The 116,486-nt window shown below is 37.3% G+C and overlaps 2 protein-coding genes and 1 long non-coding RNA gene across 6 annotated transcripts; all 3 read right to left on the bottom strand.

Annotated features, from left to right (window-relative positions):
* Positions 1-19,169: 19,169 nt before the first annotated feature.
* Positions 19,170-59,874, bottom strand: LOC146001574 (uncharacterized). Of its 2 annotated transcripts, XM_083139062.1 has the most exons (9): positions 59,558-59,874; positions 50,716-51,060; positions 47,693-47,993; positions 47,137-47,290; positions 41,250-41,556; positions 36,429-36,905; positions 33,031-34,202; positions 30,036-30,578; positions 19,170-20,786 (listed from the first exon to the last, which is right to left on the bottom strand). In XM_083139062.1, the coding sequence occupies exons 2-9, from the start codon at positions 50,918-50,920 to the stop codon at positions 19,908-19,910; spliced, it is 4,038 nt and encodes a 1,345-aa protein (XP_082995188.1). In that variant the 5' UTR covers positions 50,921-51,060; positions 59,558-59,874; the 3' UTR covers positions 19,170-19,907. The 2 variants fall into 2 exon arrangements, with proteins under 2 accessions (XP_082995188.1, XP_082995189.1); XM_083139063.1 differs by lacking the exon at positions 36,429-36,905 and having other exon boundaries at positions 59,558-59,872.
* Positions 59,875-70,723: 10,849 nt separating this feature from the next.
* On the bottom strand, positions 70,724-88,616 carry LOC146001572 (reticulocalbin-2). Of its 3 annotated transcripts, none has more exons than XM_083139059.1 (7): positions 88,511-88,616; positions 84,252-84,476; positions 82,488-82,635; positions 81,431-81,590; positions 78,597-78,795; positions 77,624-77,747; positions 70,724-72,755 (listed from the first exon to the last, which is right to left on the bottom strand). In XM_083139059.1, the coding sequence occupies exons 1-7, from the start codon at positions 88,533-88,535 to the stop codon at positions 72,584-72,586; spliced, it is 1,053 nt and encodes a 350-aa protein (XP_082995185.1). In that variant the 5' UTR covers positions 88,536-88,616; the 3' UTR covers positions 70,724-72,583. The 3 variants fall into 3 exon arrangements, with proteins under 3 accessions (XP_082995185.1, XP_082995186.1, XP_082995187.1); XM_083139060.1 differs by lacking the exon at positions 88,511-88,616 and adding an exon at positions 88,447-88,506; XM_083139061.1 differs by lacking the exon at positions 88,511-88,616 and adding an exon at positions 88,270-88,344.
* Positions 88,617-97,653: 9,037 nt separating this feature from the next.
* On the bottom strand, positions 97,654-101,779 carry LOC146001213 (uncharacterized). Its single transcript, XR_014443544.1, has 3 exons — positions 101,699-101,779; positions 100,881-100,994; positions 97,654-98,287 (listed from the first exon to the last, which is right to left on the bottom strand). It is a non-coding gene; the product is annotated as an uncharacterized LOC146001213 (long non-coding RNA).
* Between the last annotated feature and the right edge of the window lie 14,707 nt (positions 101,780-116,486).

Below are 116,486 nucleotides of genomic sequence, written 5' to 3'. Positions count from 1 at the left end.
CAAGGGTTTCGTGAAAAGAAAGTGACATTTTCAACTATATTGGTTCGTAACGAACTGAAAAGAATCCTATTTACAACAGAATTTCTCTTCTCTTCTATTATCAACTATGGAAGAAGGTAAATAGTATGCAAAAAACAACAACAGATGGCAGTCGTGAGGCAAGAGTGGTCTTTTTCCCATAAAACACTAGAATATTTCCTATATTAGGTTTCTTCCTAGGTGAGAAATTGTTCGAATTTGGAAGAAAGAGTATGAAATGTTCCCTTCACACATCAGCAAGTGATACTCAGTATAATTTTATTTTACTTCCACAGCGCCCTTTGCTAAGTTATCACCTTTCGCCATGTTGCTTACATAGATTACGTAATCTACGTGTAGAATGTAAACTATCGTTGTTTACGCGTAGACGCACATCACTGGTGGCAGTAGACTCGGTCTTTGTTTTACCATGATTTCATCATGCTATGTATGCAATTACGTCTGTAACACACACTGTGAAGTTGTAGCGATTACTTTCACAAAAATGTTTTAAGATTAGGTCCCTCAGCATCAGTGGCGTGCGGGGACATTTAAACTAGGGTACGCAACATGGGCCAACCGAAATGGATTATAGGGTACAGACCCCCCCTCCCTGGCGATAATGTTATTCAGATAATAACTTCTTTCTACAATTTTATAATGGGAAATTTCTCATCCTTGTATCAATATCCAAATGTAGCGAGGTAAAATATATGTATGATATTTTATATTCGCAAATATATTCTGATAGTAGCTACGTAGAGTCCAACAATTCAACTTCTAATTATTATTTCCTTCATGCAGTGCGATGAACATTGAACGGGAAGGAAATGGCACAATCATTTTCCGTCCTTTCAAATTTCATGTAATAAATTTGATAAATCTCAGTATCCTCTACTATTTCACAACACCTTTCGCAGAGGAAACCAACGAATAAGGCCAACAATAAAGTTTCACTGTTTTTCTACTCAGTCAATCACTCTGTAGAGATATTTTTTCTTCTTCTCAAAAATCAAAATGCCTAATATACTGCTTACCATCCTTCACAACTCCTGCCTGAAACAATTCTTCCAACTCAGGAACAGACCTTCCATTTCGGATTGTTTATACTTTTTTTCGTAAATTCCGAAAATCCCTTCTCCAGAATGTCATCAATAACTCCCGGTCCCCCTATTTTATCACTTCACAGCACCGACAAACAATAGAGATCCTGTAATGTAAATAATATGAACGAAACACTCGCTGCAAATTTCACACGACAGAAGAAAGCAAAAGTCAACCTCCCACGGTACGTTGTGTCCGGTCCGCTATGCCCGAAAACCACCCACTTTCCTTTGAAATGTTTGCGTTGAATTCAATATGGTGGTCAACAATATGCCGGACCTGCGCTTGACACACACATTATATAAGCACGGTGCTAGATGATGGGGGGCAGGTGGATGTAATATACACTGATTTTTCCAAAGCCTTTGACACTGTAAATCATGATGTACTACTAAGTAAATTGGGCACTTTCAACTTTTCCCTTCCCCTCAGGAAACTTATGGCGTCATATTTAATGAATAGAAAACAATATGTTTCGTATAAAGGCCACACATCCAGCGAATTTCTAGTACGTTCCGGAGTACCTCAAGGGTCCAACATAGGACCTCTTCTCTTTCTTCTATTAATCAACGACTTACCAGAACATTTGATTAATTCTAGAAAACTGTTATTTGCAGACGACCTGAAATTCTTTCAAAGAATAAAAAATATTGAAGACTGTGTGTGTCTACAACAAGACATAAATAGGTTGAGTGCGTGGTGCTTGCGCAACGGTCTTTCTCTTAATGCAGCAAAATACTATTCCGTTACTTCGTACCATGCCCTGTTCGATTAAGAAATATTGAAGCTGGCAGACCTTGTCAGCTCCTGCTCAAGAAATGTGTTGGATAAGCCTTTCACAGGAAATGGTAAGAACACTGGCCTTTGGCAAGAGGTGACGAGAGGCCAAGCGAGGGTTTAAATAGGTGCGCATGAGAGCGACACGAGGTCTTTTAATCTGGAATCATCGGGGAAGCAGGAGATACTGGTCTTATTTCTAAACCGAACAGGGTAAGCTAGTCTACACCCATTCTGCCATTCGCATTGCTCACTTCAGTCTAAAACGAATCATGAGTCTATTTTAATGATAAGTTAGATATTTGTACCTGCCCGTTCAGGGCTGTCTCTACCATCAACTAGTACAGACGGGATCAAATGAAATGTACTTCCCATTTCCTACCAACTCAGAAGCGAGTTGGAAACTCTTCATTGCTCCTGTATAGATAAGAAAGTGGGGGAGGGCAGTAGCAGACAAGGCCAGCACGCAAACTTGTTTCCAGCAAGCTTTCTTTTGGAGTCTTGGCAGTTTGTGGAAGGATTTTGTGTTCCTATCCCCCCGCCCCTCTCTCTCTGTCTCTCTTTCTCCTTGTGTTTGTGTGTGTATGCGTGTGTGTGTGGGCGCGCCGACACCTGTTTCATTTTAAGTTTGACGTATTTTATTGCATTGACTAATCGCTGTTGTGACTGGGTATGAACCAGGTTAGCAATGGAGACATACTGAAGGATCAAAAATACAAATATTCATGGCATGAGTAGTTAGTAGTAGTAAAGGTAAGGTAAAGTTCCTCGTCCGTATAGAAGGGGTCGGTATCGATCAGGCCCGTACGCAGGGGGGTCAAGGGGGGCCATGGCCCCCCTCGAGCCATAAAATATTTTAATGCAAACCTACAAAAATAAAATGGATAATTTTTAAGATTTTGCAAGAATTTAGATTTTCTTCTTGTAAATGAATGGGTTGGAGTCTTGGCAGTTTGTGGAAGGATTTTGTGTTCCTATCCCCCCTCCCCAGCCTCCCAGGCTGAGAAACAGGGTGCGACGATTATGCGATGAAATACGGTAATATATAACGATGAAGCTTTATTTGAAGATGATAATAATAATAATAACCCGTGACGCAACAGTCCGTGAGGGCCAGGTCCTACCTACCGACTGCCGGCCTCACTTCCACCTGCCGAGATGGGAATTATGGGGTGACGTGTGGTCAGCAAGACAAGTCTTCAGTCGTTGTAGGTTTCCGTGACCGCGTCACGCTACTCATTTGTAGCTCCCCAATTTCCTCTCGACGGTGGATGGCCACCGGTCCCATACACACGACCAGGTGTCCCAGGTTTGAATCCCGGCCTGGGCATGGATGTTTCTGAGTGTCCATTCATCAATTTCATTATATCATCACTCTTCCCCATCTTCGCAAATTAGCCAAAAGTGGCACAAAAAGCGAAGTGAAATAAAAGCAAATCAATCAATCAATTGTTAGGGCAGAACCATATATCACACAATACAGGTGAAATTTTTGTTGGTTGACGTAAATTTTTAATATGCCTAAATTCTTAAAATACTCTAATATCAGGTTTTCTGTTGCAATTATTATTTCAATTTTGAGGGCCTTCATGACCGAGTGCTTTGCATACTGCTCTATGAAACTGGAAACCCTATGTTCTTTTGATTGATTGATTTGCTTTATTTTAATTCGCTTCTGGTGCACTTTTGGTTAAACGCGACGATGAGGATGGTCGATGAAATGATGAAATTAATGAAGCGACACTCACAACGAACACAATGCCAAAGCCGGTCATTAAGCAAGCTGTGCTAACCACTCTACCACGGAGGCCGGAATCCTTTTTAATGTATAGGAAAAATCGGTCTTTGACATCGAACTAAGAACAGTTAATATGCGTCACCTCGGAGTTATTATATTTTAAATTTCGAACAATCAATTGACATTTATTCCTAACCATTCTTTTGCCTACATCAAAACTTCCACACAATATGATCAATTACACTAAGGACAACAGCGTTAGAGTCTATGCAAGCGATGATGACGGAAAATAATTCAAATGATTAGAGTGGGGTGTAAGGGGTGTTTCTTCCACGTAGTGCACCCAATAGTCAACCTCACTTCCACGTAATACACCCTGGACTGCGGACTAACGAGGCTTCAGGCGACTGGCCCCATAGCCAGTATAATTTTGTTTGTGTTGTCCTGTGTTTTGTCCTTATTTGTGCTGAGTGCTCCTTTACAGCCTCAACTTTTAACGAAAGTCAGAAGATTTTAATATTTTATGATTTTAGTTCTGCAACGTTAGAGTTGTTATGTGTAACGATAAGGGGATGGACCCCGTATAATGTGACTGGTGCAAAATAGCCTTGGCGCTGACTCACCGAAAATTTTAAATTCAAATCAAATCAAACATGATTATAGTGATGCATTACATCAGTGAAACATTAATTTTCGGTCATGGTGATAAATTGAAAAACGCAGGGACACAATGACCGATTTATTTATTTATTTTATTTCGCTTTTCTTCCACTTTTGGGTAATGAAAGGTGTGTTAAGATGAAAGTTGTGAAAGGACAACTAAAAAAACGTAGATGGATAGGACACAGTCTAAACCCCACAGACCATTATACTGACCTTATACCTAGACGCCAGATCCTCGTTAGTGTGCAAAATGCACTCCATGGTCACAATGACGTAAGCATTCGTAAAATTGATTTCTATATATTGTTTTTATTATTATTATTATTTTCGAAAAACGCAAGCCAAACTATTGGGCATTATGTGATATGCTCATTACTTCTCAGGAACACTCGCGGCCTTCAGCCAGTTTTATCCTTAAACAAAATTAGGATGTTAACAGACACTTCCAAGACAATATCCAAAGAATACTGTCACATACGCGAAATGTAAAACATTTTTATTTTCTCGTTTCTACTACATCCCTGGGGAGTAAAAACAGCTGGAGCGTGATGCTGATCATTCACCTCCAAAATGGCCGAACTCGAGAATTTGCGGCGCCCTACTGACTGACACATCCCCTAAATGTGCCTTCATGGCACGGTTCTATACGGACGAGGAACTTTACCTTACCTTTACTACTACTAACTACTCATGCCATGAATTTTTGTATTTTTGATCCTTCAGTATGTCTCCATTGCTAACCTGGTTCATACCCAGTCACAACAGCGATTAGTCAATGCAATAAAATACGTCAAACTTAAAATGAAACGGGCGTCGGCGCGCCCACACACCCACGCATACACACACAAACACAAGGAGAAAGAGAGACAGAGAGAGAGGGGCGGGGGGATAGGAACACAAAATCCTTCCACAAACTGCCAAGACTCCAAAAGAAAGCTTGCTGGAAACAAGTTTGCGTGCTGGCCTTGTCTGCTACTGCCCTCCCCCACTTTCTTATCTATACAGGAGCAATGAAGAGTTTCCAACTCGCTTCTGAGTTGGTAGGAAAAGGGAAGTACATTTCATTTGATCCCGTCTATACTAATCGGGAGGGGCAAGTTACATCCCTATTTAAGATCCCCGCGTTCAGGTTGGAACGCTACGTGGTGGAGGTGCGGGGCAAAGAACGATCTTAAATTTTCAATATAAACTTAATAATACCAATCTAAAAAAATCTGAAACAGCAAAGGACATAGGAATATATTTTGACTCTAAGCTAACTTTCACTCACCATATTAACAAAGTAATAGGCAACGCTTACAAACTTATCGGGTTCATTATTAGAATGGGCAGAGACTTTCGAGACACCCAAACACTTAAGGTATTATATTACTCATTAGTGCGTTCAAAACTTGAATTCGGGTCTGTTGTATGGAACACTGACAGTATAGTACAGACTACAAAAATAGACCGAGTACAATCAAAGATGTTACGTTATATGAAGTATAAACTTGAAGGTACTTATCCCAAATTTGATTCGTACAGTAATCTAATAGAGGAGCTCCGAATGCACAGGCTTGACGATCGAAGGACAGTCCGCGACCTGCTGCTGCTCTGGAAAATATATAATGGAAAACTTCGCTCTCCTCATTGGATCTCACAATTTAAATTACGCGTTCCTAACAATAAGACGCGACCCAATCATCAAACCTTTTTTGTGAATAGAGCGCGAACAAACATTGTCAAGAAATCCCCTATCTGGAGAATGAGTATTCTCTACAATGCCTTAGAAAAGCGTAACAAAGATATTGATTTGTTCTCTATGCCATATATACAATTTAAAAACTGTGTAATGACAACAATATCAAATAACAGTCACTGAAGCATGTATGAAAACCTGTATCTCTGAACTCTCTAACTGGGCGCCAGCCTGTTGAGTTCATTATTGAAAATAAAAATAAAAAAAATAAATAAAGGTCTCCCTGTGCCTAACCTATTTCTTTCATGACCAGTATAACTCCTTTACATTTTGTAGGGGGTGTTAAAGGACTTTTGACTCGTCATAGTTCATGTAATGAGGCTTTTATCAGTCACATAGTTAAACATATTATTTTGTATCTTCTGATCCCATGGCAGTCCCAGAATGACTTTTTGATATGTTTTAGAGTATGGCATGAGGGACCAAATATATTTTTTTCACGATTTTTGGTGATGACATGTTTTGAGATATTCAAGGTCAAAAGTCAAGGTCACGTGGCAAAATTATATTTTTATCTAAAGGTGGGCTTGTTATATAGCACTGGAAAGCTTGTTCAATTCCCTGTACAATAAGCATTATTTGAGCTTTCTAGGCGAAATAATGGCGGAGTTATAGCACATTTAATATAGCTAAGCGGGCTCAAAAAGGGCAATTTCTGCTAACTTTGACCTTGAATAATTTAACAATTACAAGACGCACGAGACTAAAAATTTTCATAGTTACTAAGTTCCATGCATAGTTTCAACTCCCCAAATTTCATGAAAATCGGAGATGGTCAGGTTGGAGGCTGTGTTGATTTCGCATGGAATGACTCAGAAGGGAGATAATTAAGGACAAGTAGAAAATGCGTCAGCAAACATCCCAGAACACTTCAAAAGCTAAACTACGGTACATCACTTTGCAATGTCTGGCGGTAGGGAGGGGGGCTCATTCGAATCCCATTGTAAGCCTTGTGTTTTATTATGTTTTTCTTTTATCATTCATTCATATCGTCGGGTCAACAATCAACACCCATGCCATGGAACTCAAAGGAAATGTTGATCCCGAAAGGAGATAAACAGATACTTTCATACTCTGAGAATTGTGCGAAACTTACAAATTGTTCACATATTTTCCCGTCGACGCAGTGACAGTCCATTCTGGTCCTCACTTCCCTATACGAAAAAAAACTTGCTAGTGTAATTTTAACCTCGTATAAATATTTTATATGTGATAGTTTACGCGTATATTAAATATGATCTTCCACCACTACATATTCTTGCCCTCCTCTCTGATTCCGGTATCACTTTTTATAATGTATTTTTATTGCAACCCAACAGTTGTCTATCTACGCGTGGCTGCTAAATGCTAGTAACCTAAGCATTCCAGAAAAAAATATATGAATGGCTTATTGCAGAAAGGGACCTGAGTCACATTTTTGAGGTATCGGAGTTAATTTTTTCATCTCCACTGTGTCTAGCAGCATACTGCAGGGGGATGCATTGAGGGTTGCAAAATTAACTATTCATTATGTTGAATATTTGAGCCAACAACGGCACATTTCTTTCTTACACTATTAATATTATACGATTTTTCATTGTTTTTCTCAGAATTGTGCAAAAGTGACTCAGGTCCCTTTCTGCAATAAGCCATTCATATGTTGACTACTGTCAACACTGCATACGCTGTCAAAATCTTGGGTACCCTCGATGCTTAGAACCGGGAAAGAAGTGAGAGAGAGTGTAAGCGCGGGCAGACCCAAACACGTGGTCGGGGCTGATATGAGCCAATAGGGTTACCTTCCGAATTTGTAGGGTACCAAGCAGAAGAAACAGCGTCTTTCTGCGGAAATCGGCAGGAACGCGGATCGGGTGGGTGCCGAAGTCACAATCGGGATTATTCGGGACTGCCTTCAGGAAGGCAGCAGCGTGTTCGTGCGGAAATCGGAATTTCTTGCAGTGGAACTGCTTTCGGAGCGATAATTGTTGAATTTTCATGTTCGGGGAAGACGAAAAAATGTTTATTTTTTCTTACTGTGTTATGGGTACGCAGTGCGTACCTTGCGTACCCCGAATGCACGCCGCTGCTCAGCATTCTTCTAATAATAAACATAAATGCTCTCGTAGTTAGGTTAGGTTCTGTTAGCATTAAAATAATATCGCTAAATGCTTTCTAAAGAAAAAGGTTCTAAATTACCAGTACATTCATTTCTCTCGTCTTAATCTGTTCGTAAGATTTGTAACAACCTCTTAGCAGACGAATTACGTGGCAGGAGCAAATTTGACGCTTATTCTTATTGCTGACACGTGCGTGGCAGCAGACTCGGACTTTTTAAAATTCATACTTACGGGCAATGGAAAATTTACCATTTCCTGACAAATCTAGGAAATATTCAAAATTTCTCAAACACTGAAAACCTTGAATTCTATTCACAATTTCCCCTTCAAATGGTTTTTACATTTCTGGAACAAAATCGGTCATTTACAAATTTCACACACTTGTAGTGCAGAAAACATACATAATTAACTACCCAAGCATTATGTCCCTTCCACACATACACACTCATTCCTTACATATGATTGCAGTGGCGTACGCAAGGGGGGGGTTACCGGGTTTAACCCCCCCCCTTGAGCTCTTGAAATATTATGGAAAATGCTGTAGAAAAAATTAAAAATGGCTAATTTATCACAGTCAAAGATCTGCGACAGTAATAATAATAATAATAATAATAATAATTTGGATTATTATTCCCATGCAGCATGAAGAAAAACACAACATTCCAAACACAATCTAAGCGGCCGCAAAGTTCAATTTTGCAATTTTCTTTTGCAAAAAGTCACGCAGTGACTCTTGCGAGAATTGTGAAAATTCCTTGCTTCGTCCTTATTGCAAACGTTCTTCCCGGTACTGATTTCACATCCCCTTGTGAACTCTCAAGTGATTTGATTTGATTTGTGTGTTTTTTTAAGTCCACTTTATGCGCAGTAAGGCTAATCGGGACTGGACCTACAGTTTAAAGTGGGATCCGAACCACTTGTTCCTCCACCGGGTATCGAACCCGGGACACCTTGATTACAAGGCAATGACGCTACCACTGCGCCATGGGGAGGCCCCTAACTCTCAAGTGATGCTGAGTCTACATCCACATCATTAAATAATGTCGAAGAAGTCTTTTGTGAATCACCTAGAAGGGATAAATGTGTTGGAATGTCTATAAACTTACTTTACAACGAAAACATAGACTCAGTGGAATTTAGCAACATGTATTCTCGCGCTTCATCATCACCCTGGGTGAGTTCCATAGGTAAAGGTAATGTAAATTCTCCCGTGTATATAGCACCGTGCCATGAAGTCACACATAGTGGTGTGGTGGGCCCCAAAGATTCTTGATCTCGAACTATTTTGCAGGTGATGTGATCAGCACCATGCTCCGGCAGCCTTCATCCCCCAAGGTTGCTCTCAGATACCCATAGGCTGGGTGCGGAGACAAGGCTGGATAAATTCCAACCAATTCCGGGAATCGAACCCGGATATCCCACGAAGTTGTCAGACTAGACCAGCGCGGCTCCTTGAATGAGTTTCATATTTCGATTATTTCAATAAATTTAATATATTTGCTTGTTTTTATGGATTTTCTTCACACTTAAAATGTCTCACTTATCATATACAAATAACCGTTGACTAGACAATTATTTTGAAACAAAAGAATTGTAATTTTGTTCTATTTCTTTCATAAATAGCAGCTGCATTAGTAGTAATTAAACTAATTAATTAATTATAATTATTAATTTATTATTATTATTAATTAATTAAAGTATAATAAAACAATGGTAATGTGAATTTGTAGAAAGTTTTCGAGATAACACCCCCCTTGATGAAATCCTGCGTACGCTACTGTATGATTGATAGTGCATGCAGTGCTTGAGGAGGGAGGAATGCTATACGCAGTTAAGAAAATTTTCATAGAGCATGCCACAGGCTCCCCTTCCCCCAAAATAATAGGAATTTCTCCTTTGAGCATTGAATGATGGTATTCAATGCTATCAGAAACATGAATAAAAGTACAAGGTGTCCAAGTACAAATTTGACACAGGTGTATGCCAATGGGCAGGTTTCAATCTCCGAAAATGTCTACCTTTGAAATTCAATAAAGGATACTTGTAACGCTATCCACTTGTAATCAAGAGTTCCAGAATTGATAACTAGTGGAGACACACTTTAAACTATACGTCCAGTTTCCATTAGCCTATTTGTACATAAAGTGACTTAAAATGAACAGCAATAAAGCATGGAAAATTTGTTATTTTGTCCATTCTGTTATATTGTACTATCTAAATCACCTACGGATAGGGTTACCAGATCGCTGTAAGGGAAATGTAGGACATGCTCCCCCAAAATGTAGGACATTAAGTCAAAATGTAGGACACAACACATTCTCAATAAATAATACATATTTCTATAGAACACATTAGGAAGTAGTTGAAAAATGACACTTTGCAGTTTTAAAAAATATATATTTCCCAATGAATGTTTAAATGCCAAATTTAAAAATTGCAATCATACTAATCAATGCACCTCTTACTACTTGATTTAAGTGGTACTTCTCAGAGGAGACAATTTTTATCAAAATTTCAGGTTTAGTCAAACTATATATTGATGTTAGAGTGGACAGTCAAACTCATTGAAATTATAGGGACCAATACCAAACATTTTACAGAGTTTATGAAAAATAATTCTCTCTTGAGTCTGTTGTGCTGATGGTAATGAAATTACTCTCTCAACATTTGAATTATGACCTATAATGGCAAACAAATATTCAGCAATTACTGTAATTTAAAATGGTTTCATCTTGGGTAGTTTTTAGTTCAATAACAGGGTGTCTACCAAAATAATACATGCAGAAATCTTGACTTTTTCTGGACTTTTCGATCCTACTTAGGTAAAGTTGGAAATTAGTAATTAAAGAAAATAAATATTTATTTAATGAAAATCCCTACCAAAGGGCCAGTTAAGATGAAAACTGAAGCTGAATTTTAGAAGAGAATTAGATCTGCTATTTTGTATTAATGCATCCTGAACTGTGTTTGTCAGACAAGCGAGGCTTTGGCGTCTGGACTCACAGCCAGTATAATCTTATGTGGGGTTTGTGTCGGTTGTCCCTATATGTTTATGACTATCCATTCATCCATCTTATCTTACCATCATTCATCCTCATCTTCGCGTAGCCAATGGGACAGAAAAAAGTGAAGTAAAATAAACTAAATCAACCAATCAATAGCAAATATTCTTGACCACAAGAATAATTTATTGCCTTTTTAGTGACTTCTTGACCTACTTGTTGATTTTTTACTTTTTCTTGACTTCCATGACTTGACTGGCAGATACCCTGAATAACTTTGTTCTCTATGCCCCTGCTTTACAATCAAATTATATTGAATATTGAATAAGAATGGGCAACACCTTGTTCCATCAGTATAAAAACATAAGGCAAAAAATTCTCAGGCATTGAACGGTGACGTTATCAGAAAGTGGTCCCAAGACTTTGTTCATTAATTGATTCCGTTTTCCCGTTTGTTTAATAGCAGTACAAACTTTATTCTTTTTGTGCAATGACTGAATCAAAATAAATTTCACTATTGAGTTTAGAAGCGCAGTCCATAGACTTGTAATTTGCATGACTTTTTTCTGTTACTTATTTTCCTAATTAATATTATATGACGCTCAAAATGTAGGACATTTATGATATTTTAGCATAAGGCTAAAATGTAGGACATGTCCGGGAAAATCCGGACGTCTGGTAACCCTACCTAAGGATCTAGTAGAAGTGTTATGTAAACAACTGATAGCACTGTGTTGTAATAAAAATTTTATTGAACTTGAATATTACTACGGTCATAAGAATGTAACTCTAATAAACTCTAGTGGGATGCAAAATTAGCGAAAACATTGGGTGCTTGTTACCCTTGCAATGGAGATTTATGATATCTACACTCCCTACAAAAAGATTGGAATATTGTTATATTAGGCACAACAAGTTTGGACTATTATTATATTAGTATAGTGTATTAGTATAGTGTAATGCAGTTTTTACTATGGTTATAATTTTATTTCTGTTATTAACAATAAAAATAAAATTTAAATTAATTTTGTAGGATATTGGGGGGGGGGGGGGTTCAGCCCTCCCCTGGCTACATGCCTGACACTATGGTGTACTTTAGGGACATGAACAGGGAATGGAATTTTATGCATTCTGATGTAATAATAATTATTGTTACCACAGGCCTATACAGGGTGTCTCAAAAGTAGCAGCGCAAACTGATACAGGTGAAAGTACACAATAATAGAAGCTGCAAATGAGCCATTTTCGAGATAATTGTGAGTGTGTGATTACAAGCTGCCACTGACTTCAGGGTTTATAAACGTCGTCCTAGTTGGTAAAATACCAATAATACAGTGTGAAAAATCAGGAGATCTCATTGCTTTTATTGAACATTCAACTTACTTTGACAAGGAATACAGCACTACTTTAGTATGTTCTACGTTACAATTACTGTACACTCGTACCTTATGAAGGAGGTGTTCAAAGTGTCGTCCTTCTATCTGGATGCAATACTGTACGCGATTCTGCATTGAGTTTCGAATTCTTTCGAACGCCCCTGGATCATTTCGGAATTGGTCACAAGCATGTTCAATTCTCAGTTTCTGTTCTTCAACCATCAACCGGAGTGTAGTACACCAAACATTCGCACACACTATTAGCATTTTACCAACTAGGACGACATTTACAAACAAAGAAGTCAGTGGCGGCTTGTAATCTCACATTCGCAATTATCTTAAAACTGGCTCGTTTGCAGACCCATGTTTATCGAGACTTTTTTGCTTCTATTATCGTGTACTTTCACCTGTGTCAGTTTGCGCTGTTACTTATGAAACACCCTGTATATGACACTGACCCAGAATTTTTTTTCTGGGCTCATTATCTCACAACTCATTTGACATTCATTTTAGGGATTTCTGTGCACTAACTACATGCAACTTCAATTAACTATTGAATTTTCTGAAATTAAGACTTATTCAAATGTTATCACGAAATATAATAATTTATTCTTACAATTCCCCTTTTGCTGATATTCTAAATGAAATGTGTAAAGCCTCATTTTTAATTTCACAATTTATTGCAAATATTCACATTTTCATAAAAAATCTCATACAAAGTTTTGCAAACTAATAAAACCTCAGACGTAACATAGTGTAATTGGAAAAACTATTATTTGAAACACGTGACATCATACCAATTTTTATATGAACAATTTTTCGTTATCACATGCCATGAAAAGATTATGAATTCTCTATCAACAACATATAACTATCATAAATTTTACAAATATATTGAAATTTATTATACACAATAAATTAAAGGATTAAAAAACGACAAACTGAATGGTTCTTTTTAAAATATGTTTACAGAGAGAAAAAAAGGAAACTTTGCAAACTACAAATGAGAACTTAACTTATTCCTATTTTATGCTTTCATGCATCTGTAAAGAGATTCAAGTATCCTGAAGAAAGTGATGTCTGCATAGATCTTAAACATACATTAACAGAATATTCACTCACTCACACCATTCCCTTGTAAACTAAAATGTGTACAGATGTAACAAGGCAAAGTCATACATAATGTAAACACAACAACTGAGACTAATATGTCAACTGAATCACGAAGGTTTCAAGAACGCACAGTCTTTTTTTCAGTTACTACTTTGCTCTAATATGCACAAACTGCACATAAAAAACTAAATTTTTGTATAGTGAAGAACACATTTCCAGAAAAATTCATGCTGTTGAAGCAGGAATAATTGCATAGTATTTCACATGTATGACCAGTTTCTATTTAAAATAGTGCAATTAAAAGCAGCGTTAGGTTTACATATAAAACCAAGTTGGATCCAATTCAGTCCATATCTGGTAGGCTGTTAGAAATAATAATTTAGTACTTACGGTTTTGTTAAGTATTTCACATTCAGAATTAAGATAAACTCAATAGAGTATTCCAGTACCAGAACTTCTATTACTTTGGTTTTTTAGACAGCGAAACAGTGGACAATCTACAAATTATTAGCTAAACTTGGGTGGCAAATATAATCAGCACCTTCATTTATTCATTGCTGCGACTGAAAATTTACATTAATTTCTTTATCAGTAGGGTTTCTATGTTTTTAAGAGGGCATGGATTTGTCTACATGCATGTAAATAACTTGGAAAGTTTATGGTCACAGATCAATGATTGTATATTCCCAAATGAAGCTATTAACACTCCGTAACCGCCACCTTTTCTGAAATTTTTAATTATTTTCCTTACCAATGCAACAATGGTCTGGAAAACACTAGGTAACTCATCTACACTATTCACACGAAAACATAAGAGGCATTCGCACATTTTTTATGGCGTTCTTTCAGTTGTTTACATGCCTCAGATGTGACCGGCCCCCCTTACGCGGCACTCAGTACTGCACGCGGGAACGTTACCTATCTTAAATCATAGAACTCCAGCCATGAATTTGGCAGATATAAGAACAATAAAACGACAGTTTGGAATGCAAATTAATTGTATGTAGAAACCATTGCAGCATCCATGCGAAATGTCAGAGTTGTCAAAATAATGGTACTGAAAAGTGACAACATTCGGTCCATTTTATTTGAGTTTATTTCTTTTTCCACGTATATCTCGTATAAGTAGAAGAAACATATTGAGATTTGAAAATTTTCATATTTTGTATCTTCGAGTTGTGTTTTTTACTCATTTGATTGCTTTTTCTGCGAGTCAGCAAGATTTTGACTGAGAATTTTGGAATAAATAGTTCCTTTCTAAGCCCATATAAGTTGTATGATTTCAATTCATTTTGAAAAATATATTGAAAATGTTTGAAAAATACGTTGAAAATTTTGTGAATGGTGAGTTTATTTTTTAGTTCATTATATGGCAAAATTTTTATTACTTCTGGAATAATATTTTGGTGCATTTGCTTCAAGAGTCTAAGTGTGTAATTCCATGTGATATTTTCTGTTTTTAGTTTAGCTAATAAAAATGTCCGAAATGGACTGTATGCATTCATATATATATATATCGCCTGATTTCCAGTAAGCACTAGGGTGATTTAACATCAATTTGCATAAAATAATTCATCTAAATAAAGTTGGTTTTGATAGAACGGCACTGAGTGCCGCACGCGGGACATTTGTGCTACTATGAGGGCACAATGACAGAGGGTTAACAAAGTTTGAATATATCATCTCTGTGATGACTGATGTATTACACAAAATATGTTCCAAGACATCCAACGTAATTTCTCCAGTTACAAGCATGAAGTAAGATCCAAATTAAAAGCATGAATGAATGAACACAAGTGTGTGCCAATTATTTCAAGTGACGGCTGATTCTAATGACAAGAAATTCTATTTTCCAAATGCGATGAAGAAATTAAAAGGTTCAGAATACATTCATATAGTGTAAGAAATAAGATAAAATAATGACACCTGGGCTGAGCAGATACCAGTGTATCAGGTGAAATTAGTGGCAGGCAAAGTTCAAATTAACTTATTGATACATTTCCAGTGTCCAGAGATCATACAAGGTTGGATTCCTTTAATATATGACACTAGTGTTAGTACAATTATGATATAGCCGAGCTGCAAAAAATATTTAGCTATTTACATGGTAATGCTGCAAAGTAATTCTTATATTATAATTTTGAATATGTAAGAGCATATAATCAATGCTTAAAATGGTATCTGCTCAGCCATACAATACCACAAGACACCATTAGAAAACTTCCAAATTACTTTAATGTGGTATTTGATTTAAAGCATACACACAGCATACAGACATCATAATTGAAATATCTTCTTCGTTATGTACAAATGTATCTTGCAATTTTCATGTTTTTCATACTTTGTATACACTGATCTCACAGTAACTGAAGTAGTAGAATACCCTCTGGCTACACATGTTGATTATTTTTCAAAATTCTAACAGCTTTTTTATTCTTTATTAGAAACAGATTCTTCTGAGGTAGTTCATTCAGTGCGCTGTCTGATTGTAAGAAACTCCAGAGTAACAAATATGAACAGACTTTCCCTGCTATGTACACTAATACACAAACTCTCATACACTCTATTTCTTTCACACTTAAAACATGCACTTTCATATATATATATATATATATCCTACAAACTTTTTTGTGTCATTACCAATACATACACAAAATCTCATTTGAATTAAGTGATGTGATTATAGAATGTCATGTTTGGTACTTCTGGGATGTTGGCTGATCACACCATATATATTATTACGTAATACAACAATTCAAAAGCAGTCTTTCATTTTTGACAGGAGATAAATAGTTTGGACTTTCATAATCTACTTATGATAAAGGAATACTGATATTCATGTAACATTACTTACATATACACACATGGGACATATTCACGTACTATTTGCATGCACACACAAGATAAAATCCAACGTTTTCAGCAAAAATAATAATATATTAAAACTCTGTTACTTTGCATGATAGAATGATTTAAATCAATGGTATTTAAAAAGAAAATTAAATCCAAGAAAGCACTGTAAAACGTTTTAGTAGGACCAGAAGTGAAATATGTAGACAAACGTGTAATTAGAAATCCACTGGGTGTATCTTGGGTGAAAAGTAATTTAGTCAGACCAATTTACTTAATTGAAAGTAACTTCTGGGCAACTTGTCCAACTAGGCAATTTCTAGTAGACAAAATGGTTACAAAGAATTTCCTGTTTCATTCAAAATATTCACAATATAGAATATGAAGAAAATATGATTTCAGCTACACAAAATGAAATAGGAACCAAGTATTATGAATCTCCAATTTGTTATATGTGTTGTTAAATGTATCAGCTATCATTAAAAAGTGTAAAAATATTTATCTTAAACATATAATAGAGATGGGACAGATCAATCGGCACATATTGGAATCGGCCAATATAGCCATATCAGTGTAGAAGCTTACTATTGGTAAAATTACTGATCTGATATATACCTATAAATAGTCGTAATTTAGAGCAAAATGTTGCCATTTTGTTATAATTATGCTATGTCCTGGTTCCGTAAAGTTAATGTATAAGTATGCAGTTTCTGTTTCTCAGTCTGTTGTTTTAAGTCCACTTTTATGGTCAGATCGACTAATCAGGACTTCAGTTTCAAGTGGGCTCGAACCACTGTGCCTTCACCGGGGAACGAACCTGGGACTGCTTGATTACAAAGCAACATCACTGGGGATGGTCCATACCATTTGTTTCAAAGCAAAATCCATTGATTAAAAATACTAATTTCTTCAAGGAACATTTATAATTTTATATCGAATCTCTATAATATAGGCTGTTTGTAGTTTAACGATATTGGCAAAAATTCCATCCCTTAATATGCAATATTCATATCCATAACCAATGTATGCAACCAGATGACATTGAGAGTATTATTATTTTTTCCTTAGGGGAAAAGTACCTTTCTGCTCAAAAGTAGTGGCAATTTTAACATGTAAACTACAATGGAACCCTGGCTATATGTCCTAAAATTTCACATTTTTCTCTCATATAAAGTTCTTTGAAAAATTACATAAGAAAGAGAACAGTATATGGGACCTCTGCTTTGGATTTACAATAAAAATAACATGACAAGATTATGACTGATAAACTGATATGCAAATATTAGGCAATAATTAATAAGAAGACTCATCATTGGTTCATTTTCCTTCTTGTAGTATATATTCAATATTCTGTGCAGCGGAGTCTTGTATCTTCAGGATACAAGAAAAATGGATAAATCTTGTCTAAGGTTGTGGAGAGTATGTCTGAGAATTATCAAAAGATCATGAAACTTGCGATCGAAGTATTATTGCAATGTTAAAATCTGAACATCGGAACTAATTTGGAAAGAGTATCATCAAGTGTCAGAAATTTTCATGGAATTTACAGAATTCTGCGACTCCAAGAGGTTTTTTTTAATGCTGACTTTAGGCACTTAGAAGAGAGTAAGAAAAGACTCAGCCCAAATGAGGCTCTTTGATTTTTTTTAAAAAAAGTTGAGATGCAAGATAAACACCGCTCGAAATTTAAAAAAAAATTGGCACATGATTTATACACACTGCTATCACCACAGTGGGCTGAGTTGTAACACTTACTGATGTAGAAATAGCGGCATGCATATGTGAATAATGTAAAACTGTATGTATTTTACAAGTTGGAGTTTCAATACTATTGGTACCTATAATTGAATTAAATCTGTAAAAGTAATGTTATAAATATTTTAGAAAAGCACTGACAATACAGCTTTTTTTTTAAAAAAAAACAACAACTTGGGTTTTATTTTGAACTCCATTTCACACTCAGCGAGTGTTAAGTAATTAGCCCTCCAAGAGTTAACAAGAAAAGCTCCAAACTTTTCACTCCATCCAGATTTTACTGCAGAATTTTGAATTTGATCTGTTGTAAGTTTTAACCACTTATTCTTTTTATCTTCAAGACGAAATTAATTTTTCACGAAATGAGAAAAGTGGTGAAACGTACTTATCATTGTGTCTATTTATTTGGAGTTCTATTAATTTCAGATTTCCTGCCACTGTGCACAGTGGAATTTTGGATGGGAACTATAGCAGAGACCACCGAAATGAATAAAATGTCAATAGATATGTTCCAAGCAAAAGCTGAACTAAATACTTTAATTCATAATTGGGAAATGAGAGATGCGGTAGTAGATAAATACAGAGAAACTAGTGCTCACTTTATCCGGCAAACTGTTTTTTTCTTTGTTCTATTAATTTCTGTGGCCACCGCCACCATCCTCGTTGGAACTTGTTATAAGTTATAGTTTATATATAGTATATATAACAAGTTCCAATGAGAATGGTGGCGGTGGCCACAGAAATTAATAGAACAAAGAAAAAACAGTTTGTCGGATAAAGTGAGTACTAGTTGATTGATTGATTTGGTGTTTTAAGTCCACTTTATACACAGGAAGGCTAATCGGGACTGGACCTACAGTTTAAAGTGAGATCCAAACCACTATGTGCCTCCACTGGGAATCGAACCCGGGACCCCTTGATTACAAGGCGAAAAGTGAGTACTAGTTTATCTGTATTTAAATACTTAAAAATTCTTACATGCATATTTAAAATAGTAGTGTTTCATCCAAGCCTTGCATTCATACATCAAACAAAGTGATAGCATCTACTGCTAAAAGCTGATAATGCACACTGAAGAAAAGAAATAAAACAAACAAAGGATTTACCACTGTAACATGCACTCAATCTCTAATCAAATAAAATTTCTTGATGGGAGAACAATATAAAAAAATATGCAATAAAGTTACTGTGCAATAAATAACGTCGTCTCCAGCTTGCTTTCCTTTACTACCAGATTATTTTACATGAAGTCAATTTTGAGTCCTTTTCAATCACTTAAAATAATTACAATATGCTGCCATATTCCTAGCCGTAACTATTCAAATATTAAAAACCTAGGAAAACTATAATCAGATCTATATAAATGGGATATGTTTATGCAACAAAAAGAAAGGATGATAAACTTTCAGACTTATATCAAACATCGAACTAAGACTAACCTATAATAAATATTGCTTTCTGATGCGAGATCACAAAATATAAATGAGATTGTAGGGTTGACATGATGGTTCAAAACAACAAAATGGTTCTAAATACTTAGAGCAGTATTGAACTGACTCACCCTTAAGTTTTCTTTTTTGAGGATTTACATAAACTTTCAACACCATTTTTCTCCTGGCATGATATACACGTGATAGAACCGACATCCCAGATCACAAAATTGCACCAGTACAATGTTCATCTAATGAGACAAGTAACACAAAGTCTGGAAGGTCCTATACAATCATCATGGCAAAATGCACCACATTTCTTACACATAATCATGGCTTTTAAATTGCAGGCACAATGAGAGGGATCAGTTCTGTCTGGCGAAGGATTGGCTGTCTTCATAAGAATGTGGCTTGAAGCAGATTTTACTGTGTGGTGGTTTTGCGATAGAAGCTGGCTTGCATTTGGCACAATACTGTTAAGTCCTGCAATTGAACTTTGCATGATTCCACTGACGGTCGACGTGGATGTAGATGTCAACAACACCTGTGATTTCCCAACAAGAGGGCATCCGTTTGGACCTCTCGCAACTTGCTCCACAGGTGCTATAATGTTTACTGAATTTTCATTAGGCATTGTGCCACTGTTTATAACTGCTATGCCGTGCACCGGCGTTCCATCGTCCGAACTAGTCTCCACGTTACTAACACTACGAACGATCCCAGCAGTCTCTTTCTTAACACCGTGTTGTTTTCCATTTGGGCTGCCTTGCGTTAAAAAATGCTCGACACTCTGTAAGACAAAATGCTCAACATTGCCGTTATCACCGCCGTCAGTACTCACTGGAATATTATTCAACTGAGTCGGAGCCATGGTAACCACATGAGGCACCGTGTAGTTCATGTCTACACTCGCCGGTCTCCCAGGGTTTCCCACGAAGGCCGGGTTTGGTATGTTTGATGGAGGTGCACTGGAAGCCCTTGGGGGCCCTTTTCCGTCAAACAGTGGTTTCTTGTTCACAATCAACCCTTGTAGCCTAGGAGCACCGTCACCAATCCCAGTACGTTGCACCAAGATGTATTGACTTACATGGCCCGGTTGAGCTGGAGTTGCAGAATTTTCAACCACCTGGAAAGAATGTACAGAAATAATTCACTTGAAGAAAAATAACAAAGACAGTTATATCAAATGCACTACAATAACATATTCTGTAAATAGCACTTATAAATGATCTAGCTAAACACAGCACAGAATGTGAAACACTGTTCAAAAGCTTTTCGTTTGCATTCTGAAGGAATCACATCAAAAGATGAACAAATTCATTCCTTGGAAAGCAGACATCTTCGATAAACATGAAGTAGAAATTTCAAAAAAGCATAATTATTGCCAGGTCATCCCTTTTGAAATGCTGTCTCTTTTACATGAAAAGAGCCCTTTTTGATATTTTGTATCTTTTCTAGTGAGAACTAGGGTTGGGACATGTGTAGGAAATACAAGTTAGGTATTTAAATACATGAAAAAGTGGGTAATTAATTACAAATTGCATATTAAATGCCCAAAGTTTATACTTCAATTAACTATTATGGATCTGTTCTAAGAAATAAGGAGAGGAATGTTTTTTTTAATGTGAAGGAAAATACACCAGCAGGTGGAATATTTTGGTGTTGCAAGGACGAGGATCATCTTTACACAAAATATCTAGAACCATGGAGATTTTCCATACCACCCTAGATTGAATTTACAGAATATTTTTTTCATAATTTAGAGGAGTGACCTTCTGAAGTCACTTAAGTCTCAACCTCTCTTCCATGTCCACTCCTGTTCAGATAAAGTGGCACATATTTCAATTGTCCAATCTTATATAGTGGAACGGAAGTGTACTGTATCCTGGTAAACTGCATTGTGCACACCAACGAGTCTCTGGTGTTTGGATCTACAGTCAGTATAATCCTCTGTATGGCTTTGTGCTGAGAGTCCATTTACAGATTCAGCTTTTAACCTGGGCAAGGATATTTCGTGTTGGTTTTATTAATGGTAAGGGGCGAGAGCAAATCTTGTCATTCCCTCAAGAATGGGGAATCTTACTGGGTTGATGTAGCTCTCTGATCATTCATCTTTGATGGTAAAGCACTCTCTATCATGGCAAGCCTGATGGTAAGGTGCAAGAGGTAGCACTTACATACACTTGAATGGCAAAACACAACACTTGAGTTTAAACCCCTACAGATTGGATCAGCATGTTGAAAGGAAATACCTGTCTCGTTATGACTGCTGCAGATCCGCAATGAAAGATTATGCCTGCAAAGAGTCTGACTTGCGATGTGCTGATCACGATCTTGCCCAAACGTCCTCCTTCTCTCTATTATCATCATTTGACTGACCTCTCTCTCCCCAGACATTTATCCAGATTCCATTTACTTAATATTGCCTCTTCCTTGATTGCGACTGTTTTCACCCGCTTACAATGCTGGCGATCAAGGAAGCCTGGCAATGTCTGACAAGACATTCCTTACATGGTTGTAACAATTTCCTGATGGGAAACGGTGATGGGTAAATGTCCGGGATTTTAGAGTTCTTTGTACTTAACATATGCAACGATTTCATGGACTGTTACGAAATAGTCTAAAGTGCTGATGCACCCACAACTTTCCAATTCAATCATTAGGATATACAAGAGTCATTTCAAAAGGTTTGTGCACAGTGTATGCGTGACTATTAGGGTGGCATGATCGCTTGATTGTTGCATCAGTTGTGATCAGACTTCAGTCTAAAACGTTGTGTGTATATTTGCCGGATAGCTTGGCTCTGTGCTGAACAATTGTGCCATAAAATTAAAGAAGAAAATGACTCAGATCAGATTTCATGTAGGGAACAGCAGTCCTACATCAAAATTGAAACTTTACAGAGAAAGATTGAGGTGAAAAAGTGAGGTGGATTGTAGCACAGTGTTTAAAGTGAGATCTGAACCACTATGTGCCACCACCAGCTATCAAACCTAGGACCCCTTGATTACAAGATGATGACGCTACCACTGCACCATTGGGGAGGCCCTCCTCAGTCATCAAATGAAACAGACACAACAATCATAGGTGAAGTTAATGATGATTATTGCTTACGACAAAAGTGGAGTCATAGCAACCAATATATTACCCCAGATGACATCTGTAACAAGTTCGTACTACAAACAGTTTCCACAATATGTTTTGCACCCCAAGATTCATCAAAAAAAGACCCAACATACCACAGCAGTCATTCTCATTTTGCACAGTAATGCAAAACATATGTAGCCAATACTGAACGACAAATATGAATGGGAAGTACTTCCACATCCTCCTTACAGTCCTGATATGAACCCAACAGACTTTGATTTCTTCCGCAAACTGAAGCAACCACTCCAAGGGAAATGTTTTGATACAATTAAAGAAGCTTCTGGTGAGGTGACCTGGGTAATCAGTAGACCTCGGATTTTTAGGTTCTAAAAAGTGTGCTTTTAGGTTCCTAAAATAGGCTCTAAAAATCTGAATATAGGTTCTGAAATTCCTAAAATAGGTTCTAAAAACCTTAAATTAGGTTCCAAAAATCCTGAAATAGGTTGCAAAAAGACTTAATTTGGTACAAAATTCCCAAAAAATACTGATTAGATATAATCGTTAAATTTTTTTTTACAAGAACCATAACAAAATTTTAATTTTCTAAAAAATTCTCATTTCTTTATATCATTTTCAAAATTATCTACAAATTATTATAATACTGCACTTGTGCTGTTAGAAAAAGTTATTTGTTGATATGAAAAATGAATTACATATGTATAATTTGCTGCACAATATCACGGTGGCTACTCACTTGGAATTCCTTGAATTCTGGGAATTACACGTGAATTATTGGCACCGGTAATTATGCGTGAACTATTGGCTCTGGAAATATTCATGAATTTTGGCAAGACATGAAATAAGGTACAAGCGGATGTTTTCTCTATTCCATTTTTTTCTCCGTAGACATTAAAAATTGCAACTTTTATTAATCCATATCCCATTAAATGTATAAATGTTTATAAACGCCCTGAGGCAAGTTTCTCTGAGTTTAGCTATTATTTCATTCATTTTTTGAGGATGAAAAAGAAAGCTACACAGAAAATAAAACAAAATTTTCTCAATCCGTTTACTTTGTTAGTGTCTTCTACAGAAGAATGTATCTGACAAATGGAAGATTATTACAAAATAATATTCCTTGAAGTTGATTAGGTAAATTTTTTGTTACATTGGAATCATACAAACCCATTATATTGTCAATATTTTTGTGTATGGAAGGGAGGGTGAGAGTAGGTAATACGTAAGGTTGGAGTAGAGAAAACATCTGCTCGTATCCTTGAATTTTTGGAAAGTTCACCTTGAAAACCAGGAATTATACTTGAATTTTATCATTGTCCTAGTGACCACCATGAATCTTCTTGCGTTATCCACACTCAAACTCCACCTTTTGTCTGTGAGGATCATTTGACGTGGCAAAAATTATCTTTCAACGGAAACATAGTCAGTAGTGCTAATTTGAATGCTGAAATATTACTTCACAAGGCGTGAATGCCTTAAAGGGACCAAACTAACGTGAAAATGAGCGAGGCCATACAGATCAAAAGTTTGCACTTGGAACTGTGCAGGCAGTAGAGACGATTGGGTGCCAAAACTGATAATGGGATGGAGGGGAAGGGGGGACAAGGACAGTTTACTTTATCTTAGTAGGCAAGGATTAGCATTAAGAGTCTATAGTGCAGGGGTAAAAAGTAGGGGGGAACCCCTTTCGACGCAACTGTCTGCAGGTAACAGTGACGTCAGACATTTTTGTTTTGTTTAAAGCTTTAAAAAACATCATATACTTGGAGGGAGGGAAATCGGCAGAAAACATGTTTCAAACATGCCAGTCATTAAATTATTTCGCCACCAAACCTAGTAAATACCTCTGAGAGATATAAAAATCCAGTAAAACCTAAAAAAAGGTTTAATTTAGGCACATAAACCTAAAATAGGTCCTAAACTAACTAACTAACTAACTCTCTAGCCTTCTTAAACCCGAAGGTTCATGGCTGCAGCAACACAGGCCTTCCATCTTTCCCTATCTTGAGCAAGATCTATATACTCTTTTACATCCCTACCGATTTCCTTTAGGTCCATCTCAACGTTGTCCCTCCATCTTCGTCTTGGCCTTCCTACAGGTCTCTTACCATCAGGTTTCCCAACAAGAATCCTGTAAACTCCTCTTTCCTCTCCCATTCGTGCCACATGGCCTGCCCACCTAAGTCTTCTTGATTTAATTATTCTAATAATATCTGGACATGAGTACAAATTATGTAAAGTGAGAATCATAGAACCTCAGACCTTCTGTAAACAAAAGCACGTGTACCCTAACAGTGTTGCAAACTTATGAAAGAAAAAATAATCCACATAGCCTACAAGGTGTAAAAACATTCCATTTGTTAACAGATGCGGAATATGCAGTGTATCACTGAGTGATGACCTGTTGAAAGTTATTGAATGTATGTTTTAAAAAAGTTTAAAAAATGTACATCTTGCCTGGTGGCCGACTTTCAGACTCATCACCGAAGTTCCCTGGCTCACCCCGTCATGGGTGTTATTTGTGAGTATCCCTTCATCAATTTCATCTGACGATCACTCATTCTCATCGTCGGGATTAGCCAAAAGTGGAAGAAAAGCAACGCTAAATTAATAAAATCAAATACAAAATGTACATCTTATCCCCCAGGAGTAAGACGGTTCCGTACCAAAGGATTAATTTTCTCTCATATTTTACTAAAAAAACATTGCTAGAAGAATGTGACACATGAGATAAATTACGTTTTGAAACCGGGGTTTCTTCATTAAATTTATTTGATGTTGGAAAGTGTTATGATTTATTATTATAGATAATGAAAGTAAGCTAATACATATGATTTGATTGACTAAATTAATAATTATGCAGTAAAGACACCAAGGGAAACTAAAACGGCAACTTAGAGATGCATAAAAGTGGGGAAAGAAGACTGTAGAATACATAAATATTTTGAGGCAGTCACATTTTATTGTACGCTACATATAAAATAAAACGCATATTTGGGGGTGAATTTTTAAATATTGTCACATTTTTCTTCTCTCTTGTTGTGAGGTGTTCATTTTAAATCAACCTCCCTCACCCTACGGCCTGCCCTCCTTCACCTGCAAAAGTATTCCGGAGTGTGAGGATGTCACCATCCAGATGGTGAACACCTCTGTATTATAGATCGACTCCCGCGTCCCACCCCCTTCCCCATCCCCGGAGAATCGTCACTGACAATGTGAAAATATACTATCATATGCCGACAATAGACATACCACTTCCGTTTTTGTACTTAGTGAGAAGTATTGTGGTTGGCAACAGCCTAATAACGGATTTCTTCCGCATCATGTAGTCCGTTCTATGAAAGTACGCTAATAGAAGAAAAACGTGTAAATTACATTGGATTATACATTTTAAAATATATTTTCATTAAAGGTTTCTGTTTATAATAATAATACGTGATTATTGTATAAATTACAATCGATCACGTGAACAGCAAGAAAATAGCGCCAGTTTCGAACATGGCGACTTCCATGCGTGCAGGAAGATCTCTCGTGTTTTCAGAGTAGTCTTTCGGAAATACATCCGTTTGAAAAGTGGCAAGAAGCAGGTTGTTCTTAACGTTTATGTGACGTTGTGTCGGTGCTATCCTAGGCAAGCAGTGAAGTTGGTGTCCAAGTGTAATTGTGTGTCTGCGTCTTTGTATTTTTGGTGTGGTGAAAGAAAGTAAAACGACCGGTCAAGTTGTGAGTCCCGCGAAAAAAAAACACGTTGTTGCTCGTATAAACAAGTACACCGATTTTGAGATAGATGCAATACAACGCGAGGTGCTTTCGTATTCTTTCAATCAAAGAGCCGTCCTGTCCACTGTGGAGAAGATGTTGATAGTGATGATTGATGACGATCTCCCCAATTTTAACAGTCGACGTTAAATCGCCTCTTGTGCCACGTTGAGTTCCTTTTTGGGAAGCAAATTTGACAGACCGTACTCTGTCGAGCGCCGAAAATGCCTCAAGTTCAAAAAGGAACTGCTGAATCAAGGTAAGAAAATACATTACTTGCATGAGACGAGCGTAAATAATGTGCTTATTATCGTCTTCTTGTTTTCTAGTGCACGAGAAACCGAGAGAAAGATAAACAATCTCTCTTTATTCCCCGGCTTATCTTTGTTCAGCTTCTGTTAAAACTGGCGGTATATTTGTTGCACAAAGGAGAAAACAATTCTCCACATGTCAACAATGTTGGGAAATAATTTGGTGGAAATAAAACCAAAAGGCTTGAATTACTGAAACGAATCTCTCTCTCTCTCTCTCTCTTGTATAACTTTGGCGCTGTCATACTGAGAGAGGAGAGGGGAAGGGGGATCTGTTAACCCAGAGTCAGATAAATTGAACTTTTGGCGTAGAAAAATATGTTCATTCTTGAACAAGAACAGGTATTTAATCACTTGTAGAAAATTTATTATACTTCAATGTGTAGATTATCAGTTAAAATAAGAATACATTTTTCCATGTTACGTAAAATTAAAGGTTGCGAGTGAGCAGCATATGATGGCCGCACCATTCACGAACAGCTGGCGCGGAGTGATACGTTACTCGAAGTGAGACGGTTGTTTACAGAAGGTCGGAAGGTTCGTGATTCTTACTTTAGTTCTAAATTATGTAACCTTCTCCACTCACCTGTCTCCTCATCCCTTTTAGGTCCAAAGATTTTCCTAAGGATCTTATTTTCAAATACTCTCAATTTATGTTCCTCTTTCAATGTAAGGGACCAAGTTTCACACCCATATAATACTACAGGCAAAATTACTGTTTTGTATATTTTAACTTTTAGTTTCTTAGATATTAAACGAGAAGACAAAAGTTTATGAAGAGAGAAGTAACATGCATTTCCTGAATTAAGCCTACTTTTTATTTCCTCTTTAATATAATTTTCATTTGTTAATATTACTCCTAAGTATTTGAATTTGGAAACTGGTTAAAACGAGTTGTTATCAATAATTAGATTTTGATTATTACCTAACACTTGGTTTCGGCCTGTAAGCATATATTTAGTTTTCTCTTTGTTAACTTCCAAACCTATCTCTTTAGCAGTTTTGAAAAATATTTTAGCATTATTCTTAATTGTATTCACATCATCCCCCAGTAAGTCTACATCATCTGCATATGCTAACAACTGAGTCACACCATTTAATTTTAGTCCTTCTTTAGTTTCTTTTACCTTCCTTACAGCATATTCTAAGGCAAAATTAAAGAGCAATGGAGATAATGCATCTCCTTGTTTTAACCCATCATGAATTGTAAATTTGTCAGACATATTATTACCCACACGAATTTTACTTTCTGTTTCACTGGTGCATATTTTTATCATACTAACAAGCTTCTTAGGTATTCCAAACTCTACTAATATATTATATAATTTATCTCTTTTGACCGAATCATATGCTTTCTTGAAATCAATGAATAGCTGATGGACATTTTGATTATATTCCCACTTTTTTTCAAGTGTCTGTCTGATGTGAAAAATTTGATCTGTAGTTGATCTGTTACGTTTAAATCCACATTGATAATCACCTATAATTTCATTAGCATATGGGGTTAGTCTTGTTAAAAGAATGTTAGATAATATTTTGTATGTTGTTGAGAGTAGAGATATTCCACGGTAATTACTGCAGTTCATTTTATCACCTTTTTTAAACACAGGAACAATTATGGATTCTTTCCACTGTTGAGGGATTTCTTCTTTATTCCATATTAAACAAATTAATTTATGAATTTGACATATTAATGAATTTCCACCATATTTAATTAACTCAGCTGGTATTAAATCAATGCCAGGTGCTTTGTTATTCTTTAGCCTTTTAATAGCATCTTTAACTTCAGTCAAGTTAGGTTCTGGAACTAAAGGTTCTGCTGTGTGGACTTCATTTTAAAATAGGTCCTAACAAGCAATATTTTAGGCACTATAAAACTTATTCAGTTGTTTAGTTTTTTTTATGAAACGCCGATATAACTAATCAGACAGCTCAACAATAGGTATCATAGGTATCCTGGCCGAAATACAAAACCAGCCAAAATGTTGGGAAGCTGTGATAAGAAACAATGGAGATTACATTGAAAGCTTGTAAAGTAATTTTGTAACATAAATTTGTTTTTCCGATTTCGTCTCACAGTGTGCAAAGCTTTTGAAATGACCATTATATATTACTTGCATAAATAAAATGTTCCTTTCATAGCATTTGGACTCATTTGATCACCAGGTGCTTGTAAGGTGCATGATGCATGAAGGAACACACTGGGCATTCGCACACAGTATCTTACTTAGTCAAACTAAGGAAATGTTATCATCATGGAATGCCTAATCTGTATGTCCTGAGAGATTTGTTTTGTGTATTCTAATTATAGTCCAGTATGCTGTTGTAACATGAAAGTAGTGTCTTGTACATTAAAACACTGTAGTTGTGTGTGTTGTCCTTATATGGTCTGAGTGCCCCTTTACAGCCTCAACTTTTAAGGTTTTAGCCCCTGCATATGATACGTGTAGTCTAAAAGCCCCTGCATATGATACGTGTAGTCTAAAAGCCCCTGCATATGATACGTGTAGTCTAAGTGTGGATGCACCCAGAATTTCCACTTCATTCAATCCAATCATAATTTAGAATATTAGCGTATCCTCTCAAAATAAGAAACATGAAAAAACATGACTGAGAAACACTCCAGTGAAGTGTGTAATCATTAAAAAAAAGGTAAAGTGCTCCCCTGTGCTTAGCACCACGCCATGGGGGTGTGGGGGTAACGCCCCACACTTTCTTGATCCGGTCATGAGTGGGGGTGATGTGATCAGCATCATGCCCCTGACCACTTTTACCCCCAGGTACCCATGTTATTCGACGCTGGGTGGGCGCCGGGGCCGCTTCCAACGTTAGAAAAGTTCCCGGATTTGAACCGGCCGGGGATCGAATCCGGGACCTTTAGAATTAGTCAGACGCGTTACCGACTGAGCCACCGTGGCCACTTGTGTCATCATTAAGCATGATATTTTACCAAATCCACACTACAACAGCAAGCAAGTTGTGACAAGCACAATAGTTACAATGTTGTGTTGTGTTGAGTTATGATGAGTTTGTAATGTGAATTTATGAACATACGTGTTCAAAATGTAACAAATGACTATCGAATATGGTAAACAGTTTGTAAAAGTTATGTACCATATCTAAGTTATGAATACAAGAAATATTAATATTGGAATCTAGTTTTATGTTGATAAAAATGTGTAGGTTTCAAAGTGCCTTACCTCTGTTGATGTCTGCGGCAATACGGCCATTGGAATACCATGAGGAAACACTTGCCGGAGAATAATCGGTGGGGACTGCCGGAAAGAACTGTTTTTTACATTGCCCACATTCGAAATTTGGGGCGAACTGTTTGTTACACCTTTGTTGTGGGTCATGGAAGACACTACAATGGGTTTGCCACCTGCGATACAGTTCTGTCCTGGTAGCATGGTATTGCCAGACGTCAAAGCTGCTATCGATGTTGCGAAGTGCTTGCTATTGTTTATTACTCGAGATGTTGAAACAACACCATACTGGGTGGCACGTGCGGAGGCAACTGGCTCTGTTTTCTTAGTGCCTGCTGCACTACCTGGTACTGAACTGTTATTTGCAGCTGCAAGTAATGATGGAGGTGGCTTCAACTGATTTTTCAACTGTTCTCGGTTAGGACTGTTTTGGATGACAGCTTGACAAATTTGGTATGAACGTTCCAAATTGACTGCACCTGGAGGAGGTGGCTTTGAAGATGATCTTTGTCCTCTTCCACCAATTGGACCAGGCACCTGTAAAGGAGAGTGATTTATTGTATACAATGCATACATCCATTACAAAAAAGATAACGGCAGTTAATAGTATCAGACAGAAAGCTATCAAAAAGAAATAGGAAAAATGAGAAAGAAGTCTCTACTGATTGTCAATTAGCCACACTAATCTGCTTTTACACTTTTCCATATAATACACTTTATCCTTCTGGCCTCGATAAAGAAAATGTTGTTAATTTTTTGTGCATGTTACATCCCACCCTCCCCCTTTATTCAAAAAGAGCAACATAATCTCAATTTGAGCTTTCAATAACATAAAACAGTGGGAGTACAAACTTTTTGAAACAACTATCAACAAATTTAATGAGTTTAGTAAATACTACATGTATTTATTAAGGTAATTTGAAAAAAAAAATGATATTTGATACAGAAAGTAAAGTATTGCAAATTGGTTTGGTTCTAAATTAAAAATTATCAAATTATGAAATATATATATTTTGGACACATCAAATGTTGCAGCAGACAAAAGTTACAGCTGTGTAAAGCAGAATATCATTCATAAATATTCACTTTGTTTTTCCTGGTATATTAACCCTAAAACAGAAACATAGGTCTTCACTTCATTATTAGAAACATCCGGTCTGAGATACCTTATATTTCAATATTTGTTATTACATTTTTTAAAGTTTTTTTAGACAATAAAAGGGCAAACTTATGATTAATAACTCAAATTTATTGAAAACTAAAATTACATGGGAACAAAACTAAGGAAATGTATTATGTAAATCACTTCCAACTTTTACTCATTTGATACTGCACATGTGATACTTCATAATTAGAAATATCCGGTCTGAGAAACCTTATTTTTTAATATTTGTTATTACATTTTTTAAAGTTTTTTAAGACAATAAAAGAGCAAAATCATGATTAATAACTTATTGAAAACTAAAATTACATGGGAACAAAACCAAGAAAATGTATTATGTAAATCACTTCCAACCTTGGCATTGAATATGTAATGCAAAACACCCGGTCTGTTAGACCTGCACGTTTTCAAACAACAATAAGTCTCTTGTAACAAACAGAGCAGTAACATGTGCAGAGTGTAGGCAAGTGGTTGATAATAAGGTACTGTGGAGGGGGGAGAGACAGCTCAATCAGTGTTGCCACACTGTAGAACTACAAAACACTAAAGGTCTCACAGACAGATGTTTCTGTTTAAGGGTTAAGAATAAAAAGAAAAAAAGGTTATGCATTTAAAGTGAAGTAATGAGTAATAAGTAGAGGCATATATTTTTTGTAAATAAAAAGGCAAAATTTCGGTACAAAAACTGGGTCAATTTTGGGTTCAAAAGCGGTAAATAAAATAAAATATCGGTGTTATAGCGGTGAAAAAATTGATAAAAAGTGGTATATAAAAAGACATATTGGTTTTAAAATTGTGACAATAATCCTAAATTTGATTTAAAAACTACACTTATTCCACAGAATTAACATTTCACTTCTAATAGCACATTTATGTAGTTATCAGAGTATTAAGTTTATTTCTGTGTAAAGGAGTTCATTTTTGCTTCTCCAATATTAACAGCAGAATCAATCAATTTTCCGGGAATCGCATAACTCTCAGGATAATTCAGACCTCGGAAGGTGTCGTGTCGGTGAATAAACCCTGAATTTCGTGTTTAAGAGTTAATTTCACATTATTTTGTGACAAAATATGGTCACAAAATGCACCTCACACCTTTCAAAAACATGAAAAATTAACACTACAACCTGTTTCTTCAAATTTCGTTTTTTCGTCAAAAATGAAATATGCATGCCCCTAGTAATAAGAGATAAATAATTTATTTATATACATGTATTAGGTGCAAGCTGATACCACTTTGAACTGATTCCCATACCAATGTCGATGCTCTTACAGATTACCACTGAAACTGATGCTTGAAAAATTGTATTAATTCAGAGCTGTTCGAAATATTGATTATTTTTAGTGTGCAAGTATTCCACTCCAATTATACTTTACCAATAGTTTTGCTTTAATATATTCAAGAAGTACATCAGAATATTAAAATACATGTTATGTAATCACACAATATGCAAAGAAACATCAAATTTTGCATAATTTCCAGGATAATTAAACTCCATCGCATTTTTGGATACCAACGAAAAACCAAAATGCCGGAAAAGTATTAGCCACTATCCGTAAACAAATAATTGCAACCAATTACTTTCTGACAGTGATATCACTGGTATCGGTTCAGACCTCTTACACACTCACTCACTCACTCTCTCTCTCTTTCACACACACACACATACAAGCACAAAATATAGAAAACACTAGGTTTTCAGATTAGTATTTCTTAAAGTTATTTATGCAGCAGTTATTAGTTAAATTCAACAAAAATGAACACTGGAACATGCTCTAATTTTACATAAAAAACTTTCAACAACACAAATGATAAATTAAGATTACCTGACAAGGTTCCCTTGACAAAGTTGTCTTTGTTTTTGACTGACTCTTCACATGGGGAAACTTCCCTGGACTGGTGTAATTTAGATATGGAACGACATTTGCATTTAGTGACTTCTGCACTGTTGAACTCACAACACTGGACACGCTACCGCTACTCAGGTATGTCTGATTCACCATATTTGGAGACGAGATTACGGAAGGGACACACACAATTGCAGTTGGAGTTAATACTGAAGCAATGGGTGCCTTTGTCACCGTTGTCGTCTGTGCCAGAGGAACTGTGGAAATAGTCTGTGGCACACCCACTGTGCTGGTCACAGTATCTTCTGTGGTTTGTACCATAACTGCCTCGTTCGAAGTAGTAATTATGGTGCTTTCGACGATAGGAACGGCTACTGGTATGTTACTTTCGGAAACAGGTGCAGCATTAATGCTTTCTGCAGGTATCGTGTCACTTTCTGCAGAAACAGCAACACTCTCCATAGGCACTACTACACTGTCTCCTGGAACCACCTTGTCTGAAGACACACTTTGTGCAGAAATGGTAATACTCTCTGCTGGCAATACAACACTATCCGAAGGAATACTTTCAGAGGGAACAGATATATCATCTGCATTCACTACAATACCATCGATTGGAGCTGCACTTTCCTCCACTGCTAAAACTATAGGCAATGATATTGTAGAACATTCAGATATTGTCTCCACGGCATTTTCTGGAACTGACTGTTCTACAACTTCTACACTAGGACCACTTGCGTCATCTTTAGTTGAACCAGATTCTTCTGGAACAGATTCTGACATACAGTTAACATCCAATGTAACACAATCATCTTTCATTTCCACCTTGCATTCTGATGACTTTGGTGCTTCGTTTGTTTCCGCAATGCTAGGTTCAGAAATGCATTCAATCTTTGGCGATGCAGCACATTCAATTGTTGATTCAGCGGAGCATACTGTTATAGGAACAATAGTACAGTCTGCAGCTGGAATTATATCATTCTCTTCTGTCTTGATTGTGGCATGGTCGCAATCTGGGGCAGGAAACTCAAGGCATTTAATTTCACTGGTTATTTCTGTACATTCTGTAGCAGTTACTTCCGTTATTTCTTCAGACGCATCCACTGTTTCTGCAACACATATTTCTGTGCTCTCTTCATCAGCAAATTTCACTGAAAAGAAAAGAAATAAATATCAAAATACAATATGTATGTAATTCTTACCCAATACACAATTTTGTCATACTTTTAGATTTACTAGATACATTTTCTGCTGTAATAAAAAAACCTGTTCAGTATAGTTAACACACACATATACATAGAATAAGTTGCATCAACCATAACACAAAAATCTTACAGCATGCGTAACTAGGTTAACACATCATTTAACCTTGCACAGAAGGATATATCCTTTCCCAAATCCCTTTAGTGATATATTATTTATGAAAGAATTTATATTTAACACCTAATGCATTTTAGTGTATCAGCTGCACTAAAATAAAATCCAGAATTGCATGTTAACATCTTAATATTGTTCTCAATCTTCAATTTTAGTTTAAAAAGGGTAATTGCTCCTTCACAAAGAGTAGGACAAACTAAATACTTGTTCTGAGCTGTAAATTTACATGGTACAATATTCACACAAGAATTCTGAAACAAAATATTTCATAGAACTTTAAAAATTATACCATAAATAACATGAAGTAGTAGATAGTTTTAACGCCACTATGGTTATCAATGAACTGCATACTAAAAACAGTTCCAGTTCACTTACACAAAGAAAACAATAAATATATCTACCATATGCAGTACTTGCATAGGCAAGAAATGCTGCAAGAAAACCAGGTTTAACTTATAATTATACTTTCTTCTGAATGTTGCTTCTTACTTTTAACTCAAGGAGAAAGATATCATACATAAAATTCTATCAACTTTTTATGAATTTCAACTAATTTTTTGTTTGCTATTTATAAAAGGATGTACATTACACAAGAAGGTGGATGAAAATACAAATTACAGGCATTCTGCTTGTTTGTGGGAAAGTAGATAAGAATTAGAATTATATAAAAATTTACAGTTATACTGTCCACACCCTTTGATCTATAATAATTTTGAGATGAGAATGAGCTACTTGTAATATAATAAAATGGAGAGTGCACCTGACAAACTTTATGTCATAAAAATATTATGGACATGTAATTTAAAATAACAATGTGCATAAATACAATAACAAACCAATTGTCAAACTAGTCCTTACATCATATATGCCTTCCTAAAGAAGTTTCATTACATCTGCATTATAATGTATAATCTTGCAGTAACACCATAATTTGAAGAAATTATTACTATGTGGGAAACATAAGAGTTCAGGAAAATTTTATAACATGCTGCTTCACTGGAATTATGCAGGTAAACCTGGGTGCATGAAATCAGGGTTTACACCTAACTGATACTAGGCTAATAGTGTACTGGTCTGATATGAAAATGACAATACAGAATGACCACTGAAATTTCATAACGGAAAATATTTAGAACACAAATACAGATATTGAAATTGATAGGAATGTAATCATATGAGGGGCATACTGAATAGAACATATCAGCAGTGTTGCTTAAAACAACATAATGCATTTTTATACAACATTTTTACTCTATGTTTAAAACAGCAATTTGGTACAACCAATGTTGTATAATTTAAAGGGCTCAATATATGTCACCAAGTTACTACTATCGCCTAAAAGGAGAGGGTAGAAGTTGCAAGTATAAATTTACAAAGGACAAGAAAACTATTTTGACGATGGCAACACTGGAGAACAGTACGAGATAACATCATTCAATTAATAAATGGGTGTAGCTGCAGGCATGAGAAAAATTTCCAACAGAATGCAGGCATATGGCATAATAATAATGTTGCAAGACTATGTACAGATTTGCTAAAATTGAATAAAAAAAAGGCTGTAACTAAAGATACACTAAGTTTGAAAACATACTCCTGGACAAAATTACACATACAATAAAATATACCATCTAACTAATTTGCATAGTGTTAACACAGAACAGCTTACAGTACGACATATTTTCTGCAAAGCACTACATTATTGTAACTATTGTACAATTAGTGCATCTACAAGAAGCATTCACCTCAATTCCTTTTCCTATGAAGTACTAGCCTGAATATGCAGAAAGAAAAAGAACCCAGAGAAAGCAAATAGATAAGCAAAAAGCATCAAATCTGAGAAGCCCAAACTGCCATACACATATATAAATGATGGAAAATAAATTGCACACTCAGGACCTAGAAGCTTGTATGTGCAGCACACACAGGCACACAGATATGAACATACACACATACATGGCAAATTACATCCAGAACAGCACACGCCCATTTGCTAACTTTACCTTCAAGTTCCATTTTAATCACTTTTGGAAGGGAGTTATCGGGCCACACAATTTCTTCCTCATCAGCTTCTTGAATGTCAGAAACATCCATGTCCTCAGACTTAAAGCTTTGAACTGAATTATTTTCTGCTTCCGATCGACATTCTTCCTGGACTGTTTCACCGGTCGTCTCTGGATCGTTCTCTTCTTTCTCATCTTTCATGGTGATATCCTCGTCAACTTGGCTGTCACCGATCTGATCATTTTCAACTGCGTCCATCAAAGTGGACACACACGAATCAATCTTTTCTTCCGTGCTTGATTCCAAACATGCATCGTTAACCGTCGATTCATTTTCAGCATCTGAATGCCCTACTTCATCGGATGCTACTTCACAATCTGCCTTGCTCGCAGGCACAACCTCAGGATCAACATTATCTGTTTCTGAAAACCCATTAACTACCTGGTTTTCCAACTCACCATTGGAATCTTCTGTTGCTGCGAGCACAATGATAAAGATATATTATTGTAACAAAAGAATGCACAATGAACATTTGTCGGCACATGATGCACAATTTTAGCAATTACTTTGGCACATGTCTGATAAAGACAATTTACAATATACTTTCACCAAAAATAATTATCTTGTACTTGTCCTTGTACTTGGTTTCTCAAATGACACACACACACACACACACACACAACGATATCTTCAAGGACAAAACTGTCTTCACATAACAAACACACAAAAGTGAAAAGCACACATAAATTTTATTGACTCTTATTTTCCCCATCCTGCATAACACAAAAAGACAATCATAGAGTCTTCAAGAATACACTAATGTATGAGTAGAAGCAAGGCTTTATGTAAAATAGAGTTTGAAGGAACGGATAAAAAATAAAGTAGGGACGAACCAACATGAAATTTTGCTGAGACTGCTAAAATACCTACCCAATAACTGCTATTCTACAGATAGTCTTCTACAGTGTTCATTAAATTCTTTATTTAATGTATGCAACCAACAAGAGTAAAAGGTTTTTGCCTTAGAAAAAAAAATCTGGTATTTTACACACTTACTTTACAAATGGTAGAAATTTGCATTAAATTGTGGGCTATTACAAATATATTGGATCAGTAAAATTATCAGTAACTTTACCAATAACCAATACATTGATAGCCTATATTTACTGATACCAGTAGAGTACCAATTAATCTGTCCGGTATTTGCTGATAGGATTGGGTTGGATTGATTTGTTGTTTTAAGTCCAATTTATGCACAGTAAGGCTAATCGAGACTGGACCTACAGTTTAAAGTGGGATCCGAACCACTATGTGCCTCCACCGGGAATCGAACCCGGGACCCCTTGATTACAAGGCGACGACGCTACCGCTGCGCCATCGGGGAGGCCGGTATTTGCTGATGGAATTAGATATAGGAGGTGCACAATGAAATTTATGAAAATGTAAATAGACTGGATGATGCCAGAAATGAGGAGCAGATGTTACATATATGCAAGAAAGGATACATATATATATTTTTTTTATATATACATATCTTGTATCAATATACCCATGCACTCTTCGGAAATGTATAAAAATGTCTTCAAGGAAGAAATATGAAACTGGCTGTAAAGTTGGGTCAGTACTTGTTATTATAAAATAATAAAATAGCACAGTGGTTTTGTTCCTTCATGATTTCCTCAAACAAAGCATGGAATGAATACAAACATGTTTTCATATTTTGATAGTATGCAACGACTACCATGTTAGGCAGATTTCAGTCCTATATTGGCATTTATCTTATTTGTATACTTTCAAGTTAAGAACTTGGATCAAATTATTTACACTTAATTGTTTTCATAATTCATGTATATATTTACGTTTTGTCTTATGTTATAATATTATTCGCATATTTTTGCAACATTTATTCAGAATTTATAGGCTAATAATTATCCCAAATAATATATGCAATGTATTCATTGTTTTTCAAATCCAAAATGGATAGGATTATTTCTATCTTTCACACAAATTTTGTTGTTTAAGCACAAGTTAAATACATTTCTTCTTAATATCGATTTTCGTTCAACAATGTACAAGATTGAAGTAATTTGCCTTCATTATAAACTAAATCTTTATTTAATCATTTTTATGTGCAAGAGCAAATATGAATTATTTGATAAAATCACTTTAGTTATTTTATATAGTTTAATATTGTAATATTATAGCAAGGTATTTCTCCCTCGTTTTCAATAAAATATTGTTTTCCTATTGGCTGTTTATGTTAGGAGTGGGGGAACCACGCTACATGTTTTTGGCGATTTAAAAGTTTTTCCACGTTGGCATTTTTAATTGTTGCCAACCTGAACTTTCGCTTACTATCGCTAATTAACATTGATGTGTTATATAAATTATCAGTTTTTCTTGTGTTATTTTATGTTATGAGTTTGTAGTATTGTACGATAGAACAAACTGTTATGCTGCACCTCGTGCGTGAGGTAGGCAGTTGAGGTCTTGTTATTAACTGTGAAGGCGGTGCGCGGACTCTCGTGTTAAATAAGTTACTTATCACTGCCTACGAGCATGCATGACCCAACAAAATATAATTTTAACTTGTGCAAATCAGTATGTACGCGCGGGATTCGTGATTAAAGATTTTGGACATTTTAATTATAAAGTATTTGAATTTTATTTACTGTCATGTGTCGCAATTCGGTGGTTTCCTTCCTGAAGGAAGGGTGGACTGTCTTAATCCCGATCCCTGGGTGAGAACTGGTGCTTCCAAATGACCAGCCGGAGCAAGGAGCGGTGTGTTGCCAATTCGGATCTCCATACCCTGGAGTTACGAGTAGTGGCACGTTGCAAGTATTTGGTACATAACTATCAACATAATAAAGTTTTTAGCTGTTTCAATATATCTAAAACTCTAATGCAATACTGTTATGCTTTCTAAGCTACGTAATTTACAGTGCAGAAAAATATCACAGAACCAAGCACACTCACTTTGAAAATATTTTTTTGATTAATCAGAAGAGGGTTTCAAATTCAAAATTATTCCCCCATCATAGTTTAAATTCCAATTGTTATGCGATAAAAGAAAAAAATGAGTAGTCTTAAATGCAAAAACGTAAGTTTGAAACTTATACCATGTTAATTTTTTGAAGTAACGTTGGCAAAAGAAAGATTGTGGAAATTTTATTCCAAAGCCAAAATGAAGAGAAATAAATCTTCAATCTACATTCATTATGCATCACCAGTATTCAACTACATGTTTATTTATAGACATTTACATGTTTTCATGGTGGTTGCGGTAAACGCGGTTTAAAATTACTTACGTGAAATTTGGAAGATTTCGTACTTCCGCGTTGCACAATTTAATGGTTCAATCCTATTAATTTCGAAGATCCACTGTCTTCATTCACAAAAGGGTACGGCGTTTGAAGCGGAGATGGTACCACGTCACTACTTTGTTTGTTCCCGGGTGGCGGTGGTTGCGATTTTTCCCGTTCGGCAGCACTGGCGCGCGCATCTTGGTTTGTGTCGTCTGCTTCCTGTTGTCCGGTGGCGTTGTCAGTTGGGGGTTGGGGGTTGGGGGGCTGGGCAGCATTGCTCGGTAATGTGCCGTTCCTGTTCCCCGCGTGACTGGAGGGGGGTCGGGTATGTGCATGGCATCTTTTCTTTTTCAGGTCGGGGATCTTTCTGAGGACAGGGTGCCAAGTTGGGTGTGCTTGCCCATTGTCCAGGTTTAGTGCTGGTTTCTGCTGGATGATGGCATGGGTTTCTTTGATGGTGTTTTCTATGACAGAGCCGGTTGGGTGAAGTATGGATATGGAGGAGATGGTGTGGTTCGTGGAGTGGAGGTGTTGGGAGAGGCCTGATTTAGGTGTGTCGTTTTTGGCATCTTTTACATGTTCGTTAATCCGTTCTTGGACGGTGCGGATGGTTCTGCCAATGTAGGTGTTGTGGCATTGGCATGTGGTCTTGTAGACACCGGGGGATGCAAGTTTGGGTAGGTAGTATCTCTTGAAGTTGGGTAGTGCCCTTCCGATTTGGGATATGGGTTTGTGCGCTACTCGGATGTTGAAGGGTTTGAGGGCTTTGGCAAATTTTCCAGATGTGGTGGGGTGGTATGGAAAGGCGATCCATTTGGGTTTAGGATTTTGGTTCGGGTTATCTCTGTTTCTTGGGTGTCTGAACTGGGCTTCTGTTTTTGCGCACCACATGGATAGTTGGCGCTCGGTGTAACCGTTGTTTAAGCCTATTTCCGTTACGCACGCTATTTCATCTTGCAGGTCATCTTCTGTGCAGCTGTGTGTGAATGCTCTTCTGTAAAAGTTCATCCATACTCCAGCTTTCTGTTTTGGTGGGTCGCAACCACCGCCGCCCGGGAACAAACAAAGTAGTGACGCGGTACCATCTCCGCTTCAAACGCCGTACCCTTTTGTGAATGAAGACAGTGGATCTTCGAAATTAATAGGATTGAACCATTAAATTGTGCAACGCGGAAGTACGAAATCTTCCAAATTTCACGTAAGTAATTTACATGTTTGTAAAGAAAACTCACATAAAATCCATGTACAATTCATGGAATTCAACAAATTCCCTGTGAGCAGTCACCCTGTATCATACAGAGTCAATAAAGATATTGGCCTCCAAAAAAATTATCATTTTGACTTTTGCAAGTACCATTGTGCAATAGTTACAGATGAAACAAACTATAATGTTAACAATTTTGGCCTATATTCAAGCTTGCTACAATAACGTTGCATGTGGATAGTAAAGCTGTCCCAATTTAAGCCACAGAATTCTATATTTATTTATGTACAAGAAACACAAATAATTACCTTGCTTATCTGGAGGGCTTATGACTACTTTAAATTTCTTCAGTGATTCTTCTTCCTCTTCAATCGGCCTCTTTTGTGGATTTACAATATTTGGAGAGACTGCAGCTGATTCCAAAAGTTGACTTTCTTCACTAGCTGTAGCTGTGCATTTTGCTTTTGATGAGGGAGATGCTGTTTTATGTCTACTTGCTGATGCTTTCCATTTTACAGAAGATCTTAATGTTGGCTTGGAATCAGACAAAAGTAGCTGGGAGTAGTCTGTATCAGATTCTGGTTTTTCACCCCAAATAGGCTCAAAATGTTTGATCTGAAATTAATAATTTTTAGATATGAAAGTATATATTAACATATTTATAAATGTGTCAATGATGGACTTCCCCAGAAAAGCAAGAAAAATCCACTTTTAGTGAAGTACATTCTATACACATGCTACAACTTTCAACACAGTCGCTGTCCACCTCCACAGAAGAGTGGTTAGCACAGTGCACAATGATGTCAGGGGTTGCAGGTTGAAATCCCAGCCTGGGCATGGGTGTTCTTTGAGTGTCCCGTCATCAATTTTACCACATTATCAATCATCCTTATCGTCAAGATTAGCCAAAAAGATATGCTAATAAAAATCAACACAGTCACTGTAATAAAATTATTTAGTTATTACAATTGAATTGTAAAGTGGAAAAATACAACATTGCTCACTTTTTTCACTCTACTTGTACAAATCTTCATTCCTCTATACCTGTGATAGTTTGACAACTAGTTACTGCGCTACCACAATTGTTGGGAGAAATACAATGGGAATGCGAAAGATCATTTCACATTTTCTAGTTTTTTTGTAATTCTCAGCTTTGTGGTTTGCTACCTCTCTGAAAGCAACCCACGTTTCTATCTCAATACTCCATCCAATGTAAATAAATGAACAGGTTGTAAATCTGTGGCCCCATGAGTATTAGTTTTTCTCGTATGTATGCATTGCTTGCATTGTAGAATTATTTTCTTTCAGTTTACGGTTATTACAAGCATAAGAAAACAGTTTTTCGTTGATATCTTTAGTGAAAATATACATAAATGTCTGATGAAGGGAGCACGTGTTCCCATGAGTATACTTTGTTTAACTGTGGCATGAGTTAAGATGTACAATATAGTCTTGAAATAATGAAATGCTGCTCCATTATGGTTCAATCACCATCACAAATTAGGTGATACATTTTGTTCTTCTTAGAGGACTGATCCTTTTGGATCTCTCCATACAATGAGAACAGAAGCATCAAAAGTTTATGGCATTTAAACACTGCAGTGTTGCACAATGGTTGCACCATATCTTAGGGTCCATATTTTAATTAGTAGGTGCAATGCATCCTGGGCTGGGTTACCTTCCCAGTGGCAGAGCTGCATGCCACCAGGCACGTCCCCAGGTTGCGGATAGGGGAACGGCCAGCAGATATGTTGGTTAGCTGGAAACAGTCGGGGACAAGCAGCAGCAGGATTGGAGGAGGCAGTGAGATGTGGAGTGGCAACTGCATCTCGGTAAATGCTGCAAGTCTCCGAAGAAAATCCTGCCATGTGGCGAGGAGAGCCGCCACTAAATAAGCTCAGCTACTGCTGCCTTGCAGTAAGGGGAGGGATCCCCAAAGGCTAAGGGAAGGAAACCCTGACAGAAAACCGAGGGGCAGGAAGGACTCCGAAGGCATGCTAATGCCAACCTACCTAGGGGAGAAAACCCTATACAAATCCTGGTCCTCCAGGTTGGGGGTTGGGCGTGGGGCCGACAACCCCACCCTGCAAAAAAATAAAACCGTTGTGAAACCAATGCAACAGCCTCGGATGATGGATGGATGTAATGGAATTCGAACCTGGCGATATTTACGGACTAATGATTTATCACTTGCAACATGGAATGTCAGGACTTTGTTAAGACCTGGGAAAATGAATGAAGTGTCAAATGAGATATTAAAATTTAGGTATGATCTGGTTGCACTTCAGGAAATTAGATGGCAGGGACAAGGAAGAATTGATAAGCCAGGGTACACATTATTTTATAGTGGACCAGAGAGGAGGACCGGACAATTCGGTGTAGGCTTTATAATAACCAAAAAGATGAGAAAAAGTCTTATGGAATTTGAAGCAATTAATGAAAGGATGTGTAGAATACGGTTGAGAGGAAGATTTAGAAACACATGCGCCTACAGAAGAGAAAGATGAGAATGAGAAAGAAGAGTTCTATGACAATCTGGAACAAGCATGTAGAAAGATCCAAAAGTATGATATGATAACCGTATTGGGCGACTTTAATGCTCAGATAGGAAAGGACAAGAATCAACAAGGGGTTTCAGGGCGGCATACTCTCCATGCAGAAAACAATGAGAATGGGAACCTTCTTTGCCAATTTGCTGTCAGGAACAACATGATCATAACAAGTACCTGTTTTGAACATAAAAGAATTCACTTAGGAACATGGAAGGTACCTAACGGAACAATAAGCCAGATTGATCATATACTGGTTAATGCACGTCATACTTCATCAGTTATTGATGTGAGAAGCTGCAGAGGGCCCAATTGTGATAGCGACCACTACCTGGTAAAATTAGTAATGAGGGAAAAATTGATAGCGGTGCAAAGAAACGAGATGGCCAAGAGAAAGAAGTGGAATATGAAAAAAATGACAGACGAAGAAGTTATTAGTGAATATGTAAGTAAGGTACAGAGTAAACTGAAGGAGAAAGAGAATAACAGACTTCGAGTGGTTGAGGAAGAATGGGAAATAATAGAAGGAGTGATAAAGGAGGCAGCACAAGAAACTTTTGGAGAAGAGAAAACTAAAAGGAATGAGTGGTTTGATGAAGAGTGCATACAGGTTATAGATGAGAAGAATAAAGCTAGAGAGAGAATGCTACAGAGGGAAACTCGAAGTAATACTGAGAGGTATAAAGAACTAAGAAGGAAAGCACATAGGGTATGCAAGGAAAAGAAGAAAATGATGTATAAAAAGAAGATGCAAGAAATAGAAGAACTAAATCAGCAAAGTGAAATAAGAAAATTCTATAGAGCTATAAATAGAATGAGAATAGGATTTGAGCCAAGAATAGAAGTATGTAAGGATAAGAATGGGAAAGTAATTGTAGAAGAGAATCAGATACTCAATAGATGGGCAGAGCACTTTAAAGAGATTTTGAGTAAAGTGGAAGACCAAGAAGAAGAAGAGCAGTATAATAGGAATATACAAAATAGGGATGGTCATGAGGTACAAGTACCTAGTATTGAAGAAGTTGAATTTGTAATGAAGAAAATGAGTAATAATAGAGTTCCAGGCGAGGATGAGGTGATAATTGAACTTATCAAACTTGGTGGTAACACATTGTTGGCAGCAATACATAGATTGATTGTAATGATATGGGAAAATGAAACAATGCCACATAAATGGAAATCTGGAATAGTATGCCCAATTTATAAGAAAGGTGATAAATTGATATGCGGAAATTACAGAGGCATCACACTTCTTAGTGTGGTCTATAAGATCTTGTCAGGATTGATCAGTGAGAGAATAAAATGTTACACAGAAGATATACTGGGAGAGTACCAATGTGGATTTCGCCATGGCAGAAGCACTACTGATCAGATTTTTATAATTAGACAGATGATGGAAAAGTTTTATGAACATGATGTGGATTTTCATTTTTTATGTGTTGACTTCAGGCAGGCTTTTGACAGTGTTAATCGAAATGAACTGTTTAAGGTACTTGAAGAGTATAATATTCCCCTCAAAATAATAAGACTAATAAGAATGACTATGAGTGGTACTAATGCACGAGTGAAAGTTTGTAGTAAACTGAGTGAAGAGTTTAAATTCAATACAGGAGTGAAACAAGGGGATGGCCTTTCGGCAGTATTATTTAATCTAGCATTGCACAAAGTAATGAATGTAGTTGATCAAAAGGGAACCATATTTGGAAAATCCAGTCAAATATGTGCATATGCAGATGATGTTACAATCATTTCTAGAACAATAAGAACACTTAAGCAAATCTATGAGCAAATGGAAAGAGAAGCAATAAAAATAGGGCTCAATGTAAATGAAAAAAGACAAAGTATATGAGAATGTCTAACTCTGAGATCAGAAGAGCACCTCAAGATCTGACAATTGGAGATAATAAGTTTGAGGGAGTTCCTTGTTTTAAATATCTGGGGACAATGGTATATAGTGATAATGATATGAGTAAAGTAATAAAGGAAAGAATACAGGCAGGCAATCGTGCATATTTTGCAAATATGCAGTTGTTTAGAAATAGACTGATCGCAAGAAATACAAAGCTTAAAATTTATAAGACACTGGTACGACCAGTTGTCACTTATGGATCAGATAATTGGACTTTGAAACTGTCCAATATTTGAGAGAAGACTATTAAGAAAGATATATGGACCTGTGAAGGAAGATGACGACTGGAGAATAAGATATAATGCAGAGCTAGATGATTTAATAAAAGGCCAAGATATAGTGAGATTTGTCAAAGCCCAGAGAATAAAGTGGACGATAGGATGCCAAGAAGAATGTTGAAAGAAAAGCTTCACCACGCAAGAAGAAAGGGCAGACCACGACTTCAATGGATAGATGACGTCGCTGCAAACTTGCGGACAATGAAAATTAAAGGATGGAGGAGAAGAATTGATGATAGATTGGAATGGAGGCTGATTGTGGAGGAGGCCAAGGTCCACCAAGGGCTGTAGAGCCAGAAAGAGAGAGAGAGGTGCAATGCATTACCATTTTTAAGCTGCAAGGAAGCATACTGTATGCCATATGAATTTGAGAATACATGTCCCTCTGGAATTGATTATATCTTTTTGAAATATATATGTAGTGAATGAAAGGAAGATGAGCCAGAAGGAAATAGGAAACACTCACCAGGCATTGGAAAAATTAATTTTTTTCCAGCCATGGGCCATATCTTTGGTCATAAAAAGAGAGATGGTACAAATGAAAGTGAGTGTTAAATCTGCAAAGTTGTTACGTCCAGATTGAAGATATAGTTGTTGTAGAAAATAGGGTTCTCTCACCAGGTTTGTTGAAAACCATGATTGGAAGTATGCAGTGGGGGTAAGGGGGTGGAGATAGGGTTGGTTGGGAAAGTTACTGAGCGGCCTTATTCAGGATGGAGGAGGAGGAGGAGGAGGGGGGGGGGGTTGTTGCACTCATGGCTAATACGCAGACCATCACTCATCTTCTCCACACTGAGATGTTGGTACATTGAGGTAATGGATGGATGATTGCTATCTGAGATCATGTATTGAACGGGATGTTGTGGTAGAGACTGCATTAGTGAGGTACAGGTTTTGATGTTTCCCCCCAGGTAAAAGCCACCTCAAACGTTGCAGGTAATGGTATAGATGGGTATGGCAGTTTCATTTGAGGTAGAGGGTAAATTTGCCAGTATCAGTGTGAATCTGTTGGATATGGCAAGTGATGAAAATAGGACAAATTTTGCAGAACCCTCGGCAGTTAAATTTGTTGAAAATTAAATAATGGAAAAAAAACAAAGGAAGTAACATAGATACCCGTGTTTCTAATTTCATTTCCATTCAAATTTTCATTGGTGTGAATAAAATGGAAGAACTAATGCAGTGTTTCTATTTTTTTTGTTACTGAATGTCACTTTTCTGCCAGTTTTGGATAATTGCAGTGATGAGTATGAAAATTAGATGAAATTAATGGACACTCACAAAGAAATGATCAGACCAAGATTCAAAGTGATCATGAGTCCAGCCCTCAATGCACTTGACCAACAAGGTGGTGAAATGTAATGTTAATAATAATACATATGGATATACAGACCCCCCCCCCCCAACACACACACATGCTATATATACACACACACAAAGATTTCCAAACAACACTGACCTTCCAAGGATCTAGGCGACTTTTTCGGCGTTCTGCATCAGCCTTCATTTTCTGTTGATTCTCAGGGGTAAACTCCCCTTCTGCAAGCCTCTTCCGCCATTCAAAGCATGCTCGTGTAAAGAACTCATTATTTAGACCTGAGTTACTCACTTTACTGAAAATGGGCAAAAAAAAATAATTTAGAGAAACAAAGAAATTCAACTCGCATGAAACAATACAAATTGAGCAAATATAAATTTTCATCAATAACTATGGCAAATATTATATACAGTATTTACCTCTGTACAAATGTTGATGACTTTCATAAGAAGCCATCTTTTGGTTCATTAAATTATTAGAAAGAAAAACATACTTACACAAAAATTTTAAAAGTATAAAAAATCAAACTTCGCACTGAAGTTCAATGTTTCCAAATCAAATCTGATATTTAATTCACCAGAAAAAACACCAAAATGTTATTCTATATACTGAATTTAAATAAAAAATTCACCCAGTTTTCACAATGAATTTCTATGTGTCTATAAGTAATTACAATCTAACAAAAAATGATAGTCACCTGTAAGAATTATCCTGCCCCATAACTCTGTCTACATCTGGAAGAAGCTCAATTAATTTATGCTGATAGAGTGCAGGAAGGCTTGAAAATGTATGCTTGTTCAGTAGAGTCCTTAGATTTGTATGCACCAAAATAGAGTCTGGAGTTTCCAAATCAATGCACCCTTCTTTTGTTTGTTCTATCTGTGCTGCAGTTGACAGCCTCTTGCTGGAACGCTTCCTCGGTTTAAAATTGAAGCCTGGAATAGATGCTAACACTTCTCGCATCGTCTGGGGCTGCGTGCTGTTTGTACACCTTTTTGCTAAAAATAAATGACAAAAATATATACATATAGCCTATCACATCACATGATTGACTGTGTAACAGCAAGTTGTACAAAAAAAAAAAAGAATCCCATGGTTTCAATTTCACACAATATAGTACTAAAATATACACAGTTTAAGATGATAGGAAACAATTCTACAAGCAACCAAAAAGTAACGATCACTCGAAGAAAGATGAAAACTATATTCTTATAATTCAGGTACACTGGCTGTAATATCAAAATATCTGCATAACCCCTATTCTTACAATATATTCACATACCCCTACATTAAATACAGTTCCTGCTTTTTAGCTTAATTTAATTCTTAATATCTTCATGGTAGGCAGTTAGGAGAAAAAGAGTCCCGTTAAAGAGGTTGGATCAAACAGTTGAGCTCCAGTGTCAAAGCCATGCTCTATTTTTGACAGGAAGGGGAGGGAATAAAAAATAGCCAAGGTATGATCTTTACATCCAGCAAGTTGTACAAAAAAAAATCCCACGGTTTCAATTTCACACAATGTTTAGTAACTAAAATGTGCACAGTTTAAGATGATAGGAAAAGTAGATTACAGAATCTAGTATTATTGAATTGGTGGTAGCCAGCATGCTCATTCTTAGTTGACAGGTATGTTACTTACTGAAAACTATTGAAATGAAACTCTATGGGCCCGTTCCGAAAGTCGCACGAGTTTAACGCGTTAAACGAGTTATGGTAACTGGCCGTTCCATAAGTGCTTCCGTGCGTTTCGTGAGTTTCATTATGCTGTCCCAAAAGTCGCATTCCGTGCGTTTCGTGCAAGAACGAGATTCACCAAACGCACGGGCCAGGATGCTGGTTTGTTCCGTGAAAATCGTCTGCTCCTTTAAGACAAAGCGCGTGCTGATGGATTCAAACTGCACTAGTTCGGAAAATGTATTATAATTTTAACACATAGCGATATGAAGCAACATGCACAAGATAAGTATGCCTTGACCGTTCTTAGAATGTGATTAAAATGAGTAACAGTGGCCATAATAGAGTTTATTTTTGCCATAAGGACATTCCTTCCGCTGACGCCATGCGGAAACTTTCTCTAAACAAAACGCTGCGCCTGCGCTTTCGCCTATCGTGTCCCATAAGTCTGTAAAATAACTGGTTTCACCAGATTCACGAGCCCAGTTATTTTCGTTGAATGCGTTCGTTTCGTTAAGACTTTCGGAACGCACCCTATATAAAAAAAAGTAAAGTGTTCTCCTGTGCTTAGCACCACGCCATGAAGGTGTATAGGGGGTGTGGGGGTAACGCCCCATACTTTCTTGATCCGGTCATGAGTGGGGGTGATGTGATCACCACCATGCCCCTGACTGCCTTTACCCCGAAGGGTTTCCCCCAGGTACCCATGTTATTCGACGCTGGGTGGGCAACGGGGCTGCTTCCAACGTTAGAAAAGTTCCCGGATTTGAACCGGCCGGGGATCGAACCCGGGACCTTCAGCATGGTAGTCAGACGCGTTACCGACTGAGCTACCGTGGCCACTATAACTCTATTTCAAATATATATACTATATATTTCATTTCTGATTGCCCATGAAACTCTATATGCTAGATTATTTATAATTCTCTGAATGTTAACTCTTAAATATAACAATTGGTACATAAAAATAATTTTATATATCACGATACTGTAACCATGCACTATTGTTATATGAAACTACAGAATCCATAGGAAATTCAAAAATTTCCAGGCATAATAAAATTTAATGGTATTGTAGTTTCGTATTTAAAAATAATAATAATAATACACAGTTTGCACTACTGCGCATTTGTGTACATTTTCATCGAAAGTTGAACCCTGGATACCTGACATGTATTATTCCTCTGAAATAACACATTTATTCTTAAGTACAAGTATCATAGCAGAAATATAAAATGGTTGGTACATCTAACATGAGACATTCCAGCATTACGTGTGTGATATTTCAGACACAAAATGTACGGTTCTATATGCGAGACTGGATTCATAATGAACTGATTTTACAGACTTATGAAGTACTATGTGGTGTCTGCTAACAAATGTAAAAAAATGAGTATAATAACAATGAATGAATGAAAAGCATTAACAAAAATGTGTTACATGTGTGATGCTTTAAACTTCATTTGTCTATGAAGCATAGAGGCTACAGATGCTAAGAAGTTTTGTTGGTGAAATATGCATTCATAAACATTTAAACCTTAATGCAATTAAAAACACTAATAAGTTTGAGATTAATTCATTTTGTTATTTATATGCAGGAGGACCACTTTTCGTGGAATACTCCTAGTATTAGTGATTGGGAGATTTATTGCTAGTAGTTGAAACACAGTAGTTTATAACATAAACAAAAATAAATTCATTATTGCCATTCCTGTTAAACTGAGAAATTGAGGGAGAAAAGTGTAAAATAACTAAAATTATAACAATAATGTTAAACGTTTTCTGGTGATAAAAATAATCTTCATAGTTTTCATAATTGGGAAATGAGATATGCGGTAGTAGACAAATACATAGAAACTAGTCTATTGAATAGAAGCACGCAAAGCAACAGTGCAACAAGTTCCAACGAGGATGGTGGCAGTGACCACTGAAATTAATAGAACTACAAATAAAACAGTTTCACAGAAAAAGTGAGTACTAGTTTCTCTGTATTAATCTTTATGGTGTTAAAAAATGTCAAGTGACTCCTGAATAATTGTTACTTACAAGTCTGCTGCTGAGGGTGCGATTTCACAATGATCCGTGGCAAAGGGGTCGAGTTGCCAGCTGCTATGGTAGTGTTTCTTCTTCGTCTTCGTACTTGCTGTCTTAATGCATGCTTTATCACTTTCTTGCTGTGAGAATGAGATATCCTGGAGTTCAATTCTTTCAGAGAATCATAGCCACTATTTGAGCATCCTGGCATATCCATTCTACAGTTCAGATTCTTCTAAGATGGACGCTTACTGTTTTAAAGTAGCACAACGTTGCAGTAATCCATCACATGAAAACAATGCTTCATGGATGGATTCATTTACATTAACATTTCAACAGATGCCCACTCAGAATTTCCTGCAAAAATGAAATATTATTTAGAATGTACATAAATAATTTGGTAAAATAACAATGAATATATGAAATCACGAGGACAGAATGTAAAATTAGGAGCATGAACTAAAGTCTGAAGTTCATGGCATGTGAATCTGTTATTTTTAAATCACAAGAAGCCATAATTGGGCACAAATATACATTAATTCCATGTAACATGGAAAAAAAATAATTGTACCTTTTGATTTTGGAGATTCACTCCCACCATTCACAAAAGACACTTGATGTACAGGGTGAGTGAAAAGTCAGGTTACATAGGGATTTATAGCATATCTTCAATGTGTGTACCTTGAACATCAATGCATTTGTACATGTAATGTTTCCAGTTCTCCAGAACCTTTTGCAGAACGTCCAGCAAAATCATGTCTGCACATTACACAATGTTGGATGTTCTGAATCTTAACTAATTAGACGAGTACCTTTAAATGACCCCAAAGGACAAAATCTATTGGTCTGGAGACCACAGCGACCGATCCATTCAACAGGAAACTGGACATTGAACCATGCACGAACAATTAACGAGACAAGGAAAACTTCCTAGGTAACCTGACTTTTTAATCACCCTTTATTGCTGTTAGTGAATATGGTTGGAAGTTAATGTGAGATATGAATTAGTTGCAGAAGTTATCATGCTTGTAAAGTGTGTTTCTGGTTTGAAAAATTGCTACAAATACTTAAGAACAAAAATAAACTGTTTAGATCCAAGTTGGCCAATCCATGGCATGTTGACATATATATATATATATATATATATATATATATATATATATATATATATATATATATATATATATCTAGTGTTAATACTGAAATTAAATTACATGCAAGAAATTTGATATTCTACCGGGATTCAATTTCTGGGGAGATATAGTCCTCCTTCTGGACAACTATGGCCACTCGGCAAACCAAATGACCTCTCCCCCTGGTTTGTTTTTAGAGGAATACTGCCCCCCTCTGCTTTTCATTTCTGATTGCCCATGAAACATAGCCTTCAAATAATAAAATTATGTGTTTTTTCTTCCAAACTATTTAATACACACACTTACTATTTCTGGCAACTGTGGAAGGGGGACAGGTACATATTCAAGAAACTGTACACACATGGTGTGCTGCCAGTTGGGTATCAAAACAAGCAAGGCCAACACAACAAACCTGCCTAGCCTACTCATGCAAGCATTTTTGTTTTTGCCAACTGAATTCCCCCCAACAAACAAAATTCAAATTCATTAAATGTGGCAGATGCTATTTCTTTTGAAGATTTCAAAGCCCTAGTCCTTATCATAGGCAAAAATCAGCAAATTGCAGGTCCACGTGACAACGTAGGGTACACATAAAATCATTCAGCAATAATTACATAGTAAATATTCATCCCACTTCTTTAGCATGTGCACTTATGAATGTAGCAAATTTGTATCACACATGTATAATGACAATATTGGCATCCAGATAATTGAAGCATGGTCATATGGTTACCATCTATACAGGGTTGTTGTTTTGAATAAACATCTGTCATACTGTAACAACTCAAATCTTTCAAACAAAGATTAGGACATATTAAAGAATAGTGTGTTTTTATATTGTGCATAAATCACTAGTGCTACTCTGTCAAAGGTTATAGTTTGCCAGACTAAGGACTTTTTGAATCATAAGGTTCACCCTAGTAATTGACTCTGCTACAGATGTGTTACTGTTGTGAGCATTGCATGTCTGCACTGTCTTATTGGCCGAACGATGATTTCTTGGTTCATAAAGAATTTAAGATGTAGACCTAATGCAATTGTTCTTTTAACAGACAGATGGATAAGGGAATGAACATGATGGGATGGATTACTTAGCATCCCTAAACAGCAGTTGGTAATGTAATCATTACATTGGTTCTTACCAACAATTTACATGCATATGTAATGTAAACATACAATGGATTGGACCCAAGGCCTTTGATCACAAAATCAAAATATTCTCTTGTTTTACCCGACATTTTTACTGTCCAGTATTATACCTCTCAATCATATAGTCAAGCTTTCAGAGCTAATTGAAATTCCAATATGAAAGCAGAAGAGATGGCAGTATCCATCCAACTTGATTTACATGAAATTTCATGTTTTTAGCCAATAAAGAATATTTGAAACTGATCAGCATCCCAGGACAAGACAAACAGTGACCTTAGTACTTTTTCAGTTGTAATACAATAATAACACACTAAGAATTTAGGACGAAAAATTGAAAATTTCACCCCTTATTCTCAAAACGTTGTTTCATTGGATATCTTTCAAATTTTGTAGATCAGTATAAACATCTGTCCACCCTTCAATTCTTCCCCAACCATTTTCTTGAACAATTGGTGTATAGTAGTAGTTTTGAATTATTTTTTTGTGGAGGATGGAAGAAGGGAGGGTGCTGAAATCTGTATTTACGGAGTTGAAATATTCTCTTTCTCCAACAAAACTTTTTCAATTTACGTATAACCGATTTGTAACACAAAATGTTATGAAGTAGGCTAAAAGAATAAATACTCATTCTGAGAGACACCAGACATGGCTACATAATGCACTATCTGTCTTTTACCTTGATGTTCATAAGTTTAAGATACCCTTTCCATTTAGTGAAATGGGCAAAATTTCATGCAAATCACAGACAATTGGATGAATTATGTGGTGGAAAGTATAACAAATCTTTAGAATGTACTAACGGTACCTCCCAAAATCAAACAGATTCAATATTTGAGTTCACAAAACAAATACAGATAATGCAATAATATCAGCTGAAAAGTAGTCACGATTTTTCATACAGCATGGGGATCAGGGGACCTAGAAAAGTTTCAAGGAAAAAATCACATCTGATTCTACATAAATAAGACACTACTATTATGTTAGTCCAACAGCCACGTGACAAATCCCGAGGCAGTTAGTGTGTTAAGAAAATGGTGCTTCAGCACAGAAAGTAATTCAAGGAGTGGCAGCATGAGTGGAATGGTCTGTGGGAAGTTCTTGCACCTGTGGTTCCAGCAGCCCCATAGCTAGATATTCTGAAGGCCTAGGCAGGATTGTGTTCCACCCCTCCCCCTCCGGCCTCTAACCTGCATTACCCAGCACCAATATTTTCTTCACGATATTGGTTCACGATATTTACATTCTACAAATTTTGAAGTAAGGAAAAAAAGAAAAAAATTACAAAATAATATGGGTTATATTTAAAACTCATAGTTTGCATTTCTGATTTCAAAAAAAAATTGGGTAAGAATTTACAATATAGAGAAAGTCACCAATTTCGTTAATTTTTGGTATACTAACTAATTTTGGCCTCCTAATCACGAATCTGTTGTAAAAAACTGAGGTTCACATCTGGAAATTGTTCGTTAGTGCCAAAAACCATCCACGGGTAGCCCCACAAACCATTGACGTTAGCCCCTAAAACCATCCACGGGTAGCCCCACAAACCATCCACAGGTAGCACCACAAACCATTGACTTTAGCCCCAAAAACCATCCACGGGTAGCCCACGAACCATTCACATGAGGTTAGGTTAGGCCTGTTAGGTTAGGTTCCATTAGCACTCATTTTACCCCTAAATTCATCGAAAAAATAGGGATCGTACTAGAATTGAACATCATAAATCATTTCCTTGTAAAACAACGGCGTGGTTGGACACAATGACAGGAGATTACATTTTTGTTCGTAAAACTACGTGTATACACCTATATATATAAAAAAAATTCAATAGGCTTTTTTTCAATTTTCAGACGTGATCCCCGGTTTTTTTCAACAGATTCATGATTAGGAGGTCAAAATTAGTTAGTATACCGAAAATTAATAAAATTGGAGAATTTCTCTATATTGTAAATTCGCTCCAAAATTTGAACATAGCTATTTAAGAATATTCTCAGCTATGTCTGAATGTCTGAAGAACATCTTTAAAAATGTACTATTACTACTACTTTGGGAAACAGAAAATTCCAGAAGTGTGTTATCAGATTATAAGCCTACAAATAAAGAAGAAAAATATTAATAATAATAAATAAAATAATAATACAATGTGCAGTATACTCTCAGCAGACAAAAATGTAATTTATTCAACTCTGCTTGAAAAATAACATATTGCACATTATTGTAACTAACATTTACAAAATATTTATAAAACCAGACTGTTATCTCAGAAAGGAAGTAATTAGAATTTAACTTTTATTGCTTTCAGTGAAGTAAAAATAATCGATTATTTAACCTCTCCTGACCCACTGATGATCTCAGGTAGTATTTTATTATTTTTAGTTTCCTGAAAACCCTTTCACACGAAATTTCTGTGACAGTCAATATCAAAAACAGTCTCGAAGCAATGTCCAGTTTGGAATAAGGGATGTCGAATGATATTTTGTGAATCAGATATAAAATGTTGACGCTTTGGACAGAAACTTTTCTTTTAATAAAGACGCTGCTTGAAACTTGCTACTTCACACTATGTTGCAATGGTATCAAGGTCCTTGTAGTACTTGTTACTAAGTTCAATGCTTTGTTTTTCAGTTCAGTCTTTCTTTATTAGAAAAGAAAAACTTTGAATGGTACCCTTGCCCATCCCCTCCCAGCCTATTGCTCGGTATGGAACTGGTGTCCAGAAATAGAATGTGCAATACAATAAGGTGATAAGGATGATGCTAAAAGGTTCTGAAGGGGGTGGACTGTAATGTGCCTTGAGATAATTGGTGTCACTTTGCTTTGGCGTGAAGTCCAATCCACCCATGGGGGCTAATATTCTGCATGCTGTTTATGTATGACTTGATTAAAAGGTAGAAAATGCTTCATTGCATTAACTTGGTCATGGTAAGCAAATATATGGTTACTGACAATTACTAAATCTGTAATTATACATTCAATCACAATTTGCGAACTGAGCATAAAAATGGTTCAATAAACTCACAAAAATTCTAATTTGCTAACATGGACACATACAGTAGAGCGTCGATTATCCGAAGTAATTGGGGGACATGGGTGTTCGGAAAACTGGTTTGTTCGGATAATCGAACTGTACATGTTTATTTGCCAAAAAGAAGTACTGTACAGTAAATTTATTCATAAAAACAGGCATCTCTTTAAGTATGTATTACAAAGTAACGTACAAAGGCAACTTTAGTAGGAATATATAGTAGTTTTTCTTGTATGTACGCATTGCTGGCATTATAGAATTATTTTCTTGTAGTTTACGGTTATTACAAGCATAAGAAAACAGTTTTTCTTTGTGACGTTTCAGGAGAACACACGCTCCTTTCATCAGACATTTATTTTCATTTTGACTAAAGATACAGTTATAACAATGGTTAGTAATTTTTAAACAAAAAGAATCCGTTATATAATGGACGTTGTCAATGTTACATTGTTGTAATATAGCAACTTAACTGTGAAAAAAAGCAGTCCGTTGTATTTTTATTTGAGATTTTTTAAATTATGAATCCCAAATATCATCAGGTAATTCAAATTCATCATTGTTTTCACACAGTCTCTTGATGTTTTCTGTTACATTAAATTTCAAAGATGGTGGCTTACTCCATTTGTGAAAAAGAAAACTCCATACTGGATCTACATTACCATTTTCATTATTTAATTTATTCCAGTGTTCTTCTGCAATGAACGAAGCTTCCCAGACATTCAACTCTGTGTTTCCCGTTAATCTTTTTAAAACCCTTCTCTTTTTAATCAAATGTTTCTCTTCGATGATATGAGTTGACAAACCTGTTCTTGGGTTTAGATTTATAATGTCCAAATCGTGTTCGTGCCATCTTATTGCCATTTTCCTTGCTGTTTGTCCCACATAATCCTTTGAACATGAACAACTTATATATTCCTGTGGTTTCCGCATCTGGTAGAGAGTTTCTCATTTTGAATTCTTTAAATGTACATTCCAAACTTCTTGGTGATTTAATACGTCCATTATATAACGGATTCTTTTTGTTTAAAAATTACTAACCATTGTTATAACTGTATCTTTAGTCAAAATTAAAATAAATGTCTGATGAAAGGAGCGTGTGTTCTCCTGAAACGTCACAAAGAAAAACTGTTTTCTTATGCTTGTAATAACCATAAACTACAAGAAAATAATAGGAATATATAGTATGTGGTACAGTTTATTAAACAAAAATATGTACATATTACATACGCATTTTGCATGAACAATACACACAGTACACAAAATTAACGTTTAAAAAAATCCTTTATTTTGGTCTGTCTAAGCAAGCCTACACGCTTACGAGCAGCTAAGTCACGTACTTTTTTCATTACAGATATCTGAAAGTGAGCGAGTACACAGTTCGGTTAAGCGGTCGTTCGGTTGACCGACGTTCGGATAATCGACGCTCTACTGTATTATAAAAATAGGCTACAGCCATTTCTTGCCAATAATGTGTGAATTATCACAGTAAACATACTACTGAAATATAAAAGAGCATAAGTTCTCTAATAAGAACATTGTATGATTATGACATCAACATTTACAAAATGTATCAATTTTAATAGTGAATCCCATTTATAAATAATTTTGTTATAATTTGATGGAAACAATGAATACTAATGTACACTAATGCCCATTTCTGGGTTGCAACGACCTCAGCAAAACACAACAAGGTCCATGACTATGCAGGTAATATTTGGGTACCGTCAAACCACCGTACCCTGCGATAAGGTGATGATTTTTGTGTTATTTATGAAGATTATTTTCTATACAAACAATTTGTGTTGTTTTTAGCTTTAGGACATGTATTATAGTGGAGTAATATGAGAGTTTTTTGATGGGACTATTCATGACTTCATTTTCATTGTTGCCATCTGCATGTGATATGAAGGAACATGTTGTTACGTTGTTTGTGTTTTGTAACTTGGAACCGTGTTGGAAATATCAGAGATTGAAGGTTGGCAATCCTGGTTTTAAGTCAGGGAGCGAGAGATTTACTGCAGACGATGATTCGGTAGACGAGGAATGCCTACGAGGTTAGGTTAGGCCTGTTAGGTTGGGTACCATTAGCATAAATACAATGACAAATTATTATTTAGGCTAAGAGAACTAAATCTAGCTAGCCTAACAATGTAGGCATTTAGCCTAAAATTAAAAAGCTATCTCCTGTGACGTCAGAACACAAGGTTGCTAAAGTGTTGTGCAATAAGTGAGATCATCATGTGACATGGTACTGTCCCGGATTTTCTTTGGAAGGGGGCATGTGTTTTTAGTGTGGTAAGTGTGTGATTCGTCTGCCAATTGACACATTTCACCCCTGCAACCACGTAGCAGAAAGTGCATTGTTTTAAGGTTAGTACTTTTTAAAATTATATATTTTTGTTTGCATTGGAAATAGTTGGTAGGTTAGGAGGGGCAGGTTTGGTCACAATAGTGATTTTACGTTGTTTTCTTAGTACTTTCAAAAATTATGTATTCTCGATCTTATTGGAAATGGTTGTTAGGTTAGGAGGGCCATATTTGCTACTAATAGTGATTTCACATTTTTGTTACACCAGGAGTGTTAGTTTTGCTGCTGTTTGGGTATTTTTTACGGGAAAAAAGAGTGATAGTAGTCCGTAAATAGGAGTTTCTTGTGGTTACGCAGGTCATACTTTGCGATCAAATATCTCAGTTATTTGTGGTTTCCTAACGCTGGAATCACTTTTATATTATGTAAAACGTTGAAATGTGTCGATTAAAAAAAATCGACGTAATTCTCGAGGGGGTACAATGGGTCGATGGCCCAAACATTTGTATGTAAAATTATGACTTCCATCACACACTATTATTTTTGAAAATACAATCAGTTTGTTTCTCTTACCTAATTACAGCAGTTTATTATTTTCAGAGTAAAAGTATTATTTTACCGTTTTATCTGTAATATTAAAATTCTTACTGTCCAAAAGAACATGCTGCAACATGAAACTAAAACACTGATTACATAGAGGTCGCCTAACGGTTTATACACGAGTTTATTCTTAAACAATGAAAAATTTTATCAGTACAAGTTATGTAACCTATATTTCAATGCATTACAGCAATGAGCAAACAGTGAATTGAGGAAGTCACTACATGTTGACACATATTTCTTAGATAATTATCCTAAATAAATACTACTGTGAACTACAATTGTAAAAAATGTATTATTTAATAATCGTGTATAACAGACTAACTCATTGCTCTCTCAAATATGATATGGGAGCGATTGCATATAATGAATATTGGGTCCTCCATAAAACCCAAAAAGTGACATTTCTGTAGCGAACATATTTGTGTTGAACTTTCTACTCTTTAAATGTTATTATATTGAGCGATAAACATGTATTTAGTACCTAAGTGGATATAATTCAGCCATAACCACCATCAATTTTGATTAACAGGAAAATGTAATACAAAAAATACTATTAACAACATAGGAATCTTGATATTGTTTTGCGACGCAAATATAAATTCCAGTTTATTTTTCATAAACGAAATTATCACTTACAGACTCATATCTTCAGCCCATGCCTGATCGTTTTAGAACCATTATTGCTTCTTTATTATCACTATAAATCACTGTTTTTCATTTTTTTTCTCCTTACGGTAGTTAATATCACTTCCTCAAAACATTACCTCCTCTAGAGTCGGCCATATTTGTTGCACTTTAATTCACGAAAGCAGTAGCGCCACTGGAAAATGTTGCGGTAAGTCGAAGAGACATAACATAAGTTTATTGAACGCGGAAATCCGCATGCAAGGTTTCAAGAGATTTTCAAGAAACATTTATGCGTCTGGAAAGATTTTGGCTTTGTAGTCCGAATATTAGTAGCTCACGAAATTATTATTCATTCAGAATTTGAACGGGAAGAAAATGCATACGATAAAAGGATATATTTTTCGAATCAGGTCACTGAACTACATATCCATTGCAATGTGTGCTTTCTTCATCCATCGAAGAACATCATGATAGTCATTATTGCCATTGCAACAAATATGTGATTTAGCCAGCATGCAAGTAATTTAGTCATCGTAACCAGGGTAGTATTCGAAGGGGAGTTCCCCAAGCTGGTTGATTATTTGTAGCACTCCGTGGCGTGTCAAAAGGTAGGTTGAAGGGAGTCAACCCCCTTTGACTAAGTATTTCTAAAAAAGAACGCCAAAGGCAGGAAAAGATTGCGAAATAGGGGATCATATGCACACTGCACGTAACACGATTTACTATAGGAATCATAGATAATAAACCTTCGTGCAAACAACTTAAATAAGTAGAAAGTTGTGTGAACTAAAGTGAAAATATATCTGAAGTATCTACTCTTTCCACTATGAAAAAGGGACAAATAAAAACAAAAGTTGTTTGATTAGATAATTTTATCTGTAGCAGTAACTAACTGCCCAGATATTTCACAATTCTGCAGGATGATGATCAGTGGCAGTGATAGGGATTCTGCCATGGCCATCTTTATCGTTCGGAATGAAGATGGCCATTGTTCTGCACACCAATTCAACCACACACCCTGAACTTATAGATATTTTTTTAACAAGGGCCTAATTTAAGGTCATTTTTGCACTAAATTTACTCTTACATCCCCAAACCCTACAGATGGAAAATTCTGCATAAGCCACTGGTCTGCAAACCCAACCTCAAATGGTTAGTTAGGGCATCTTGGTTGTAACCATTGGTAATTTTGTATATTTAAACCATATGGGTTTTTTAAATGAGTTGAGAAGTGACAGGTGCTTTCATGTAGTAAACAGCAAAGATTCAACATTAAGTACTCAAAAATCCCTGCATAACGGGAACAAAATTTAATATGAAATATAATTGACATGGTAAATGAACAAATGGATCATCATCAACTTGATGTCATCACCTGGGACAAAATCATGCAAGCAGATTCACATGTGTTAAGGAGCATTCTTACAGCGAGAAAATTTGAATTTAACCATTTTACACACTTTTCATTGTTTCTGTATTGCTTCAGAAAGGGTAAAAAGCATACCACAATAATCATATGCACAATGCTTACCTAGCATGTTTTCAATGCACGATCTGAACTGTTTGCCCGAAATATGGTGGGGAAAGTTGTTCCCTGAATATCATCAATTGCTCATTATTCAAGGAGTTCTTATTTGTCAGGTGACAACTTTTTTGGACCAACAAAAAAGTAAATATTCAGAAACTGTGCTGTTCAGTTTCATTGTCAAAAACACTTAGGCTATCTTAAGATTTCCACCTTACCTTTCTACAGTATTCAGCAATTTAAAATGGAACGATTTCTGATTTTTTCTGCATGTAAATAGTGTTATTCTGATTATTAAATTCTTTTTAGATATTTTGCATCCAAAACGTATATGTTTTCTGGAAACTACAGAGAAAAGTACTAAATTTCGATTTATAGAAGACCAAGACTAGTAGAGGAGAAGGCTGGGGCCATACCTAATCACGTGGTCCTTGACGTCAGGCGTGACGTCACGAGCGGACAGATCGCTCTAAGCTCCGGTTTCGCAGCCGAATCAAAGCAGTAATTATGAACAAAAAAGAGCCGGAATTATGCCCAGAAGCTAATTGGGAGTGAATACACAGACTTACTTAGGATCTGACCTAACGTATGTCCTTACAGTTGGATTACACAGCCATTTATGCACATATTTTTTCGGCAGTTTATATGTCGTCACATTCCTCTGTGAAACATTAGGTTTCATGTAAAATTGGGGTTAATACACCTAGTAATGCATTTTGTTAGGGCAGAGAGAAAAATATATGTTGAATGCGCAAAATAATTTAAATAAAGGCAGAAAGCCAAAATTATGGGTAAGTTGAATATGTAAAAGAAAACAACCTCATCTATTGCTCTCTTTTAGGAGTGAGAGAGGAGCTGTTTTCACTTAACTTCTTCAAATTTGGTAACTTTGCTTCGACTATTGATATTTATTTCTTCATTAATTTTCATCATTCAGATTACAGTTCTGAGTCTTATGAATCTTTGAACTACACAGGGGGGAATGTGAGTAAGTTCCGTGTGTATTATGTCACAAACACTTTAAACAACTTTTGACTGAACGAAAACTTGAGATATAGAACTGAAGAAAGTCGAGGCTCACTTTATATACGTATATATATAATCAGTGGGATGTCGAACAGGGGTGCCCACAGGCGGGTATGTGAAAGCTGGTTGAGTCCACTTAACTTTGGGGGGGGGGGGCGATTGTGATGAAAATTTGACTGAATAAATTATAGAACAATGGAGGACGGAAGTTGAACTACGTTGTCATTTAAGCATTACTCGTATATATATATATAGCAAGTTGTGTATTTCCAAGGGAATTATAATAGTTACTATGTATTATTAGTGTTGTTAACAAGACTAGACACGAGTAGAGATGGAAAACATAGGAATAGGACATAGGAATTTTGGTGGGGGACTGGATATTAAATTGGGAGGGGTATGCTTGCAGTTTTTATCTTACTATAGTCGTGAGAGCCTTTATTAAAAAATTACAATATTATTATTTTTTATTCTAATAATTGTAACCCAATTGAAGTGTATGGTAGCCTGATGTTGTGTAATGAGACTACTGGTATCGCAATCCACTAACAAGTCTCGTTGGATGCGGTGTGTTCAGTTATATATTGTCACCTGCTGTTTTTATTTTTTCATCGGCGATCACGACACGTCACAATACCTCACTGAAGGCATTGTGAACTGCAACACCTCACAACCCACCAGGGTGCGAAATCATTGAAAACTGGTGAGGGGGAGAAAGTTCTTAACCTACAACCCCCTCCCCACAAACATATGTGTGAATTATACGATGTACATATTTGTAATGTTATTAAAAGTAAATATATTTAGACCTAAAAGGGATGAGGAGACAGGTGAGTGGAGAAGGTTACATAATTTAGAACTACATAATTTGTATTCATGTCCAGATATTATTAGAATAATTAAATCAAGAAGACTTAGGTGGGCAGGCCATGTGGCACGAATGGGAGAGGAAAGAGGAGTTTACAGGATTCTTATTGGGAAACCTGATGGTAAGAGACCTGTACGAAGGCCAAGACGAAGATGGAGGGACAACGTTGAGATGGACCTAAGGGAAATCGGTAGGGATGGAAAAGAGTATATAGAACTTGCTCAAGATAGGGAAAGATGGAAGGCCTGTGTTGCTGCAGCCATGAACCTTCGGATTTAAGAAGGCTAGGGAGTTAGTTAGTTTAGTTATTAAAAGTAAAAATAAATTACTCAATTAAAATAATTATTTTGATTATTAATTAGAAATTAATTTGTTACTTTCATACATATCAGATAGTGTAAAGCAGCTAAATAATTCCATTACTAACCGGTTAAAGATGTTAATAAATTATGACAGTTGAAGTGCTTTTGTGTAAGTTTTTGTTTAGTTTGTGCACTATGTTAATATAAATCAATTAGATTTCATAGTTATTGTTTTGCATTCTTGTTTTACTTTAATTGTGCATATTGATGTAGATTTGTTAATGATCTCTTGAGACAGAAAGCATTCAACACTCACAACCACACTAATTTGTGTGTGTTTTCGATATTATTCTTAGTAAAGTATATTTGAAATTAAAAGTAATTTCTTATCTTTTTATTGTTATAACAAAAACTCTTTACCCCGGGAAATTTTTGGTAGGGGGATTTTTGAGGCCAAGATTGTTGGTGGGGGGGAAATCCCCCTCGTCCCCTCCAGGATTTCGCACTTTGCACCCTGAACCCAACAATCCAGAAATACAAGAAAAAAAGGAGCGAAAAGAACAAAACGGATCAGCCTTTCCACGTTTCTTTCCGTATGGGGTAAAGACTCAGCTGGGTTTTGTCCGCCCATGACGTCACACCCGCGGCAGTCGCAAAAAGAGGCGTGTCTGACCCCAGCCTTTCCTTCTAGTAGTCTTGATACAAGACTCGTTATTCAGTTTTGCAAAGGGGCCCTGACTGCCATCCGTTAGGATTACCACCAACCCTTAATACAACTGGCCAATTTACCATTGGTATAATAACAGAATACCGGGAGTATCTCAGATTGCTTTCAAATTTGGTACACTCGCTAATTTTGACACGAATCTGCAGTTAAAAACTGGCGGTCACGTCTAGAAAATGCGAAATACCGTGCATACATTACCGGTTTTACCGCTATGATTGTCGATACTAATGGTCGCCATGTTTGATGATGTGAACAAGTTAAGTTTGCTATCCGTTCCATGGAGCGTTGCTTTACGTGACAATATGGTGTATTCAGTAAATATCGAAAACATACTTGCCGCACGAACCATTCACGTAAGGTTAGGTTAGGTTAGGCAAGCATAGTTAAAATTCAGGGTATTCATAAACATAGTTTTGAACCCTAATCATTGCAAAAAAATGTTTCCTTCATAAATCACCGGTGTCTACTTTGTTCAAGGACCCCCTTATTTCTACTTATTTCGCATTTTCTAGACGTGACTGCCAATTTTTAACTGCAGATTCATGATTTAGGATGCCAAAATTAGTGAGTATGCCGAAATTTGATAGCAATCGGAGATACTCCCGGTATTCTGTAATTGCTCCTAATTTTCCTCACAAGCATTAATTTAAAATAATAAAAGTGCACGTGTTGATCCGTTTATTATAAGTCTTGCTATTATTATTTCAGGAAAGTAATACTTTTAGAAAAGTTCTTTTTAACCTATAAAAACAATTCTGTATATGTTTACAATCAAATAAACTCCTTCAAGAAATGACGATAAGTTGCTTATGCTCATGTAAATCCTATCCCCATCCAATATAAAATTACAAACAAAGGTAAAGTGTTCCCCTGTGCTTAGCACCACGCCATGAAGGCATATAGGGGGTGTGGGGGTAACGCCCCACACTTTCTTGATCCGGTCGTGAGTGTTGGTGATGTGATCAGCATCACGCCCCTGACCACCTTTACCCCCCAGGGTTTCCCCCAGGTACCCATGTTATTCGACGCTGGGTGGGCGCCGGGGCCGCTTCCATCGTTAGAAAAGTTCCCGGATTTGAACCGGCCGGGGATCAAACCCGGGACATTACAAACAATGTGAGCAAAATGAATGAGCTACAGTGAAATCCTGATTTTCGTATGTTCCCAGATTTTACATTTTCCCACACTATATATTCAATCTTGTTGGTCCCACCATAGCAAAATGTTCAGAATTTTTTGGGGGGGACGAAGCTGCAGGAAAATGTAAAATCGAGGTTCCACTGTACTTACCTTTTAATTAATTATTGATCTTCAAAAGTTGGTTCAGTATGGTGACTCAAATGACAAGCATAGAAATTCAGTTTTTTTTGTATGAAAACCCTTCAAAAATAATATTTATGGACTACCAGAAAGAAACAAAAAAAAACATCAAAAGTCTTACCAGTCAAATTGCCCACTAATTTTAATCATTCTTTTCTTGCATCGTACGTGTTTTTGAGAAATGAGATTTTATTGATGTGGTTGTCTGTTGCTTCATGGTGTTTTATTTCTTGAACCTCAATTGCGTAGAACAAAGTGAATGAACATGGTGATGGACAATTTACCTGATAATATTTGTGCATCCTGCTCTACATTCACTGCCTGTTTAACACATTTGTAGTTGGTAGTAGCAACATTCACTAGTGATGTTTATAGAATAAAGAATACTCTGAACCCCGTTGAACTGACAACAGCAAACAAGCAATTTGCTTCTTACCTGCAGAAAGTGATGCCATTTTATAAACTGATATGATCCTAAAAAAATATTATAGGATTGTCATATTGAAAGTAATGCCTTTATTCTCTATCCACCGCATGAATGAAATTAACGTAAACAAAACCATGCGACTTCCTTTCCTGTCTGTTAGTTCCAGTGTTATTTTCCCCATGCATATAGTATATTGATTGTAGCTGTACAGCTCAGCCTGGACCCATAACCAAGGTTACGCTTCAAGTTTTTGTGTGCAATGACACGCTAGCGGTCAAGTGAATGTATCATTTGAATGTGAATCCACTTGAAGGACACAATGACAGTGTTGCAATATGCAATATTAAACACCGGAACAAGAACAATCTCTAGGTAAGAATGTTTACCAGAGGTGGTAGCAATTAGCACCATCAAACGGTTGGAGGGGACCTTGAAGTTACAAAGCCATAGACCACGGTTCAAGAAACTCGTCGAGTGATTTCAAACTTCATCAGATTACATTGTGTGTTATATAGTAACATATTGAACCAGAAAGAAAATTTATTAAAGGAGAAAGCATCATACATCAGGAAATATGCATTTGTGTGTTCAGTTTCTGACATTTTTCCTATCTGCATATTGCAACACTATCGTATAGATTTTCAATTCGTTTCAATAAATTCACCTCGGGTTTCATCATGAGGTAAACCAGCTATTGCTTAGGGCTAAGAATTTGTTTAGGGATGTGACAAAACAAGCCAAAGTGGAATGTTGGAATCATTAGAATTTTGATATTTAAGGCGAGGAGGGACAATTTCCCCTAGGTCTTTCTCGCTGGGGCAGCTGCTGATCACTGTTGCCAACTTCGCTCTTTTGGAGCCAGATCTGGCTCTTTCGTGCACTCGTTTCACTGTGAACTGTGGCACCCGCCCTCTGCCCCACTATGATGCCACTACTGGCTCCGGCCCATAAATACCAACTTTTGCCATGAGTGTACATTTTGCACATGACGTGATATTCGTATAGCTATAGGCTGCGTCACCCACCTCTTCTTTCCTCCCCATGTATTTTTATATATAGCGCTGTGGCTAAGATGAAGATGACAATTTTGTTATCCGGGAACCCTTTATTTTCGATTTTATATTAACATCATTGGATTATTGAGATGGGTGATGCCGCCAAATCTAGGCGTGAAAACTAAGAATAAAGTGCCATCACTTTAAAGCTAACGGTAATAGCAGCACCCCCACCCCTCTGACAACTAAAATTACCCTAGTAGGCACTTTATGCAGCCTTCGTTAATCTAGCTCCTTGAAAGTCCTCTTTACCTATATTAATGGTGAAATTTAGCTCTATTATGCACATCAGGTTTGGCAACACTGCCAGGATGGCCGTAGGAGGCAAGGAGAAATGCACTAGGCTTATGGGACCATTATTTTATTCGTTCTCTCGGGAATATCAAACATCCGATGACGTAGAAAAGTACATGGACGGAAAAAGTACACGTAGAACTATGTCATAGCAGTAGGAAAAGTCGATACTCCCATTTGATGAGCCGTAACTTGAAGTTGAAGTTGATGTCCCATAAGGAATACATGGGATTCGGTAAATACTAATTCATCATATTTTTCAAAAATCGTATAAGACTTAATAATCAACTTAGGAAACCGCTTCCACTTGCCACATGGGGAGAAATTCATACTCTTCATTTCTGCCGGAGATCTTTTTAGTAGCATTGCTCATTCCGACGATATTGGAATAAATGCATGCCTGGTGCGTAATTGTCCCTCTTCGCCTTAAACATTCATATTCTGTTTCAAAATTCTGATCACAGAAAATATATGTATATATTCTTGGCAAGTTTAATGTTGTAGGGTAAAGAAAAACCTAACACATGTGATTTTCAAAGATCTGTTTTCTTGTCATTTCAAATCTCATAACTATTTTTTTTTTTACTCATGAAAACTTTTACTATCCCAGCATAATATATCTACAACACTTAAAGTACACAAACACCATTTTTACTTTTAACACTGAAAATAGCATTTCATTTGTGTGAAATAACCATGTATATCAGAATCAGTTCAAAAAATTATCAGTGAGTACACCAGAATCAGCAAATTTTGTGCTTCTCCACATCATTAATTTTGATTTTATACTAATTGATCAAGAAAAAATGTAATTGCTGACATTACCAGGGTTTATTTTAAATTCACTCTACGTTCAGATATAATAATTCGCAATGGGCTTACCATTTTCGAATGGAATATAAACCACAATATGCTCCCACTGGCAAACCAAACCATCTTCATGACAAGATGACAGCCTTTGCCACTGTGCTATCAGGGGTAATTTACAAATCTGTCGTTATTCCAGTAACGTATTTTGAAAATTTTACCTGGTTTACTGCAACAATTCTTATTTATTGTATATATTTATTATACAGGGTTATTCATAAGTCCGTGAAACATTTTAAACAGTTATAACAATGAAACTATGCAACAGATTGTTAGAACTGTAACTTCAATAGAGAAACAATGTAAGTTTTTACACCATGTTCTACTGCTAGAAGGTCATAGTAGCAATATGTCGTTCAGTAAACGGGAGCAGGCATACTGTGTTCTTGACTTTGCAAGAAGTTCGAACCCCGATTTAACCCTTTATGACTTTTTTTTTGTGAGGGTTTGTGAAGGATATTGTTGTGTGTTCCCACTGCCCACAAATATCCAGGATCTCAGGGAGAAAATCACAGATTCTCTTATCAACAATGATATGCTAACTGGTGTCTGGAATGAGATGGATTATCGCATAGACATTTGCCTCATCACTAAAGGTGGACACAGAGCATTTGTGATTTTTGTGAAAATGGATACAAAACTTGGAATATTATGAATATAAAACGTTTGTTTTTTGTTCAGGAGTTTGGAGGTTTACCGGCAGTATACCAGTTAACATGGGAGAATACACCACTGAGTTATTCCTAGAGGCACATATTTTTGGTAAATAAAAAAGCAAAAGCAAAATTTCGGTACAAAAACAAAGTCGTTTTTTTGGGTTCAAAAGCAGTAAATAAAATAAAATTTCAGTGTTATAGCTGTGAATAATCACATCAAAAGTGCTATATAAAATTACATTTTGGTTTTAAAATTGTGAATATAATCCTAAATTTGATTTAAAAACTGTACTTATTACACAAAATAAACTTATCCCTTCTAATAGCACATTTATGTAGTTACCAGAGTATTAAGTTTATTCCTGTGTAAAGGGGTCCATATTTACTTCTCACATATTTACAGCAGAATTAATCAATTTTCCGCAAATTGCATAACTCACAGGATACTTCAGAAAGTGTTGCGTCGGTATATAAATGGTAAATTTCATGTTTAAGAGGCTATTTCACATTTTGCTGTTCATTTCGCATTATTTCGTGACAAAACAGGGTAGACAAATGCCCCTCAGACCTTTCAGAAACATGAAAAATGAACATTGCAGCATGTTATTTCATATTTTGTGTTTTCGTCAAAAACGAAATTTGCATGCCTCTAGTTATTCCTTCTCTTTCCATTTGCTTTCTCCTCATATACTTTCAGTAACTTTACATTATGTGTAACTGAGTGAAGAAACAGTTTCAACTCCACTAAAAGGAAAATCTTGGTTCTTGTTGCTTAAAAACAATAATAAATCATATTTGACAACTTAGGGTTAGCTGACACCATCAGTTTTTCTTCCTCCAGTTATCCAGGGGATTCATATTATATGTAGTTGCTCAAATCATGTTGCTGAAAGTAAATGTTTACTAAAAACACACTACTTATTACAAAATGACAGGGTTTATTCAGTTAAATATATGTTTTAGACAAAAGTTAAATTATATATTTAGGTTTTCCACAATACTAACTGCTGAAATGAAAAACAGCTAGCAAAATAAATACAACCAAGAGAAAAATGGCACACAAAACAAAAAACGGAGTTCACCGAATGATAAACATTGGATCATGAATTTCATTCTTCGTAGATTGTTCTACAACCACAGGTACAGCAGAAATGACATTAATAAAAATAATGTACTTCTCACAAGATAAAATTGATTTTTCAGTTTTGACAGTATACTTAATTATCTGATTTTGTTTATTTTATAATGCTCTTCTAAATCTTCATCTTGTGATGATGAAAATTAACAAAATAGTTGAATGAACAAATAATTGATATGGTTTACATTTTAATTCAGAACCTTGAGATTCAACTTACTGAACAGATACTTGATTTTCCATGGAAAATAACTTGTGTATAGTGTGTCAAAATATGAAGAAACATTTTAAACAATTTCACTGAAGTTTGGAAGTCAAATATAAGTGGTACTCTATTATATTATAATAGTGCAATTAAAAATTACGTGAAATAAAAATAATCTTTTAATAATGGTAACAATATTAGCATTAACATATATAGTACTTTGCCATTACATGTTGCAATGGTATATGAGGTTTGTCTGGAAAATATCCGAACATCAGATGTTGCATGTCATTAATATGGCAACATGTTAAGTAATGTAGCGAAAACTGCAGTGTGATAATTTTTTTTTTTCATACAGCATCCGTCTATTTCTGTTGTAGTTGGTCAATGATTTCAAAGTGCAAAGAATTTTGTGTAAAGTTTTGTCTCACACAAATTGGGGTGACATTTCAATTTTTACAAACAGCATTTGGGAATGAGGCCTCAGGCCAGACTCAAACATACACGAGTGGTGTAAACATTTTAAATGATTGAATTTTAATTGATTATTCTTGTTCAAGATGACTATCAACATTCAAATTGGTGCAAAACTTAGGGAAGCTGTTTGTTGTAACTGTCATTTAAGTTTGCCAATGAAATGTTACTTCAAAAACAGAAAGCCACGATATTCTGGTGAAAAACTAAGGAATGTGTCACATTGCAAGAACTTGATGTTTGGAAGGAAAATCAATGGATGTTCCATGTTGGCATCGTGTCCATGCCCACATCTTTTCTTTTTTTTCGAAACACCAGTCATTTCACAACTCACTCACTTGCCTGATTTATCATCAGCAAACACTTTTTATGTCCTAAAATAAAAATGATGTTGAAAGACAGGTATTTTGAGTGGAGTCACTTGGTAAAAGAAAACTGGACAATGGTACCGCACATCATCTCAAAAGAAGAATTGGAAAAAAATGTTTTGACAAATGGAAACAATGCTGCTAGTGGTGCATCTACAGTGGAGGGAGTATTTTGAAGGCAACAAGGTCAAAGAGCTTCTAAGAAAGGTGGATTTTTTGATTTACAAAGTTTGGAAATTTTCCAGGAAGACTTCATATGAGAGTTGTCAAAATTAGGCTGTAATAAATTAATATAAATATACATATAAAAATCAATTGTGTCCATGTTTCCTATAGGCCTTTCCGTTTGTTTCTTTCCCAAGTATACATGGTGTCTTCTACAATACAAACCTCTACGTACATTGCAAAAAAATGTTCAGTTTTAGAAGTGGACACTTAGGCTTGTTTTGGAAGCTACGATATATTGCAAGTAGAATCCTTATCTTCTAAAGGACATGCAGAGCCAAAGCTCATGTGGTCAGTGCTGGAAGTTAGGGGCTGCTCTTTCAAACCATAGGAAAATCATCTAAGGTAGCCCCAAAACGTGGCCAAATTTTCCCAGCTAATAATGTTCCACTTCAAGATCTGCATACAAAATAGAAAATAATGAAGTATTTACAGCTTGATCAAGAAGAGCACTGTCATTGAGTTCGGGTGTTTTTTAGTCTACTTTATGCACAGAAGGGCTAATTGGGAGGACTGTACGTACAGTTTAAAGTGGGATCTGAACCACAATGTGCCTTCTCTGGGTATTGAACCTAGGATCCCTTGATTACAAGGTGACAACATTATCATTATGCCATCAGGGAGGCTCAGGCTGTCATTGAGTTTTCAACTGTAAAAGAGCAGAGGAGTGTTAGTGATGAAAGCAGCTGTTCACCATGTAATCTTGCCCTTGAGTTATCAAAATGTGCAGCATTCTTCAACACATAGTTGTTGCCTTTATGCAATACCAAGTGTTTGTATCATCATGAAAGAGAAAATTATACACAGTGAAAGCTGAGACATAATACTTTCTTGAATGTATTGCAATGGAGGGAAGCTATAAAGAAGTCATCATGAGGGCTCTTGGGTATAAGTGGAAAAAAAATCTTTAGTTTAAGAGTTTGCCAGCATTCTTCTCATCTTGGTCAAGCTGTATGTCCTCCTGCCCAACTTGGCTTCCAATCATGCACCTCTAACTTTCCCTCCTCCTGAAATTCCTCAAAAAATAGAGTGAGCCACACTTAAATTTCACAGGATCAATACTAAAGATGTGATGATACATCCCACATCATCTATGTACAAAGTACCCTCCTTGATTTTATATATCAAAATTTCATATATGTGGTCCTTGGTTTGAATTCTGGTGGGACCACATGCAGATCCAGTTGAGTTAAAAATTCATAGTACTTTTCATAAAAGTGAATCACAGTTGTTAGGAGAAAAAATGTGGAAGGCAGTTCCTTGTGTTAGCTTAAGCTACTACAAAATGTGAAACCCTGAATTTAAATACTGACTACAAGATACAGCTCTCTTACATGCTCCTTGCACACACATCATCGCACGTACTTCAGCTGCACTTTTTCAATAAATATATCTATAAAAGTACAGTTACACACACAGAAAGCAAAATGAGTATGTACAGACATGGTGAAAAGATCTATGGCACAATAATACTTACACCCCCTTTTGGAAGTGTCCCGTATCACATGGGAATTTCACTTCCAAAAGAGATTGCCAAAATGTATTAACAACATGTGGAACCTCAAAGTTCATCTTGAAATACATGTATATTTTGCAAATGTTCCCCATAATCAGTGGCTTCGCTCCCAACAAATACATCGTGGTTGTCCAGTACCTCGTCGAATGTAAGAATCTCGTCATGGTCATCATCTGATGAAGCAAATAGGTGGTCAACTTCTTCTTCGGCAATCTCACTATAAGGAAAAATTACATGTGAATTTACTATGGTAGAAATATTATGAATATAAAAAGTGTTTTTGATGTAGTGGTCACCATTATCATGTTGCACACAATTAAAAAAAAACAGGCAATAGGTAACATTATATTCAGAATGCACTGATAGTAAAGTTTTAACCAAAAGCACAAACAAGACAAAAACTTCAACATAAAAAATGTGTGTGTGTGTGTATCCGGCAAACAATTTTTATCTCCACTCATAATAAGCAGGGCCGTATCAAGGTTTGTGGAGGCCCCTGGGCAAAATGTTTTGTGGTAGAAAACTTTCCACTCTGAAATGTTCACTAGGCGAGAGGTGGATTTGAGGTTCATTTTCATAGTCGAGGAGATTCAGTCAGACGTTTCTCACCCGCTGACGTTGAGTTTTCCTTATTGTACTCTTCTGTGCCACTTCTTTTGGCCATCTCCTCATATTCAGACTGAAGAACAAACCTTGGATCCTGGAGTGTTTTGCTCATAGCATCAAATCTCTCTAAAATGTCATTCCAGAAGATGGCTAACAATGCAATTTCCAGGGACGACATCTGCCATGAGAGCCCATTTGCTTCACTTCTTACAATACCCTTCACTTCTTTGTCATTGCCTATTTCGACAAGAGCTTCCTTAAATTTTCCGTACCCTTGGACTATGGCTTTTGTGGCATCTGCTCTACATGCCCACCAAGTCTCACTTAATCTCTTTGGAACATAGTATTTCCCTTCTGCTTGTCTTAACTTATCCACCAATGTTTGATACAGTGAGGTGATGCTGTGAAGAACACATAAAGCCGTTGTACAAAACCAAAGAAATGAACAGCTGCTGGACATGCATTAGCCGCTGCTTTCCCTACCAGATTCAAAGAGTGGGCACAACATGGTACTAGCTCTGCTAGTTTATTTTTTTCCTTGACGAGAACTTGCATGCCTTTATACTTTCCATAAATATTTGCAGCATTATCGTATGATCGGCCACAACAGTCACATATATCGATCTTATGATGGTCTAGAAACTCCAATAACGTATTAGCAATAGCAGACCCAGTGTGACCACAATTTGGTAAAAAGATCAGAAACCTTTTTTTTGGAGATAACCCTTCCATATAAATACAACTTCTTATGTAATTTTTCACAAGCATAGCCAGCTTGTTAAAATATTTTTTTGGTGGGGGACCAGGGGCAAATGCCCCAGTTGCCCATAGGTTAATCCGGACCTGATAATAAGTACTCTGGAATTTCCTGAAATGAGGACAGCGAGTATTTGACCCTTCACTTTACTTGTGTGTTAATAATTTTTACATCTCTTAACAGTTTTTGGAAATTCAGAGCAACCAGAACCTTCCCTTCATCTCCTGCTAATTATTTTGTACTATCAAGAACAGTTTCAACAGTAGCAATATTCCTTGTAGATTACTAGGTTGCCAAACTTACAGCAATCTCCTTTTATTACTGTACAGATTCCCATTCGAAAAACACCCGTGGCTCGCACTTGGTATTTGGTGAGGTAATTGACAGTACAGAAACCATGTTCGGTGCAGAAGTGTTTTGTTCCACAAGATATTTTAACAAATAAACATAATCAATACATTTTAAGGGAGGAAAATGTACATGCAGCTAAATTACATGATCTGATACATCAATAACGTGTCTGATTCTAAGAATTCAGTATTTAGCAGGTCTTTCTATGAAAATTTCTTATCATTATTGATACATACAAATGTGTGATCTCCAGGCAATGACATAACAGGACAGTATTCATATTTATGCACATATATGTTTATTAGGGGTGGGCCACATTGATTGATAAACTATAGGTATTGGACAATATAACTAGTCATATCATAAATTTTGTTACGAAGTTTAGACAGGGATGGCAACACTGGTTGGCAAGGTAACCCCGCAATGTTGGATCAAACAACAACCAGTATCATTGTGTGTTTGGCTGTGGTAGCAGAAAGGTGAATTTCACTGCGAGTCGAATGGAGTGGGGTGTAAACGAGAGCCATGTGGCAGTAATCGCACTGCACAAAGTTGGCAAATCACCATCGAACATTTTCAACACCCTGAAAAAGCTGAATATCAACAGGATGTTTGTGCATTGGACCATCAACAGATACTGTGACACAGGGACAATTGAGGACCGTACCAGGAAAGGTAGACCTTGCAGCTCCTACTGGTCACTTCCTCACTCCACAGCTTAAGGTCGAGAGAGAGAGCAGAAAACAAAAAGACTTCTTGAGCATTACGCAAATGGTGGCCACAGGAGGATCCTTTTCACGGACGAAAAATCTACGTGACTGAAGAGTTTTACAATCGTCAAAACGACCGTGTTTATGCCTCGACATCCCAGGAAGCTCATGAAAACATGCCACGGATCCTCAGAGGCCATCATCCCGCCTCAGTGATGGTTTGGTGGGGGGTTTCGTATGATGGCACAACTGACCTCCACTTCTGTGAACATGTGAAAAGTGTACCAAGTGATAGTGTTGGAGCCACTTGTGAAATCGTTGACTCACACAATGTTCAACAATGAGCCGTGGAGCTTCCAGCAGGACTCAGCACCGGCCCACAAGGCAAAGACCACACAGGAGTAGCTTCAGAGGAATGTGCCTGATTTCATTGCTCCGGCTGATTAGCCCTCCAGCAGCCCTGACCTCAGCCCATTGGACTACAGGTTCTGGTCCATTTTGGAGGGCATGGTCTGTAGGAAGAGACATCCAAACCTTGCGAGGCTCAAGCATTCTCTTGTGAAGGCAGTGGCGGACTTTCCCCTCGAGACCGTGCGTGCTGCGATCGATGACTGGCCTCAGAGACTTCGGGTCTGTGTGAAGGCCAGAGGTAGCCATTTTGAACAGTGATTGGTGCTGTGTTAGCAAGACCTGTACCTTTGTAACATCCAAATATTAATACATTAGCTAGCTCACTGTGCCTGTAGTTCATTATTAACGTTGTAACAGAATTTATGATATGACTAGGTAGGCATATCGATGTATCGGTAAAATTTGCTGATAATTATATCAATATACAGGGTAAGTCAAAATGATGGACCCGATTACAGAAATTTATTCTGTGAAATCTAATAAACATATGTTATTGTGAGACATGCGTTTCGAAAGGTTAACTTTCAAAGATTAGTTTCCACGCAGTGTTTCCACTTTCTACCGCTAGGAGTCAGCAGCGAGCAGGAAAATGGCGTTGACTGGAGAACAGAGATCTTTCTGTGTGCTTGATTATCATGTGAACAAGTCTGTGATTAGTGTTCAACGGTATTTCCATACCAAATATTGGAGAGAACCACCTACGGGGAAGGCCATTCGTAAGTGGTATGAACATTTCAGAGATTTGGGCTGCATCTGTAAACGAAAATCAAATGGCCGTCCGTCGACTGGGAAAGAGACAGTGGAACGAGTGTGCACATGTTTCGTGTGGAGTCCACAGAAGTCCACCTACCGGGCAGCGAGAGAACTTCAACTTCCACAGAAAACTGTCTGGCGGGTTAACGTTTACAAATGAAACCCTACCGCTTGCAACTAGTTCTAGCCTTAAAATACACTGATTATGCTTTGCGCGTATCCTTCTGTGCTGATTTCCTCGCATTAATGGAAACGGATGGGTTCTCTGAGAGGTTAATTTACAGTGATGAAGCAACTTTTCACCTTTCAGGGAAAGGGAAAGGGAATAGACACAACGTAAGGATTTCGGGAACTGCTAACCCCTATGAATTTGTGGAACACCAACGCGATTCTCCCAAAGTGAATGCCTTTTGTGCCATTTCCCATGAAAAGATTTATGGGCCCTTTTTCTTCCATGAACGTACTGTGACAGGACTTGTTTTCTTTGATATGCTGCAACTATGGCCCCTTCCACAGCTTGCAGAGCATAGTGCAGATTTCATTCTCCAATTGGATGGTGCCCTGCGCATTACCATGGCAGCGTTTCGGGACCATCTCAATGGGGCATTGGAACAACATTGGATAGGCTGTGCATCTCCCGAGGATCGACCTCTCCTTCATTGGCCTCCTCGTTCCCCCGACTTCACTCCATGTGATTTCTTCATGTGGGATTTTGTCAAGAATCATGTTTACGTACCACCACTTCCAACAAGATTGGATGACCTGCGTGCTCGCATCACAGCAGCCATTGCTGATATTGACCGCAACATGCTACACAAGGTTTGGCTGGAGATAGACTATCGGCTTGATGTGTGCCATGTTATGCGAGGTGCTCACATAGAACACTTGTGATTTGTTTGAAAAAAAAACTTTGACAGTTTACCTTTCTTAGCACATGTCTTGCAATAACATTTGTTTATTATATTTCACAGAATAAATGTGTGAAATCGGGTCCATCATTTTGACTTACCCTGTATAACCTGTAATTTAATGTAAAATTTTGCCCTTTTTAAAAATCTATAATCAATGTACCTTGGTTGTGAAAAGTGAATAAATATGCAGTTTCTTTTTGAAAGCCATACTCTCTGCTGTAAATAAATTGAATCAACACATGATTTTCAAAATTATTTATTCCTTCAGGAGCTGTGGTTGTCCTGTTGGTTGGGCATCTGACTTCTGACAAGGTCCCTGCTCATTGGCCCACCTATCCTCTCATCAGTGGGTACTCTTTGGGGAGGGGGGGGGGGTTAAAGGTGGTTGGAGCATGGTGCTGATTACACTGCATCCACAATGTTTGAGACTGAGTAAGTATTAGAGCCTACCTTCAACGGTGGCTCAATTCTTTCGTGGACAACATAACACTAATTACAAATGGATATAATTTAAATCAGTTGGCAAAGAGAAGTTACACGACATGCAATTATGAAAGAAAAATTCCAGAAAAATTAATTTACTTACTCATTGCTTGGAACCACCCATGAGAGAATTTCTGCAGAATTTAATTTCCCATCATGATCTACATCATAAACCTTATCAAATCTATCCTTTTCTACAATAAGCCATTCCTTGTCATGCTTCCGGCCTGAAATGAAAGATCAATGTATTAACTTATATTACTGCTACTGCTAAAACTGTAATGAGAATACATATTATAATTTGGTTCATACCCGTAGATCATTTGATGTTATTTTGTCACAACATAAGTGAAACTCTGAGTGAAAAATGACATGAACAGCATAATTGTAACCAGACAAAATAGCAATATAACGTTACAAAAAATACAATAATTCTTACTTATTATTTCAAACAAGATTAATTTGTTACTTTGTAATATTCACAGTGGTTATGTAAACTTTTAAGAACAACAGTGTAGTATGAAATCATAAATCTATTACACAACAATGGTCAACATGTTATAGGCCTCACAGGGAACTGAAAGCACAACACAAACATTTTTCTATGCGCCAAGGGAGTTCAACCATACAGAAAACTTAATTTTACAAGATAAAATAATCTATGGTAACGTATGATTTTGGTATAAAATGGAACCCTGATTTTACGTTCCTGAATTTTGCATTTCCCCACATCATACATTCAATCTTGATGGTCCCAACATAGCAAAACGTTATAAAATTTTCCTCGATTTTCCTGCATTTTAAGTTTTTCAGCTTGGTAAAAACGTAAAATCGAGGTTCCACTGTACATATTTTTTTAAAAATACTTTTGAACTTCTAAAAAGTACATGCACCCTTGTTTTCTTAATTGTCAGGTTGTTTATAAAATTGTGCAGTAGATTAACAAACTTGCCTTCCAATTTACACTTGTTAGAATCTGAAAAAAGCCTCCTACATAAATTATGAAACACTGCAACTCATATTGCAAATCAGAAAAATTGTTCAACATTTGTCAGATGAGAGAAGAGTCTTCCTACCTCCATCTCCAATAAATTCTTGGAAATCTATAGCACCATCGCTGTTCAGATCTCTGTCTTCCAATGTCTTCTTGAGAATAACAGGGAGCATGTCAGGGTCTTCCTCAGGGTGAGAGAATTTCAAGAACTCGTGTTTGTCTAGAATGTTATCCTTATTTGCATCTGCGGCTGCAAACATTATCTTGTCATCTGAAAGAAACTTTTAGTAGGAAACGTGACAAAACACTGCCTCAAATATGAGAAGATGCCTGTGCAGAAAAGAACACAGTGTTTCCGGTGTTAGAATCAAGACAAAAGCACAAAACATCACACAGCATGAAGGTAAGAAGCCACAAGGGTCTATCCATCTCAGAATAAAAGGAATGGAAAAAGAGTTAAAATATCTGTCTCACACTCCACAACTGTGGTAGAGTTAACATACCCTGGTTCCGTTAAGTACATTTCTAAATCCACAGTTCCCTTTCTAAGTTAAAATAGATTGAAGTCATTGTAACATTAAGGAATGAACTAGGTTCTTCTTGAAATATTGGTTACTGGTACTGGTACATGTTATATTTGTACTTTATTGGTAACTGAAGGGAAGTTATAAATGAATTGTAAATGACAGGAAAAGAAGGGAAATATCAAAAGTTGGTAAAAGCAGACAGACATAATTTATTTTACCTTGGAAAGTTAAATAGTACATGCTTACTTTATCAGTAGCATACAAAATGTCTTCCAAATTATAAAGAAGAACCTGCATTGTGGATTACATAGTTTGTTGAATCAGTGTCAGTTAATAGTTTAATGTTCAGAAAACACACAATCTCACAGTCCACAAGTCTTACATTTTTACAACATATTTTCATAATTTATTATTATAGTGGAACCACGAGCAAAACAACCTGCGCAGACCTGCGAGTCCTGTGCACCGTACCCCCACGAGTAGGGGAGGGGGAGAGTTGACCATGCTTCCTTATGGCCTGAGGTGGGAGGAAGAAGGGAAAGCTGCACGGGGACTTCTCGTCCCAAAGTTTTTTTCCTTGTGGTCGATCTACAGATATTTCCAAATTCATGATTATTATTTATTTCTGTGGTAATAAATGATAATAATTAATATGATATAAAAGCAGAAGACTTGACAATTGTGAGATGATTATTTGTCTTGTACACATGAAACAATTAATCACCACAAGTTATGGAAAGTTATGCTTTATAAAATCACAATGTGATCTTAATAATAAAAATCATGTATTCTTCACAGAGTTTGGAAGAATCTCCATATGGAATACAATTGTTGTTGTTGTTTAATTGTTTAAAGATTTCTGATAGTTTCACTGGGTCGTAAGTTAATTTTATATAACTATAAATAGCAAATTCAATTTCCATGTTTTGTGTTTTTTCTGTTTGCTTTATGAGGAATCCAAAATGGATCTAATGTTTTAAAATATATATCACCATAGTTCTTTGAAACAAGAAATCCCAGGACTAGGGTGCAAAATCATTGAAAACTGGTGGGGGGAGGAAGTTCTTCATCATCAAACCCCCTCCCCCACAAACATATATGTATATTATACGATATACATATTTGTAATGTTATTAAAAGTAAAAATAAATTACTCAATTAAAATATTATTATTATTATTAATAATATTATTATTAATTACATAAAGGAAATTAATTTGTTACTTTTATACATTTCAGATATTGCAAAGAAGCTAATTTCTTTACTAACTGGTTAAAGATATTAAATAAATTATGAAATACTTTAAGTGGATTTATTATGTGTAAGTTTTTGTTTAGTTTGGGCTTTATGTTAATATAAATCAATTCGATTTCATAGTTATTATTGTTTTGCATTCTTGTTTTACTTTTATTGTGCGTATTGATGTAGATTTGTTAATGATCTCTTCAGAGAGAGAACATTCAATACGACGACACTAAATTGTGTGTGTTTTCGATATTATTCTTAGTAAAGCATATTTGAAATTAAAAGTAATTGCTTATCTTTTGTTTGTTATAACTAGGGCTTGGAAGTTAAAGATCTATAAACTGCCTATAAAAAGACCTAAAAATATCAAAAAAAGGACCTAAAAATGGAAAAAGGATGTATAAATGTGATCCAAATTAATTAATAACTTCATTTTAATTACATATTTAATGAATAAAAAAATAAAAAATTCTGGTAGTATTGAATACACAGTGCGAAAAAACTGAAAGGTTCAAAACAAGAGAAAGTTGCTACTTACAGCATGACTTTTTAGACAAGTTACGGTTAACGGACCTTGTACCGTACCTGCTTCAGTTGTCCAAAAAGGTTTTACTCTCGTTTCAGGGATGGTTCAAATACCTTTCTTTCTTTTTATTTCTTTACTACAGAAAGGATGTTTAAGAGGTGATGAACTGATGATGATTCGAACTGAGAATGGGCAGTAAAAACGTATTCGAAAGAAAAAACGTATTCGAAACAAGGTGAAGTTGCAAGAAAAGCCATTAAGACCTAAAAAAAGGCTAAAAAAGGACCAATAAGTAAAAAAAATGCTGAAAAAGGCAAAAAAGGACAAATAAAACCCACCTTTTTCTGGCCTAATGACCCAAAATGAACATATATTATGTTGGGCCTCGTCTTCGGACACTAGGGAAAAAAAGGATTTTTGAGGAAAAAGGATTTTTCCTCAACTTCCGAGCCCTAGTTATAACAAAACCTCCCCCCCCCACCGGAAATTTTTGGTGGGGGGATTTTTGAGGCGAAGATTGTTGGTGGGGGTACTCCCCCCTGTCCCCCCCAGGATTTCACACCCTGCCCAAGACCACCAGAGCAGTTAATTTAAGTTTAACCCATAAAAAAAATGTACCTTCTGTTCCTCTTCATAATCCTCATCTGATAACTCGCTTCTGTCCTTGTCATCCTGAATTCCATAGGAGTCTGCCACATATTCGTCCCATGTTACTTTGCCATCTTCATTTTCATCAGCTGACTCGAATTTCTCACGTGACTCCTCCTCTGACAACATTCTATAAATTATGAACTTTCAATTAATAATGTTTATTTAGGTTTCAATAAGCAAATAACTTAAAAATGATTCATATGGAATATGGCATACAGATCATTATTATTCTTGAAAGTAGCAAAGCATTGTCAAACAGTAGATAGAATAATGTGACATGCCAGTGTCATCTTCTTGTGATTTTCTGCCAAAGTTTTTGAAGATTTTAAGGTTTTAATGATTAGGAAAAGGACAAGCGTACGCAAAAAAGTGTGTAAATATTAGTTAAAAAAGATTAAACCTAGTGTCAGTCTGCTGCTAACTTATTATAAAATTAGATTTAGAATAGCTAATTTCTTGAAATGCATATAGCACAAAAATTGATTTGATTTGATTTGATTTGATTTTAAAATTTTGGGTGCGTCAGCACTAAGGCTATTTTGCACCCGTCACAATATACGGGGTCCAGCCCCTTATCTTTACACATAACAACTCTAACGTTGCTTAATTAAAATCATAAAATATTAAAATGTTCTGACTTTTGTTAAAAGCTGAGGCTGCAAAGAACACTCAGCACACATAAGGACAAAAGAACAGGACAATACAAACAAAATTATACTGGCCATGGGGCTAGTCGCCAGAGCCTCGTTAGTCTTCAGTCCAGGGTGTACTAACGTGGAAGTGAGGTTGACATTTGGGTGTACTACGCGGAAGATCACCCCTTACACCCCAATGCACAAAAATTGAAACTAACTGTTTCACAACTTCTAGTTTGCGTCATCAAGAAATTAATTCACATAAACAGATCAAATGCACTCCTCTGGGAACTGGCAATATTAAAGAAACAGGAAATGTGAAGTATTAAAACATTTCTAAAACTCCACTTTGCTTAACACATCACATTAATATAAACCCTGACACTTACTTGAAGGATCTTAGAATCCACGCATGAAGTTCATTTCTATCAATATTTCCATCTTTATTTAGATCCATCTTTGTTAGGAGTATCTTTAACCTTCTTTTGGCTTCTTCTGGAGGTAGATGATCAAATTCTTCAGCGTCCCTTGTGCTCCCTGAATGAGAAAGAAACAAAACAAATGTAGGGAAGAAATCTCTATGTATTTAGTGTCGTTACAAGCATTAGAACACATTATTTGAAGTAACATTCTGGAAGAACACACACACTTCCTTAATCAGACATTTATTTGTGGTTTGATCAATGTTACAGATGAAGGGAGCATGTGTTTTCCCAAAATATTACATCAAATAATGCATTTAAATGCTTGTAAGAACTGTACACTAGAAGAAGAAAACATATTTGTAATGAGGATAAAATAAATATTAAAAACTTAGCGACACAAGTTTTATGACATGTGCCTTCTTGATCTTTGCAATACCCACAATAATTTTCTTGAAAAAACATCACTACACCAGTTCGTGTTAGTGTAAGGTCAATGCAACTGTTATTTCCTAACTGGAGAGACAAGGTCAAGGTCTTTAATGATTCTTTGTATGCTTCTTGTTTTACCTGTACAATAACAGTTAAACAGGCCTTTTTAATACTCATTTCTTGAATAAGTAAATGCACATGTTGTCTCAACTTATTACAAATTAGAAGAGAAACAAACAGTTAAGCAAGATTCTATTAACAAATCTTTCCAAAGTCACCAATGAAAAATCAAGAGCGATGAATAATTCCTGAATTAATTTGTTCATGGATATACATCGAAGTTCATAAAATTCACCAAGTGTTTTAATTCAAGAAATTATACACTCCAATACTTGCCACACTGTTCTTTGTGAGCAACTGTCCCAATCTTGATACTGTACACTTGCCTCAGTACTCCAGCAGTTTGTTTCTTTACACAGTGTATTTGCAAAAGATACAATTCAACCTACAACTGAATAAATATACACTGTATAAAACACACCTTATTACTAAATTCATTGACTCTGCACATCTTGTATCCAAGACAAACCTGAGGTGACTTTCTCAAGGCACCCAAATGTCAATCTCTTCGTAGATGCTCTGGCATCTAGACCCATGGCCAGCATAATCCTCTATGGGACTTTGTTGTGTGTTTGTAATTGTTCCTTCATCTCTTTCATCCTCATCTTTGTGATTAACCACAATTGGCATATAAACGAGTAAAATAAAGTAAATTAAATGGACACCAGGACAACAAAGTACTGGTTACTGAAAGTAGTTTTTGGCAACTCTTAACATTTTTTAATAATAATAAATTCAATAATAATAATAAATTTTCTATATTAAGTGGGCGAGTTTCAGCCAAGGGCTGCTCTACCACCTAGCCAAATGGTGGTGAAAAAAATCATAGCGGAATCATAGAAATATGCGAGTGAATAATGAAGAATACACATTTGAATTTTTAAGAAGTTTTACCTGGAAGACAAAAATATTAATTTTACCTACACCTATTATTTGTACGATTAGTTTTACAACATATACCTTTATTAGTACCTTAAAATTTTTACATGTGCCAAGATTTTTGCATGGAAAGAACTGGCACTGCACCAACAAAACTTGGTCATCCTTTAGCCAACCTTCATTTCTTAATGAACATATACAGACTGCTATGTATAGTCCTCACCCATATCAGATATGTAACTAACAGATTGCTTGCTTTTACTGAGTATAACCCAAGAAGTACTCACACTACTCACCCACCTAGAATAGCTTCATGATCAAACTCAGAATGATGTTCTCCATCCTTCATGTGATCATGATCCCTTGCAATATAGGCCCCATCTTCTTCTCTTTCTTTGCTTTCATGCTGATAAGAATGGATATGGGCAGTCGCAGGAGTACCTTGTATGATCACAGCATTAGCAAACAGGCAAAACAAAATGAGTTTGACTTTCACTAAGCCCATTGTAAGCCAGTGAGCTATACCTAGGAAAGATAAAAAAAGTAGTTGTGAAAAGCATTGTACTAACATATAAAATAATGTTCAGATTAACTTCTGTTTGTTTTATGATTTTTTTTCACAAAAGGTAAATAAACCAGTGAGAATATGTGTAATTATGAGTTTGGAGAAACTAATTAGCACCAGTGGTCGAAATTAGCAGTCACAAATCACAAGTTACAAAATGCTACAATTTTCAAGTAACCACTTTTGCTGGGAGGCTAAAAAAATATTGTATCCCTTTCCCAGCAAGGAACCATGATTGTGCAGGTATGTATTTAATTTTTTTTCAGCCACAAGTGTTTGTTTCTGTGCAAGGTAAATGTCACATTTCTTCATTTTTACAGAAGAAATTACTTACGGAAATGAGTTTCTGTAGTATTTTGAAAGTTCGTGGAGGTATTTTCTCACCGTAGAATGCTGCACAACAAGAAATAAGCACTTTGGATATAATAAACTTGCATTTTGTGCAAAGCGACAACATTATGCTGTTGTATGTATGTACCTGCAGATGGCACGAGCGTCGAAAGTCACGCGGTCTCGCCAGTGTTTCCAAACGTGCCTTTTTTTTTACCAGAATTTTATTTTTTAATTTTTTTAACTATGCTTACCTAACCTAACCTAACCTTGCCAGACATGGTTCGTGGGGCTATCGTGAATGGTTTTTGGGGCTATCATGAATGGTTTTTGGGGTTATCCATCAATAGTTTTTGGGGCTACCGTGAATGGTTTTTGGGGCTATCGGGAATGGTTTTTGGGGCTATCCGTCAATGGTTTGTGAGGACATAATGAACACGAAAGTAGGTATTTTTCGGTTAAGAAGGTTGAAACACTGCATACCCACTCCAAATCGACAAAACACAAGCACGACGTGCGATGATCCACAGCTGTGCACGCCATATTGTATGTTCCGCAACGGAAGAAAGGACCCAAAAGAATTACTCGTAATGTGAAAAATCAAAGTTATTTTCGTGTAAAAAGCATAATCGCACCTTCAACTATGTTCCGCAATACACAATTGGTAAGTACGAACCATTTAAAACTGGAAATATCCTATAGAAATGTGTCTCCGATATAACAGACATTTACCGAATTTTCAAGTAACCACTTTTGCTAGGAGGCTAAAAAAGTATTGTATCCCTTTCCCAGCAGGGAACCATGATTGTGCAGGTATGTATTTAATTATTTTTTTCAGGCACAAGTGTTTGTTTCTGTGCTTTATGACAGACTGGAAGGTCCAATTGAAACTTCACTTTGTTAAGTTTTAAATAGTAGTGTGTGATGCCTTTTATCTGCTTTACAACACACCACAGTGATGTGTATGAAAAGAAAAAGCTTCCAAATTATGTTCTCAGATTAACTCATAACTAGACTTATATAGGGAGATTGTCAGAGTCTAACAATATCATGAGAGACCCCCTACATGCATTTTCCATTATAAATTTAAACCAACTTGTTAGTTTCATTTTTAGTAGAGTTGCAAAAAAGCCAGCCTTTTTGAAGAGACGGGTTCTCCCCGACAAAAAGCTGGCTTTTTTGTAAAAAAAAACCTGGAAATTTTGGCTTTTTACCAATTACAGCTAACTTATTTCACTTGAAGTTACTGTTATGAGTTTACAGGTTTACAGGTTTGTACAACTACCTAAAATAAATTTACACGATGTAGCAGTAAAGAGGCAGATATTGGCCAATTCCAGTGGATACATATTGATTGCATAGTGGTTCAGATACAATTTTAACCCTAGCTTACCGGGGAGGGCCTTACAGGCACAAAACCTCTATTATTTATATTTTACAACTGTTTGAAACTAAATTACATTCGTTTCCTAGGGTGTTCAGAAAATTTTTGTTTATTACTTTTGTTTATAAAATCATAAATGTACTTAATGTAATTAAGAGGATGATAAAATATATGTGAGAGACTCATGAAATAATGGGTTATTATTTTTTATTAATGATAGTAATTTTTGTAATTATTATAATTAATAAATAACTGCACATATATAATCAGCAAAGGAAGCAGTGATTCAATTATAAAATGGTTTCTTGAAATTTAGTGATAAAACAAAGTGTGGTCTGTGAGCCACCCCCCGGTATGTAAGTTTCTCGTACGGCACGGGTAAGCTAGGGTTAAAATTAAACGTGAAGTCCTAATGAGCACATCTGACCATGAAATTGACTTAAAACAGGTATTTACGTGACAGTGTCTCAATTTAAAGGTTAAAATATGAAACAAATATTAGTATCAAAATATTCGACAAAATGCTCGGACTACTGTTTTCTCAATGGCATGCATCGTACACGGTGAATGTTTTGCTTTATACTGAAGAAGTCTGTGTCGCTTGTCATCTGTAACTTCAGTCTGAAAGCTCCTTCAATGGCACGCATCATGTTACCTCGGTCTTGTTAGTGCATGCGTGGTGGATGCTTGATTACAGACTGAAGGTGCCCTTGTCACTTCAATGTGACCCCCTCCCCCCACAAGTGTTGCTTCCATCTGAATATTCTCTATACTTAACAAGATTGTTAGCTACATCATCAGAGATTAAATTTCATTTAGCCTGTAAATCACAAAGAACAAATTGCAAGTACTGTTGATGGAAAAGGCCTGCTTTTTGATAGAATGTTCCTTTTATAATCATGAATGGACCTCTGGAGTGGAATAAAGTAATACTGTTACCTTGTCATAAGAAGGGCTCTGAGGTTCAATCCTCAGTGGAGGCAGAGTGCTCCGGATCTCACTTCAAACTGTAGGTCCACTCCAGATTTTTTTTTCCCATTGCAGCCAGTCTTATTTGCTTCTTCAGTTTTAGTGCCAGTGTTTTTCAACCGGCAGGCCGCAAAAGTTCTGTTGCACCCAGGGGTTGACAAATTTAAAACTAATTTTATATTTAACAGCAAGTCTATACATTATGCCATGCTTGATATATTAATATTAATTAAGTTTAATGTGTCTCCGGCTTATACAACTGATACCAACACTTTTTTTTCAAAAAAATTGCAATTACTTTGCTCAAATAAACATGAATACACATTTAAGAATGTTCCACGAAGCAGATAGGTAAGTACAAATGTCAAAAATTGACAAAACGAAGAAGTTATAAGTGTCCAGGGAATATCAGATTTTTACCCTTACTTTCACACCAGGGAAGGCCATAAATATCAGGATTCAAGAAAATCTAAAAACCTTGATTCAAAAATTCTACTACCCGGATTTCGGAAGCAATCGAATTTCGGAGAGAGAAGTTTAACAATTTTTCCTTTTTTTAAAAAAAAAAAAAAAGAATAGATTTAGCCATCTCTACTTCACACGTCATGTACGAACACTGTTTTCATCATTATCAATGTAGGAATGCACCCTCCCCCTTCCCGGGTTGAAAGATTGACCCTGACGTTTTGCAAGTCTTGCGACGACTACGTAAAAATGTCAGGCTTCGCCACTGTTCGAAATCCAGTGTTCATTCCTTTAAGGAAGGTTCAAATTTCGTGTGACAATGACTCCTAAAATTCTACGACAATTAGTCTTTCTGGTAGGAGAATTTAAAAAAATCATAAATCAATTGGAACCGTTACCCAATTTTATTTCCAAGACAGCTTCTATTATCATTTACTAGAGGCCTGTCTAGCAAAATATTGCAATCACAAAATATCCCCTTGCACCTTTAAAATTATTTTTCACTCAAGTACTCCTGCAATCTGACAACAGGGCGCATATTACTGCTTAAAATAATTTATTAGCTGGCTTAATCGAATGGATATACACAAAAGACCCAAACTCACCACAAGTAATAACAAAGTAAAAGAGAAAGATCTGTTAACAAACTAAAATTGCAACAAAGTGCCAGGAACAGATGTAACAGAAGTCGGTAAAATCAATTGTTTGTCAACCAAACAACCTACAAAAGTTATATATCCTCTATAGTATTAACTTATTATCTAGTGACTACCGTTACATACAAATTATAACTGCAACAGGTTCTATTTATAACACTAGATACTCAAAACTATTAATTGAACAGACCGTTCTGTTGTTTAGTTATAATCATTCTCCCTCGTTCTTTTCAGAAATATCGTAGCATAATTTTACTTGTCTCTTCATTAATCAAATTTTCCTTCGTTTCATCAATGATTTGACTAAATACGTGGAAATTAGAATAGTTCTAAATGATAGTGAGGTCACCAAGAGGATATTTTTGATTTGGACTCCCCCCCCCCAAAATAATTTCAAAACTTTTTTGTTTCCCACCATGGGGGTGAAACTTTCTTTAATGACATATTTTGTTCCCTTTGTATGCTTTGCGACGCTAGTGACATCTACAAAAGATTTTAAGGAACTATTTGCCTTCTGTTTCAATTTTCTAAACTAGATGACAGGCCTACGCAACAGGCAGTGACTCCAACCACAACATACTTTTAGGAAGGTCCCCAGAATTTATCAATTATAATTAACAACGCGTCTTTTCCGTTCCCGTGCAACAAAGTGTCTCACGAGTTTTGAGTTTAAACCCACTTTATGCACAGATAGGGTGATCGGGACTGGCCCTGTAGGTTAAAGTGAGATGCTCGAAGTGGAGAGCGGTGTGTGTGTGTGAGGGTGTATCCCTAGGCTAGGAATATTTACGCAAAGCATCCTCCACCTGTCACTATTTTAATACATAGGAACATCCCACAGATAGCTTGATCAGACACCGACAGCGAAAGTAGAAAATGTGAGCTGGGGGCAAAGTTGCAACATTTTGTTTTTTATGAAATAACATAACAGCTTTGTTTTAAATGATTTAAACGGTGCTTTAAACAGGAACCGAAAAAAAACATGCTTGAAGCAAATACAAAGTTTAAAACATCATGCCAGCAAGAAGAGTTATTTTCTAAGAGTAATGATTAATATGGAATCTGTTAATCATCCAAGGATGAACTGTGTTACTATTATAGACCGTGTTAAAATTGTAAACATAAACATTGGTGCGTTTTGTTCGGTCCCCCCGGAACTTCCGATTTAGGCCAATCCCCGTTGTTGCCAGTGCAGATTCACCGGCATACAAAGTAAGAAGTTGGCGCTTGTTTTCATCAGTTGTGCGACCATAGTCAAGAAAGTTATTTGTTAAAGTTCTACTATGAAGATAGTATCTCATGTACACGCACGCGAACGTGTGAAAGTAGATATATTCAATTATTTTGTAAATGGAAAAGTGACGGAAAGATAATTCTATAAAACTAGTGATATTATCATATTATAAACATGATCGTCCGGAAGGGGGGCAAGGGGGGCCGTGCCCCCCCTGGAAAATGAAAGTCAACCAAAAAATATGTATTTCGCACATATCATTTCATTATAGCCACAATAATATGAACACCATAAATACAAATTAAAGCAATGTTTTTTATGGAACAACACTATTTTTGGTGAAAATTTGCCTTCGTTTGCCCCCCCCCTGGAAAAAAATACCCTCCATACCCCTCCCTGGAAAAAATCCTGCGGACATCCATGATTATGAAGTATGCTTAAGTGAATCTTTGCCAACAAATCTGCATAAGTAATTAAATGACACATAACAAATGCTAAAAAAATTAGTAAATATTTGTGCATTCAACGTCGCCTTTCCGCCTGAGGGATTTAGGGAAATCCTATGATATGGCATGCCACTTTCACTTGCACGAATTTACTTCAAACAACAAGGGAGTTTTCAGATTGAAGCGACAAGCGATATCGGGATTTCGTACAGAAACATTCGATCTAAAGCAAACCATTCACTAGTCACGCTTGCGCAAATAACATGCCGGGGCAACACAATGCACGGTATTGATAAAACGGCCCATTCCGAGCGACACCTGCAATTTGTCGTGTCGCTTTAATTCAGAAGGTGTTGTTTATTTTTTAATGTTGGTTTCCAAGAGACACGTATCGCTGCAGTCTGAAAGCTTCCTTTCGAACCAATTCACCACGAGAAAATGCTCGTGTCGCTTTTACTGGACTGTTGTTCTCTCAGTACCATGCATCCTGTCGCCTCGGTCTGTTGTACTGTCGCTTGTCGCTTCGGTGTTTAATCTCTGTGCCACTTAAAAGTGAATCCTCAGTGATCAATGAAATCTTTATTTATAGACTAAATGCGCCTGTGTCGCTTGTCACTTCGGTACGAACCACTGCTGTCGCGTGTCGCTTCGATTTGAAACCTCATTAAGAGGCGTGCTTTTCACCACAACACAATATCAACATGTTTGTAACAAAATACAAGTCGTACAAATCCTTTCCGGGTACCAATCTTTTCTTCGTTCTGCTTGTATCAACAGGTTTCTTCTCTCTACGACCTTCGGAAACCTACGAAGTGATACTTGACTCAATAAATTTGTTCCCGATCGAACTGTACAACCATAAGCTACACAGCTGAGACCCTATTTCCTTGTAAAATAATTTCCACTTTGCCTTTTGCCCATGCGTAACCGGATGTTCGAGGGGGACCAGACGAGTGCGCATGCTCCGCAGTAGCTCCGCCTTTAACACCGTTACAGCGCCTTGAATAACGTAGTGTGGAAAACGGCACAGGGAGCTTATTATTGAAAGTCAACACCTAGCTCACGAGTGAGTTTTCTCGTTCGGTAGCCAAGTCGGTCGCCAGCCGAAAAGCGAATTATTGAAACTAAACGAGTTGAGCAGCTAACGGATTCGGGGTCTCGAGTTGCATGCGAGTGAAATGTTGGCTGGCAAGAGAGGCTACTGTACCATCAGCCAATGGCGTTGCGACTTTTCCCATCTCGGTCATGCACAGCTGATCGCGGACAATTTTGTTTCGTCTGCAATGAAATACAGAATGATATGTATCGATACTCTTTTTCACATATGATCTTAATGCACGGATGTGTTAAGTGTAAAATGTGGGTGACATCGCATACAATTAATGACCGTGCTGTGCCATCTGGAAATAGCAGTAAAACTCTTCCACGGTTGACAAAGATATGAAGAATAAGTGAAGTTCTGTTGCTGCGTAAAGGCAAGTATCCATTCTATTTTTAATATAAAAATAATTATTGTATTTGTTGAATGGAAATACAGTTATGAGTTTATTAAAACCGTATGCACCATTCATAAGCAAGGATGTCTTCGATCTAATCTAATTTAAATTGTTGCGAACATGCGAAATTGTGCGAAGACGCACAATCTAATAAAACGGTGCCTAGTGGTGAAAAAGTTTAGTTTGGTACACAAAAGTTATTCAGGTCTGGATGTTGTGTTACTCACAGACCTCATTTCTATTATTGCTCGACACAAAAATACTCCAAGCAGAAAATAACCACAAAAAAATACAACTTGTGCTTATGTGTGTCTGTATTTTGCTTCTTTTCTATTTTAAGCCACTTTTCTTCATTTTTAGCCTAATTTTGTTATTCTACTGTGAAAGCTTGTATTACGTACTTTGAATCTCCACCTGTATTTAAGAATGATTTTCATTATTGTTACTGTGTTTTTCCAATTTTCCAATTCCATTGTTATAATGATACACATTATTTTCTACTTGAATCGAATTCCGTACATCACTATAAGCACATGTTGAACATGTTTCATTATTATTTAACTCGTTTTTATGTGCAGATCGATTTTTCAACATGTTTCTGTAGGCTTACATCAGTAGGTTAGGGTTGGTGCCCTTAGCGTTATAATTATACTCCTATGTGCATACACATACAGTATTACTAATTTTACATTTTAAGTGGGTTCGGATACTTTAACATTTCCACATGTTCCTTGATGTGCTACACAAATATAGAACATTTTTCATACATCAGTGATTTGTGGCAGAATAGCCTGCACAAGCTACTTTTCACAACAATTCCTCATGAATTAATGCATTCTTTATATTTAAAATGTACAAATTAGTTTCTCGGTAAGAGTTTAGTATATTGGAGACACATTTAAATCGAATATTTTGTTTCGAATGGTTCGTACTTACCAATTGTGTATTGCGGAACATAGTTCAAGGTGCCATTATGCTTTTTACACGAAAAGAGAAAAAAATAATTCACATACAGAGTACTTCTTTTGATTCATTTCTTCGCTTTCGTAACACACAATATGGCGGGCTGAGGTTGACTACCGTAGTGGGTATACAGTGTTTCCAACCTTCTTCACCAAAAATACCTACTGTCATGTTTGTCACTTGTGCAAATTGTACATTATGCACGGGTAGCTGACGGATAGCCCCACGAACCATTTCCTATAAGGTTAGGTTTGGTTAGTTAGGCAAGCATATTTTAAAAAAAGGGATTGGAAACACTGACAGGGGCTTACGTTATCAAACGTACGCAGCATCCGGTTGTCGTAGGGCAAGCAAATGAAAGCAATGGCAATTGTGCGTCGGTGAGATATTTCTCTTAAAAAATACATGATTTCTTGCTCAAATATATTCCACGATGAAAGAAAATACCTTGACGAACATTGTAAACCTTGGAAAAACTCATTTCCGTAAGTAGTTTCTTCTGTAAAATTGAAGAAATGTGTCTCCGATATACTAAACTGTTACCAGTTTCTCTAAATTTACTTTCAGTATTCTAAATGTATTTCTTATCTTTCTGTACAACTTGCAAATTTCATTACACAATCTGAATCATTACCATGTTGTCTAGTGTATTACTTCAGATAGTTATGTATATATTTTTCATTCTAATTCGTTTCATTTTTCTTTCAGCGTTTCAGATTAAGCATTCCCAGAACTCCAATTGAAAGAGGATGGGGAAGTAACATATGGCTTGTGTTTGTGTACGGCTGGTATTGGAGAGGTCTCATCTTGCTGCAATCATCTTCATGCTTGAACCTGGTGTACAATAAAGGGATAATTTATCATGCATTGAAAAAGAAAATGCATGGCTGCTTCCTCATATGTAAACACTACTAACCATTCCAATAAGTATCATGGACTTCGTTGCTTCCGTGCAGAAGAAAAGAAGGTTGGACATGACAAGTGATACCGAAATCACCGATGAAATATCAGTCTCTTGTAAACATTCCGAAACCTACAAAAGACTAGTGAGATGTATTTCTTCAAAATTATGTTATTCAATTTAGGCACCTGGCCAAAATTTAGTGATCAAAAGTGCTTTAATATGCCAGGTTGCACTCAAACTACCTGTATTTGTGCTCAGACTTGGAAAATAAATGTAGTTATATTTTGTGGTCAAGCAGGAAGTTCAAAGTGATTTCAGTACAAATCAGGGATGAACACTGTATCAAACAACTGGTAGTTTCACCATCTGTTTCGCTATTTTTTTAAGCTACTGAGACCAAGTTCTTCCTTTCTCCTGAAGTTTGTAACTAAGGTATAACCCATGAGAGAGTATGAACACAGTCAAAGGTCTTACTACTAATGTCTACATGTCTGTTATTCCTAAACAAAAATTGTCCTTGCATGGGCGCAATACTAGATGGAATGGTTAATAGTATTTGCTGATGCTGTGGGAAGGGAGTATATGGAATAAAGTGCCCATAGTTTGAGAAACTTTACTGTGAATGAGATTTGCTCTGTGAAATCATCTTGCTGAACTAAAGACAATGGTCTCATCAAGTTGAAACTAGATTATCCCTATTACTTTCAGGTACAAAGACAAATTTACAGAGAAGAAAATGTTCATATGTAGGATTCTGGGGGATGTTGAAATGTGTACTGTACTAAAAGACCAGGCATTCCAAATCAAACATGCATAGATATTGTCTTGTCAGCAAGGGTGCTGTGACACTACCATTAATAAGTATAGTGCTCGTTTTCGTTATATATGTGATTGATTGGTTTGGTTTATATTACTTCGCTTTTCTGTCAATTTTGGCTAATTGCAAAGGTGAGGATGAATGGTAATGAGATTAAATTGATGAAGGGATTTTCAAAAAAGAGCACCAATGCCTTGACTGGGATTCAAATCCGACAACCCTAGCATTGTAGCTTGCTGTGCTAACCACTCCGCCACTGAGACTGGCTGTTATAAATGTGAGTTTACATAGTTTTCGGTAATGTAGAAAATTAGAGCATCTACTTAATGCAGCATGTGCTCCAGTTTTGTTCTGGGATTTCAAGTGGAATGATGTGAATTTATTCAGTTGCTTTGTTTATCACAAGAATGTTCTTGAGCTGTTAACATGTTCACTTTAGCTGATGATGTTTTAAAAATGAAAACTGGTTTTAAAATTAAGTTTGTTGCTGCAGCCGCGGTGGCTCAGTCGGTAACGTGACTGACTACCATGCTAAAGGTCCCGGGTTCGATCCCCGGCCGGTTCAAATCCGGGAACTTTTCTAACGGTGGAAGTGGCCCCGGCGCCCACCCAGCGTCGAATAACATGGGTACCTGGGGGAAACCCTGGGGGGTAAAGGCGGTCAGGGGCGTGATGCTGATCACATCACCCCCACTCACGACCGGATCAAGAAAGTGTGGGGCGTTACCCCCACACCCCCTATACGCCTTCATGGCGTGGTGCTATGCACAGGGGAGCACTTTACTTTTTTTTACTTTTTAACCATTCAATCAAATTTTCAACAGTGCTATTGATACATAAGGTTTTTTATGTGACCATCACATTCATTGAAACAAAATAAAATAAATACAATTGATACCTGTCTACCCACAAAAATAAACTAAAGTGCAGAAACGTGCATAACTAAAACAGTAAATTTTTCAAAAAAAATTCTTTTCTACTTAGTTTATTACGTACAATAAAAGTGTTTGCTAAAGTAGAAATTTTGTTTGGGTATTTTCATCCTTCATTTGAAGTATGTTTGGTACCCTTAACCCTCTGTACCTGTGAAATGTTTTGCTGTGAACATTTTCAGTTGTTCTTAGCTCTCGGAAACATGTTTTTGTGAAGTAAAGTACATTTGATACCTTAACGTGTTACTTTACTGTGAAGGAGCACAGCCCAAAGACTTCCCGGCAGTGAATATAGCACCCAATAAGACATTCCACAACTATGTTGGGGGCCTTAGGTTTGGAGCTTATAGAAAGTTCCATGTTTTTCATTATTTTAGTGTGCATACAAGCATTTTTTACTAATAAAAAGCAGCAAAAGTATTCGGAGATGGCAGGTTTCTACTTGTGCTGGCCATAATTTGGGTTCAAATATCTGTTATTTGAGTTTTCTGCATGCAATAATCAATTATATATTTCGTAAAGCATCAAAATTGGTTGATTAAAAAGGAAAACATTAACTCTCGAAGTGGTACAATGGTTTAAAAGTACATTTCTTCTTATTTTCTGGTGACAGTGGTTTCTGTAACAAAGCTACCTTCATTCATTTGTTGGAACTTGAAAGGACAAATTATGTGGACTGTTCCTTTCAATTATACGAAATGTTTCTATTTGTGCTTGAAAGTGTTCTCAATTTATTTTCAAACATACAATAATTCACAAGCAAAATATATTTCAAATCTTCCTGCAACCCTTTGGCTGACATCCTATGGGTGCGGATGAAAATCTGCTTGGATGTCTTTGTGCTGCTGGCATGAGAAGCGAGACATTCGTGAATGGCTTTTCTGAAAGATCTCTGGTGGTGATTGTTGTGTGCATCAAAAGGAAGGAAATGTACTTTACAATTAAGGTGCTGACATTTATCATAGATGAGGTTGACATACATGGTGAACCTTTCTTTTGGTAGCTCTGATAGAGTCCTGGTCGTGCCTGTATTTTTTGCTTAAAATTTTACTTGGTGAACCATCGTCTATGTGAAATGAAATTTCATCCTAACTTGGCTAGCAAAAGTTAATTCTGTCACCATTTCCCACCCCCTGATACTTTATCAGTTTAGCAAAAGTTAATTCTGTCACCATTTCCCTCCCCCTGATACTTTATCAGTTAGCGTTGTTTACACAGCCACCCTTCAGTCTTAATGGTTGTGGAAAGCACCATAGAAGCTGAAGGGCTCTTATTTGGTTGTGAACAACGTAACATATTCATTTGCTCTACTGAGAGGAAATGAAGGTTCTTGAGTATATGTACTTGAAATTTAATTGCATGAGGTGAATTGGTCACACAATGAATGCTGTATTCAGCAAAAACCCAATGCCACAGAAACAGCACAACAATCACCCATGTTGATATCCCAAGAAAACCAATTATCACCCATGTTGTTTTGTTATACATTTTACCTCAAACAGGAAGTTCCATGGCTCCGAAAACTTTTCCATCTCTTCATAAAATGTGCCACTACTATATTCTGGAAAATAATTTTTCTTGTATGTACGCATTGCTTGCATTGTAGAATTATTTCTCTTGTAGTCTACAGTCATTACAAGCATAAAAACACAGTTTTTCATTGTGACGTTTCAGCAGATCATATGCTCCCTTAATCAGACTGTTATTTTTAGTTTTATTTACATTTATTCAAAAATAAATGTCTGATGAAGGGAGCATTCGTGTAACCGGTTCAGTTATTGCAGGATTCACCAAATCAAAACTGACAAGCAATTAAGCTAAACCTGCTGTACCTTTTTTTTCATTGCAGGCAGCACTTTGGTCAATATTTTAACAAGCACTACAGCAGAGCCGCTCTTGGTCACACACAACTAAACCTTGACATTGACTGCCATGCTGGGGGCATATTTAAATATATTTTACAGAAAAAAATAACTTACATTAGTGTGCAGAGATACCAATCACACTGCCAACCTCAACTTTCATTAGAGCAGTTATACTCTCAAGTAAAATTAGATATTTTTACCAATCCAATATTTCTCTAAACAGTCTGTAATTTACTGCAATTATATTAATTTTGTGAACCTATATAAATTAAGTCCTCCTCTGTGCCCGTGCCTTCTAAGGCACCTTGCTTTGGATGGCAGCTGCGGGACGGTATGGGTTCGATCCCAAGTTCAGTCTCCAGGAATTTTCGGCCGGTGGCAATCCACCATCATGAGGAAATTGGGGAGCTCCGAATGAGTAAGCGTAATCCGGTCACGAAGACCTACTACAACGGTTGGGGATACGTCACGCTGACCGCCCGACTATTCCAATCCTGGTTGAAGATCTCCACACTTAGTGGTGATGAAGGAAAGCATAGGAGGGAGGCCGGTAGGTAAGCCAAGGCCCTTCATGGGCTGTTACGCACAGGATTGTTATTTTTATATAAATTAATAAGTCCTACTTTTCTATAATAGTACTTTATTTGTATCCAAAAATATTTCATATGGAGAGACATACACACTTTCCAGAGAAAAAAAATTACAATTATTAGAAATATTTATGCATATGGGTTGATCTGTGAATAACCAAACTGCACCATACACAATAGTATATTTAGAGAATAGATTAGTTTGAATTCATTGCATGGGTTTAGCAATTCCACTGTTGTCAAAACAACATTCGTAGCTATTCATTGACAAACAAAAAATTGTTAAAGCACAACACACTTGAAAAATTTTGTTTGTGTTACATCACCTGTTTTAGCACTGACAAATTGGGCAGGTATTGTTGATATCAGGATACTATATTTTCTGTAATGAAACAAACATATCCAATCACCTGCTCGACTTGTTTTCTGAAATTTGCCAGTTTCCTAGTGTATTGCAGATAGAAAGTCATATATACACGACATTTGACCACTTGTCTACTATTCAGGATGCTGAACAACTCCCATGTGCACTCAACACAGGGAAACCGCCATTAAAATGGTTAACTTGCTGGGACCACTATAAAACTGCACTCTCATTGAAAGTCTTCAGTAAAATTTGCTTTTTGACACTTGAAATACTTTGCAAGTTCCTGTAATCTGACATCACAGTGTCAATATGTTCCAGGGTCATGTCTGTCTGCCATGCAGTATATTCAAATCCTAAAAAATAAAAGAGTATAAATAGTACATGTATCACAAAGAGAAAAATGAAAAAAAAAATATATATATATGGTTGGGGTGGACCAATGTGATATGCTCACGTTGGCTGCTACTAATGCTTAACGGTTAGGGCTGTCCCATTCGTAACAAACTGTGATTATAAAAATATATATCGTACACATAAATGGAAAAAAGTTTAATCTGCACTGTGTCATGCATTTGGCTCCGACTATGGGATATGCATAGGTTTGGGTCTCCTGGGGGAAGCATAACAAATTTTCCCAAGATTTCAGCCTGTGTATGGAACCCATGGCCCCCAGCCATCGTGAGGAAATTGGGGAGCTAAGAAAGAGTAGTGTAACCTGGTCATGGAAACCCACGACAATGATCAGGGGTTCGTCACGACCCGTCATGCCATGGGAAAAAGAAACTTTCCCACTGATCTCTGGATTTTTCATTTTTGTTTACACAGGATTATTAAAAAAAAGAAACACACACACCAGCTTGATAACAGCAGCATGTGAAATGCTAGCATGGTTTTACAGCAATAATGTCCTATGAATAGTATTCTGGTTTCGTTAGCAAAAAAAAGTCATTTCACTCAATACATTACAGAGGTAAGGAAATTCTAAATCTAATGAATTACATTTCAATATGATGAAAATAACAACTTAGTTTGTTACATTTATTGTTACTTTTCCCTACAAAATTAATACATGCTTTTCGTAGTTTGGATTTCATACATTTATAACGGATATTAGAAACTATTACTAGTATATGTAGAAATACTGTGTGTCTGAAAACACTCCCGTTAATGGTTGCATGGATCCCTATTGTGCTCCACTGAAATGTGAGCTTTATAACAAGTCAACAATGGATATATTTCACATAATGGATGAACAGACTTTCTGCACTCTTCCACGAAGGTACAGTGGGATCCACGAGTATTACCATGCAAATTGTCCATCGCCATGTTCGTTCACTTTCTTTGACCCAATGAGAGCTTCAAGAATTAAAAGAAAAGTCAAAACAAGCTGTTGACAACTTCTGCACCAGCATACATGAAAATACATCGCTTAAAAACACTTAGGATTAAGAGAAAAATTAATTAAAATAGTCATGGACAATTTTCACGGTAATACTCATGGATCCCACTGTACACTGGGAGTCAAAGTGATTAGTGTTGCCAAACTACAGATGCATGTGAAAATAAACAAGTGGATCAATACCGTAATCCCACAACCATGTTAAAAAATTGATTTTTTCAAACATTTACTGGAATCATTTATGGCATAAGTGTGTCATTATGTACTAGAACAAGAATTGTGGCCTTCTAAATCCATGAAACTTGACATTATAAAATATATATTAACTGTGGTTACATGCGCAGTAAATACAAATTGGATGATGTTATTAAGGCAAGGGGAGTTTAGGTGTGCATCAAGTTCATATGAACATAAAATCTTAAGATTGAATATAACTTAAGGACCTCAAAAGGGAAGTTACTTCCACAGAGCCATTTTCTAAATACTTTCTAAAATAATGTCATGCATTTCATCTCCGATATTGTAAATCAGCAAGAAATTTGTTATTTAGAAGCAGATTTTTTTTAGCAGCAAAGTATTGTGAGTATTGTCAGTTATAAACACAGCAAATCTCAATCAGTGGTTATTCACTAACTTGTTATGTAGCTACATTAACCATCCAACTTTCATGTTAGTTCTAGTGTTGCCCACGAGACGAGACTTTGGCCTGTCTCGCCTCAAAAATATTCATTTGTCTTGGGACACATGATCAATCTCGTCTCGTCTCGAATTTTTAAAAGCCTGTCCCGCGGGCAACACTAGTTAGTTCAGTTTCATAGTCATAGAAGAGAGGATTCTCAGTATCTTCCAGTCAACCATGTTCTTAACTGCTTAGAATAAGTTCAGACAGTGACGTTACCTTATCTCTTGTTTATTTTGTTTCAGTTTTTAAAGTCTAGTGAATACTGGTGTCATGATTTATGTAATACATTCAATCGTAACTGTTAGAGGTCTTTAGTTTGAGATTGAGTTTTGTTTTAAGTCCACTTTTATGCACAGATAGACTAATTGGGACTGGACCTACAGTTTAAAGCGGAATCTGGAACACTATATGCCTCCAACTAGGTATCGAGCCTGGGATGCTTTCATTACAAGGTGACTGCATTACCGCTATGCCATCGGGGAGGCTGCTATGGGTTTTAGTGATGATGACATGGAAGGTTTTGTTAATACAAGGTATATGTGTCAGACACAGAGGAATAAGTTGACGTTCCAATGTTTTGTTTGCTACATATTTTTAAAAATGCAGATTATATTAGTACTTACATTACTGATGTGTATATATTAATTTTTAATTTTGTTGGCCTCTGAAATTGTCAGTATTGGACCAATGGTTATAAATTAGTGGAACACCTCTAAATGTAAATTTTACCACATATCAATGAAAAATAGAATGCCTACATTTGCTTCCATGTGTGGTAAATAAGTTTTTTCTACATTTCTTTTTCAAAAATAACATTTCTTAAATTTTGGAAATCATGAATAAATGTGTTTAAAAAGACACTCACCCTCTCCACTGTATTCTGCCCTTCTTGGGAGAAAGTCTTGCTTGATGCAATTCCTGACTCTGGCCTAGGAAATGGAAATTCTGCAATATCTTGCCACTGCCAACTAGTAGCTGCCTGTTGCAAAAAAGCAAATATAAACATCACTAAACATTCAAAAAATGTTCGAATTTAGTTCTACATTATCAGTACTCAGTAGTAAGTGTGTATACATTTGCATTTTATATCCATTCCATTATTTCAAAATTTCTCTATACATTTTGTAACTCTGATCAACACGAAACGTATTCTTGTAGTTAAACATAATTCAGGTTAGCTGCTAGTGTTCTATTTCTCAATTATGACCTTTAAAGTGCTTCTGTATTTTCAATTTAATTTTTGTTGCACCGCTTTTCTATCATATGGATCAATCGCGACAATAACTGCGAACTTATGACATATATATGATGAGACAATCATATATTAACGCCTTACCCCATGAGCATTAAAGTGCTTTTATATTATTTTTTACACAAGAAAAGGGCAAAGGCAATGTTTTCCGTGGATATAGCACCGTGTCATGAAGGCAACTTAGAAGAACATTGGAAAAACCTATTGTATTTTTTTAAATATATTTTTATTTACACCTTGTACTACTGCAATACAATATACATTGACAAATATGTCTTCAACAAAGTCAAGCATGCGTACGCGGAATCCAATATTTCCTTAAGAAATCGAAAAAAATGCATTGACTAACAACGGCATATTTACATCGCTGATTACTGTTATTTTAATGTGCAAGTTTATAATAATAATAATACAAATCGTAACATACTCACCCTAAGATGGCCCGGAATGTAAGTATTCTCTTGCATCTCACATTATCCTTGTCTCAAGTACCAAAAGCAAACATATATATACACATCCATCTTCGACAATTTTGGTAACGACTCGACCGAACGACTGATCTCGGTTGGGTATGAGCCATAGACAAACTACTAGGAGGTATGAGCTGCCGAGTGCTGGCGAACGGAACGACTCGAGAGCCAGCGAACGAGTGAGTTTCAATAATACGGTATATTCGATGTCGTTTGTCTTGCAACCGACTTCAGCCACCAACTCGTCAGCTAGCTACCGTAACGAGTTTCAATAATAAGCTCCCAGTTCTGCGCGCTCTGGATGGTTCCACTCGAAAATGATCCGCTAGAGGCGCTGGTGTTGAACCCGGTGCTTGGTATTCGACTGCTTATAATGGAAGTAAATGGAGTTTTCGCTGCAACGTCTGATTCTTTTGCATGAAGCATTTCTATGAATGTGATAATTGCTATGATATTTGGTACAGTGGTCGCGAAGATATTAACGAACATTCTAGACAGTCGACCACGTCCTGTTATCGTCATACTTTCGTTAATAATACGGGAGAAAAAATACGCGTGGAATGCTCTTGGCAACTAAATTTTTGTATATGAATTAGGTTCATTATTATTATTATCATCATCATTTTTTCTAAAGATATACACACTGAAGCATTTGTATTTTGGATATTTACTGTCTCTTTTCTTCCGCTTTAAACTAATCGCGGCGATGATGATAATGATGATTCCATGAAACGACAAGGGGAACCCAACAAAACTTTCTTAGTGCCATCGACATGAGTGTAAGGAAACTTTCAAACCAATGGGACAAGCGACACGGGATGTTCACACTGTCACACTAGTGACACACACTTCCAGACTGTAAAATAGCATTCATTGCACATGAGGGTCCAAACAGCAAACGACACGTTCATATGGCGTATTCGCGTGCTAGTTGTTACTTCGGTCGAATAGCTCCTTAAAGGAAGGGTGCTCAGACCGAAGCGACGCGCTAGGAGGGGAGTTCCCAACTAAGTGACAAGCGACATGGTGCCTTCAGTCTATTGGCAAGCGTTCGCTGCTAATTGTGCGAACAACAGATAGGCGACACGAAAAACCGCACATTACAACAACAGATCTAGGCGACACGATAAGTCACACATGTCGCTTTGTCGCTTGTGCGTCGCTCAAACTGGGCCATTTCCTCAATCGCTTACAACATGTTGCCGTGGTTTGTTGTTCGCGCATGCGCGATGCAATGAATGTCTTGCTTTAGGGAGATTGTGCACCAAAGCCACAAGGGGCACGCAATACTTGTCGCTTGAGGATTTCACCAACCGAACGCTGGCCTGTGCTTCCCGTCATGCCGCTACGATGTGAAATGTTGCTCTTGATTGGCTCGTTTCCAAGCAACATGTGTCGCTTCGGTGTGAAAGTTGTCTTGGACCGAAGGACCCGTGTCTCTTTGGTGTGAAATCCTCGTATCGTTTGTCGCGTGTCGCTTTGGTGTAAAATCTCCTTGAGGAAACGGTGCAGCCAGAGCTTGTGTTCCTACGGTTCGAAAGGCTGCATTGATTACGGACTGCTCGATTCCAAGCGACACTTGTGGTTTGTCGCCTCGGTATGAAATATCTCTCAGGATACTATTTATATTCTAATAACATAGAAAAATAAAACTCTAGTACACAATCCAACACCTGACGTCCGGAATCACTTTGCGATGTTTCTTCTTGTGTTACGCATGCTATTTATTTATTAATTTTATTTTACTTTTCTTTCCAAATTAATGTCATTTCGTGACTGCAAATCACTGCACAAATATAACTGTTTCCATCAATTCACGTACCGCCTTTCAAGAGACACAAATCTAATTACATAATATATTCCAAAAACTAGCAAAGCCGCATTACTTTCATAAGAAAATTAGCACCGACATTGATCGCACTGCCATCTATGTTTCTCATCCGTCTGGGGAACCAGTTTCTTGGGTCGTTTTCCACAGTACGTCATTCTAGGTGCTGTAACACCGTCTATAAAGTAAATGCCATCTAGCGTGAGCATTGAGAAACAAGTAGTTCCTCGTTGAAATCTTCCGCACATTCGGATTTTCAGCGCTGAATCCATCAGATTCCACCTCTTCCACCACAAACAGGGGCAGGCCCGTAGCTAGAGGGGGGGGGGCAACTGCCCCCCCCTGAGACCCTGCCTTGCCTCCCCTATGAAAATATAGAACACATTCTTATCCGGAATTCTCACTATTCTTATATCCTATATTGCTCTAACAACACAACAAAGACACTCATTGATTTGGTTATTTATTGAGGAAGGTGTGTTGGATTCTGTACTGTCATAACAGAATTGGGAAAAAATCCCTTTCAAGATCCAGATTTCTGAGAATGATTTCCAGATTTTCAGTATCTAGAACAGTTGGGAAATTCTGAATGGTCTTGTATTATTAAGGGTGCGTAATGTGCTTGGATGTGTTTTCTTGGATTTCTATGAAGTTTGAAATGCTCATTTTGTTTTGTTTCTCACATATACCTTTTGGTAATAGTGATGCATGTGGTAGGGAGAGAGAGAGTGGATATTTGATTTTTCTTACTTAACGCCTCTGTTATGCCACTTCTAGTTAATCGCGACGATGGAACGAATGATGATATGAAATTGATTTAGGGACACTCACAAACAACACCCATGCCCAGGCTGGGGTTTGCACAGCTACCCCTGTCATCGCAGTGCGTTGTGTGATATGTGTGATATGGGTTACACCAGGTATCTTTTGGAGTGTAAATAGAAAAGTTTCTAGGAAGGTTTTGCAATACACCTTTCATTTTCAAAATCTTTGAAAATACTTTCCACCACTTCTTCATCCTTCAAAACCATTCGTCGAACCAACTCTTCCATATTTCCTCAGGAAAGTGGGTACACTCGTCATCCCACACCCTTAGAAGCTTCTTTTCATTGGAAAACCTATTCCTTTTAGCCTGTTATCGACGTGAGGAAACAGTGCAGAGTCGCATGGAGCGAGGTCTGAACCGTAGGGAGGATGCTCCAGCACATTCAGCCCCGTATGTGCCAAATAATCGATGCAAACTTTGGAGCGGTGCTCAGGAGCGTTGTCATGGTGGTAAAACTAAGCGTCTGCCTTTGAGCGTGGACGAGTGTTTTTGATAGCTTGAACTACTCTGGGCAGGCACTCCTCGGTGTACCACTTCGCGGTGACGGTCTTCTGTGTTAATAGCACCACGTGCTCCACAACTCCCTTTACAGTTACTGATCGAAATTCTTGCACAGACACGAACGTGTTTTCATAACTTTTTTCTAAGGTAAAGCCAGGTTTCATCGCCTGGTAAGATGCTGTAGCGAGATGTTACATTTTCCTCAACACACTTCAACTTGTCACAACGTGCGACCTTCTGTTGCACCATATTGCAAAACTTTACTAGTACACTTTAGTAGAGCAGTGTCCCCGGTTGGCCAACCGAAAATGGGGCTCGGTGGGGCTCGCAGTGTTGCCAACTCCTCACTCGAAAAAATCACCAAGGTTTTTGTTTTTGGGTATAACCTAACCTCAAGCAAGGAGTTGGCAACACTGCGAGAAAGCCTCAAGCAGTATTGCCAGCTCCTCACTCGAAAAAATCACCAAGGTTTTTGTTTTTGGGTATAACCTAACCTCAAGCAAGCTGGCAACACTGCTTGAGGCTTGTTTTAATGGTTTGCTTTTGTAAGGCATGAGTCTTATTTTCTTGCAGTGTTGCCAACTTCTTACTTGAAAAAATCACCAAGGTTTTTGTTTTTGGGTATAACCTAACCTAAAGCAAGGAGTTGGCAACGCTGCTTGAGCCTCATTTTCTTGCAGCGTTGCCAACATCTTACTCGATAAAATCACCAAGGTTTTTATTTTTGGGTCTAACCTAACCTAAAGCAAGAAGCTGGCAATACTGCTTGAGGTTTGTCTTGTAGTATTGCCAACATTTTACTCGAAAAATCACCAAGGTTTTTTTTGGGTCTAACCTAACCTAAAGCAAGCTGGCAACACTGCTTGAGGCTTGTCTTGCAGTGTTGCCAACATCTTACTCGATAAAATCACCAAAATTTGTTTTTGGGTCTAACCTAACCTCAAGCAAGGAGCTGGCAATACTGCTTGAGGTTTGTCTTGCAGTATTGCCAATATTTTACTCGAAAAGTCACCAAGGTTTTTATTTTGGTCTAACCTAACCTAAAGCAAGGAGCTGGCAATACTGCTTGAGGTCTGCCTTACAGTGCATAAAGCAATTTGCCAACCTACTGATATTTTCGCCATAGCTTTTTACAAAAAAGAGAGAGAGGAGAAAAAGAGAGAGAGGAAAGAGTTAAACAACCGACAATGCTGCCAACACCTACCTACAGCTTTTTTTACTTGGCAAGGGTTTAGCCAATTTAGCAAGGAGTGCTGGCAACAAATATATACTGCCGTAAAAGAGAGAGATGGATGGATGGCAACACAGTATGTGTGTGCGTGTGTGTGTATAATATGTAGCATTATTAACTAGAGTGTGTTGGCAACCCATCTACAACTAAAAAAAAGATAGAGATACCAACATTGCCGTAAGATAAAGAAAGAGAGACCTATTGCGATTTTTGTAAACCTCTCTTGGGGGAAACACGATGTGCTATACACACGTGCGCGCTGGTGCTTCTTATTATTTTTCGTATTGTGAGGCAAACAAACAAATAAATAATTGTTGTTTTTTAGGATGCCTGGCCCCTAACCTCGCCAGGGTGCGTGGTGCCCAACCCAAAAAGGTTCTAACGGCTGCGGCTGTAGATAACCGCACCTCTGTAGGGTTTCACGTGTTTTTTTTTTTTGTATGGTAGTGGTGGTGTCGGCAATAGTGGGTGGGTTAATTGTTGTTGTAGTATTTTGGCTATTTGGCAAAGTGCTACTGGTAACTGGAGAAGTTAGCGTGGGAACGTGAGCCGGTGGCGTCTGATTGTCTCCTGTGTTATTGTTCCCACCCGAAGGTCTGCTCCGCCCAACTCCGGCCGGTTTTTGTACGGGTGACCTCGTCGGTATTGTGTTGATTCCGCCGGGTATTGATTAACATCTGGCGAATCCGGGGCGTGATACATGCCAGGGCTTTTGTCTGCTTTTTCGCTATTCTTCTTGCTGGATTTTTTATAGTATGCCAAGGTGACCCATATTATGACGACTACAATACAGAAAATTCCAAAGGCAGCGATCCAAATCATGATGGATGGGTGTGTTGTTTTTTTGTTATTATTTATTGTCAAAAGCCATGTACACGTAACTCAAACCAACCTTGGAATTTTAGCTACCGACCGGTATAAATTTTTATTAGAAACCCCGCGCACATCAGTTGCAGTCGAGTATTGCTACTGGGTAGTCGCATAAAAGTGTATGCTATACCAAGTGTAATAGAAACCGAATTAGTTTGGTCTGTCAGGTGAGTACCATATCAGCATAAGTTATACGCACACAAGTTGCTTGACCAGTTATAAAACTAAAATTTACGCAATTATACTACTGTTTTTGTGTGTGTTAAATTGCTAGCAGCTTTTTGTAGGTAAGTTTTGTTTTTTGTTATTTTTTTTGCATGTGTGTGTGTTAATAATAATTGCGAGCGGCGTTAGTGAACAGAAAGTGTTGTTTTGATTGAACAGCGAAATTATGCTAAACAAAAAAATATGAGCATATATAACATGAGCTTGAAAAAAAACTATTCTTCATTGCAAATAACATAAAAGCGAGGTAACAATTGGAGGGAGAGGGGGTAATGATTATGATCATGTTAGTTTACTTATAGTGGATAGTATTGACGCGTGTACACTGGGTTGGATTTTGTTGTTTTTAAGTCTATTTTATGCACAGTAAGGCTAATCGAAACTGGGTCTATAGTGGGATCCGAACCACTTCCACTGGGTATCGAACTTGGAGTTTACAATTATACAAGTGTACAGGGGAAATTTTATTTTTTTTGAATTTGTTGATACTCTCGATTGGATTTTGTTGTTTTAAGTCTATTTTATGCATAGTAAGGCTAATCGAAACTGGGTCTACAACGGGATCCGAACCACCTCTGCCGGGTATCGAACTTGGAGTTTAAAATTATACAAGTGTACAGGGGGAAACTCTATTTTTTGAATTTGTTGATACTCTGGATTGGATTTTGTTGTTTTTAAGTCTATTTTATGCACAGTAAGGCTAATCGAAACTGGACCTACAGTTTCAAGAACCACTTGTACCTCTACCGGGTATCGAACTCTTGATTACAAGACTATTGCCGTGCTATCGCAGAGGCTAGTGGAAGTACTGATTGATTTGATGTTTTAAGTCTATTTTATGCACAGTAAGGCTAATTGGGACTGGACCTACAGTTTCAAGAACCACTTGTATGGGTATCGAACTCTTAATTACAAGGTTATTGCTGTGCCATCGTAGAGGCTAGTGGAAGTACTGATTGATTTGATGTTTTAAGTCTACTTTATGCACAGTAAGGCTAATTGGGACTGGACCTACAGTTTCAAGAACCACTTGTGTAGGTATCGAACTTTTGATTACAATGCTACCGCTGCGCCATCGCAAAGGCTAGTGGAAAGTACATAGTTATTCGAATCTTATTTATTTAAAATATTTAGTTTTTATGCACGCTTATTGATTTTTAAACCTAAAGTTAAATAAAATCTGGCAATTATATCCAAATATACTTATAGCTACAACGAGCATTCACAAAAAATAGCTTGAGATTTTTTTTGTTACGTAAACAAAATAGTCGACATGCCAAATATGAACAGGCTATATAGATTTGAGAGATGGATAGAAAAAAAAGTTAATTAAAATTTAATTTCATGATTGCAACACGAAACTTAATAATTGATTGATTGATTGATTTAGTTTATTTTAATTTTGTGTTTTGTGCCTCTTAGCTAATTTGCGAAGATGGGGATGAGTGGTGAAATTGATAAAAATCGATATTCACAAACAACCATACCCGACCGGGATTTGAAGCCGGAACTCTTGGCGTTACAGCGTGATGTGCTAACCACTCGGCCACGGGCAAGTACTAGTATATACATAAACCAAAGTTACATAGTTCTAAGCCCCATAGGAGTCGAGAAAATCAATATCTTGGAAAACGTCTTAAGACAAATATCTTAATCTTTAAGAAAGTCGACTTCCGGTCTGTCAAGATGTTACTTCCGGTCTGTCAAGAAAATTTTCTTAAGACATTTGTCTTAAGATGTTTTCCAAGACATTGATTTTCTCGGCTCCTAATTGACCTAGGATGATGATTTTAGGTTTGTTGGATAGGATTTGACGAAAACTATTCGACTAGCAAATAAAATCGATTCCACTCCCTCAAGTTTTAAAAATATAGACAATTTTTTTATTTTTTTTGAGAAACTTGATTTGCCGGATTAGTTTTTACCCTATTTCGAAAATTTTAATGATATTTGATAAAAAATTGAATGTACTCTACAACCTATTGGAAACATAATGATTAGTGCTTACTGTTTTCGAGTTATTTTAAATTTAAATTTCAAGATGTAATTTCTAAGTTGTTTTGTAACTCGTAAACTATAGGTCGTAGAAAACCCATTCTTGTTTTATCTGCTATTGCCCGACGAATACTATAAACACAAATAATGTTTATTGCTTGATTTAAAAAAATAAAGATCGAAAATAATTTTGTTTTCTGAAAATAAAAAAATGTGTGTATGGAAAAAAAATACAATTGTGTAATTTTTTATGATGTATATTTGCATGTAAAAATAAGTATACCTGAAAGTTTTAGAATTTCAAAATAGCTATATATATTTGCTATTATATCAGCCAAAATAATAGAATATATATAAACAAGTATATTTTCATAGTTTCATACCTCTACTAGATTGGTGGAAAAATATACTAATGGGCAATAAAATCTGAAGAAAATTTGTGTTTAAGAAAAATAAAACTAAATAGAATTACACATGCATACAATATTTATTGTGTTTTTTTTCTATCTACAATTATATTTTTCTTATATATTTTTTTAATTTTTTTATAGAGTTGATTAAAGCACATATTTGAGGAAGGCAACACCACCCATATATAAATAAACATACCCCGAAAAAAATGCGCTCCATGAAAAGTTGCCCTGTGTGCAAAAAAACTATATCGAGCAAACATTTTGCAAGACATTGTCGCACCTGCGTGCCAGGCAAGCATTTGGCTGCCACCGAACTGTGTTCCGGATGCAATAAACACATTACAATTGCGTATGCCAAGAAGCATAAGCTTACTTGTCTAAGCAAAAATACATCTGGGGCCCAGCCTTCGACCAGCTCAACCAAGAGGAAAGTTGAAGCCGACTCGCCACCATCCGTCAAGCGCATCAAGACTGTGGCGAAAGCAGACCGGTCTGCTTTCCAGCGTTTGTTAGAGGACTTTCCTCTTACTTCGGAGGGCTCATGCGATGTGCGTAGCTTTTTGGAGAACGTGCAAGCCCAAATTATTTCCATCCTCGGCGATGCGCTTGCAACGCACTCCACTAAATTCTACGCATCGCTACGTTGCTGGTACAAGAAGCCGTCTGGTGAAATTTACAGGTTCTGCCACAACACCAAGGCAAAGGCGCTGCATCTGGCGGATGTCGACAACCTCAAGGTCATCTACAGCAAGTTTGTCGAGGAGCTGCTGGCAAAGCAAGAAGAACATGAAGCTAAGGGCTCGGGGGGTTCGCTGTGTGGGGAGCCTCACGAACTGCGCGTCAAACTTTCCAAGTTTGTGCCTCTCTTCGCCTCCAGCTACGTCCCCTTACCATCTGCCATCGCGACAAAGATGGCCGTCCTGAACATTCAGAACAGTGACGCCAAGTGCTTCATATGGTGTGTGCTTGCAGCGTTGCACCCTGTTCACTGGAAAAAACAACCACACCGAGTTAACCACTACCTACCCTACGAGCCAGAGCTGGAAGATGCCATTGCTGGGATTGACTACCCGGTGGAGGTCTCGGACATTCGCAAATTCGAGGCCCGTACACACAACCCTCGGTTGGCCATCAATGTTTATGGCCTCACTGACGAAAATGTGGTGTACCCCATCCGGGTGAGCGACGTAGACGACGACGGTGCGCAGGAAATTCATCTTCTGCTCATCAAGGACGAGACCCACCACCATTACACCCTCATCCGTTCCCTCTCTCGGCTTGTTTCGAGCCAGCTGAGCAGTGATAGTCACCACATAGAAGTTTGTCGCAGGTGTTTGTCTATATTTCGTAATCGAGAACGGCAGGATTATCAACGCATCAGAGGTCCCAACATCGCTGCCGAGAAGCTCGCTAGCCACAAACTTTATTGTAATGCCAACGAACTGGGGGTGGCAGACTTACCCAAACCTGGCACCGTGGAACGTTTCCACATGCACGGTGCCATGGTGGAGCACCCTGCTATCATCATCGCGGATTTCGAGGCCTTCCTCAAACCCCTGTCTACTTGCGATCCCGATCCCGAAGTTTCCTCCACCACCCCTTACCAACTCCACGAGGCATCCAGTTTCGCATACGTTGTGGTGCGACGAGACCAGCACATCGCCCCCGAGCCCTATGTGTACCGTGGTCCCGACGCAGCCAAACACTTCCTCGAGAGGATGGTTGACGAGGCCATCGAGATAGGGAAGGTATTGTTGACCCCCAAGTCTATGCTCCTACTGTCCCCCGACGATCAACGCAGACACGATGAGGCCATCGCTTGCCCTGTCTGCGTCAAGGAGTACACTGCCAACAATCATAAAGTCCGTCACCACGATCACTTTAACGGTAGGTATGTTGGTCCTTGGTGCAATGATTGCAACCGCAGGGCCTGGGACCCGCGCTTCATCCCTGTGTTTTTTCACAATGGCTCGGGGTACGACTTTCACCACCTGATCAAGCATCTTGGGTACGACAACATGCGAATCAACGTTTTGGCGCAGAACGAGGAGCGTTACATCAGTGTGAGCAAATGGGTTCGAATCCCGGGAGCAGACTCTACCGTCGAGCTTCGCTTCGTCGACTCCCTGAGGTTCCTCCCGGCCAGCCTCGATGCCCTGGCGAAAAAACTCAGCAACGAGCAAATGCTCATTACCTCTGCGAATTTTCCAAACTTGGACGCCGGTCTCTTCAGGCGTAAGGGGGTCTACCCCTACGAATACGTCACCGACTCTACCAAGTTTGCGGAGACGTCGCTACCTCCCCAGGCGAAGTTCTACAGTCAGCTACGAGGCTCGAACATTACCGACGAAGAATATCACCATGCCCAGTCTATGTGGCACGAGCTAGGTTGTCGAACTCTCGGAGACTACCACGACGCCTACCTCAAACTTGATGTGACACTCCTCGCCGACGTGTTCCAGACATTCCGGACGACCGCAATGAAGATCTACCACCTGGATCCCGCCTACTTCTATAGTCTCCCCGGACTGGCATGGTCAGCCATGTTTCTGGCGACGAAAATCGAGCTGGAGCTTCTTTCGGACGTGGACATGATGCTGTTTGTAGAACGTGCCGTGCGGGGTGGCATGGTCCAGGTGTCGCAACGGCACGCGCGCGCCAACAACCATCACATGGCTACTGGCTACGACTCCACCCAACCGTCGAGCTACATCATGTACACGGACGTAAATAACTTGTACGGGCACTCCATGATGCAGCCACTCCCTTTTAGAGGGTTCGAGTGGGCTGATCTTACCAAATTCGACGTTGAAGGTTTCGACGATTCGGAACATGGGTTCTTCGCTGAGGTGGACCTTGAGTTCTCCGAGAAGCTGCAGGATTTGTTCTGCGATCTTCCCCCTGCACCCGAGTTTAAGTGTCCACCCGATTCCAACCAGACGAAGCTCGTCATGGATTTCGAACCCAAGAAGAATTACGTCCTGCACTACAAGAATCTCCGGTGGTTGATGCAGCGAGGGGTCACAGTCCACACAGTTCACCGCATCCTCAAGTTCGAGCATTCTCCGTGGTTGCGTCCATATATCGAAGTCAACACCAAACACCGCACCGCAGCCACGTCCGAGCTTGATAAGGATTTCTTCAAGCTCATGAATAATGCGGTGTTTGGCAAGACCATGGAGAATGTACGGAATCGCGTGGACATAAAATTGGTGACGAGGAAAGAGCGATGTCGTCAGCTTGTCGCGAGTCCATTGTTCAAGTCTCGAACAATCTATAACGAGCAGCTGGCTCTGATTCACATGAAGCAAGGTGTGGTGAAACTAACCAAGCCCATCTATGTGGGAGCCACGGTTCTGGATCTGAGCAAGCTCCACATGTTCGAGACATACTACGACATATTACGTCCACACTACGGCCACAACATCTCGCTTCTCTACACGGACACGGACAGCTTGGTGTACCACGTTCGCACGGCCGACGCATACGGGGATATAGACACACTTCCATCTTTGGTTAACCTCTTCGACACCTCGGGCTATCCCCAACCGAACCAGTACGATATCCTGGCCCGCAACAAGAAGGTGCCTGGCAAACTCAAAGATGAGAAGGACGGAGACGTGATTCTTGAGTTTGCAGGTCTTCGCGCCAAGGCCTATACCATCAAAGCCGAGGGCGGCGTTACCAAGAAGGCCAAGGGTGTCGGCAGACAGGTGGTTCGGGAGCATCTCACATTCGAGGACTTCGTGGATTGCCTCAAGACCAGGTCGTCGGTTCTAAGAGCAGAACAGCGCATCCAGAGCGTCGACCATGTGTTGACCACCAACAAAGTGAGGAAGATTGCCCTGGATCCCAACGACGACAAGAGGTGCGTTGTCCAATGTGGAATCCACACACTGCCGTGGGGGCACTATCGCTTAGCAGAAAGCAAAACCTGCAACATATGCCCATCTTCAACAGAAGATTCATAAAACAAAACAAAAAAAAAACAAAAAAAATCATTTTGTTAGTTATTACAAAAAAAAAACACTGACTGTCATTACAAAAAAACTTTGACCGTATTTTAAATAACCAGCATACCTATGAATCTCTTTGGTTTCCGAAAACAAACCAACATGGAGACTGTACACCGCGCGACGACAGATCATGAATTTCTACCTTCCATGTTAACTAAACTCAACGGTCTACTGATTGTTCACCTTAATAGCATTTGGACGAAATTGGATGACGATGTAGGCAAGATGTTTTACGTCTTCAACAACAATTTACATTTTTACAAAATTCCGATCGATGGAAAACTTCAAATCACCGTGAATCCGGAAAACGTAGGTGAAATCAAAATATCTACCGGCAAGAACATTTTTCGAATCAAGCACGACAAGATGCTTTCTAACATTACGTACGATGTTTCTGCAGGAGATTGTTTATACGTGGAACTCCTACGAGATTACGACAAACTCATTCCTCTCTTCGTTGAATTACGAATCGTCTATCCTATTATAAATAACCGTTAACCAAAATGCCTAACGACATTTTCGGCAACACTAAGCGTGTAGACCACGCAGAAGAGATTCTCATGTTGGACGTCCGAATTAAAAAGTTGAGGAGCGATTTTATCGCTTTGCAGGAGACCTTAAACAAAAGTTTAGAGTCGGAAATCGCTACGCTCCAAACGCAATGTCTCGACCCCATTCTGAAAATCGATTCCGAACTGAAAACGCTCATAAAAAATTATGTCGACGTACCTTCTTACGACAACGTTCAAAATATACAGTTGAGCGTGGATAAGCTTCAAAATGATTTGGCCAAATTGCAGCAATTTCAATCGAAAAATGAAGATTTGGAAAAATTGAAACTCGAAATCGAAGAACGAACTTCGACAATCCAAAAGAATTTCTCTGAACTTCAAACCGTCGTGAAGGATATTGATGTAGAACGCTTGCATGTTGTTGTTTCCAAATTACAAGAAGAATTCGCCGGCACGTTGGAAGAAATTAAATCCAAGTTACAGACTTTGGAAGATACCATGACGAACCTACCATCGTCAGACGAACTGCAAGTCATCAGCAAAAGCGTTGCGAACATAAAAATTCAATTGGAGGCTTATCAAGATTTCGAACACATTCAAACCACCATCGCTACGCTTCAGGCGTCTCTGGAGTTGATCAACGAAGAAATTAAAAATATTCACGCTGAGGCGAACGCGTTGACGAGCATACAAGACACGTTGAGCACGGTTCAGCAGAAGATTGAATATTTAGAAAATTTGAACGTCGAAACGAATCTTGCTCATTTTCATCACGTACTGGACAACATACAGGGTGACTTGGAATCGTTACGGACGAGCGTACCTTCGAGCGAAGATTTGGAAAAATTGAAATCGGCGGTGACGGCACTATCCGATTCGAGCGACGTCAAAAGTTCATTGAGCGATCTCGAGAGTAGGGTGGCCAATCTCCCCACCTCAAAAGAATTACACGCTTTGAAAAGGAGCATATCACGTATGCTGAAACGACTAGAAACGGAAACGGCGAACGTGGAACAGATTCGAGACGAACTTGCTTCGCTGGTGTCGACGCTGCCCACTTCGCAGAGCGTCGCCGACCTTCACACGCAGTTTACCGAGATGCGAAGCATCGTGAACGATCTTACCGAGAAAAGTTCGAAATTGAATCAAGTCGAAAACCTTCAGAGTATCGTCGTCAACATCAGAGATCAAGTTGGAGTGTTGGAATCCACGCAGGAATCGACGCTGGCCTCTTTCGGCGCCAAATTACAAGAACTCAACGAAAACTTCAAGCAGTTGAACGTGGAAGTGAAAATCAAACCGTCATTTTCTACAGTAACAGATACCATCGTCGAACATTTGTTGCCCGTACAAAATACACTGGGACAGCTTCACAGCAACCTCGTTAGCGTCGATACTAAATTCGCTAAACTGCATTCTCTGCAAGCCATCGAAATCAACAGCGTACCCAATCAACAGAGAATCTCCACGTTCGTCGAAGGTAACAAACTGTACATGTTACATCCTTATCATCCGTACTACAAGTTTCTCCTCGATGGCACGATTCAGATAAATGAATTTTCGTACTGGTCTCACGGCAGAAAAGCTAGCGTTCCCACCATGACCTTGATATCGAATCGCGGCGTCCAGAAAGCAGGAAACATTCCTCTGGCACGTTGGAACGAAACGCGCAACATATATGAAATACACGAAGACGAAGATCTCACCGTTTTTGACGTGAGTGCCGGCGATAAGCTGATCATTCAAAACACGAGCGAAGTGCCACCCTCTTTGAATCCCATCACGCTTGTGCTTCTCTTCAAACGTAATCTCTAAAAAATGTCTAGGCAAGCCATCGTCGAAGAATTGCATAAACCTGCACGCCGCAACTACGAACGTTTGGCGGTGGTAACCAAGGGAATCGATGACCTCTGGCAAAGTGACCTCGTGGAGATGAGTAGCGGCAATCTAAAAAATGTGCATAAATTGAACAAGGGCAACAAGTACCTCCTCACCGTCATAGACACGTTTTCGAAATTCGCATGGGCTCTACCTTTGAAAGCCAAAACAGGGACATGCGTCACGGAAGCATTCAAGACAATTTTTCGCGAAAGCAACAGACGACCTCGGTTTTTGCAAACAGACAAGGGGAAGGAATTTTACAATGCCGTATTCCAAAAGTTTATTCGGAAACACGACATTCGACATTATTCAACCTTCAGTCACATCAAAGCCAGCATCGTGGAAAGATTTAATCGAACCTTGAAAACACACATGTGGAAACGATTCACGCTTCGAGGAAATTACAAATGGGTCGACATATTGCCGGAACTCGTCGACACCTATAATGATA

Source organism: Lepisma saccharinum, chromosome 17, assembly GCF_977018435.1.
Source record: "Lepisma saccharinum chromosome 17, izLepSacc3.1, whole genome shotgun sequence".
NCBI lineage: Eukaryota > Metazoa > Arthropoda > Insecta > Zygentoma > Lepismatidae > Lepisma > Lepisma saccharinum.
The sequence above is the reverse complement of the archived record's forward strand: the minus strand, read 5'-3'. Positions and strand labels throughout refer to the sequence as shown.

Excerpts from the sequence above, each read along its gene's own strand:
- LOC146001574 (XM_083139062.1), bottom strand. The coding sequence starts at position 50,920 with ATGGATATGCCAGGATGCTCAAATAGTGGCTATGATTCTCTGAAAGAA. Across the intron at positions 36,906-41,249 it reads AAGCCCTCCAGATAAGCAAG|CAACAGAAGATTCCAATGGT; the intron begins GTAATTATTTGT and ends TTGTGCTCGCAG. Across the intron at positions 30,579-33,030 it reads TGTCAAGGGAACCTTGTCAG|GTGCCTGGTCCAATTGGTGG; the intron begins GTAATCTTAATT and ends TCTCCTTTACAG.
- LOC146001572 (XM_083139059.1), bottom strand. The coding sequence starts at position 88,535 with ATGATTATAACTAAACAACAGAACG. Across the intron at positions 81,591-82,487 it reads TGGATTCTAAGATCCTTCAA|AATGTTGTCAGAGGAGGAGT; the intron begins GTAAGTGTCAGG and ends CATAATTTATAG. Across the intron at positions 78,796-81,430 it reads ATTATGAAGAGGAACAGAAG|TTTCTTTCAGATGACAAGAT; the intron begins GTACATTTTTTT and ends TCCTACTAAAAG.